Source organism: Pan paniscus, chromosome 2 (assembly GCF_029289425.2).
Source record: "Pan paniscus chromosome 2, NHGRI_mPanPan1-v2.0_pri, whole genome shotgun sequence".
Lineage (NCBI taxonomy): Eukaryota > Metazoa > Chordata > Mammalia > Primates > Hominidae > Pan > Pan paniscus.
This window is the reverse complement of record NC_085926.1, coordinates 50,100,219-50,209,406: the sequence shown is the minus strand read 5'-3', so window position 1 is coordinate 50,209,406 and position 109,188 is coordinate 50,100,219. Positions and strand designations below refer to the sequence as shown.

The 109,188-nt window shown below is 56.8% G+C and overlaps 4 protein-coding genes across 7 annotated transcripts in view; all 4 read right to left on the bottom strand.

Moving 5' to 3' along the window:
- Positions 1-5,550: 5,550 nt before the first annotated feature.
- On the bottom strand, positions 5,551-21,300 carry SLC38A3 (solute carrier family 38 member 3). Its single transcript, XM_003818833.3, has 16 exons — positions 21,175-21,300; positions 12,220-12,371; positions 12,037-12,118; positions 11,752-11,867; positions 11,061-11,134; positions 10,884-10,976; positions 10,699-10,780; positions 9,204-9,286; positions 9,051-9,109; positions 8,688-8,852; positions 8,532-8,611; positions 8,158-8,258; positions 7,811-7,935; positions 7,580-7,724; positions 6,544-6,647; positions 5,551-6,455 (listed from the first exon to the last, which is right to left on the bottom strand). The coding sequence occupies exons 2-16, from the start codon at positions 12,318-12,320 to the stop codon at positions 6,351-6,353; spliced, it is 1,515 nt and encodes a 504-aa protein (XP_003818881.1). The 5' UTR covers positions 12,321-12,371; positions 21,175-21,300; the 3' UTR covers positions 5,551-6,350.
- Positions 21,301-25,233: 3,933 nt separating this feature from the next.
- On the bottom strand, positions 25,234-35,880 carry GNAT1 (G protein subunit alpha transducin 1). Of its 2 annotated transcripts, XM_055109976.2 has the most exons (9): positions 34,679-35,880; positions 33,334-33,376; positions 33,103-33,244; positions 32,845-33,002; positions 32,634-32,762; positions 32,294-32,423; positions 31,861-32,014; positions 31,559-31,750; positions 25,234-31,247 (listed from the first exon to the last, which is right to left on the bottom strand). In XM_055109976.2, the coding sequence occupies exons 1-8, from the start codon at positions 34,782-34,784 to the stop codon at positions 31,560-31,562; spliced, it is 1,053 nt and encodes a 350-aa protein (XP_054965951.1). In that variant the 5' UTR covers positions 34,785-35,880; the 3' UTR covers positions 25,234-31,247; position 31,559. The 2 variants fall into 2 exon arrangements, with proteins under 2 accessions (XP_054965951.1, XP_057157751.1); XM_057301768.2 differs by lacking the exon at positions 34,679-35,880 and having other exon boundaries at positions 25,234-30,113; positions 33,334-34,254.
- A 1,548-nt stretch (positions 35,881-37,428) lies between these two features.
- On the bottom strand, positions 37,429-71,219 carry SEMA3F (semaphorin 3F). Of its 2 annotated transcripts, XM_003818834.5 has the most exons (19): positions 70,978-71,219; positions 66,808-66,967; positions 52,588-52,748; positions 52,427-52,489; positions 52,191-52,310; positions 51,353-51,445; positions 49,677-49,770; positions 44,121-44,240; positions 43,741-43,880; positions 43,506-43,620; positions 43,269-43,338; positions 42,944-43,088; positions 41,688-41,910; positions 40,971-41,059; positions 40,795-40,836; positions 40,456-40,613; positions 40,154-40,221; positions 39,756-39,889; positions 37,429-38,798 (listed from the first exon to the last, which is right to left on the bottom strand). In XM_003818834.5, the coding sequence occupies exons 2-19, from the start codon at positions 66,917-66,919 to the stop codon at positions 38,388-38,390; spliced, it is 2,358 nt and encodes a 785-aa protein (XP_003818882.1). In that variant the 5' UTR covers positions 66,920-66,967; positions 70,978-71,219; the 3' UTR covers positions 37,429-38,387. The 2 variants fall into 2 exon arrangements, with proteins under 2 accessions (XP_003818882.1, XP_008970482.1); XM_008972234.3 differs by lacking the exon at positions 51,353-51,445 and having other exon boundaries at positions 70,978-71,123.
- Positions 71,220-107,744: 36,525 nt separating this feature from the next.
- Positions 107,745-109,188, bottom strand: part of RBM5 (RNA binding motif protein 5) — a 30,352-nt gene continuing 28,908 nt past the window's right edge. For both annotated transcript variants that reach the window (XM_003818839.4, XM_024928053.4), the window contains one exon: positions 107,745-108,372. In XM_003818839.4, coding sequence (XP_003818887.1) covers positions 108,247-108,372 — 126 coding nt within the window. In that variant the 3' untranslated portion in view covers positions 107,745-108,246. The remainder of the gene's footprint in view (positions 108,373-109,188) is intronic.

Genomic DNA, 109,188 nt, shown 5'->3' with positions numbered 1-109,188 from the left:
TCCGTGGGGGGTCTGGCTGGCTCCCTGCAGTACACACCTGCGCCGATGCCCAGCGTTGAGGCCCTACCCATCCCGGGGGACCTTTCCCCTCCCGCCTCCCGCCCTTCTGTCGGCTTTCTTCCCACGGATCTGCCAGGAAGCCTTCCAGGACTGTCCTGGAGCATCAAGGCTCGACCGCACGGCCATGGGTACCGACCATCCCAGCCACACAGCTGGGCAACGTGTCGTGGGTCACCGCGCAGCCAGACTCCGGCTGGTGACCGCCAGGGGTCAGCAGAGGCCTCCTTTTGCATAGCTTGGCGGATTAGGTCGCTGGCTAATCCTGTGTGTGTAGCCAGGCGGTTTGTAGACTTGTGTGGTTGGAAAGTAGTTTTATGCTTTCAGATTTTTCCAGGGCTGCTCTTCTTTCTAAGCAACCTTCAGTCAATTATTACTGCTCCGCGTTGTTGGAAAGTCAGTTGCTGGGTGACTTTAAACTAGGGTCCAGGCAGACATCTTTTTTCTTTTCTTTTTTTTGGAGACAGGGTCTTGCTCTGTAGCCCAGGCTGGAATGCAATGGCGAACTCGGCTCACTGCAACCTCCGCCTCCCGGGTTGAAGCGATTCTCTGGAGATGCCTCAGCCTCCAGAGTAGCTGGGACTACAGGTGCGTGCCACCATGACCGGCTAATTTTTGTATTTTTAGTAGAGACAGGGTTTTGCCATGTTGCCAGGCTGGTCTTGAACTCCTGACCTTAAGTGAATCCCAAAGTGCTGGGACTACAGGCATGAGCCACCACACCTGGCCTAGGCAGACATCTGAATTGTCCCCTGGGTCTCTCCACGGCTCCTTGCCATCCTTGCCTGCATCTTGGACCCGCTGTGTCCCTAGCCACCAGCACTTGACCAGGCAGGTCAGTGGCCACCCTGCACACTCCCTGATGTCCAGACCCCCACTATCCAATCTCTGTCTACTGTTTTCCAGCTCAGTTTCCAGCACCCCCATCCTGGAAGTCTTTCACTGAGCTCAAACCTACCCTCCTACCAGCTGCTTCCATTCTCTCACCCTCAATACCTTCTTCTTTCCAGTCTTTCTTCCTCCCACCCCCAGACGGAGTCTCACTCTGTTGCCCAGGCTGGAGTGCAGTGGTGTGATCTCGGTTAACTGCAGCCTCTGCCTCTCAGGTTTAAGCAATTCTGCTTCAGCCTCCCGAGTAGCTGGGATTACAGGTGTGTGCCATCACACCTGGCTAATTTTTGTATTTTTAGTAGAGACGGGATTTCACCATGTTGCCCAGGCTGATCTCAAACTCCTGACCTCATGATCCACCCGCCTCGGCCTCCCAAAGTGCTGGAATTACAGGCGTGAGCCACCGTGCCCGGCCAACTTTCCAGTCTTTCTTAAAAGCCACTGTTGGCTCTGCCCCTCTCACTTCACACAAGTTGTTTACACTGGCTCTTTCCAGTTCTACCTCACTTTCTCCTCTGCCCACTCCAGGCAGGCCTGTCCCTCCCTCACAAAAGTGCCCTGGTCAGGGTCCTTAGGGATCCACAGGTGTCTGAATTCAGTGGTCCATCCTCTACCCTCAACTCCTTGGCAGCATCTGACACTTACCTGGCTCCAGGTGCCCATGCTCTCCCAGTTTTCCTCTCACCTCCTGGCTACTCCCGCCCAGCTCCTTTGCTGGTTCTGCCTCATCTTCCAGGGCTCAGTGCTTACTGCTGCCCTCCTCTGTCTGAACTTAGCTTCTTCCCATCCCATGGCTTTAAACACCACTTGCTTTGCTTCCCAGATCCAAAGCTTCATCACTGGCCACTCTGCTGAACTCAACGCATACACCCAGCAGTTGACTCGGCACCTGCACTTTGATGTCCAGTCAATGTTTTTTTTTTTTTTTTTTTTTTTTTTTTTTTTAGATGGAGTCTCACTCTGTCACCCAGGCTGGAGTGCAATGGTGTGGTCTCGGCTCACTGCAACCTCCGCCTCCTGGCTTCAAGCGATTCTCCTGCCTCAGCTTCCCGAGTAGCTGGGACTGCAGGCACGTGCCACACCTGGCTAATTTTTGTAGTTTTTAGTAGAGATGGGATTTCACTATGTTGGCCAGGCTGGTCTCGAACTCCTGACCTTGTGATTCACGCGCCTCGGCCTCCCAAAGTACTGGGATTACAGGCGTGAGCCACCATGCCCTGCTGATGTCCAGTCAATGTTTTAAACTCTTCATGGACATAACTTATCTCTCTCCCAAGCCTGCTCCTCCTCCAGCCTCCTGCAGTGGCACCTCTATCACTAGACAACCTTGGAGTCACCCTTGACTTACTTCTGCCTCTCCTCCCCTACTCGAACCATCCGGGAAGCCTGCCACCTCTACCTTTAGGACAAGCCTAGTGCCTCATCCTGCCTCTACCATCACCTGGGCTAAGACATGCAACATGATTATTTGGAATAACTACAGGAGCCCTTGTGTCAGTGTCACCCTTGCCCCCCATTCCCCACCCAGAGCCTAGTCTTAATGCAGCAGCCGGAATAATCTATTTAAAACTTAGACTTATGCCTGGCACGGTGGCTCACACCTGTAATCCCAGCATTTTGGGAGGCCAAAATGGGAGAATTGCTTGAGACCAGGACTTTGAAACCAGCCTGGGAAACATGATGAGACCCTGTCTCTACAAAAAATAGGATACAAATAAGCAGGCAGTGGTGACATGTGCTTATAGTCCCCAGCTACTCAGGAGGCTGAGGCAGGAGGGTCCCTTGAGTCTAGAAATTCAAGGCGACAGTGAGCTGTGATCATGCCATTTGCACTCCAGCCTGGACCACAGAGCTAGACTCTGTCTCAAAAAAAAAAAAAGTTCCTTTCTCAGGCCCACTCTGACCCCCGTCCCCCACCTCCCATTTTTCTTATCTTGTTGCTTTTACTCCCTGTAGTACTGAGCATCTTCTAACCACATGATAGAATTTAGTGGTTAGGTTTAATGCTGCTTTTTTGGATCTAATCCCCATCCTGGACAGTAAGTTCAAGGAAGGCCAGGGTTTTCACTTTGTTCACTGCTTTATTTGCAGGTGCTAGATGAGTGCCTGGCGTGTAGGAACTGTCAATAAATACTTGTTGAATGAATGAATGAATGAGTCAAGAGGCAAATGTGTGCTTGTGCACACAGGTGAGAAGGGTGTGGGCAAGGGCAACTGCTGGGCAGGGAGACTGAGACCCATGCTTTTGCCCCCTTTCCTGCTCTTATTTTTCTATAATAAGCAGTCATAAGAAAAACAGTGAAAAGAAATATAGAAGACCTTTGTGCTGGACCTTCAGGCGGCTCTAACTTATCAATATTCCAAACAGAACAATTTTTCCAGAACTATTTATTTATTTATTATTATTATTATTCTTTGAGATGGAGTTTGGCTCTTGTTGCCCAGGCTGGAGTGCAATGGCTTGATCTTGGCTCACCTCAACCTCCACCTCCCGGGTTCAAGCGATTCTCCTGCCTCAGCCTCCCAAGTAGCTGGGATTACAGGCATGCGCCACCATGCCTGGCTAATTTTTTGTATTTTTAGTAGAGACGGGGTTTCTACATGTTGGTCAGGCTGGTCTCGAACTCCTGACCTCAGGTGATCCGCCTGCCTCAGCCTCCGAAAGTGCCGGGATTACAGGTGTGAGCCACCGCACCCGGCCTAGAACTATTTATTTATCTATTTGTTTGTTTATTTATTTTTTGAGACAGAGTCTTGCTCTGTTGCCCAGGCTGGAGTGCAGTAGCACAATCACAACTCACTGCAGCCTCGGTCACCCAGGCCCAAGTGATCCTCCTGCCTCAGCCTCCTGAATAGCTGGGACTACAGGCATGAGCCACCACACCCTGCTAATTTTTCAATTTTTTTTTCTTTTTTTAGAGACGAGGTTTCACCATGTTGCCCAGGTTGGTCTTGAAATCTTGAGTTCCAGTAGTCTGCCCACCTCGGCTTCCCAAAGTGCTGGGATTACAGGTGTGAGCCACCATGCCCGGCCCCAGAACAATTTTTTAAAAGGTAACAAAGGAAAAAACCTGGAAAAATTTTCAACGCATACTCAAATGCTTAATGATGCCTGAGGGCCTGCAGATCGTGGAGGCCAAGTGTCTGGAATTTAACAGCCAGGGACAAGGGATACTCATTTTCAAACAGTCATGTGGACACTTGGCTCTTGAATCTAGTGTAGTGGTCACATTACCTGCCTCCTCCCTGCCGGAGCCTGCTGCCCATGGTCAGGCTGGAGGAGGCCTGACTGGGCAAGCAGAGCTGGCCTCTTGGGGCCAGGGCCCAGGGTCCTTCCCCACCCCATTTGTGTGTATGTGTATGCATGGGGGGTGCTACTGTTAGCACATCCCCTTGGTCTGAGGGGCCTGAAGCCAGACCTGGTGTCCTGCTGCTGCTCTGACCTGCAGCCTTCTTTGGATGGAGGGAGTATAAGAAAAAACCCCCAGGTCTGCCTGCAGGATGGACTTGCCCTTCATTGCCCCCCACTGCCCAGGAGCCAAGGGTTCCAGGCAAGGTTATGGCCCCATCGAGACCTCTAGAGGGCAGCCCCTCTCATCAGAACACACTGCGCTGCATCTACCTCTAGGCCAGTGTCCAGCTCTTTCCTGGGGCCACAGGGCTCCTGGGTGAGTCCCCAGCCTGGAGTCAGGCGCCTGGGCCTGATGGGAACAGGACTCAGGAAGCTCCCCTCGGCTGAGCTGGCACTGCTGTGGGCCTAGCAGCCACCGGCTTGAGGAAGTTCTTTCTTCAGGGTTTTCCCGAGCTGGCAGCTGCCTTGCAAATTCAAACTGGATCTTTCCTGCAGCCCTTTCCCCGGCGGCCTAGCCTGGTGCAGGGTCTCTCCTAATGAGGGTTTGGTGCCAAGGCCTGGGCAGCTCCATCCCACTGGATCCCAGCTGGTTCAGGCCTGCCCAAGGCAGTGGGCAGCTTCCCAGTCCCACCGGGGCCAGGACACCTGGGGCTGTCCTGCTTCCTTGCAGCCCCTGCCGTACCTTGGACTCCCACCTCTCTTTGCCATTTGGGGCCCCACACACAGGGACTACTAACCCACTTTATTCGTAGTGGATTTTACTGTTGATAAAAAGATCAGCCCAACAGGGCACAGGATTCCTGGACTTTTGTCCCCAGACTCAGGGCATTGACAGAGAGTTGACATGGCAGCCTGGGAGCTAGGGGAGGGCAGGGGGCCCTTCCTGGGGCTCCCTCAGGGCTCAGCTGCCCCCAGCTCAGACCCTCCCTGAAGCTGCTGGGGATGCACCTCACGTTGCCTCCTTCCGGAGGCCTCTCTCTGTCCCACTTCCTGGGGCCTCATTAATTCCTCCCCACCTCAACCCGTGAGAAAGCAGGTCTGTGCTGAGCCTGGCCCAGGCCCAGAGCTGGGTCTGAGTGTGCCACTGGTTAGTTTGGGAGGCAGGGGGTGGGGTGGGTGGGGGACTTGCCCTGTCCCCACCCTCATCCCAGACAAGGAGACGGGGGCCCTCCATCACCATCCATGTTCTGGCCCCTACCTCACTTTCCAGGAATCCAGGGACCATGGAGACCAAGAATAGAAAACACAGCTGGTCTTATGTATAATATTTATAAAAGAGGGCTGCCAGCCTCCCCACCCTATCCCAGTGTGGCCACTGGGGTCTTTGGCTCCCGGGGGCAGGCCACTCTGGGCCTCGGCCTGTTTCTTCTCCCAGCGGTGGAATGTGAGCTGTGGCCCAGGCTTGTGGCAGGGGGAGTCCCAGCCTCCCCAGGACTGGTGAAGGGACAGGACAGGGGTCTCTTGGGGGTCCCCACACCAGCCCCACCCTCAGCAGAACCTGCTGGCCCCAGCTATGGGGTATGGGAGGGTGTCATCCTGTGAAGGGAGATGGGAGAAGAGTATCCAAGGGCCCAGGTGTCTGAAAAGGGCCTAGGGAATAAAAGGGGGGAAAACAAGTGGGCTGGGGGAGATGAGGCCCCAGGGCGCAGACCGTGGCCTAGCAGCAGGGTCGGGGGATGGCTGCAGGCTGATCCCAGCTGTGTATGTTCCTACAGGCTGTGTCACCTCAGGAGGCAGCTGCTGGGCCCCAGTGTATGCATCTGTGCAAGGAGGGAATGAGGGGCTTGGGCGGGATCTAAGGCGACAGCCCTACCCTGCTCCCAGTTCAGGAAGCCCCTACAGCTCCAGAGCCTAGCAGGGTAGTGGCCCAAGGGCCTTGGTCCTGGCTCTTGAACAAAAACCTTCCACAGAGAGGACATGGGGCCTGGCTGAATGCCACAGTGTTAATCGCGTCTTTCTCCTCCCCCGACTGGCCACTGGATGGGAGCAGGGGCTGAAGAGTCTGGGCAGGGCTGCTAGGGTGAGTAGACAGAACAGGATGAGGGTCACCCTAGTGGTTTCCTCCATGCCGGCTGGTCCCTGAGGCCCAGTCAATGATGATGAAGCTCAAGCTCATGGTCATCAGCAAGAAGCCCAGCATAGCAAAACACAGGGCCTGTGGAATCAGAAGTCAGGGTCAGGTCCGAGGTCAGGGCAGTTCCCTTAGCCCCATACCAGCCCACCGGCCTCCAGGCCCCTCGCACCAGGATTTTGGGGGTGGATCTTGCAGGCTCCTTCTCCGTGGGCATGATTCGGAAGTAGAAGATGGCAGGGAAGATGAAGATGAGGAATGGGGCAGATGTGGCACCTGCAAAGAACAAGACATGGCCACTGCTGGCTCATATCCTCCTACTGACTAAGGTTCGGGGGTGGACTCTTCAACGAGATCAAACACTCCTTGTTGAGGGAGTTTCATGTTGAGACCACTGGAGAGCTCTGCCTGATTCTAGCCCACCAGCCTCTCCCCCTTGTTCTCCATCCATGAGGATAGAAGGCTGGTGATGTTGGTGTCAGAAGAATGTCAGCCAATGAAGCTAGCAATGAGGAAAGGCAAATCAAGAGATGGAGAGAGATGAGGGCTTAAGGGTATTGGGCTCCAGGCTACAGCTATACTTGAAGGCTTCTCCGTTATTTGAGCCAGTGGATTCCTTTCTGCTTAATTCATTTCGAGTTGGATTTCGGACATAGAGAACGAAGAGTGCTGTCCGTGATATCCATGATACTCAGCCCCCAGGTCTGTTTGTCAGTCCTGGCAGAGTTTGTTAGTCCTCTGAGTTGGATCACCCCAAAGACATTTCAGAATTGTCTGCTCTACCAGCTGAGAGCCCCATCTGGAATGAGGCAGTGGATGGAGCATCAAACTTGGAGTCCAGTGATCCTGGGGCTGAATCAAGCCCAAGGCTCCTATTCACCAGCTGTGTGGCCCTGCTGCTCCTTTAATCACTCTGAACTTTAGTTTCCTGACATGTGAAATGTGGACAAGACCCAGTGAGATCCTTTGAGGCGGCCTCTGATCCCTGGGATCCACCCCTGTCCTCCAGCAAGGGGGACTGACTCAGTGGCTCTGAGCCCTGAAAAGGGATTAGAATAGCCTATGGACAAAAGCTCAGATGGAAGGCCAAACTGTGCACATGGCCACTGCACTTAATGTAGGGTGTAAGCTCAGGAATCTGCCAGGATTTGCAGAGTTGAAATCCTCTGGGGCAATACCCTGCTTCCACAGCAGGGCCAGACCCTCACCGATGACCCCAAAGATGCCCAGGATGTTGGGGGCAAAGATGACCAGCAGGTTGATACAAGTGAGCAGGCCAACGGCAATAAGCACATGCCGCAGCCAGCTGAACTCCTGGTTTGGAAACAGCATCTGCTGGATGGCGCGGCGCACCTGGGGGGCAGGTGAGAAGAATCATCAGCCTGTTGGCCCCATCAGCCCCTCCCGCCACTAGTCTAGCCACCTGCCCACCAGCTCACCGGGAACAGAACGATGGGCACTGTGAGCGTGACTGCTGTCAGCACGGCCACACGCACACACAGGATCAGGACGTCAAACGGGTCCACCTTGCTGTAGGTGTGCAGCAGCTCCGACTCCACCCCGTCTGTGGCAGGCAGGGAGGGTGGTCAGTAGGTGGCCCCAGGAAGGAGGTGGGATCTGAGCTGCCTAGGGGACCCCAACACTGTGGGGATTGGCATGCAGACTCACCTCCACAGCGGCAAGGCACAGCCAGGCACCACACGCCTCGGTATGGAGGGCACCATGGCCACAACCAGCCCCTTCCCCCCAGCCTAGCCTAGGCCTCTGCCCACCGGTGCCACCGTACTGTAGAAGGTGAGGTAGCCGAAGAGGGCAGCCAGGAAGTACATGATGTACATGACAGCGATGGACAGGTTGGAGATGTGCTGCATCTTCCTCTTGGAGGGGCTGTGGGGAAGTGGGGGGGTGGGTGTTAGTGACAAGCTGGGTAACATTGGGAGAGCCCCATGTGCCCCAAGCTCTCTCTGGCACCATACTTTCACCATTCAGCATCTGAGAGAGTCTCCTTCTTGCTCATAATCACCTCTCATGGCTGCCACGGACATCTCAGATAAAGTGACTTGGCTCCTGTCACTCCCCTCTCCACATTCAGGACCACATCCATTCTCCCCAAACCAGCTCAGGGCAGCCCCACCCCCGCTCCCAGCCACAGACACCTACTCCTTGAGCTCAGTATAGATGGGCAGCACCTCGGGGTGGCAGACGAAGGCGAAGGCCATGATGGGGATGGTGTATGCTGTCTGGGGAAACACCGGGCTGTGTCAAGGCAGTCTGCCACTCTCATCGGGCCCCCGCCTTGCCCTGACCTGTCAGAACCTGTGAGTTGAGCGTGAAGTAGCTGGGAGTGCAGAAGGCTGAAGCCTCAGGCTCGACCTGCAGCTGCACCTTCTCCTTCACGATCTCCATGTGGCTGAAGTTGCCTGTGGTGTTGTTGAAGTTGGGGGGCAGTGGGCAGGGCACGTGGAACTTTTTGTAGATGACCTGGAGTGGGGAGGGATGAGGGTGTCAGAGCCAGGCTGGACTGCCTGGGAAGTCACCATGAAGCCACATCTAGATCAGGACTGGTGGAGCTGCCTTCTGGCCCAGGCTTCCCAGAGACACCTGCCCCCTCCTGATGACAGGGAACTCCCCCAGGAGACCCGCTGCCCGCTTTCTCAGCCAACATGGAGGGTGACTCACTGCAATTAGGAAGAACACCATGCAGCTAAGAGAGAAGCCGCTGGAGTAGCCCAGGTAGCCTGCAAAGTGGAGGGAGCACTCTGAGACCTGGGGCCCCTCCCATGGTGTATGCCTCCAACATCCCCTCCAAGGCTCTGACCCTTCCACACTCACCAAGCTGCCGCATCAGTGCCAGGGGCAGAATGATGGTGACAGAGACAAGGATTACCAGGTAGTTCCCGTTCATGTACCAGTCCCTGCAGGGACATGAGTTGGGAGCCAGGGTCAGAATCCATTCAGCCTGGGATGGGGCCCCTGCCTCCCTCTGCTGGAGTCACCAATGGTGCCACTGAGTGACATCTGAAGAATGTTTGTCCACAGCTCTGAGTCTCACTTTCCCCATCTGCAAAATGGGCATGCCCAGCTGGGCGCGGTGGCTCACGCCTGTAATCCCAGCACTTTGGGAGGCTGAGGTGGGTGGATCATCAGGTCAGGAGTTCGAGACCAGCCTGACCAACATGGTGAAACCCCATCTCTACTAAAAATACAAAAAAATTAGCCGGGCATGGTGGCACACGCCTATAATCTCAGCTACTCAGGAGACTGAGGCAGGAAAATCACAAGAACCCGGGAGGCAGAGGTTGCAGTGAGCCAAGATTGTGCCACTGTACTCCAGCCTGGGCGACTGAGCGAGACTCCGTCTCACAAAACAAAACAAAACAAAAAAAACCAAAGGGCGTGCCTTCAGTACTGTCCTTCAGGGTGACATGAGAACTAAGGTTCCAGCCTGGCACACAGCTCATGCTCAGGACCCTCTCTATTGTAGGCACTGCTGTTGCTTTTCTCAGGATACACAGGTCTGGGCCCAGCCTTTGGATGGAGGTGGGTGGGAGGAGGAAGAGGGACCTGGTTCTAGAGGGAGGTGGTATTTTCCACGGGGGTTTCTGGCACTTGCAATAACCTGTGCTCCTTGCGGTTCCTTCTGGCATCTGGGCCTTGCCTCATCCGGCCCCCTCCTCTACCCACCAGGAATGGATATGGGGCACAGGGAAACAAGGGGATAAGGGCCAGGACCATCCTCAAAGGCAAGCCCTGAGGCCAACTCCTTGGGAAAGGCCCAGGGCCCCAGGGGCAGAATCCTGGCTCTCCCTCTTGCCGGAGCTACTCTCAGCCTCCCAGCCCCTCTGCTTGCTCGGGCTGGGCTGTCAAGAGCAGGGCCTGGCTGTGTCCCCTCTATCCCACAAAACACGTTTGATGCCCAGTCAATGCTGGCTAAAGTGATAGGCAACTGGGACACCTGGGCTTAATCTCTTGGTTGGGGGGGGCAACCCCATGGTCAGGAATAGCAGGCGCTTAGAGCTAAGCCTGAGCCTCCCACGCTCACAGGCTGGGTCCAGGGTGAGGAGAGGCCCAGCTTCCTCAGCTGCACCCTGCCCCTAGCCCCACAAGCCCCTTCTGGAGGGGGGTCCCCAAGGTGCTTCCCAAGTGAGTGTGAACTGAATGCTGGCTCTGCGGGCAACTCTCCCCACTCCACCAGCTTCTTGTCTGCTTTGTCTTGTCTCTCCCACCAGCCCAGCCTGGGCCCCCCCACCCTCACCCAGCCCCACCCCACCCCACCCCTCCTCACTGCACCGCACCCCTCCCCTCCCCTCCCCACCCCAGGGCTCACGAGGTTTTCTCCTCCAGGTTCAGGAAGGTCTGTATGACAAGTGGCAGCTCAGACTTGATGATGTACAGGTAGCTGGACATGGCTGTTGGGAGAGGGGCGGGCAGGCAGGCGCTGAGGTCAGCCCAACCAGCCAGCTTTCAGGGCTGTCCACCTCCCTACTGCCTGCCCCTGCCCACTGCTCTTACCTCCGATGTTCTGGAGCGTGATGGCCAGGGCTGCTGCCAGCTTTCCTGGGGTCCCAAAGGCACGGTAGCCCAGCTGCTCATAGGCACGGATGCCTGCAGGAGCAGGGTCAAGAAGTCAGGAGCTTGTCCCAGTTTACCCACCAGCTCCCGCCCATTCCAGGCTGGTGTGAGGCTCACCCACGACCCCTGAGGACTTGAGTAGCAGGTGGATGGAGTAGCTGGAGAGCAAGGCGACAGCTGTCAACAGGAACCTGGGGACACATGGGAAGATGGAAGAAAAAGAGGCCACTGGGGGGCTACCGTGGCTGGCAGAGGGTGAGGGGCTCTGGGAGGCCTGGGGGTGGAGGGTCTGTGACCTGGGTGTCTGGACTCCCAACAGGTATGGATGCCAGCTCAGCAGGCCCCAGGGGTGATGAACACCACCCCGTTTGATCCAGGGTGCGACACACCCCAGAAGGGGCCCTCTGGGTCAAGAGTGTCCCTGTGACTGCCCTCTGAGCACGTCCTCCTCTTGAGTCCTTGAAACAAACATGTTTTCCATTCTGGCTTCAGGGCAGAGCCCCCAGCCAAAGGACACGTGTGCCCACACAAGGCCTGGCCGTGGGGCTTGGCCATCACGTGTAAGGTGCCAAAAGGACAGTCTCTGGCCTGTAAGACCGGCCTGTGTTGTGACCTCAGTCGGTTTACTGGGCAGTGAGGTATATTTGTTTGGCTGTGGATGTTTTTTTCAGCCGCGGTTTGTTAGTGTAAGAAGTGCCCACCCACTGCAGCCTGGATGCTGGGACAGGGAACTGGCGGGTCCTGGGAGGTCATGATTGGTGGCTTGCTTAGGGCCCCTATCTTTAGAAGGTTCTCTGAGGGCACTCACAGGAAAAGGATAATGCCCGTATTGGCCATGGCATAGGCGAGTCCCAGGATGCCGCTGCCCATGATGGCATTGCTGAGGTTGAACACTGACATCCCGAATGATGTCTTCCCCTCGAACTGCAGGCACCAGAATGGGATGGGGAGGGTGGGAGGAGTCAGCAAGGGACAGGGGCATCGCAGCATTCCCCTGACTGTCCCTCAGCCTCCCACTGCTGCCAGAGACCACCTCATTACTGCATCCAAGCTCCCCACAGTGTCCCCTAAAACCCGCTGCTGCCCTGCTCACGTCAGTGAAGTGTGGCTCCTTGCTGGGACTTTTCTGTAGGAAGCTCTTGCCCTCCATACAGCTCCGTGCAGGGTCCTCGACCCTGTAGGCACAGGTCAGGGTGGGTGGCTCAGCTCCAGCCCTTTGCTCTGTATCCCTGCCCTGCCCTGTCTTCAGCCACCACTGGGTCCCTCTGGTACTCACCTCTGGTTGCCTGCCATGGGGGTGACGACCGGGAGCAGCCCCTCTGAGTGTTTGCCATTGGGCACCAGCTCCACCATCTCTGTCTGCAAAGGCGCCTCCATGGCTCAGGGCACACCACCAGGAGCACTGGTCTCACACCAACAGTCAGATGTCTGCAGAGCAGCCGGTCCCTCTGGTTAGCCCCGTTACTTGGGCCTACGGCCTAGCCTCCTACCTGAGGCCTGCAGCCATAGCACACCTCCCAGATGGTCACTCAGGGCATATCCACACATGCAGCTCTGCCTACTGCCTCCCTGGGATCTGCTGTTGGGGGAATCCAGCTCAGACACCTGAGTTCCTAGGACGTTCTGATGGGACACCCTAGCCAGTACATAATGCACTTCTTACATGCACACCCGTCCAGGCAAGCCCTTAGGGTCTCGGTTTCACCATCTGTGAAGTGACGGTCATCTGGATGACCCGAGTTCAGAGCCTAGTGGCACCAGCATCCCCAGATGCTCAGTCCCAGGCCCCCAGACTTCACTCTGGGTATGTACCCAGGACAGACTTCTCCTCCTTGACATCAGTACTGGGAGATGGTTTCCTGCACCGGCCCTGTGTCCAGGGGCCTCCTGCCCAACCTAGAATGGCACTGCCCGACGGCTGGAGGCCTCGGGAGAGGGTGAGGGCTGTGGGCCCTGTTCCCAGCCGCCCGGCGGGCACTGCTGGCAGCCAGAACAAAGAGCCCTCTGTGGGCTGAGAGCTGGCGCTGGGAACGGCAGGCGCAGAGGCTGTCCCCCCTCCCCAGAGCCAGGATGCCTGAGGCGGTGCTGGGTGGCTGGACACCTGGGCCCTTCCCGCCTGGCTGCAGCAAAGGGCCCTCAGGGGGCCTTCCAGGAAACGGGTGCTCCAGGGCCGGTTCTCTGTGCCACACACACCTCACCCTCCACACAGTCCTGGCCTCAGGGCCATGTTTTTTTCCAAGCCTCTCCTCCACTGCCAGGCAGGGAACCCCCAACCCTCAGGGGCCCGCTGTCCAGGAGTGGACCCTTTGAACAGACCCCCATTTTCTAGGGCCCCAGGCCAGGAGCTCAGGCCCTTGGCCGGCTGTAGAGGAGCCTGGGTCACCAGATCAGTCTCCCTTCTCTGCTCTCAGGGCTTGGCCCTGCTGGGCCTCAAAGGAACCAGCTCTCCTTCCTCCACCACCCCTGCCCGCTGCCCAGACAACTCACTGGCCCCTCTCCCATCACTGGGTCCAGGAATTGCCTACCTCATAACCAGAGGTGGCTGGGCATAGTGCCCCCAGGTTCTGTAAGGACACCCTGAAGGCCAGCCTGGCCAGGAGGAGAGCTGAGGCCAGAGTGGAGACCAGTGAGGGGGGCAGCCCTGCCAGGCAGGACAGCCAGAACCTGGTCCTGAAGCCGTGGTGCCCTCTCTGATGGAGAACCCTGAATTCTGCCCTGAACCCCCCATCCCCACTCCGGCCCCTGATGGTCTCAGGTCTGCCCTTGAATCTGGAGCACTGGGGAACTCAAACGTAGCACTCAGGGCTAGGGGTGAACAAGAGAGGCTGGGCTCAGGCCTCAGGCCTGGTGCCCCTGGAGGCAGCAGAGGTCACAGCAGCCTCTGGCCTCTCTGGTCAGAGGACTCCCTCCCTGCACTGCCCCAGGCAGCCCCAGGCCAGAGTTCAGATTCTGGCACCTGGATCCTGGAGACCCCACACATGGCACTCTTGCATCCCTCAAACCTGCCTCTCCTTCTGATGCCAGCATCTTACCTCCTCTCCTCCCAGACCCACCTACTCGGGACTATAACAATGTTAGCATCTCTTATTGAGCCTTCTCCCCTGACCCCAGGGTTGCCTAGGTCCACCTGTCCTCATGCCCCTGCCCTAAGCCTTGCCATCAGCATCCCTCCAAGTGTCCCACCTGGGTATAGAGGTGCCAGTGCTGGCGTCCAGAGCTACTCCAGAGTCCCCCCTGCACTCAGCTGGGGGTGCCCTCTCTCGGCCCCCTGCCCTGGGCAGGCTGGGACAGGCCCTCAGAGTGTGCTGAGCTGGCAGTCTGGACAAAACACCCTTCTCTGCCCTAATATCCTTCTGTAGCAGCCAGGCACTGCCTCCAGGGAGACCACAGTCTGTGGCATGGGCCGTGGGAGGTGTCTGAGGTCTGAGCTCCAGATTCCCCATCCCCCCTGCAGTAGCTGGGCCTAGACCTTTGGGGCCTGGTAGCTATTACTCAATCATGATCAGTCATTGCTGGGTCTTGGGCAGGCCTGAGATCCCAGAAAGGATTTAGAATATCTCTCCTTAAGTGACCTCTAGCCTGGAAGAGACAAATCCCCCCAAATAGCACCCTCATCACTACCCTATAGCTCCTGCTGCAACTGAGTGTGAGCCACATAATGCTGGGTCTCAAAAAAGAGGATGGGGGTGCCGGGCGTAGTGGCTCACGCCTGTAATACCAGCATTTTGGGAGGCCGAGGCGAGCAGGATCACCTGAGGTCGGGAGTTTGAGACTAGCCTGACCAACATGGAAAAACCCCATCTCTACTAAAAATACAAAATTAGCCGGGCATGGTGGCGCATGCCTGTAATCCCAGCTACGCGGGAGGCTGAGGCAGGAGAATTGTTTGAACCCAGGAGGTGGAGGTTGCAGTGAGCTGAGATTGCGCCATTGCACTCCAGCCTGGGCAACAAGAGCCAAACTCCATCTCAAAAAAAAAGAAAAAAAAAAAGGATGGGGGCATCAAGGAAGACTTCCTGGAGGAGGTGGCGAAGCCAGTCCTAAAATTCCAGTAGGCACCCTGGGGTGTCAAACAGGAAAGAGTGTACCAGGCAGAGAGCACAGCATAGGCAGAGGCCCTGAGGTGCAGTACGAGGCAAGCTGTAAGCGTTGAAGGAAGGTTCTGTGGCAACAGACAAACCTGATAGAGCTGTAAAGGCCAGGTCTAGGAGTCTGGACTTTGGTCCAGGGCGGGGAGGAGGGCTGGGGGCTGGGGGCCAGGGTGAGGATTAGCACTGGCCTGGCATGGAGCCCCCAGCCATTCCCTGAGGCTGCCAGCCCATTTTTGACAGCTCCTACCCCTCAGGCCTGTGGCCTCCCAGGCTCCTTTGTATCCGGGAATCGGAATCGGGAATCGGGGTAAACTCAGGGAAGGGCTCCTGCATAAGAAAGGCTGCCAGCAGAGCCTGATCCCCTGTGGTGAAAGCCCAGAGTAGACCCTCTAGGGCTGGGCTTGGCCCTGCCTCACTGTGTGGCCAGGGGCAGGGTACTCCCCAGCTCAGGACCTCAGTGTATCCCTGTCCTCTAGGGGTCCCGTGAGGCTTGGTCAAAGCTGGGGATGAGTGAGGAGCCTCCCCAAAGCCTTCATCCCCAGGACAGTCCATGGGTGCCCAGAGAGTGGCCAGGAGCTAGGGTGGGGAGATCACAGTGGCCTTGGGCAGGTCATCAGAATGGCATCTGTCATGGATGTAGTGTGAACCCGGGCAGTAAATCAATGGCCCAGGCCATTGCCCTGGGACCTGTTTGTTTTCCTGGGAGATAAGGGCCAGGAGGGGCCAGGAGCCACAGGGATGGCGCAGCAGGTAACGCCCGCCCACGCGAACATCACCTGGTAAGAATTCATCAGGCACACCTCGGCAGGTGTTGAGTTTGGCTAATTAAAGATTTTGAGCCCCAGGATCCCAGGCCACTTCAGGGCGGCTGATGCAAGCAGCTACAGGAAGCACAGCTCTCTGCCCAGGGATCAAGGTCCTTGGAGTCCCCAGGACTCTGAGCCTTGCTTTCCTTCCCCATGCTCAGGAACATAAGTGGGTCTGGGTCTGCAGTAGTGAGCTGGTGACAGGGAGGCCTTCGCACTCTTTTTACCTTGGTGACAACTTGCACCAGTGGAGGCACAGACCCTCTGGAGCTTATTGCTAAGGCCCAGGCTACCTGACCTCCGCCAAGATCTCAGGAGAGAGACAGCTGGCCTTGCTTGAGGGTCCATCGTGATTATCCCTGGGGGCTCAGGGGTGAGGGCTGCCCCCAGTTCCAGCTCAGCTCATTTTTACCACTCCCCTCCTTGGCTGAGACAGGGTGCCCCCCTCCTAAGTCTGGTACCCATCTGGACAGCTACCCCTCTGTCCACCTGCTCCTCCAGGCTTCAGAGGGAAGATGCCCCCTACTAGGAGAAGGTGTTAGTAAGGGGGGAAACCAGATCAAATGGAGACATTTGGACTGTATGTTCTCAAGGCACAGCCATAGGAATTGGTGGTAGCTGATTGCTGGGGTCAGGGGTCTAGGGACAAAGCAGGTGGGAGGAGGGTGTTAGAACAGGGAAAAGACACCTCTTACCCTCCTCTAGACCCATGTTTTCATGTCCTCCTCATCAACAACACAACAGTGCAAGTGGCCAGTGTGTGTCCAACACTGGGTTAATACTGAAGAAGTGACATGCAGGCGGGGGCATATCCAGGGGAAGGCAGATGGCCCAGAGAACTGAACTACCGGCCACGTTAATCCTCAACCCCCAGCTCCCTGGCCTTGGGATCTAGGGTCTGTGGCTCTGTGTTCTGGGCATCCGGAGGTGTCTAGGAGGATCTGAGAGACCCAGCTGGGGCCGGAAGGTAGACTTTCCTGTGGCCGGGTACATTTTCTTTTTTTTTTCTTTTTCTTTTTTTTTTTTTTGAGACGGAGTCTTGCTCTGTCACCCAGGCTGGAGTGCAGTGGCGTGATCTCGGCTCACTGCAACCTCCGCCTCCTGGGTTCACACCTTTCTCCTGCCTCAGCTTCCCGAGTAGCTGGGACTACAGGCGCCCGCCACCACGCCCAGCTAATTTTTTGTATTTTTTAGTAGAGACGGGGTTTCACCATGTTAGCCAGGATGGTCTCGATCTCCTGACCTCGTGATCCACCCACCTTGGCCTCCCAAAGTGCTGGGATTACAGGCTTGAGCCACTGCGCCCGGCCATGGCCAGGTACGTTTTCTAACAGATGCTTATAGCTGGGCCTAACCTTAGGCACCTCAGACTCCCTTCCCACCCAGCCCTGGACCCTCCTTGCTCAGGCTGCCACCCATAGAGGTTGCAGTCAGAAGCTCTTGGTTCACGAGTGGGCTAGAGCAACAGCAGCCCCCACCTCACCCATTGCCAGCCTGCTGAGAAGGACGTGCAGCCGGAGGCCCAGCTGAGGCAAAGGACAGGACATCATGTGACTGTGGCCCCCCAGGGGCAGGGGAGACCCTGTGCCAGCCAGCCCATTCTCCTCCCTGCTGACCCGGAATCCCCTGGAGGCGGCCAAATATTTAGACAGCCGGACTTCTGGCCCCAAAGCAAGCTGAAGCACAGGCCTCGGGCAGTTCAGGACTCATCAGAGAGTCCGATGGGGGGCTAAAGTCAAGGTCGGCCTGGAGGAGGGGAGACATCCAACATCAGGAAGAAAAGGCAGAGGGAGGGAAGAGAGATAGACAGGGACAGAGCAGGGAGAGAAAACACAGTCATTAGCTCCATGCGTCCATGCATACTGATCCATACAGAGAGACAGACAGACAGAGAGGCAGCGGCCCAGGGTGACAGGGAAATGCAGATGCACACAGAGGGACACAGACAGAAAAACACACAGACAAAAACCACATGCAGATAGCGGACAGACATTTAGACAGGAGACAGACAGCGACAGAAACAACCAGGGAGGTGAGAAACAGAGTGAGTACCCAGAGACAGCCAAATGGAGGAAGAGACAGACAACAAGACAGCAAGAGATAGCTGTTAAGGCCGGGCATGGTGGCTCACGCCTGTAATCCCAGCACTTTGGGAGGCCGAGGCAGGCAGATCACCTGAGCCCAGGAGTTTGAGACCAGCCTGGCCAACATGGTGAAACCCCATCTCTACTAAAAATACAAAAATTATCCAGGCATGGTGGCAGGTGCCTGTAATCCCAGCTACTCGGGAGGCTGAGGCAGGAGAACTGCTTGAACCTGGGAGGCAGAGGCTGCAGTGAACCAAGATCACGCCGCTGCACTCCAGCCTGGGTAACACAGCGAGACCCTATCTTAAAAAAAAAAAAAAAAAAAAAAAAAAAAAGAGAAAGCTGAAGAAAAAAAGAGAGCCCCAGAAAGAGCGAGAAGGGGAGAGGGAGCCAGGGGGCCCAGGTGAGGGGGCAGTAGGCCCAATGGGCACTGCCAAGATGGCCAGGCAGAACCCTGGAGGGCCCCACAAAAAGGCTGCTGCACCTCCAGGTCCCCACAGAGCAGGTTATGCCCCTACCAACCAGGTGCTATGACACCCAGAGGCTGGGGCTGAGCCCACTAGGGCCACAAGGCCAGGCCCAACTGGAAAGCTCAGAGATCCCTGGTCCAGCACCCAGGACTTGTCTACCTGAGCAATGGAAAATACATGTGGAGATGATGGTCAGTCGGAGTGACCCCCATTCCCAGCAGCCATGCACGTGTGCAGACGTGCTGGCTGAGAGGCTGTGTACAGGACGTGGCCCGCAGAGCGGAAATTCAAAACCAAGCCACCCCAGGCCACTGGCCGGAAAGCCCCTCCTGCCCAGCAGCTGGTCCTTCCCTTTGGCCCCCAGAAGCCCCGCCTGGTCCTCTAGAGCCCCACCCTGTTCTACTATGTCTGTCCTACCACCCAGAGTCAAAGGCCTACCCTTCACCCACTAGACAAGAGTGTACCCCGGGCACACAGTAGGTGCTCAGCAAATGTTAAATGTATGGAATGGCTGGGCGCGGTGGCTTAGACTTGTAATTCCAGCACTTTGGGAGGCCAAGGCAGGTAGACTGCTTGAGCTCAGGAGTCCGAGACCAGTCTGGACAACATGATGAAACCCTGTCTCTACCAAAAATACAAAAAAAATTATCCAGGCTTGATGTTGCACACTTGCGGTCCCGGCTACTCAGAAGGCTGAGGTGGGAGAATTGCTTGGGCCTGGGAGGCGGCGGTTGCAGTGAGGCGAGATTGTGCCACTGCACTCCAGCTTGGGCAACAGAGTGAGACCCCACCTCAAAAAATGAAAAAAATAAAAAAAGTAAATGAATGGAATGCATTTGAGGCCCTCGGCAAGCCCTCTTACCTGCTCCAAGTGAGGCCTGGCCCCTGGCCATGTCTACACTAAAACATCCTCCCACTGGGTCCCAATTCTACTATAGCATAGACTGCACATTCCACCTCAGCTTTCTGTTCACAGAGACGCCAAAACTGCACCTCCCTGGTGGCCCACCCCACACCACTCCCCTCCAAATACGTTTCCCTCTCAAACTGGATGCTTGTCCTCACACCCAGCCCAGACTTCCAGGGTGTGTCCAGTTCAGCTTAAAATCCTTCTCTGACTCAACCCAGAGACCATGAACCACCCAGCCAGTCTTGTTGTGCCTCAGTTTCTCCATCTGTCCAGGGCTTCAAGGCTACTTGCTAGGGCAGTGGCACAAGGACAGGAGCAACCAGTTGTCATGATCTGGCAACCTGGAGCCCTGGACTGGTGTGGGGACCATTTGTGACATGGGCCAAAAAAACCAGCACACAACAAGGAGTGGCTTGAGAGGCCAGCGAAGACATGGGTCCCATGGGCCCAGGCAGAACAAAATTCTGAGATACAGACTCCTACCCTCCCCAGAGATTCAGCCCCCTGCTCCCAATGTCAAGAAATCAGATTCCCATTTCTGGTTTCAGTCATTCCAGACCTCTCAGAGATGTGCCAGGCTTGGCCTCTTCCAGTCCTGATCCCTCCCGTCAGTGATGCTTCTTGCAGGAAGGGTACCGTGGCTGTGCCGAATTTCCCCCATTCAAAATGGAACCATCTTTGGGTCTCTTTAGCTTTCTATCCCCCAGACTGAGAGCCCCGAGGGATGTGCTTCCTTTCCAGAAGGAAATGAGCCCCATCCCAGACCTTTTACAGAACAGAACAGGAAGGGGTGAAAGGTCCAAGGGCCTTTTCCAGGGGCAGCTCTGTGGCCAGAGTCGGTCATGGAAGAAAGGACAGGGTTGGCAGGCTGAAGGAAGGATGGGCATGAGTGGGGATGTCCTCCATGGTGTTCCTCAGGGCTCAAGAGCCTTTGACTTAGCCTTTCTCAGACCTGTTTGAAAGCCCATACCTGGACTCAGGACTCAGGTCCCCGTGGGGGGAAAAGGGCGGGTCCCCGCAGGTCCCGCCCCTGGCCTCCCCCTGCCCGGGTGTAAACAAACGCACGCATTTGCTGTGGCCAATCGAAGGGGCCAACCGGGCGGGGGCGGGCTCTTGCAAACCAAGTCTTGGTTCCTTCTCTCTGCCGTGCGCTGCGCGGGCTCTAACTTACACCCTACCCAGCGCCAGGTGGGGAGGAGCTCGCACGGCGCCCCGGCCTCAGGTCAGGGAGCCACTCGCGCCCTGCGCCCGCTGTGCCCGCTGGCTCCTCTGCAAATGGCACCGGCTCTGGGACCAGCATGTACCCCGCGGCCCCTCAGGCGGCCCGGCCCGATCTGCCCTCAAGCCCTTGTCCGGAGCAGCTGAGATAAATATACCCGGATTCCCATCGTGCCAGCCGGGCTGCTCTGCCTGTCAGGAGCCCGTCGGGGCAGCGCTCCAGGGACTGCTCCAGGCCCCTCTTGGGTCCTCCCCTCGGGCCCTCTCCAGCCTGCCCCATGGGCCCTGCCTCAGGAAGCCTGTGGTGTGCCGCCCGAGCCCCCAACAAGGCGTCCTGTGGTCCCAGCCCCGGGTGCCGCCGACCTCCTGCTGTACCTCGCAGCCCCGCCGAGAGGCCTCAAGGCGACGACGTGTCCCTCCCGGTACCCCCAGGGCCCTGCTTAAGCTCGGCGCTGAGTCCCGACTGGCAGGTCCCCAAGACCAGCGCCTGGAGCGCGCGGGGCTTTGGCTCGCCGGAGGCTGGGGCGCCTGCCCGGGTCAGGACGGTAGAGGAGAGCTGCCCAGAGCCCGGCTACGGACAGGAGGGTGGACAGTAGGGCTCGGCCCACCCGATTCCCCTGTGCGGGTGGATGAACTCCCGAAGGGGTACCTGGCCTCGCGGTTGGGCACGCGCGGCGCTCCGCTCGGGCCGGTGCGGTTCGCTCTGCTCCCGGCTGAACTCGGCTGCAACAGCGACAACAGCGACGCGGGATGAAGGGCGCCCGGCCCCGCCCCCGGCCTGCCCCCCGCCCGCCAATCCCTGGCGGCCCGCGGGAGGAGGGGCTGGTCCGGGGAATGGCGGGGGCCGGGGCAGGCCGGGAGCAAAGGGGCGGCCTGAGCGTTAGGGAGCCCCTAGGTGGGAGAGCAGAGCTGCCAGAGGGACTCCGTTGAGTCTTGTGGGGGGAATGCTTCAGTCCAAAGCAGATTCTCTCTGAGGTCTGTGGGTGTCACATTAACCCCTGAAATGCTTTGCCCACACCCCCCAAAGCCAGAAGGGGAGCTTCAGCCAAGAGGACTGGCAATGCATAGCCTCAGTGAGGGATGCTTGAATGGGGGACTTTCAGGCGACACTCAGGCAACAAAATACCTCTTCTACCTGCCTCCCCCTTCCCAACCAGGGGTGGGGTGGGGGCGAGGGTGGGAGGGCTTCTTATATCAATTCTGTCTCCACCCCAGATATTCAGAGGAGGCTGAGGCTGGAACACAGAGGGCAGGGGCAGTGAGGTCAGGCAAGGAGTAAGGCTTGGCTTGCTTGAGCCTCACCTGGGGCCCCCCGACCATGACCCCCGTCCTTATTTAGAAGGTGTAGGAGACAGCTGTCAGCCTGTCCACAAGAAGGGGGCTGGGACTTGGTGTCCTGGGGACAGACAGTGGTTTTAGGATGGCCCCGTTCTTGGCTGGGGGCTCCTTATCCCACCCCTGCCTGCTTTCCACACAGGCCCTTGGTGCTCAGAGACGGGTGGTGGGTGTTAAGGTCCCAGGTTCCACCAGTAGGAAGCTGAGGGAGATGCTGACCTTCGGGGTGAAGTGGGGGGGTTCTCAGAACAGCTGTGCCCCTTGCTTCTCAGTCACTGGCTCTGATCCGATTAATCTCATGGCCTCTGCTGTTCCTATTCAAGCTGGTCTTCTCTGTGTCATGCCTGCCCCACTTCCCAGTGCGGGGGGGAATGCCCTGAGAGGACATACCCGACCCTCCCCTGCCCTGGGCTGGGAGTCAGGACTCCAGGATTCTCTCCTGCTGACTCACAGAACCACCACAGCCAAGCCCTGGCGTACCTTGGTTTCCCTCTGTGACATGGAAATGGCTGTCTTTTCTCCTGAGGGGAATGAGTGGAGGGGAAGCTGTGAGACCGGGCAGGGGACTCAGCTCTGGCTGGCAGGGCTAGAGAGAAAGGCATTGGGATGGTGGCAACCCCTGAAAACCTCAAGCCACTCGAACTTCTGCCTTGCTGGTGGCTGGAAAATGGGAAAGGGCTGCCTTTCACTCCTGGTCTGGGGCTGATATCATCCTTAGATCAGAGCTCACTTTGACTCCCACCCTCCAAATGGGCATGGTTCTGCCATGGGACAGCCATATAGAAGAGGCGCTGACGAGGGTCTCAGGCCTGCCTCCCACCCCTCAACCTCCCACTTGCAGACACCGTGGATGCTCACAGGAGCTATCTGCAAAGGGCTGGTGGCTCCCACTGGCAGTTCTTGAGGGGCCAGGGCTGGCTCAAGGTCACCTGGGATGTGGGTGTTGGGGTCCTCAATCTAGACTGGAGGAAGCAGGGGCTGACTGGGCTGGGCTGCTGTGGGAGGTCCAGAGGAGGGTATGATGTGGGGTCCCTGGGTCAGACCAGTTGTGGCCAGGCTGGGGGAGGGGCTGACTGTTTGTTGTTGCTAGGCCTGGGCCCCAGCCAGGGCAAACACAGCTCGGAGGCCTTTCCCACCACCTGCTGAATCTCCCAGCCCAGCCTGTGGTGACCGGACAGCTGGACAGCTAGGATGTGGCTCTGAGAGCTGCCGGTCGCCTTCTTCCAGAGGCTAGAGGGAATGTCCATCCAAGCAACCACAGAGTTGCAGGCGGCCCCTTGGGATGGAGGATGGGGGAAGCTTTATCCCAAGCTTCAGCCCAGCCTCCGCCTCCACTGCCCCATCTCTGAAAACTTAAACCCAGGCCTGAAAGACTGCCAGACCCATGCAGCAGAGCTCAGGGCTCCAGGACCGCTCAGATCCTCCTTCCAGGGCCCCAATAGCCCTTGGCTCTCCTTCTTCCTTTCTAGTCATGAACTCTCAGCCTCTAGCTAGGCTGCCTCTTCTCACCATGCCACCACCTCTGCTAACATGCTATCCACACAGTGCCCCAAGACCATCTCCAACAGCAATGCCCCATCTTCGCCTCCAACCTAGCCCTTCCAGAGCCCAGTATCTGTGTCCCCTGACTCCTCAGACCCCCTGCAGCTCCTGCCCCCACACCTGGCTGGCCTCCCTCATATCCCCCCACCTGCTCCCAGCAAGCCTCTTCACCTCCCCCGGGTGCACGCTGCACACGTTCCTGCTGTTCGCAGAACTTGCTAGCTTTCATGCTCCTGTGCCTCTGCCCTCGTGCTTCCCAGGGCTGAAGGTTCCCTACCCTGTTCCACCTCCTTGGCAGACTCCTACTTGTCCTTCATCACCCTCATAGAGCACCTCTGAGAACCCTGCCTGAGTCACTGTGAAGAGCCAGCTAGTCCGACACTTACTGCTCTTGCTGCTCTTGTCACCCCACCCACACAGCCCCAGCCCTAGTGTCTCCAAGCGCTGTCTCCAGGTGGTCTAGATGGGAAAATGCCTGCGAGGTTGGAGGGCGCAAATCAAGGAGAACCTGATGGCAAAGCAGCCCACAGACTTGCTCTGCGAAGGGGAAGAAAGGCACAAGCAAGGGTCAGGAGGGGAAGGGCACTGTGGATGGAGAAAGGAGCTCGGCCAGAGGGAAAGGAGCCTGGACGTTGGGCTAGCCCTGGTGGGCGGAGGGTTGCGTGCAGGGCAGCACGCTCCTTCTGGGCTCATGATCAGGGGTTTGAAATCCTCAGGAGAAGGTGGTTCTCACCCCCACACCTCAGGGTCTATTACCACACCCTAGCTGCTGACTATGCCCTGCTGTTTGGTGCCTGGGAGGCTCCTCTTTGGGCATGAACAGGGCTTTAGTATCACAACACAGTGTAGAAGTATGGAGGGGACCCATAGGCAACCCTCTTATCCAGCCCTTCCCCGGCCTGGGCCCCCAGAGCTGGTGACCTCGTGGCTAAGGCCTGGCCCCCACAGCCCTGACATGCCTGCTGTCTCTCTCCTGAGATCTGGCCCCCAGCTTCTCTGGCCACTGAAGCAGCTTAATGAACTCTGGTCACATGGACTATGCTACTGCCTGAGGGGAGGGCCCAAACCCCTAGTGGCCACCCGGCCAGGCCCTGACGTCAGTGGCATTAACCATCCACCAGTCTTGTCTAATCTCTGGTCGGTGGCCGGGCCAGGTTAGTCCCGCCAGAGCCAGAGCTGAAGGCTGTGGGGGCCCTCAGGGGCACCTTGAGGTTGTAGGCCAGGCAGGGATGGTGGTGGCTAGAGGTGACCACAGTAAATGCACCCCACCTACAAGACTGGGGTGTGGCCACTGTGCTGACTCTGGGCCAGTGCTCTCTGATCCTCTGCCCTGGACTGTGAATCAGGCATCAGGCACCCATTGATCCTGCTCCTTAGGGTGTAATTACACTGGTATGGTGAGCAGGGCTAAGCAGGTTTCAGGCTGGGAGACTCAGGGCCCCTCCACACTTGCTGGCCATGGACAGGGCAGTTTGAGGCCAGGCAGCGTCCCCAACTCACAGGATCCAGGAGTACCAACCCTGAATCCCAGACCCCGGGGTCAGAAGCATATGTGGGGCGGGACCCCCTGGAGGGCAGGGTCCAGCCCCTGCATGTTGCTGGGGCTCTTCTGTCCCTTGCCCAGGAATGCCGGGGAGCGCCTTACCTTTCTGCCAAGACAAGGTGGCTATGCAGAAGACCCCACTAAGTCACCTCTCCTGACAGCTTCCTCCCTCTCAAGCCTAACACTTCCAGCTCCTCAGGGCCTCCTATCCCATGTCCACTACCTCCTTCTGTCACTACCCGCATCCCACCTCACTCTAGCAAACTGTTTGGGGAGCAGGTCCTTAGTAGAGATGAACAGCCCTGGCTCAGCCAGGCCAACAGCACCCAGCAGGGGTCTTGCACCACTGGCTAGATCGCCCCCATGCCCAGGCTTCTGAGCAGCACCAATATCACTGCCCACATGTGCACTGGACTCCCAACCCCATCCAGTGTTCTTCCTGTGCTCAGGCCTGGGTGCCCTCATGCTCCCCTTTCCAGCCTCCGACAGGCTCACAGCTCCCCACCACCTGGACATTGAGGATGATGCCTACACTTAGCTTTCTGCCCAGCACTGAGTATCAGTCGGCCTCCTGGACATCTCCCCCAAGCACTACAGGTCCTGCAAATTCAGCCCATCCAACACCCCTCCACAATACTGGCTTAGTGGGGGCATTGCCTGTGCTTGGTCAACCGCTCAGACCCCAACCCCTGTCACTGAGCCCCTTGCCTTGTAGCCCTTGGTTTTGTCAGATAACGGAGACATAACCTATGCCTCATGGGGACCCGAGCCACACTCCTCTCCTCCTCCACACTCACACTGGTTCCAGGAAAAATATGTGCCCCTATATACATGTTTTAATGAAAAATATATATATATATTTTTTTCTTTCTTTCTTTTTTCTTTTCTTTTTTTTTTTTTTTTTTTGAGACAGAGTCTTGTTCTGTCGCCCAGGCTGGAGTGCAGTGGCACGATCTTGGCTCACTGCAAGCTCCACCTCCCGGGTTCACGCCATTCTCCTGCCTCAGCCTCCCGAGTAGCTGGGACCACAGGCACCCGCCACCACGCCCGGCTAATTTTTTGTATTTTTAGTAGAGACGGGGTTTCACTGTGTTAGCCAGGATGGTCTTGATCTCCTGACCTCGTGATCCACCCGCCTTGGCCTCCCAAAGTGCTGGGATTACAGGCGTGAGCCACCGCACCTGGCCAAAAATATATATGTATATTTTAGACAGTCTCCCTCTGTCGCCCAGGCTGGAGTGCAGTGGCACAATCTCACTGCAACCTCTGCCTCCTGGCTCCAGCAATTCTCCTGCCTCAGCCTCCCTAGTAGCTGGGACTACAGGCATGTGCCACCACGCCTAGCTAATTTTTGTGTTTTCAGTAGAGATGGTGTTTCACTATGTTGGCCAGGCTGGTCTCGAGACCTCAGGTGATTCTTCCCCCCTGCCTCCCAAAATGCTGGGATTACAGCCATGAGCCACCACGTCCAGCCTTAATGAAAACTTTTAATAATTATTTTTTCAAGAAGCAGATTTTGAAAATGGTATTGGTTATTTTTGTCTCCATTAAACCCAGGAAAATAGAATTATAAGAAATTCTGGCCGGGCACAGTGGCTCACACCTGCAATCTCAGCACTTTGGGAGGTGAGGCGGGCAGATCACCTGAGGTCGGGAGTTCAAGACTAGCCTGACTAACATGAAAAAAACCGGTCTCTACTAAAACTACAAAATTAGCCGGGCGTGGTGGTGTATGCCTGTAATCCCAGCTACTCAGGAGGCTGAGGCAGGAGAATCGCTTGAACCCAGGAGGCAGAAGTTGCCGTGCGCCAAGATCACGCCATTGCACTCCAGCCTGGCCAACAAGAGTGAAACTCCATCTCAAAAAAAAAAAAAAATTCTGTTTAAGTTATAAATAAAATATTTAAGCTTAAAATAATGTGAGTTTTAACATACCTACTTTTACAAGTTTTTCAACTATTTAATGTTCTGGAAAAAAATTAACCATTAAAAATACATAAAATGAGTTTAAAAGGCAACCCACGGAGTGGGAAAAAAATTTGCAAATCCTATCTCTGATAAGGAATTATTCTCCAGAATATATAGAGAACTTCTAAGACTCAACAACAACATTAAAATAACTCAATTCAAAAATGGGCAAAGGACTTGGACAGGCATTTCTCCAGAGAAGATATACAGATGGCCAATAAGCACAGGAAAAGATTCTCAACATCACTAAGCAGTAGGAAAATGCAAATCAAAACTACCAAGAGATACTACTATTAAAAAAGAAAAATAGGTCAGGTGCGGTGGCTCATGCCTGTAATCCCAGCACTTTGGGAGACCGAGGCGGGCGGATCACTTGAGGTCGGGAGTTTGAGACCAGCCTGACCAACATGGAGAAACCCCGTCTCTACCAAAAATACAAAATTAGCCAGATGTGGTGGCGCATTCCTGTAATCCCAGCTACTTGGGAGGCTGAGGCAGGGGAATGGCTTGAACCCAGGAGGTGGAGGTTGCAGTGAGCTGAGATCACACCATTGCACTACAGCCTGGGCAACAAGAATGAAACTCCGTCTCAAAAAAAAAAAAAAAAAAAAAAAAAATTAGCCGGGCATGCTGGCATGCAGCTGTAGTCCCAGCTATTCGGGAGGCTGAGACAGGAGAATTGCTTGAACCCAGGAGGCAGAGGTTGCAGAGCCGAGATTGTGCCACTGCACTCCAGCCTGGGCGACAGAGCGAGACCCCATCTCAAACAAAACAAAACCCAGAAAATAACAAGAGTTCACAAATATGTAGAGGAAGGGGGACCACCTGTGCACTGTTGGTGGGAATGTAAAATGGTACAGCTGCTGTGGAAAACTGTTCCTCAAAATATTAAAAGTAGGCTGAGCACAGTGGTTCACGCCTGTAATCCCAGCACTTCGGGAGGTTGAGGTGGGCAGATCACTTCAGGTCGGGAATTCAAGACCAGCCTGGCCAACATGGTGAAACCCCATCTCTACTAAAAATACAAAAATTAGCCAGGCATGGTGGTGGGTACCTATACTCCCAGCTTCTTGGGAGACTGAGGCAGGAGAATCACTTGAACCCGGGAGGCAGAGATTGCAGCGAGCTGAGATCGTGCCACTGCACTCCAGCCTGGGCGACCGAGTGAGACTTCATTTCAAAAAAAAGGGGTCAGGTGCAGTGGCTCACGCCTGTAATCCCAGCACTTTGGGAGACCAAGGCAGGCAGATCACCTGAGGTTGGGAGTTCGAGACCAGCCTGACCAACATGGTGAAACCCCGTCTCTACTAAAAATACAAAATTAGCCGGGTGTGGTGGCACATGCCTGTAATCCTAGCTACTTGGGAGGCTGAGGCAGAATCACTTGAACACGGAAGGAGGAGGTTGCAGTGAGCCGAGATCATGCCATTGCCACTCCAGCCTGGGCAACAAGAGCAAAACTCTGTCTCAAAATAAATAAATAAATAAATAAAATAAAATAAAAATAGATTCACCATATGAGGCCGGTTGCAGTGGCTCACGCCTGTAATCCCAGCACTCTGGGAGGCCGAGGCGGGCAGATCACCTGAGATCAAGAGATAGATCGAGACCATCCTGGACAACATGGTGAAACCCCGTCTCTACTAAAAACACAAAAATTAGTTGGGCGTGGTGGCGTGTGCTTGTAGTCCCAGCTACTCAGGAGACTGAGGCAGGATAATTGCTTGAACCTGGGAGGCGGAGGTTGCAGGGAGCCGAGATTGTGCCGCTGCACTCCAGGCTGGCGACAGAGAGAGACTCTGTCTCAAAAAAAAAAAAAAAAAAAAAAAAAAAAAGATTCACCATATGATTTGCCAGTTCCATTTCTGGGTATACACCCAAAATAATAAAAAACAGAGGCTGGGAGAGAGATTTGTACACCCATGTTCATAGCAGCATTATTCACAATAGCCAAAAGGCAGATGTAACCATTCATCAATAGATGAATAAATAAACAAAGTGTGGAATATATACAATGGAATATTATTCAACCTTAAAAAGGAAGGAGATTCTGCCATATGCTACACATGAATAAACCTTGAAGACATGATGCTAAGTGAAATAAGCCAGTTGCAAAAAGACAAAGACTCCATGGACCCACACATCTGAGGCACTTAGAGCAGTCACATTCATAGAGACGGAAAGTAGAATGGTGGATGCCAGGAGCCGGGGGAAGGCAGGAATGGGGGGTTATTTTTTCATGGGTACAGAGTTTCAGTTTTACAAGAGGAAAGGAGTTCTGGAGATGAACAGTTGCGGTGGTTGTACAACATTATGAATGTACTTAACACCACCAAACTATACACCGGCAAGTGGCTGAGATAGTAAACTTTATGATACATGTATTTTTAAAACTGGCAAAAAATCCCTACAAACATATAGCAACAAATAGTTTTCCCTTTGCTTCAAGCCCCAATATATCTTAGCATGCCTCTGTTTGATCCTCTGTTGGATTTTGATATTTCATTCATTGTGGGGTTTTGCATTCATTTGATTTTTAAAAATATTATCCTAATATTATTTACCTTAGTTACTAAATTTTTTGGCATCGCCTTAAATTTTGCACCCAAGGTGAGTGTGCCTCACTTCCCTCACCCTAATCCCAGCCCTGCAATTATGTTCCTGCCTCGAGGGCTTCCAAGACTCTCCATCACCTTCTGAGAAAGCCCAGGCCCTCCGACTGGCTTTGGGCACCTGTCCACGTCTCTCCTCCCCTGCTCTTGCTCCACTGAACTCCTGTGGCCATAAGCCCATGTTTCTGGGGCTGGTAGACACTACTGTCCCTGCCAGAATGAGCCTCCACCTCAAAACTCCCTCTTGATCCAAGACTGTCCCAGTGAATATTTTCCACAGCTCCTCTCTCCTCAACCCCCGTGAAAAGCCATGAGTTGGTCCCATACCCCCAAGAGTGCCCCACCTTGTCAGGCCAGGTACTTCTTCCTGGGAGGGGCCATCTTCCCACTTCATGCCCAACCCAGCACTGGGCACTTAATAAATGCCCATGACTTGTGATAATTAAGTCCTCCACCAAGAAAGGACAGCTAGGGCCTGATGCAAAGGTTTATTGCTGAGTCTGTGCGTCTAGCTGAGGGGAGTGCAAATTGTGCCCCGGCCTTGCCAGACGGAAGCTCCTTGTCCCCGACTGCAGCACAGGCCCTGGCCTGTGGACATAAGCAAAGATTTGGTGCTGGATGAGGAAGGAGGGAGCAGGGATGTGGGGACATGGGCCTTTGTCCCTGATAGTTCAGCCATGGCTCTCAGCTTCCCCTGCCAGGGAACCCTGAATGGAAGGGGCAAGAGAAGCTGCTGGTAGGGACAAGAGGGTCACCCAGGTTTGCTTGTAACCCCACCTGAGGTAGACCCCTTTGGGCACAGCCAGGGCCTTTGTCCTATCCTGAATCCTCTGGGCTGATCCAAGGGAGCTGGACTCTGTCCCCAGCCACCCCTCAGGACAGCCCAGCTATTGGCTATAGCTGGTGTCAACAGTACCCTCCCTTAACCCCTTAATACACCATCCTGTTGTCCAACCAGCCCAGGGTACTGTGTGTGGGTGGGGAAGTGGTGTGTGGATCTGCTGTCCAAGGACACAGGGAGCAGATCCTGCTGGAGAAGGCTGGAGGTTGCTCTGAGCCTAGTATTTGGGGAAGGGTCCTGCTGTGTCTCACTCTGGCACCCAAGGGCCCCCAGGTCTGCCCCCTCCCCACTAATTTATTTATGTGGGGGCCACACAGGCCAGAGCTAGCTTGGACTTTGGACCCTTTGGAGGCTGCTGGGAGGGACAGTCACTGGCTCTGGGTAGACAGGTGTCAAACTTGTCACATGGAGGTGGCAGGGTGAGCAGCTGGCCTGTGTGTGGGAGGGATATTCCCTGTCCTTGATGAAATACTGGGAGGGAGGGCTGTTTGCTGAGCCCAGGCCCACCAGGTGAGTCGTGGGCCCGCAGGGGCAGGAGAGCTGCGGGAGATTGGTCAGTTGGGCACTGCTGAGTCACCGTGAGCTTCAGCTGCCCCAAGTCCTGCCCGTTCCTAGCTGGGGCTGGCTGCTGTGAGTCCTAGAGGCCAGTGCAGCCAGGCGGTGAAGGGCAGGGCTTGGGGTTGGGGGCATGAGGCGCTGGGATACTGTGGGAGGTATGGGGGAGGGTCCGCGCCTCAAGGCTAGCAGGGCTCAGAGCTTTGGTGAGGTGGCAGGTTGGGGCCAGGGAGTCCCAGGGGGCTGATAGGGTCCTGGGGGTTGGGGCTGCAAGGCAGCTAGGGCTATCAGGTCTCAGGGTGACTGACACGCATGAATTCAGGCACCTGTGAAAAGGAAACCCAGTCAGCATCCCTGAGACCCAAAATAAATGGGTTTAGGCATTGTGTGTGGTGGGGCGGCCCTGGAAGCTGTGACACCTGAGGTCTTGGGGCGGGGCCAAAAGAAATTCAATGGGTGGGACTTGTGGGGTGGGGCGGGGCCTCTGTCGGTGGGGTGGAGCCTGAGGAGCTGGGGTGGGGCCTGGAGGCAGTAGGCTCCAGGATTTGGGGGTGAGGCTCCAGGGCCGTGGTGTGGGGTGGGGAGCTGAACGGGGCTGGGGTATTGAGGCAAGGGCCTGGAGAGAGCAGCGACCTACCTCAGAAGAGGCCACAGTCTTTGAGGTTCTCCTTGATGATGATGTCGGTGACAGCGTCGAAGACAAATTTGACGTTCTGCGTGTCGGTGGCGCACGTCATGTGGGAATAGATCTCCTTCACGTCGCGCCGCATGTTGAGCTCGAGGAACTGCACCTTGATGTAGTTGCCGGCGTCCTCGTAGGTGTTGGGTCCTGCGGGGGCGGGAGCTCTCACTCGGCTCAGCCCTTCCTTCCCCGTGCGGGGGGTGCGCGCCGCGATCGTGGGGCGGGGGCGCCGCCTGGCGGCCATGCGGACTTCTCACCATCGTAGTCCGGGAAACAGATGCTGAGGTGCGCCTTCTTGATCTTCTCGAAGAAGACGTCCTTCTTGTTAAGGAAGAGCACGATGGACGTCGTGGCGAAGTAGCGGTGGTTGCAGATGCTGTTGAACAGGTGCAGGCTCTCGTGCATGCGGTTCTGAGGAGGGCAGCAGCTGTTGGGCACCCGGGGTCGCGTCCGACCCGCAGCACCTGCTCTTTGGGCTCCCGGGCACGCGGGGCTTCCCGCTCAGCTGGCTCTCAGAGGGCTCCCCGCACTGCCCCAGATGGGCCTGCTGAACGCCTCCCGGCCTCCTCAGGCCGCCCGGGACAGGCATCCCCTCCCGTGCCCTCCCCCAGCCCAGCGCGCGGTCTCCGCCTCCAGGGGCCAGCAGCTCCTTCTCGCCCCCCTGGAACACAGGCCCTGCCTGGCACGCACCACTTCGTCGTCCTCCACTAGCACCATGTCGTAGGCGCTCAGCGCCGCGATGAAGATGATGCAGGTCACGCCCTCGAAGCAGTGGATCCACTTCTTGCGCTCCGAGCGCTGCCCGCCCACATCGAACATCCTGCGGGGCCGCGGGGGCCTGAACCTGCGCCCCGGGCCCCACAGGCAACATCCCCTCGCCCTGTGCTGGTCGGGGAGCTCTCGGCCGGGACTACCACCCTTTCTGCTGGCGGGGTATCAGGGAAGGGGCAGGGTCTATCGCAGGGATGGGGTCCCCGGGGCAGGACGGGGCCTGGGGCAGTGACCTCCTGGGCTAGCGTATGGGTCGTACCGGAAGTTGAGATCCTTGAAGGAGAACTGCGTTTCGATGATGCCAGTGGTCTTGACTCGCGAGCGCAGCACGTCCTGCTCGGTGGGCACGTAGCCCGGGGTTACCAGGCGCTCCAGGTCGGAGAGGTAGCTGCGCGAGACCCGGCCGTAGGTGGGTGGGGAGGCGTGGAGGGCCCCCTGCGCCCCGCGCCCCGCGCTGCCCGCGCGCTCACTAGCCCGCCGAGTCGTTGAGCTGGTACTCCGAGGCGCGCTCAAAACAGGCCTGGATACCGGAGTCCTTCCACAGCCGCTGGATGATGTCCGACATCTCCTTGGGCATCGTGCCCTCCTCGATAGTGTCTGCCATGTGCATCAGCTTCCGGGCGTCGTCCTGGGGGGCAGGGTGAGAGTGGCTGGTGGCGGCCAGGGACTCGGGCCCAGCCGCGAGCCTCGAGTCCCCAGAGGCCCGCTCAGCCCGCCTCCTGGCACACCTGGCGTGCAGAGTCTCCGTACTGGATGTTGAGTGTGGTCATGGCGCGTACGATGGCCAGGATGGACTGCAACGTGTTGCCGTAGATGATGGCGATAAACTCGAGGCACTCTTCCAGCGAGTACCCGTCCTGGTGGATAATCCTGAGGCCGAGGAGAGCAGAATCAGCGCCTCGTGGGGAAGTGGGGAAGGACCCAGACCCAGGGGCCTCGGGACAGGCAGGGGCACTCACTTCATCTGCTTGACGATGGTGCTCTTCCCGGACTCACCCGCACCTGAAAGAGACGCGGCGCCTCAGAGCTGCGCTGACCAGCCTGCCCCCTCCCGCAAGGAGGCCAGGAGGACGGGGACCTCCCGAGTTGGCAGGGTGGACCTGCAGCGAAGAGGCCTGAGCGCCAGCCCCGACCCCGTAGCCACATCTACCCCCCCCATCCAAATTAAGTCCTGACATCCTGAAGTCACAAGGTTTGCAAATGCCAGGAAAGTGAAGAAAGGAAGCCAACGAGGGGAATCAACGACCTCAACTGTTCTGGGACAGGGGAGTCCCCAAGACCCCGGCACAGGCAGCCTTTATTATGCTGTGAGACTGCAATGAAGAAATCCCGGAGCGTCATCGCCACCTCGTGGGAGCCTCTGGTACCGCAAGCACTGGGTTGTTTGAGGCGGGTAAACCCCTTGCATTTCACCTGAAGGGGTGCAGGTGTCTCCAAGAGGCTCAGAGGGAATTAGCTCTTTTGGGTAGGAGGGAGGGCAGAGTTGACATCCTTTCTGAGCTTGCCCCTGCGAGGGCGTTGGGCACAGTTAATGAGATTTCCGGCTTAGCCTCTCTGCCTTGGGGGAAAGTGGGACTGGCTTGGTCCCTCACCCACCTCCAGCTGGTTGACTAGACCCTGGGGAGCTTGGGTGGAGCCCCTCTTGAAGCTGCTTTTTCCCCTTGAGAGGTCAGGCAGTGACCTTGAGGCAGGCCTGGATCAGCCCCATCTCTCCTCACTGCCCATGGTCCAGTGGACGCGGCTTTATCTACTCCCACTGGGCCTCAGTACCCGCCAGCCCCTCTGGCTGCTTTGTAGGTCTATCAGCCACAGCCCTCTGGCACCTGAGGGCCATCCTTTGTGGATCTGGGTGGTCCTAGAGGCTCCCCACTCCCAGGAGGACTATGGCCATCCCCTTCCCAAAGTAGCAGCCCAATAACGGGCTCCCAGTGAGGCTCCTGGCTTCTGAGCATTGCCTAGCAGGCGTATCAAACCAAAGGCTGCATGAAGCTTGCGGGAACCCAGCCACGGAAAAGTCGGCATCACACACCCGTGCAAGAGTGTGGTTGGCACGCACTTCTGGGGAGGGTGGGTCACCTGAGGCAGAGCCGTCTGGAGAGGGGCTTCGTGGGATGTCCAGCCTTGGGGGACTAGGACACCACCTGTCAGGCCTGGCCTTGCTTGGCCAGGGTTCCCACCCTGTGCCCTACTCTGTCACAGGCTCATACTGCTTCCCAGGGAACCCTTGCTTCACAGAAGGGCTGCCTGCCTGCCTCCAGACCAATGACCTGGTGGCAGTGGCCCCACCTGGGCCCACACCCCTACCCAGAAGCAGCAGCTTCACGGTTCGAGCATCCTTCTCAGCGTCCTCTTTCAGCTTCTTTTCCAGCTCCCTGGAGTGCTTCTCCTCAGCACTGGCCCCAGCCCCCATGGTCCCAGCAGCAGGCGAAGGGACAGAGTGAGCAGGTGGTTCTTCTGGATGGAGGGGATCCCCAGAACCTGGCCTCCCAGGCACCCTTCTGGCCCCACGAGGACCTGCAATCAACTGGCTCTCTACGGACCTGTGCAATCCCTGGTGGGGCTGCTTAGTGGGATTTGGGGGCTAGGGGTGTCCAAGAGCCAATCAGAGACAAGGACAGGTGAATCCAGCTCAGCCCCCCCAACCCTTCTAATCGGGCTGGCATAGCCCCAATCCCTCAACCGCTGACTCTGCACTCCTGCTGTCCTTCTGTCCCCGCAACCCTCCAGGAGAGGCCCTGGCACTGCCTAGGAGTGGGGAGACATGTTCAGTAGGGTCAGGGCTGAGAAAGGGGAAGGCAGAACCTTGAGCCCTGGGGGTGAGGACAATGGAGGTGGGGCTGGCAGTGAGAGGGCATAATTGGGAGAAACATGCCTGCTGCCTGCCCGGCACCAGGCTCAGCACCACTCCTTATCTTGTTGTAAGCTCACACTGGCCCTGGAGTATGGATGCCCATGTCATCAGCCTCATTTTACTGATGAGGAAGTAAAGGCTGAAAGGGTCACACAGTAGGAAGTGGTTAAGAAGGGCTGGTGACTCTGGACTGGGATTTTATGACCTGCAGGGAATCCAGAGAGAGGGAAACAGTGGGCATTGCATTCATCCCATATCACAGGCTGGAGCTGCCCCAAGGAGGTCCTCTGCTTCCAACGGACTGTGGTGGGCATGCATATCTGCTCTGTGTGCCTCGGTGTATGTGTCTTTTTTTTTTTTTTTTTCTGAGATGGAGTCTTGCTCTGTTGCTCAGGCTGGAGTGCAGTGGCGCAATCTGAGCTCACTGCAAGCTCCACCTCCCGGGTTCACGCCATTCTCCTGCCTCAGCCTCCTGAGTAGCTGGGACAACAGGTGCCCGCCACTACGTCGGGCTACTTTTTTTGTATTTTAGTAAAGACAGGGTTTCACCGTGTTAGCCAGGATGGTCTCAGTCTCCTGACCTCGTGATCTGCCCGCCTCGGCCTCCCAAAGTGCTGGGATTACAGGCATGAGCCACCGTGCCCGGCCTTTTTTTTTTTTTTTTTTTTTTTTGAGACAGAGTTTCACTCTGTTGCCAGGCTTGAGTGCTGTGACACGATCTTGGCTCACTGCAACCTTCAACTCCCTGGTTTAAGCTTCTCCCGCCTCAGCCTCCCAAGTAGCTGGGATTACGGGCATGTGCCACCATACCCAGCTAATTTTTTTTGTATTTTTAGTAGAGACGGGGTTTCACCATGTTGGCCGGGATGGTCTCGATCTCCTGACCTTGTGATCCACCCACCTCGGCCTCCCAAAGTGCTGGGATTCCAGGTGTGAGCCACCTCGCCCGGCCATGGGTGTGTCTTTTGCTGGCACCAAGCGAGCAATAACTTGACACGTTTGTGCATGAATACCTGTGTGTACATGTGTGCCTGCATGTTTATGCCTGAGTGCATGTGCTCTTATAGGAATCACGTGCCTATGCGCATGCTTATGTATGTGTGCACATGTATATACATGTGTATGCATGTGTGAATATGCTTTGTGTATTCTCTTCATGCACACATAGGCTTGTGTGTTTTGCAGTTTGTGTATGTTTGCATGTGTGCACTTGCTTATACGCAGGGGTGTAAACATGCCTGTTTGTACCTGCGCATATGTGTGCCTGTGCATGTCCATCTCTGCCTGTGTATGACTGTGTGTGTACATGCATGCTTGCAGGTGCCTGTGCCTATATGTACACTTGAATTTGGGCGCAACAAAGTCTCTAATCTGCAGAAGTGGCCAGGCTCTTCCAGAGAATGTTTTGCAGGCCTGTTGCCAGGTGAAGAAATTGCATCCCAGAGCAGGTGTAGTGTTCCCTGGGGTATGGAGGAATGGGGCTCACCTATCCTGCTCCTGCTCTGTCTGCTGTGGGTGCTCTGAGGCCTGCCTAAGATTATCTCCAGGGCCTGCCTGCCTCAGCTTAGGGGGTCTGGTGCTCTGTTCAGGTGCAGGGCTCACTGCCGGGCAGAAATTGTTCAAGTTGAGCTCCCAGGTTCTAGAGACTTCCCACCCTCAACTTCCATAGGAAAACCCAAATCTTGGGCTCTCAAAGGCTCCTCCAGGCACCCTGAGCCTCCTGGCTGGACTCTTCCCTGGAACCTGGCTGCCTTTCAGCACTCAACTCTGCCACAGACTCAAGAGACCACAAGGGGGTGCCGGGGCACCAGACACTGAGCACTAACGGCTGTCTCTAAATAGTATGCGTGGGAAGTGAATGCTGGCTCCTACCACAGGCTGGCAGCTTCTACACCCACCCTGTTGGATGATGGGGATCTGTCCAGGAGTGAGGCCGTTGCATTTCTGCCACTTTCAGCCTTCAGGCTCCACCCACCCTCCCTGACCCTGAGGAGTGAGTGGGCCCTGAGGGGTCTCTACAGCCCTTCGCACTACCCAAGTGTTTGGGGTGGTGCAGCAGCCCAGGTTTGTCAAACTAAATGTGGTTTCTACATGTTGGGTTTCTTTAAATGGAGCCAATCTACTCCCTTCCCAGCCCCCCACCTGGCTCCCCAGGCCCACCACATGTGGCTCTAAATCCCCTGACCAAGGAGAGAAGCCAAAGTCTAGTCCCAGAGCCAGTGTTTATTAGCAAGATGGAACCCAAAGGCGGCTGTGGCCTGGGCAGCAGAAGGCCACCAGGAGCCCCCACCCATCTACCCAACTGCCCCCCAGAGCTAATTACATCCACACCCATTGCTTGAAGTGGTGGACATAAGGGAGCCCTGGGGAGACTCTACCAGCCCCAGGCCTCTACCACGGACCCCCTCCCCTCAGAGCTGGGGCCTCCCGTCAGCCCTGCCTGGGCCTGGCCCCTCTGCTATGCTCCCAGCCTCTGAGTCAAAGTGGCACAGGGAAAGCTAAGGAGGTAGAGTGGGGTGGCCCTGCCCTGGCCAGGCGGGGAGGGGAGAAGGGGCTGAAGGGGCTGTCCCACCCAGGCAGGATGCCTCTTCTCCTATCCCCAATAAATAGAGAATAAATACCCAGGAAGGGGCTGGTCGTGGCTGAGTGCCCCCAACCCAGGCAGGGGCTGGCATCCTGTGATGGCCCCTTCTTCCCTTCTCTGTGTGCTCTTGATGCCACCCCAGTCTCCAAAGTGGTCCTCGCATCCATGTCTATGCCACAGCACAGGCTGACAACACACATCAGAAAAGGTGGACAGTCCATGCCCCATCCGAGTAGGGCTTGCTCCCTCCCTTTGTCCTGTAGATCTTGGCGGAGGCTGTCGAGCAGGTAGACTTCCAGCTGAGTCTGGGGACTGTGTGGTCCTGGCCTGGCCCCACCAACTGGCTGGGCCTGGTTAGGCAGGCTCTGTTTTCTGCCGTCTCTGACCAGCATGGGTCTAAGTTTTGGAGGATGCTGCCACTGAGGCAGGCTATATTCAACCCACCAATAAATACTGTCTTTGCAGGGGCAGGGTGTGTATAGAATATAGATATTTTATATATATATATATATATATATCTTTTATATTAAAAGGGACAAGGGCTAGGCTGGCCCATGGCAGGGCACAGGCAGCTGGCCTCATGTGTCCGGAGGGTGGTGCCGGCGGTTCCGGGGCTTTTTCTGGTCCTGGGGCTCAGGAGACCGGGGTGCCCCTGGAGCCTCCCTGGGGCTGGGGGGCACATGGCGCCAGTAACCCTGGCAGTACTGGTGGATGAGGCCCACTTCTGGCTGGGCCAGCAGCTGGGCTAACTCCTGGTAAGGAGGCGTTGGGGGGCCTGCGCCTGGGGGTGGCGGGGCGCTCACGGACAGTGGTGGGAAGAGGGCAGCATGGACGGCGTCCCGGCCCAGTACATGCAGCTGCACTCGTGTGACGACGTGCTTAAAGTTATTCTCAGTGGCTGTGCAGGAGTAGAGGCCACGATCGCTGAGCTGCAGTGCACGGAGCAACAAGCCCTGCTCTGTGCGCAGGAAGCGGTCCTCTGCACGAATCTGCAGGGGCAAGGAGAGGGGGTTCAGAGGCTCTGTGACCACCTTATGGCCCTAGCCAGCAACCAGATCAGACCACCTTTGTGGCCATTCCGTGTAGAGGCACCCATGTGGGATTTCCATATGCCAGAAAAACCACATGAAGTTTCTACATAATGAGAGATATTTGAATAAGGCATCTGTACAGATTTCCATTTCAGGAGTGATGACCATAAGGAGGTTCTGTACAATGAGGAAAATTTGAAGCACACACAGAATTTCCTTTTTTTTTTTTTTTTTTTTTTGAGACAAGGTCTGGCTCTGTCGCCTAGGCTAGAGTGCAGTTGAATGATCTCGGTTTACTGCAACCTCTGCCTCCCAGGCTCAAGCCATCCTCCCACCTTAGCCTCCCAAGTAGCTGGGACCACATGCATGACTATGCCCAGCTAATTTTTGTATTTTTGGTAGAGAGAGGGTTTCACCATGTTGCCCAGGCTGGTCTCGAACCCCTGACCTCAAGCAATTTGCCTGTCTTGGCTTCCCAAAGTGTTGGGGTTACAGGTGTGAGCCACCACGTCCAGCCAGAATTTCCATTTAATGAGAATATCCAATTGGGATAACCACATAGAATTTCCACATAAACAGGGACACCTGTAGGGCATTTTCATAAAATGAGGGCCCCATAGAATTTCCACATACTGGAGCTCACTCACATGATGTTTTTGTAGAAGGTACACCCCCAATGTGGTATGCATATGGAATTTTCATGTGAACAGGCATACCCAGAAACACTTTCCATAGAATGAGGCCAATCCCAGGGAGTTCCCACGTAACTGTTTTCACTCAAAGGATTTGCATGTAGGGAAGGGAGCTTGGAAGGGGTTTCACAGCATGAGAGTTGCTCCAGATCACTCCTCTACTACATTTCACCACTGCGCAAGGACTCACATCCACGGTGCAGCACCGGGCGCAGGAACTCACCTCTCGGCGCCGGTCACCAGGATCTCGCTGGAACAGCCACTTAACAGTGGCTTGGGGCGAGCGGGGCTGGCACTCAAGGAAGGCTGCGCTGCCGGCCACGCCATACTGCACAGACTCCACGGCATTCTTGTTGGCTTTAGAGTGAGAGGGGTTGAGCAAAAGCAGCATCACCTCCGGGCAGCCTGCTGACTGCTTCGGGGCAGGCACCGAGGGGCACCCACTCACCAATGTAGAGCTCTGTGTTGATGGGGCAACTAGGGACATCCCATCTCCATTAGCCCCCACCCTCCATTAGCCATCAGAGCACCCTTACAGTGGGGGCCCTGTGAGCAGCTTCGTGGGCTGCGTGGACTTCTGCAGTGTGAGCAGCACCCCACAGTGAGGCCCAGCATACTCACCATTGGAGTTGAACCCACGGCACTGCCTGATGGGGTTTCCGTGCCGGACGTCCTGCCGGCGGCTCCGCCTGGATGAGGATAGCCCCTGAAGGAGTGCTCCCAGGAAGCTTGCCCCCTGAGGTCCCTGTATCTCCCTGACTCCAGGGCAGGGCCCTTTTTCCCCAGGGCAGTGATGTCTTACCCATAAGACTCCCCTAGGGTAATATCACATGCACCCCGGGTAATATCACATGCACCCCCAATCCCCTAGGATAGGGCCCTGGGACTGGTTGCTAAAATTCTAGGTGTCTAGGGGTCCACACCTCTTGGAGGATGCTGTATAGCGGGAGCAGGCCTGGCCATCCCAGGCACAGTAAGGGTCCCGGGCAAGGCAGCAGTCAGCACAGGCAGCCCCATACGCCTGGCAGCGGTGCAGGCTCAGGTGTGTGACACCCACGGCTGACGCCACGTAGAGTTGTTGCTGGGGCAAAGGGTAGGGCCTTGTCAGTTCCTGTCCCATAGCCAGCCCCACCAACAGCCAGCTAGGCTGGGCTCCTCTCCCCTGTTCCATGCCTCAGTTTACCCATCCCTGTGCCAAGGGCATGACCCTGAGGGGATGCAGGCCCTGTCCCCAACCTTGGCTCACCTCGCCAAAGGCTTACCCTCTTAGAAGAGATGGTCATGGTCTTGACGGGTGCTGGATCCTAGAAAAAGATAAAGATCAGCTTGGGATGCCAGGGACCCCCTCCCTGCCCTGACCTAGAGGTCTCAGGTCAGAGGCTGGGGCTGGGGGGAGGGTAAAGGTGGGGAGGTCAGGACTGGGTGGTGTCACACCCACCTTGAAGACCTCCACCTCCTCCAGCATGAGCTCCTCCATCTCCTGGTCATCCTTGGGCAGCACAATGACCTTCTGCACTGTCCCGCGGTCTGGAACGGGCCGGGCAGGGCCTCAGTGGGGCTGGGGATGCTGGGGAAGGGGTACCAGCCTCAGCCCCTTCCCCCACCAGGGCCCAAACCCCCCTAGGGCATTGGAGCTGGAGCTTTGTGCCAAGGTGGAAGAGTTTCCCCAGGTCAAAGGGGACTGGCCCAGGACATAGGGGGTCATGGCCATGGTCTGCCCCCACCAACCCAGACCCTGATTTTGGGCCCTGCTGAGAACAGGACACTGGGGCATGCATTCTCCTGTGTTTGGGCTGCTGGAACTGTAGGGGGTGCACTGTGGCATGTGTGTGCACACACGAGCATGTGTATGGCCTCTGTATCCTAGAGGTGCCTACCATCTGTCTCCACCCCTTTCCTGCCATGCATACATAAGTCCCCAGATGCCCAGTGTCCCTGTTCTCCTGGGCCCCTGGGGATGGAAGTGGGAATGGGGTTTTCTCACCCCTAGCCTCTGTTATCCCATCAATAGGGAGAAGGCACCAAAGGATGAGGATGAAGAGGTGACTCTGATGAGCTTGCAGCAAGCCCTAGCAGGGCAAGCCCCAGCCCCAAGGATCTGCACCCCGCACCCGGTGGGCCCAGCGTGGGAGAGGCCGGGAGCAGCAGTGGGTACCTGTGCCCAGGAAAAGCACCTCATAGCGCCCGTCGGCTGCATCCACCTGGTCCACGGCAATAGTGGTGAGGCGGTAGGGAGCACCTGTGCGGACTACCAGGGGCCGCCGCTGCAGAGGGTACACGGCCTGGTACATGAGTGGGTGGCTGCGCATGAAGTTGATCACCTCATCAGGATAATCCTTGGTGGACTTCATAGATGGCGTGAAGGTTCCACCAGGGCACTGTGGACAGGTGGCGAGTGTCAGTCCCAGGCTGCCTGGGCAGGGCAGGCTGGAGCCATTAGCTTCAGAAGAGGCCGCTGCACTGTCTGTCCCCACCACCTCAACCTGCTCCTCTCCCCAAACCCGCTCTCCAAGTTTCTGCCCTGCACCTGACCTCTACAGGTCCTGCTCTGGCCAAGGTCCCACGTGGCCAAATGCCACAGCCACCTCCCTGGCCTCAGGTGCCATGACTTCGTGGCAGCATTTGGCCAAGCGGACCACTCCCTTCCATGTCCCCCTCCCCACCCCTGTCATCTCCTTCCTCTCTGGCTGTTCCTAGGGTCTCACCCGTCTCCCTCCTGCACAGCTGGACTACAGGCCCCGACGTCCTTGTCACACACCAGGCTCACTCTCCTCCTTCCTGAAGCTGTCCCCTGAGCCTGGGCTCAGCCTGCCCCCCGTCATGGCCAGCTTACCTCTGGCCCATCCTTCTGACTCCAGGTTACCTCTGGAGGGAAGCTTCCCCTGTCCCCCACTGAGACCAGCTTCTCCAGCCCAGTCCTGACCACAAGGAGTCAGAACTGCATTGGATCAGATCCGCTGCTCTCCTGCTTAGGCTCCCACATCAGCCGGTGTCACATCAAGATAAAGTGACATGCCTCTGTGACCTCTGAGACCCTGCCTGAGGCCTGGCCCTGCCCCTGCCCCTCCCCAGCTCTTTGACTCCTGTTCCTCAGCTGAGCCAACCTCCAGCCTGCCTCCAGCATCTGCAGGGAAGACGCTTCCCCCCAACCTTCAGCTCCCAAACAGCCCCACAGAGGACCCTCTGAGGAGCAGCCGACCACGCCCAACCCACCATCTTTGTCCCAGAATCCTGTCTGGGCTCCTCCACAGCTTGACACTGTGTGTGAAGGCCCGTCTGTGTGTGCATTACAGCTCACCGCCTCCACTGGCTGGGAGGGCCATGATGGTGGGGCCCGTGTTGCAAAGGGCCTGACCCAGAGGCCTCTTAGAAGAAGAGGAAGGGGAGAGGCAGGATGAGTGGGGTCCTTACCGTGCCCGGCCGTGGGTAGGGCATCTTCCCTGAGAAGGGCATCCACTGGTAGTTGGGCCCCTCTTTGTGGGCAAAGGGCCCGTTGAAGACCATGCGAATATCAGCCATGGAGTAGACACACACGGCAGAGCCTCGGAACACGGAGCTGTGGGCATGGCAGGCACTGCTGAGCAGGACAGACCCTCCACCTAGGGCCCCTCCCCAAACTGCCCCCTCCCCAAACTGCCCCCTCCCCACAGCTCGCCACCGGGCTGGGGTTCTCCACGAGTTACAATCCCCCAACGGGGCCACTCCCTGCCACTGCTGGCCCTGACCCCAGCCTCACCCAGAGGAGGTAAAGACAGCGTAAATGACAGGGTTCCTCACGTCCTGGGTCTGCTGGACAAACACGTCCTCTGGGGACAGAGGGAGAAGGTGTTGGAGGGTGCCATGGGTGGGAGCCCCTGGGCCCCACCCACTCCTGCACAGGGGAGGGGGCCCACCAAAGGCACCCTGACCGCCCATCCCGCCTCTATCCCTCTTGCTGTAGCCAGAGCACCCTGCCTGCCTGCTGGGCACTCACGGAGCTCATCAAAGTGAGTCTCAATGCCATCCTCGCCCGGGACAGAGCAGACGAGCCGCGCCTTCAGGAATGTGCTCCACTTGTTGACCAGGCAACAGTGACCACCGTCATCGTTCTGGGGGGTGGGGCAAGAGGCCGGGTCAGATCAGCTCTTGACCCCAAGCCCTGGCTGGAGCAGGGCTGATGAAGCCAGAACTGGTGGAAGGGGCAGCCTGGTGGCTCTGCCAATGCATACCAGGCAAATGCGCCCGATGCGGGCGTACACCGCGGGGCTCTGCGGCGCCTCTGCCGACCGCTCACGGAAGAAGAAGTAAAGCTTATCATCATTGCGCTCCGCGCTGTCAGGAATGAGCTCAGCATGGATGAACGACGGGTCTGCAGGTGGCAGGGGTCAGCTGGGTGAGCCCCTACTCTGATGGTGCCCCTGATGTTCTCCAACAGAATCCCCAGCCAGGTGCAAGAACACCCCCAACTCCTCTCCAGATAAGAAACTACCCCTGCCCCAGGTAGTCATAGGCTAAACATGTCCCCACTTCCCCCACATGTGCTTCTTTACGACCTCCTTGCCGCATCCCAGACACACGGCCACGGAAGGGCTCCTGGGGCTGCGCTTACCGTTCAGCCACCGGGAGTTGTACTGATCCGTGCGCATGGCTGTCTGCTTTCCAAGTGTGCGGAAGATGGCTGCATCAGTGCCCATAAAATCGATGTACACACCAGCATAGAGCTCCTCATCTGTGGGTGGGCCAGTGGGTCAGTCAGGGGGCTGCTGTTTGCTAGGGCCAGGGCACAGCTCAGATGACTTCCAGGGCAGGGCCTTATCTCCCCGCTCAGGCTCCCTGGGGCATGATCCTATCTCCAGTGGAGTGCTGGTCAGTGTTTCACCACTGGCTCTGGGAGGGTTGGGATTAGTAACGATCAGCTCTGATTAGTAGCAATAGCCCATTTCTGTGGTGTGAATACTCCTGCCACGACTAATTTCAAGCTACCAACCTGAGGTCACTGAAAGCAAAATCAGGAAGAGCTGCCAACACCACTGTACAGTATTTCTACCCCACAGACACAACAAATGTAAATCACCTCAAAAGCATAGCTAATAGGCCAGCTGCAGTGGCTCATGCCTATAATCCCAGCACTTTGGGAGGCCCAGGTGGGTGGATCATTTGAGGTCAGGAGCTGGAAGCCAGCCTGGCCAAGATGGTGAAACCCTACCTATACTAAAATACAGAAATTATCCGGGCATGGTGGCAGGTGCCTGTAATCCCAGCTACACGGGAGGCTGAGGCAGGAGAATTGCTTGAACCAGGGAGGCGGAGGTTGCAGTGAGCGAGATCATGCCACTGCACTCCAGCCTGGGCAACAGAGCAAGGCTCCATCTTAAAAAAAAAAAAAAAAAAAAAAGAGGCCGGGCATGGTGGCTTATGCCTCCTGTAATCCCAGCACTTTGGGAGGCCAAGGCTGGCAGATGATGAGGTCAAGAGATCGAGACCATCCTGGCCAATGTGGTGAAACCCTGTTTCTACTAAAAATACAAAAAAATTAGCTGAGCGTGGTGGTGCACGCATGTAGTCCCAGCTACTCGGGAGGCTGAGGCAGGAGGATCCCTTAAACCTGGGAGGCGGAAGTTGCAGTGAGCCGAGATCGCACCACTGCACTCCAGCCTGGTGACACAGTGAGACAACCATCTCAAAAAGCAAAAACAAAAATAAAAAAAAAAAACACAAAAAACACAAAAAGAGCATAGCTAACAATAAAGTGTAGTGAAAGAATTAGGAAGCATATGCACACCTCAGTTTACTGGGCTTTGTGCACTGCAAATACTGCATTTTTTACAGAAGGAAGGTTTGTGGCAACCCTGTGTCAAGCAAGTCTGTTAGCACCATTTTTTCAACAGCATATGCTTACTTTGTGTCTCTGTGTCTGTGTCACAGTTTGGTAATTCTTCTTTTTTTTTTTTTTTTGAGACGGAGTCTTGCTCTGTCACCCAGGCTAGAGTGCAGTGGCACCATCTCAGCTCACTACAACCTCCACCTCCCAGGCTCAAGCAACTCTCTTGCCTCAGCCTCCCAAGTAGCTGGGACTACAGGTGCCCACCACTACATCTGGCTAATTTTTGTATTTTTAGTAGAGACGGGGTTTCACCATGTTGGCCAGGCTGGTCTCGAACTCCTGACCTCAGGTGATCCACCTGCCTCGGCCTCCCAAAGGGCTGGGATTACAGGCATGAGCCACTGCGCCTCGCCTACATTTTGGTGATTCTTGCAATATTTCAAACTGTCTGTTATGGTGATTTGTGATCAGTGATCTTTGATGTTACTATTGCAATTATTTCGGGGCACCGTGAACCTCACCCATATAAAACAGTGAACTTAATCGATAAATGCTGAGTGTGTTCTGACTGCTCCACTTACTGGCCATTCTCCTATCTCTCTCCCTCTTCTTGGGCCTCTCCATTCTCTGGGACACAGCAATATTAAAATTAGATCAATTAATAATCCCACAATGGCCTCTAAGTGTTCAAGTGAAAGGAAGAGTCATATTATCTCTCACTTTAAGTCAAAAGCTAGAAATGGGCCAGGTGCAGTGGCTCATGCCTGTAATCCTAGCACTTTGGGAGGCTGAGGCAGGGGATCACTTGAGGTCAGGAGACCAGCCTGGCCAACATGGCATAACCCATTTCTACTAAAAATATAAAAATTAGCCAGAGGTGGTGGTGGGTGCCTATAATCCCAGCTACTTGGGAGGCTGCGGCAGGAAAATCACTTGAACCGGGGAGCAGGGAGTCGGGGGGTGGAGGTTGCAGTGAGCCAAGATCATGCCACTTCACTCCAGCCTGGGGGACAGAGTGTAACTCTGTCAAAAAATAAACAAACAAACAAAAAAACCAAAAAAGCTAGAAATGATTAAGCTTAGTACGGAAAGCATGTTGAAAGCTGAGATAGGTCCCAAACTAGGCTGCTAGCACTAGTTAGCCAAGTTGTGAATGCAAAGGAAAAGTTCTTGAAGGAAATTAGAAGGGCTATTCCAGTAAACACACAAATGATAAGAAAGTGAAACAGCCTTATCACTGATATGGTGAAAGTTTTACTGGTTTACGTGGAAGATCAAACCAGCCACAACATTCCTATTTAAGCCAAAGTCTAATCCAGAGCAAAGCCCTAACTGTCTTCAATTCTGTGAAGGCTGAGAGAAGAGAGGAAGCTGGAGAAGAAAGGTTTGAAACCAGCAGAGGCTGGTTGATGAGGTTTAAGGAAAGCAGCCATCTCCAAAACATAAACATGCAAGGTGAAGTAGCAAGTGCTGATGGAGAAGCTGCAGCAAGTTTTCCAGAAGATTTAGATAAGATCATGGATGAAGGGGGCTACACTAAACACGATTTTCAATGCAGATAAAACAGCCTTCTGGCCAGGGCCAGTGGCTTACACCTCTAATCCCAGCATTTTGGGAGGCGGAGGTGGGAGGAACACTTTAGGTCAGGAGTTCAAGACCAGCCTGGTCAACATGGCGAGACGCTTTCTCTACTAATAATACAAAAATTAGCCGGGCATGGTGGCATGCGCCTGTAATCCCAGCTACTTGGGAGGCTGAGGCAGGAGAATTGCTTGAACCCAGGAGGCAGGGGTTGTGGTAAGCCAAGATGGTGCCACTGCACTCCAGCCTGGGAAATACGGCGAGACTCCATCTCAAAAAAAAAAAAAAAGAAAGAAAGAAACAGCCTTCTCGTGGAAGAACATGCCATCTAGGATTTTCACAGCTATCAAGGAGAAATCAATTCCTGGCTTCAAAGCTTCAAATGACAGTCAGACTCTCTTATTAGGGGCTAATGCAGCTGGTTACTTTAAGTTGAAGCCAGTGCTCATTTACCATTCCAAGAACCCTAGGGCCCTTAAGAATTATGTGAAGTAGGGGTGGGTGCGGTGGCTCACACCTGTAATCCCAGCACTTTGGGAGGCCAAGACAGGTGGATCACGAGGTCAGGAGATCGAGACCATCCTGGCTAACACGGTGAAACCCCGGTCTCTACTAAAAATTAGCTGGGTGTGGTGGTGGGTACCTGTAGTCCCAGCTACTCAGGAGGCTGAGGCAAGAGAGTGGCGTGAACCCGGGAGGCGGAACTTGCAGTGAGCTGAGATCGCACCACTGCACTCCAGCCTGGGCGACAGAGCGAGACTCCATCTCAAAAAAAAAAAAAAGAAAGAAAAAGAATTATGCAAAATCTACTCTGCCTGAGCTCTATAAATAACAACAAAGCCTGAATGACAGCACATCTGCTTACAGCATGGTTTACCGATTTTTTTTTTTTTTTTTTTTGAGCCAGAGTCTCGCTCAGTTGCCCAGGCTGGAGTGCAGTGGTGCGATCTCAGCTCACTGCAACTTCCACCTCCCAGGTTCAAGCTATTCTTCTGCCTTAGCCTCCCAAGTAGCTGGGACTACAGGTGCACACCACCACACCTGGCTAATTTTTGTATTTTTAGTAGAGACAGAGTTTCACCCATGTTGGCCAGCCTGGTCTCGAACTCCTGACCTCAAGTGATCCACCCGCCTCAGCCTCCCAAAGTCCTAGGATTACAGGCATGAGCCACTGTGCCTGGCCAGTTTTCTGAATATTTTAAACCCACTGTTCAGAAAAAAAGATTCCTTTCAAAATATTACTGCTCATTGGTCTTGGTCTCCATCAGAGCTCTGACGGAGGTGTGCAAGGAGACAAATGTTGTTTTCATGCCTGCTAACACAACATCCATTCTGCAGCCCATAGATCAATTTCAATTTTCAAGTCTTTTCTTTTTTTTTGAAATGGAGTCTCACTCTGTTGCCCAGGCTGGAGTGCAGTGGCACGATCTCAGCTCACTGCAACCTCCACCTCCCAGGTTCAAGTGATTCTCCTGCCTCAGCCTCCCTAGTAGCTGGGATTACAGGCACCCGCCACCACGCCTGGCTAATTTTTGTATTTTTAGTAGAGACAAGGTTTCACCATGTTGGCCAGGGTGGTCTCGAGCTCCTGATCTCAGGTGATCCGCCCACCTCCGTCTCCCAAAGTGCTGGAATTATAGGTGTGAGCCACTGCACCCGGCTAGTTTTGAGTGTTTGTTACTTTTTATTGTTGTTACCTTTGTTTTAATGTTTAATCGTAAACTTATATAATTTAAAAAATGTTTTTTATTTTTTATTTTTTAGTAGAGACAGGGTTTCACCATGTTGTCCAGGCTGGTCTCAAACTACTGACCTCAAATGATACACTCCCCTCAGCCTCCCAAAGTGCTGGGATTATAGGTGTGAGCCACTGAGCCTGGCCTTAACTTTTAATAATAGTTGTCTTTAACAACTGGCTCAAAAAATTCCTGAAAATTTAATAATGTACTTGCCTCTAACATACCACATCTGAGGCTCCCCCAGGGCAGGCCCTGTCTTTCCTCATCAGAGTGATTTGGGCTGTGCCATCAGGCTGGGACCTTCTCACTTGCCAAGAGGGGGAGGATAATGTCTGCCCCTTGACCCCAGGGTCTTTCCCAGGCTTGGAGGTGGCACAGTGCCCAACAGCTGCTCTGAGAGGCAGACTGTGTTGAACAATCAGAAAACAGGCAGCGTGCATGAGCCAGGGTCAGTGATGGGTTCACCCAACCTGCAGTTAGGGGCAGCAGCTGCTCCTGAGACCCCGGCAGGACCCCTACTCAGAGAACAGCCCCCAACCCTCCCAGACACCTACCCAGACCAGAAACATGCTCTCCCCGTCTGGTCACAGGGCCGGAACTCTCCATTGGTCCTTCGCTACAGGGCTCTCCCAGCCTCTCAGACACACCAAGAACATGCTATGTGACTGCCCCTCAGACCAGCCCCGATACGCACTCGGCTTATCTTCTCTTCTAGGAAGCCTATGGTCAGGAAGGTTCTGGACTTTGCATGGACCATATTGTGTGTTTCAGGGTAGGACCTGGCTTCCTTGGTCCCCCATCCAAAGGGGCCAGGCGGAGGCTTCTACCACCCAGTCTCTGACCTCAGCTCACAGTGGGGTCTGGCCTGCACCCTCTCCCCCTTGCCAGGTGGGGCCTTTTGGGGAGTTCAGGGACAGCCTAGTCATGGTCTCTGCCCTTGGGTAAGTGTTGGTGCCATGCCCCATCTCCAGGGGCAGAGGCCACACATTGAGACTGTAGAGCGGGGTTGGGGGGCACTCACTGATGAGGGCCGATGCTGTGTCCAGCTTGGGATCGTACGGACACTTGCCCTTCCCTGACTCGAGTCGCTCAGGCTCCAGGTAGAAGATGTAATCCTGTAAGGCAGAGCGGGGCTCAGCATCGTCCAGGCCAGTCCCCCAGCCAGGAAGTGTAAGGGTCACCAGGCTCCCAGGGTGAGAATGAGCCCCCAGGCATACCCCGAGCCCACCCCCTACACTCCCCAGCATTCCTTGGCCTTAAACTCCATCCAGCCAGGTCTCCCAGGGCAGGGCCATGCTGTGGGCTCCAAGGGGGGTGCTTCCTAGTCCCAGGTCTTAGGGAAGACCTGGGGACCAAGTCTCAAGGGGCCCTGCCTTGTGGGCTATGAGATGGACATGGAGTGGGCTTGTAGGGGCTGAAGCCCCTCCATGCCAACTGGCTCATAAAGACACTGGCCAAGGCCCCCTGGGCTACAGAGGCACAGCTCTTTGTTGTGGCTGCCTGTCTTGGGTCAAGAAAGCGCTGCAGACCTGGCCAGGGCAGGAGTGACTGGTTAAGGGCCTGGGGTCCTGTCCTTTGCCATCAGGTCTAGCCAGGCCAGAGAGCTCTAAGGTTACTGTATCCTCAGGCTTTGTGTCCTACCTGTGGTCCTCAGGATGGACCAATGGGCCATGACCTTTCTCCTGTCCCTCAGCACAGCCCCCAGGCTCCACATCTCCCCAGGGAGCCAGGAGTCAAGGAGTCCAGCCCAGACCACATGGAATTCACAAAGACCCCTGTGCCTCCCAGCCCAGCCTGCAAGATGCTAGGAGGAAGGCTGGAAAAGGCACTGGGACAGGGGTGAGCACAGAGGCCACAAGAGAAAGCCAGGCAGAGGGAAGGAAAGGGGCAAGGAGAGAGGAACAGAGGCAGGAGGAGGTGGCAGCAGGTGGCAGGATGGCGATGGGAAGGTGCACACAGGCCTACTTCCAGTTACACACTGCACACGTGACTTCCTGCACACACAAGGGTGCACACACAGCTCTGAACATATCACCGCCAGCACACGGAACCCCCTGCTCACACCATGGACACGCACACACAGAATCCACACGATCCTGCATTTCTGCACTCCCCACCACAAACATGCTCTGTCATTCACCGGCAGCCCCTGCCCCCCTGCCCGCCCCTGCCCAGCCCCAGCTCTCCCAGCCCAGACCCAGGTCATCACTAGTGGACAGATACCACCCGGGAGAAGAGCGCCCCAAGCACATGAGTGTGCAGGACACCTGTGTCCACAGATGACTCATGGGAGGCATGGGGCACGGACACCTGGGAGTAAGGTGTCAGACTGCACTCATGTGCCACTTTCCACTCTGGGTGCTGAGTGAGGAAGGCCCACATCCACACCGGTGTGTGCTCTTGTGTGTCTACACACATGCTTTCTGAGGGCTAAGGCATGGCTGTCCCCAGGGCTCCTGTCTTCCCCACCTGGCGGCTTCATTATTTCTTGCCTGCAGGGGTCACACTGAGGCTGACATGAGTCCAGCTGGGCATGCCTTCTGAGCCTGAGGGCACTTCAGGGGAAGGGGTGGGGACAGGGTGTGGGCACAGAGGTAGAGGGGAGGCCCTGGGGAGGCTGGCCTCAGGTGCAGGCCCAGGGTGAGTTCCGCCCAGAGGCAGTGCTGCCTGGCAAAGGCCTGGAGGGATGAGGCCCACCTGGCGTGGGGCTGTGGGCGTCGGGCGGAGGGCACCATCCGTGGCTCTGCTGCCGCGGCCTCTGACCGCCTGAGTCTGGGTCCATCGTGTGGCCTGAGAAGACGAGGAACAGGGGTTAGAGCTGGGGGTGGCAGGGGCTGGGGGAGCGGGCTCGGGCTGCCAGCCTCTAACACCACACAGGCCAGGAACACACGTGAACACGTGGGCCCCCCAGAGCACGTCTATGCGTGTGTACATACATACACACAGGCTTGGCACACACCTGCACACACAGGTGCCCCTCAGATCCAGTCATTCTCACACATGCCCTACAAGTTCACGCCAGCTCACACACATGCCCACATGGAAATGGAAAAGGGTGGAAGCAGGCAGGAAGGGGCAGAGCTGGGGAAGGGGCAGCTCCCCACAACCCTGGCCCTGGGGGTGGAAGGCAGCTCTCCCCCAGGCCACATGGTAGAAGCTGACCCAGGGGTCCAGCCTCCTATTGCAAGGCCCCCACCAGGCCCTCTGGCTCGGCCATGGGGGCACGGTCCACAGGCATAGCCAAGAGAGCTGTTGCCACATATGGAGCAAGTGCTTACTATGTGCCAGGCACAGTGCTAGGAGCTTTGGGAGCTTTAGCTCACTGCCTCCTCCTCACACCGACCTGTGAGAAAGGCAGCAGTTAGCCCCATTTTCAAGTGAAGAAACTGAGGCTCAGCGAGGTGAAAGAAGTCACTCACCCAAGGTCAAAAGGCTCGGAAGTGGCAGGGCTGGGGCTGAAGCCCCTCCTCCCATCAGGACCCTGGGATGCAGCCACCAGTGGGGGCAGCACAGGGCCAGGGTGGCTGGGGCTTACCTGGGCGCGGCGTCCACGGTTCACATAGGTGCACATGGGGTTGTAGGCACCTGTCCCGCACACATACAGGTGTGTTCGGTTCCAGGGCTGGATGAGCCTGACGAAGTTCCCACACTCGCCCTGGGGCCACAGGGAAGGCTGCATAGGTGCCCTGGCCAGGCCTGCCCCCTCACTGGGGGCAGTACCTTCCCACCTGTGGATTCCCCCTTCCCACCTGTGGATCCCACCAAACTCACGTTGACATCCTTGCCTGAGAGCACGCATTCCTCGATGCGCTGTGGGGAGGCTGCCCAGTGTATCTGCAGAGAGGGGGGTCAGAAGGTGCAGCCTTCTGGACATGCCCTGAGCCCTGGGGCTCCGTGCCCACCCCATGTCCCACATCAGGGCCAGCCCTTACAATGAGGGGCTCGCGGTTGATGTCGTGCAGGTCCAGGGACAGCACGTAGTCCTTGCTGCCCACGTACATGCGGTCGTGGTCCTCGTCCTTGAGCAAGATTCGGTAGTCGGTTGTGTTGAGCAGGAAGTTGAAGAAGTGGGCGGTGCCTGTGGCCTTCAGCTCTGTGGGTGGAGGGCAGGGCACCAATTAGGACCTTCAGGAAACCATCCAGCCATACCCCCTCTGATAAAGGGGAGACTGAGGCCCTGAGGTTCCCCTCAGGACCCCCACCACAGAGTGGTCTTTTTTCTTTCTTTCTTTTTTTCTTTTTACGAGATCAAGTCTCACTCTGTTGCCCAGGCTGCAGTACAGTAGCGAGATTGCGGCTCACTGCAACCTCCATCTGCTGGGTTCAAGCGATTCTCCTGTCTCAGCCTCCTGACTAGCTGGGATTACAGGTGTCAGCCACCACACCCAGCTTATTTTTTGTTTGTTTGTTTTTTGAGATGGAGTCTCACTCTGTCACCCAGGCTGGAGTGCAACGGCGCGATCTTGGCTCACTGCAACCTTCGCCTCCCGGGTTCAAGCGATTCTGCTGCCCCAGCCTCCTGAGTAGTTGGGATCACAGGCGCCCGCCACCACGCCTAGCTAATTTTTGTATTTTTAGTAGAGATGGGGTTTCTCCATGTTGGTCAGGCTGGTCTCGAACTCCTGACCTCGTGATCCACCTGCCTCAGCCTCCCAAAGTGCTGGGATTACAGGCATGAGCCACTGTGCCCAGCCCACACAGTGGTCTTAAACCTCCAGCTCCCCTTCCTGGATCCTTCTCAGCTCCCTCTCCAGTCCCTGACAGACTGGGAGGACAAAGTGGCACAGGTAGGCAGGCCAGGGAAGTCACCACACCCAAAGCTAAACCCCTGATTCATAGACAGCCCTAGCTAGTCTCTGGGTCCCAATGAAAGGGCGGTGGGTGCGGGCCAGGGTACGCAACAGCATCAAAGAGTTTTTGCTCAGGTGGGGGTTAATGCTCCCACGCTCAGGGTGGGGCCAGCTTCACACAGGGGCTTAAAAGGGTTAACGAGCAGATAGGGGTGTGACCGGGTATATCCGGGACAGCCCGCAGACTCTGGCATGGAGCCTGGATGCCCTGTTCTTACCCTGGCTGCCCACCAGGCAGAGGGCACAGCTGGTGCACAGCAAGGTCCTCACTTGGTCTGAAGCAGGTTAGCCAGGAGACCAGAAAGCCCTGCTGGACACACTGCCCTACGGACCCCAGCTTCCCCCAGACCCTATAAGGCTGCTATTGGTGGAACTCTCAGGCCACCTTGAATGAGCCAGGACAGTCATTTCTGGGAAAGAGGCTCTCTCCCTGGAGCTACAACCCTGGGGCTAAAGGCAGGGTTCAACTGGGTCCTCTAGTTTCCCTTTTGCATGAGTCCAGCAGCCTTGGCCCCTCCAACTCCAGGATGCTGGGGAAAAGTCCTTCCTAAGGATGAAGGACAGGAGGGGGCTCAGACAATGACAGACAAAGGACTCCTAGAAGCTTGGGAACCTGCCTCCAAGGGGAGGGAGAGCCGAGGGGTCCCCTTGGCAAGCCCCTTCTCCACCCACCCCCAGCTATCTTTAGCTCAGCAGAAGAGGGAACACTGTAATGAGGATGATGAATATTCACACGCACAGGGGGCTTAAGATAGCAGCACACAGAAGAGTGCATGCATGTATACACGTGGCACAGGCATGCACATGGCGCACACATGTCCTGCCACACATGAGGCACTCACCAAGGGGGTCACACATGTCTCATCTCCCCTCCCCAGCTGGTAACCCATTTCACAGGTGGGGCAGTCAAGGGAGAGGCCTGGGCCAGGCCCCAAGGCACCTGGAGGGGGAGAACAGCTGGGATCCGAGGCCCTAGACACAGCCTGAAGGTGGGGCAGAGGTGGGCTGGGGTCAGGGGGTTCCACCAGCTGACCCAGAGCCCATGTCTGGTCCCAGGACCTCACTCTGAGAAACTAGTGGGTAAGGAAAGGTCTTGCCCTGCCTGGCCCTGACTATGCGGTGACAAGGGAATGCAGGTGATGACCTTGGCCAACCGCTGGGACGCAGGGACGCCGAGGGATCAAAGGGCCGATCCTGCCTGGCGATGGCCTCACCCGCCTGTCCGGCGGCGCCTCTGAAGTCCTGGGCAGGGCAGCCCAGGCACCTGTCCCGCACCTGTTGTTAGGCCACTCGGAGTCCCCCGCCTGGCCGCTCACCCGCCTGGCTGCTCACCCACAGTGACAACAGGAAAGTAAACATTCCCCCACCCCCAGGGCTGGGAAGTGGCCAGAGAGGAAGTGGGGCTGCCAGTGGAGCCCCCCCAGGCTGGGACAGCCCGCCAGGGGTTATTTATACCCTGGCTGGGGGCATGGCTCGGTCATGCCCTTACCCATCCCCTGGGCTAGGGGGCACTTTGGGGGCAATGGCAGGGGGAGGGGCTAGAGGCTTAAGTGGGCGCCTTCAGACACGGGCACTCCGGGTAAGGGGAAGCTTCAGCCATCAAGCCCCCAGGAACCCAATCAGCCATAATCCCCAAGCTCCAACCCTGCGCAGCCTTGGGCCTCTATAATATCAACCCTGCACCAAGACTCCCAGAGCCCGAGGCCCAAGTCCGAGTCCCCTACCCTCTTGCAAAGCCCCAGCACTCCCAAACTCCAGCTCCCTCTGTGAGAAAGGCCGTAGAGAACACTCAGAGGATGAGGAAACTGAGTCCCAGCTTAGGGGCAGAGGATTGGCCTCGACCCTCTCTGCCTGCTGCCCCCAGTCTGCCCCTGGGTGGAGGTGGGGGTGGAGGGAGCTCCTTGCTCAGTTATCGAACACCCGCTGTGCACAAAGCCCTGTGCTCACAATACCAAGGGCACAGGGCACAGGGAAGGGACGTGACATGCCAGAGTGCATGGGGGTGGGATTCCCACCTAGGTCCATGGCTGAAGGAGGGGGAGGCCCAGGGGAAGCCAGTCCTGGTGGTAGAGACTGCCTGCCAGGAGGGCCAGGGCCGGAAGGTGACTCGCTCCCTGTGGACAGGGCACATGACTCAGGACCTGCGGGACCCCTCCCAGTGGCCACGGGATATGGCGTCAATGGCTCTGGTGTCACAGGACGTGACGCTTTGGTCACTGTGGAAACAGTGTGGGGGGAGGGGGAGCCCCAGGAGGCTGCGCATGGTGGGGAAGGGGTGGGACCCAGGATCAGGGATCCTTGGCTATGGCTTGAGTTTCTGGGTGAGCTTCATGACCTGAGTTGGGGGCACTCTCGCTCTCTGAGCCTCATTCTCTAGTCTAGACCATCTCTCAGGCCCTCCTGGTACTGATATTCAAAGTGACTCTGAGGATCAGTGACCCCGTTCTGATCTCAGAGAGAGGCTCACGGCCTGGCATTCCTCAGGTCTTCCCCCAACCCATCCTTCATGGGTGTCTCTGCCTTTCAGGGAAAGGAGAGTGGGATGAGGTCCCAAGTCCTTCCCCAAGGAAGCAGGCTTCCACGTGTCGCTATCTCTTGTAGGGCATCCATCCCCATTCCCACCCCAGCTACTCCATTTCCTAGTGCTAGATTGGGGAGCAGAGAGGGCTATAAGGCAGGAAGAGGCAACCTGTGGACTCAGCTCCAGCCTTCCCAACTCCAGTGTGTCCCTACCCCATCCCCAACCCACAGGAATAGAGCTAAATCCCAAACCATTCATCCAAACCCAGCCTACCAGAGGGGAACCAAGGTGGAGAGGGGTGGGAACTTCCCCGGGTCCCAGAGCAAAGAAGGTGTAAGGTTCCAGCCTTCTCAACCCACAGCTGGACTTCTGACCCCACTCATGCCAGACTGTAGGTGAAAAGGGAAACAAGGAGCCCTGTGACAGCCCTGCACCCCCAGCTGCAGACAGGAAGACTGAGGCCCAAAGGAGAGTGGTACTCAACCCAGGTCACAGGGTGTCCTGTCCCCTGCTCCCCACTCCACCATGAGGCAAAGGAACTGGGAGCCTTCACTCCTCCAAGCAGCCTGAGTCAGAGCAGGGGGTGGGCAAGTAGCCCTGGGTATCCTCCTCCAAAACCTGCCGTCAGCAGGTGCCAGATCCTACCAGGCCCCAGCTCCCTTAAGGGACAGGGACTTGGGACATTAGGAACAAAGGAACCTGGGACCTGAGGTGGCATCAGTGGGGGCCAGGGCTGATGCAGACCCAGCCTGGTCATGTCCTAAGGCCAATCCCCACATCTGCTCCACTTGTCCCACGCCCGGCTCTGGCAGCAGGAGCGCCATGCCTCCTCGAATGCCATGGCATTGTTGAGGGAGGGGCTGGGCACAATCAAGGGTTCTGTGGGGATCAGGACTCCAGCCCAGATAAGCTTTGACCTTAGGGGGAGGAAGGGTGGTGTGCCTGGGTGCTGTCTCCTGGGAAGGGCTCCCCACCCCCATACTCTCACCCAGGCTGGGCACAAGTTGGGAGGGGTGACATCCGGGAAGGATTTTCCCGTCATCGGGAAGGAAGAGCCTTTTCTGGCATCAGACACCTCATTTCCGCAGCCGTTCCTGGCCTCCAGGACTCTCTCATGGCCATCAAGCACTTGGGGTCCCAGCCCAAAGCGGCCTGGCACAGGTCCAGAGGCAGGACCTTCTCAAGGCACACAGGGCTGGGTCCTGGGGGCCCCCTGGTCCCTCATATCTGGGAAGCAGCTGGTGATACCTTACTTTAAAGGTGGGGGCAGGTGAGGACAGGCACTGAGGAGGCATGTCCACAGCCCTCACCCGAAGACCCCAAGTGGGCAGCCCCTACCCCTTGCTGCTGGTCTCCAGGACATCAGGTCTGCGTGCAGTGAGGCATGGGCTGCTGCAAAAAGAGGAGTCTTGGAGCAGAAGTGGGCAGCCCGCCCCCTTGGTTATAGCCCCACAAAGCAGCAGGCCCTGACTGACAGCGTCACCTCCCCCAGCAGTGATGGGGACTGGGGATGATAGACAGATCCCTGCAGCCTAGCTCAGACCTCTGACCTCTAGTGAGCCAGTGCAGCCCTAATCCCTGAGCTGAAGAGAGATGGGACTGGGGGACAAGGGGAGGCGCCAGCCTGGGTCTTTGTCAGTGTTTCACCCACCGGAAAGACAGACCTCCTGACCTTCTGAGGAGGGAAACTGAGGTAGCCAAGGCTATAGTAGCAGTGGCGGCAAGAGGCATGGCAGGGCCCAGGTGGTCCCTACCGGATACCCCCACAGGATCCAGGAAGGGGTGGCCCCGGCCCTTTTATCACTCCCCCAAAGCTGTGAGGAGCCCCAGAGGAAGGCCTGGGGACTGGGCTGGCCCCCTGGCTCTCAGCCTAATCCTCTTTTAATGAGCGGCCAGCCGGAAGGCCTCAGCCCATGGCCACAGACCTACAACCCCGGGAACCCCAGCCAAGCTAAGCGGGGGGGGGCAGGGAGGCCCAGATGCCTTTGCACGTACCTTCCCCCTGCTTGGCACACCCACTTACACCCCAACGCCACCCTGATCAGGCCAACCCAGGGCCCAGTATGTGCAGAGACACACCTGAGTGACGCCTGCCTTGGGCTCCCACAGACCCACTCTTGGGCACTTACCATTTGTTCAAGCCCAGGTCCCACATGGGGCTGGGCAGGGGAGACTATCACTGCTGATCTGGAGTAGCTCCTCCAGTTCCCCCTTTTCCCCCTATGCTCTGGATGGGAACCCTAGAAGCCAGACCCCAGCTGCACCCTCCCTGGGGAGAGGTTCCAGGTTCCTCTGACCCTAAGCCCCTCGAGATCTGCCCCCGCATAGCATCTCTAGCCAGGCCTTCCAGATTGGAGACCCAGAGGGCCTCCCTAGGAGCCATCCACACCAACCCCCGCTTCCCCCCAGGTACGTGAGCCAGGTTGGTGCCAACAAAACCAATTACAGCCACTCTCACCCAATTAGCAACTAATTATGGTCTAGTAGTCCATTCAACATAATTAACATGTAAATGACTCCGCGTGTTTTTATTCAATAACCGCTCTGATTGAATTTAATTTAAATGTCTGAACTGGGGACCCAGTTACCGTATTTCACCACCTAGAGCTCCACTCTAGGAAATGCGGTGGGAAATGTTGGCTCCTCCAGAGCAGAGGAACCGAAGGCCAGAGGCCAAGGGGACAGGCACCACTGGCTCTGGTAAAGTGGAGATGGTTATGGTCTCTGTATCCCTGACACATCTATCCCAGGGGTGCAGGGAATTGGTGAGGTCAGAAGAGCCCCAGTGGGACCCTCAAGATGGGAAATCCCCTGCAACGAGGGGCCCCTTTGCAAGGGCTACTGTAAACATCCCAGCTGTTCAGTAAACACCGTACAGGGGTAAGAGCCCAGCTGGGCCAAAACGCCGCTGTACACTTCCCTCCCATTTCAGTGACTAAAGGCTGGGGGCAGGGGGCAGGGGGCTGGGGCCAGCAGGTCCAGGCATGCTGTTCCCACGCCCGTTCCGCCCCAGTGCTCACCTACTCCGCCCAGGACAGGATAGGCTGAGGGCACAGCTCAGCCTCAAACCAGGAAAAGCCAGAAGTGATGGAGCAGCAGGATCACTCCCTGACTCGCCAGCCGGGAACCAGGGGATCCATGCCTCATCCCCGAAGGACACCCAGTGACTTCTGACCTTCTGTCCCAGCAGATGGGGTCTCTCCGGCCTCGGCAACTCCACTGACCCCTGCCTTCCCCATGGTCCATGCACCTGACCATCCTAGGCCTGGGCTGGTAGTTCCAGAGGCCTAGACGTCCCACTTGGAACTTAACAGTGTGCATGGTTGCCTGTGAGAACACATTTGGGCATTCACCAGCTGGGCAAGTCAGGGCTCCGGCTCAGCTTTGGAAGGACACTGTGGTCAAGAGACCTGGTCCTGAGCAGGGGGTGGGAGAAGATGACCAGACTAGCAGATCACACAGGAATGTGCCCCAAGAAGTATGAAGGGGATGGAAAGAGGGGATCGTTCTGAAGGGGAGGGCTGCACTGATCCATTTCTCAGGTGGGGAGAGTGAAAAGGCCATTCAGTGAGTGCCTCCAGTTTCAGAGGCCCCCGGGGGACCCACCTCCTCCTCCCACATTCCAGACCTGGCCCGGAAACCCCTCACTCCTTCCTCCACCACCTCCTCCTCCCCATGACTGCAAAAGACAACAAACTCTCCATGGCTCATTTACTCTGATAAATCACCCAGACAGACAGGCCAAGATGGGACCAACAGGCTGGTGGGTGTCAAAACCCTCCCCCTCCCCTGGGCCCAGCCCCCATCTCTGCGGCCTTCCTCGGATTCCTGCGGTCCCTGCAGCCCCTTCACAACACCCACCCAGAGATTCCCGGGATGTTCCAGACAGTCTTAGCCCCTCCCCAACATTCTGATGGAGAAACCGAGGCACAGGGCAGACAGGTGCATGCTTGGGGTCAGCCTTGGAGGATGCAGTGAGGCTGGGTTAGGACCTCAGCAGGACTCAGCCGGTAGCCAGTCAAGGGCAGGCAGTGAGCACTCCGCACAGGCCCCAGGCCCAGCCAGGAAGGCGCTGATAAAAATGGCAATACAGGCAGCCCTGGGAGAGGCCCCCTGGAGTGCTAGCCACTCAGCCTTGGAGCTGTAGGAGCCCAAAGGGCTCCCAAATTCTAGCCGCTCTGCCAATTGTAGTGTATGACCCTTAGAAGGCAACCGTGCTGGCTGAACAGCAGACACACGAGGCAGTGGACTCTGGCCGGGGGAAATGAGGGCATCAGCACCGAGCCCCAAGTGGGAAGGAACAAGGCTCTTGGCCGGGTACAGAGACGTCCGAGGAAAGAGCATGTCCGGGTAGGAAGCCAAGAGGGGTGGCAAAGGGAGGGGTGGAGGCAAGGGGGAGTAGGGGGAGGAAGGAAGGAAGAAGAGTGGGGGAAGGGGGATCCGGAGCTGAGGCTTCCTGATCCCTGGAGGGGCCGGTTGCTTTGGGTCTGTCTTTGCCCTGCAGAGATGCACCAGATAGCCAGTGCTCCCCTCGGCCCAGTGAGAGTGCCAGAAGTCAGCCCAGCCCATCAGCCCGGATGAGCCCCACTCCCTCCCCAACAGGCTAGCCCCCCAATCCTAGGCCAGCAGCCACTGCCCAGACCCCATTCGTTGCTGGGTCAGGACCAGTGGTCAGGGACTGGAGCCCAGGAGGCCTCCACCCTCTCCCTGGGGCTGCCCAGCAGGCTGGGTGGGGGGCTGTAGGCCTGCCAAGCTCTGGCACCCACGTGAGCTAGGCTTTGGATTCAGACCATAGCCTTCTGGCATCCAGGCCTCTGGCAAAGGCCCTCTTGCTATTTCTAAGAAAAATGCAGCAGGAATCCTCTCTGCTTCTCCAAAGCTCCCAGGGCTTCTTGAGGCGGGGCTCAGATTCCCAGGATAGCACCAGGCCAAGCCAGGCAAACATGCTTTCTGCCCAGCCCTGCAGATGCCTGAGTGAGCAGCCCAGGTCTGGTCACCCCTAGGACACATGGCAGGAGCTGGAGCAGCATTCACAGAAGGAGTTATTGCAGCCAACTGTGCGTCCCAACCAGGCCTTGGAGCCAGTCTCTAGGGAGCTACTTCCAAGGCATCACTCCCGCCAAATGCATCCGTATCACTGGAATTTTTCCATAATACATATTTAGTACCTCTGCCATGAGGAAAAAGAGCTTAAAAACCAGAAACAGAAAGTAGAACTCTACATCCTTGTCCCAAAAGCAAGACTGCATCTAGCATCTGTCCTCTTCCCCAGGTGCTGCACCACATGCACCCTCCCTGTGCTCCAGCTCTTCCCTCCCCTACAACCTCCCCTCCCCTGCTCAAGATGCAGCCTCCTCCATGAAGCCTGCCCAGATACCCATGGTAGGAATTTTCCTCCTCCTGACCCTACTCCACCCACCCCACAGGACTCAGGGTCCTTCCTGGAGTCCTTTCCAAATACCATCTCCCTTACCAAAAGTTAGAATTCTGGAGGAAGGGGTGAGGCAGTCTGGGACTCCTTGGGGCATGCCCCTGGACCTGCCCTCACCTGCATACCAGCCTCAGGATCGCTCCTGGTGACTGAGATTTCTTCCACAGTGACCATACTCACACAGTTAATCCTCCTGACAACACAATGAGGCCAGTATTGTTCTTACTCCCATTTTCCAGAAAAGGCAGTGGGAACACAGAACGATGTTCACCAAGCAAGATCTACCCATGGACAGGATGCAAGCAAGACAGTCTGAGCCCTCATGATGCTGCTTCCACAGGGCCACTGCCATTCCCACCTTACACAGGAGAAACCAGGGCTCAGAGAGGCTAAGCCACTTGGCTGAACTCACACAGCTAACACTGGTAGAACTGGGTTTTGCCTTTGGGACCAGCTAGCTCAGCCACCACCATCACCACTTCTGCATTACACCAAATTTAAGCACCCCACTCTCCTGAGTGAGGAGATGGAGGTCTCCCAGGAGTCAAGGACCAGGTACCCATGGCCCTAAAGCCACCTTCTGAGCTATTACCACCTCTGGAGGAGTCAAGGGGCCAGAGGTGCATACACACAGGTGCAGACAGCCAAGAGCCCACTCTGAGGCTCACTGTCTCCCAAGCTGCAGGGTGAAAGATGCCTTTATGGGCTGGTGAGATTTTTATCTTGGCGGTTTCTCTTTAAATTCTTTACGATTACGAAGCAGTGGGGGCTGCCAAGGAACATGATTTACTCCTTGAGCATGCACCAGCTCCTCGCTTAGTGCCAAGGGAAGCTGGAGCCAGGGAAGGAGGGGCGGGCATCATGCCAGGGAACCAGAGACAAGGCCTGTGCTGCGGAGGCCCAGACAGTGGAGGTCCCATCTGAAGCTCCACTGGACCTGGAAGGCCACAGCTGAAAGCCCCAGCCCCTGGCCTGGCTGACCCAGGCTGGGCGTCAGGCAGGTTCTCCAGCAAGCACAAGGACCCTGTCTCCATTCTCTCCAAAGACCAATTCCTAGCCAGTTGGGGGATGTGCAGCTTCCAGGACCTCCCAACTCCAAAGCGGCCACTTCCAAGTCTCTCAGGAGTAAGGCAGCTCCCATTTCCAGAAAACTGAAACTCCAGATCTGGGCTCAAGGGATCTGGGCTCAAGTTCATGCTTTGGGTCTTCCTTCCTCCCTCATCCTGGCGTATCCTGGAACACCTACCCTCCCTGGCTTGTGAGCTCCAACCCCCACTGTAGCTGCCAGAGCCACCTGACCCCTGCCCAGCTCCCTGGTGCCACACTGGCCTCAAAGATCCTGGGCCTACTCCCCCTCCTCCCCCACCAAAGCCCCATGCCTTGCTCTGGCTGGCCAAGGAGCCCCTGGGGGGCAAGAGCATGCCCTCTAGCTCTCCAGCCCCACCCCTACTCCTGCACCAGGCCTGAGGGCTAAGGCTCCATCAAGGCTTGCTAGAGGCACCTCAACTCACATCAACTCCTGAGGAGAAGTCAACGGGCTGTGACCCTTCCTAACCTCTAACCTCATCATCTCCAAACCTGGCAACCTTGGTCCTCTGATGCCACATGCAAATGATGTGAGCGGTGGCACTGTTCTGGGCTATTGGCCCGGAGGGCTCAAACTCCAGGCTGCTCTGGAACAGGAGCCCTTTCCTCTCTTAGGCCCTGATGTTCCCATCTCTGACATGAGAGGCCTTCCTAGGGACCCTGCTCAGTGGAAGGGCCAGAGTGATGGAGGGCCGGATTTATAGCCTGGAAATAAGCAAACCCCAATTCCGTTGCTTCGGCAGACAGAGGGCATGGGGAGCCTGCCCAGTGCGACCCCAGCCCTTTCTTTGGGAAACGAGGCTAGGAAGCCTAAACCAGCACTGCAGAATGCTGGAATCTTCCTTGTTCCTAGCTCATGTGAAGGGTCTGTGCCTCTAGCACCACCACCATCCCTGCCCTCCACTCTCAGTCCTGGGACAGCCTCAGGCATCAGGCGGATGCAGGCTCCATCTCAGTCCTGCTCCTGAGTGACCTGGGAAGCCGCTCAGCCCCCGTAAGCCTCCTTCCTCACAGGAAACCTAGGCAGACCCTCTTTAGGTCTTGGGGGGACCATTGCTTGGTTATCCTCATGGGCTCCTACTACTATTTCGATTATGTTCATCTTTCCTGACCTCCCCTGGCAGGGTGACCTTCTGCTCCCTCTCCCTACTTCTGCCTCAGCTTCCCTAGCAGCACAACTGTCTCATGTCATCACAGGGTCCTTCTACCCCACCAAACATCTCTTGGCCCCAATCCCTGGCCAAACCCAGCCCAGGCAGCAGCAGTGTGTCGTGGGGTAGCTTCCTGGGAAAAAGTAAACACTCCCCAGGCTGAACAAAGGGCCTGGCAGGGCCCTCACACCTCCCTGCTGCTGCCACGGAGGGAGGTGGTGCCCCAGAGCCTGGGTCATCTCAGGGTGGGGGAAGGAAGAGCTTTTTCTCTGAGACTTGGCAGTGATTCTGCAGTGTAGGGGACTCCAGGCCCAGGCATGGATGGGTGAAGGAAGGAGGGTCTGTCCAGGCTTCCAGCCCAGGCTCCACTCTCTCAAGAGCAAGGAATGAACAAACACCTCACCTGCTCCTGGAAATCTCCATTTGACCCTCACTTCTGCCTGATTTTGGCTGTGCTGCTGAAGCCCAGAAGCTGGGCCATAGGAGCCCCCCTAATCTGAGGGAACCCTGGGCTGCTTGACCCTCACACCCTTCTGGCTCTAGACCTGGCTGGGGTGCCCAGGCGGATGGGCGGGCAGCAAACCCAAGCCTGGCCCAGTTCCTGCCTTTGTTCCTTTATCTACCCTGGGCAGTGTGGCCCCTTATGCCAGCACCTCTAGCTTGGAGGGTCCAGCCCTACCCAGGCAGGAACCGGCACCTCCCCACTACAGCAGGACCCAGGGCAGGGCAAGGAGTGCCCAGCCTGAGCCCCTGAGGCCTGGGGTGTCAACTGCTGTGTCCATCCAAGGCACAGATGAAAAAACTATGACATGGAGCCACAGTGACCAGCAGTGCTTCTGAGAGTAACCTTCTCTGTGCCACCCACGTGTATTCTGGGAGGAAGATGGTGGGAGCCCAGTTTCTTGAAGTGTTGGTCTCCATTCTCACTCCACACACACTTGGTGAGCGCCTGCTCCTCACTGAGGGCCACTTCATGTGTGCATAACCAGGCTGAGACCACCCAGTGTAGGGGGATACACAGGGCCTGGTACACAGCAGGTGCTAGGCTCCCAGATGGCCCTGACCAACTGGATATCCATTGCTTTTTCCACCAGCTTGACTGTGAGCACCCTATCTTGTTCACCAGAGAGTCCCCAGCACTCAGCACGGGGCCTGTCATACAGTAGTAAGTGAAGTCTAAGCACAAAATTAGGACACGAGACCAGGTCGGAACAGGGAAGGTTATTCAGGGCAGGGGAACCTTCCTGTGCAAAGGCACAGGGGCCCTGGGATGGGTGGCCCCAGGTGCGCTGCAGCCCCACCCCAGGCCGCCACGACTGGCAACACCCAGGCTGGCTGCCAGCGAGCTCAGCTTTTAGTCACTGCGGGTGTCAGCTTCAGAGCTAATTGAGAGGGAATCGACCTGACGCGATGTGGGCGCCGGCAAGGCCAGGACACCAGGGATCTATTTCTGGCTTTGCCTCTGCCTCTTGCCTGACCTTGAGCCTGCCCGTGCCTGAGCCTCAGTTTCTCTCTCTGGAAAACAGGAACAAAACTCTTTGCCCCTGGAGGTCCAGGGAGGCTTAGAAGGAGCACACAGAAGACCCCTCTCTGTTTTGCCCCTCCTGCTTACTTGCATGCATGATGACAAAAACAACACCCAGAGCGGACGGACGCAAGGTCCCAGGGGTGTGGAGACCAAGCCACCCCTCCCTTCCACTATCGGGGGAGGAGACACTCTACTCTCGCTGCCAGACCCTGGGCCGGGGAGGGGGTCGGGGGAACTGGCCCCTTCAAGATTTATTAATCTGCTCTGAAGAATTCCACCAGGGAAGGGTGGAGGTATCAGCAGAATAAATATCTCACCTTCCTGGGGCCCGGGGAAGGGGGGTGCTTTCCAGCCCAAACAAATTAACTCTTCTCGGCCCATTTCTCAGGCCCTGCAGGGGACTCCTTCCAGGCACAGCCTCAGAAATTCCAGGAGCCGGGTGACTGGGAAGAGTGATGATAAGCAGCTTACTCCCCTACTCCTCCCATCAAGGGGCAGGGTGGGACGAGGCCAGGGGAGGGGCCCTGCTGGGGGACATGGTGAGGTGAGGGCTGGGCCTCCGCCAAGCCCGAGGAAGGAAAGGTCACCCCAGCCTTTCACCCCAGTATGGCTGCCCGGAAATCTGGCCAGCCAGGGCTGAGTCGACCCCACCCAGGGCAGGCGGCTGGATGAAGTTACCTCTGGCCAGAGGAGGGCCAAGGCTGAGAACTCCCAATGACCCCAGGTCCCCCAGGCCCCAGCATGGCCACTGCCCCTCACCCTGGGCCCAGGGTAGACTCTTCAGACCACACACACCCTTGAGGAAGTGGCTCTCGAGTGAGCCATTTGTACACCCATGTGTGTACCGTGTGCGTGCACCTGTCCAGTGGGTTAAGTGCAATGGTGATGGAGCGGGCGACCAGCCTCTCACTCTGCAGACCCCAGCCCATCACTGAAACCTCCCAGTGACTTCTCATCAAAGTGCTCACTGGAGCTCAGGAGCTCAGGCCCTCACAGCAGCACGTGCTCTGCCTGAACCCACCGGCGGCCTCCCTGCCAGTCACAGCCAACAGTCCCCTCCTGGATTCTAGGAACCCTTCCCACTTGGAGACCATAGGAAGGCTCCTCGAGTACCCACACCCCAAGAGAGCAGGTCCTGCTCTTCCAGTGTCCAGAGGCTCCAGTGTCTGCCCAACTGCCTGACCTTCCACCCCAGGGGCTGCTCAGGGCAGGACCAGATGCATAGCAGTGGCAAGGAGGGGCCGCAGCAGACATAAGTTTGGAAGGATTGACATTGCCACCTCTCCGATTATCATACAGAAAGACATGCCCTACAGACCTCAGGCCACCCAGCCCAGGAACCCACAGTCTGACTCTGGAAGATGCCCAGACTCTGGACTCTTTTGCTAAGTGTCTAAGTGGGTCAGTTCTCCAGCCTTTCCCAGCAAGCCACCACCTCCCCGGTCTCCCTTCTCCCCCACAACCTATGTGGCTGTACAATTTGTCCTGGTTTTGTCCTGACCCACCCTTTCTCTCGTGTGCAGAGGAGCCGAGCGCTATTGTAAAGAGAGGATGATTTCTGGGGAAGAACAAAACAGCTTCTTACCTTTGAATGAGAGCCGGACCCGGGGCGTGGCCGGGAGGTGGTCCTGGGTGGGGAAGGATGGCCAGGCCCCAGTCAGTAGGGAAGCCCAGAGGAGAAGACCGGCGACAAGCATTGTGGGAGGGGCCTAGGGCCCAGGAAGCAGGCTCCACTCTCTAGAAACCTGGGAAGGGGAACCAAGATTGGAATGTGTGAGGCAGATGGGGGAGTTCAATTTCTACCCAAGGTGAACAAAGAGGTTGATGGGTACCTCCACGCTTCCACCCCTAGCCTGGGGCCATGAATGCCCCTGTGTGCACACCTCATGTGCGTTCTTTGGCCTGCCTTTGTCTGGGGAGATAGTACCAATAGGCCCCAGCCTGGGGTCACCAGAACTGATGGGGGCTGCTGGAGACTCAAACCCTACCCCTCATGGCATGCTGAATTCCATTCACAGGGCCCAGACCAACCAGGTGATCTTAGGGCTCTTTCCAGCTCCCAGCATGCTTTCTCCTTTCTCCCCTGCATCTGTGGCCAATAAAGTGGGTTACTCCTTCTCCCTCCCACCTGGAGGAATGGGGAACAGATAGGGTGCATCCCTGCCTGCTCCAGCCACAGGTCTTCTCCCAGTACAGAGAAACCTGGACCTGATTATTACGGTAGAGGGGAGGCACAGGAGAGAGTGGGGGAATGAGACACATGCGGACAGCCCAAGATGGAAGAGAGGGAGCACCAGTCAGAAAAGGAAAGGCAGAGAATGGCAGAGTCCACTTTTACTAAAATCAAAGCAGGAGAGACGCAGGTCAGACAGGCAGAAGGACTTCCTGCCAGGGAAAACTTCCAGCTCCGCCTCTAGAGGGCAAAGAAGGGAAGCTAGGATGGCCAGTGGGCCTGGGGCTGGATCTGGGCCAGCGGCATTGCCACCTTCAGAATCCCCCATAGCCCCAGCAGGTCCAAGTTTCAATACTGTGTTTTTCAAATATTGTCTCCCCAGGCAGGCTGGCTGTTGGGTAAACGCAGCCCAGCACCAGTTGTCAGAACATATTGCTCCCTCCCGGCACAAACCAGCGCCAACTCCTACCACCACCCCCAACTGGATGCACTGCGGGTGGGGGCATCGAGACTGAAAATGTGAGCCCCATCCCCCAGATCTGCCCTGTGTACTCCCTTCTTCCATGGCAGGCAGGACCCCAGGCCCATCTCTAGGATGCTGGGATGGGAGTTGGCAGTACTATGGCCTGGGACTCCCCTGCCATAGCTGCTCAATGCTGAGGCAAAGCCCAGGCTCCAGTCTGACTCTTAGGCCCCACTCATTAGACCCTGATGACATCCCTAGACCCACCTCCCCCAGCCCGGGCCTCTCCTGCCAAGGCAAACCACTCATGGCTCCTCAGACAGGAAGTGCAGCTTCAGCCTCTTGGCCCACTCCTTACGCGGTGCCCTCTGTGTGAATGTTCTCTCCCGAGGGCCTGGCACACCGCTCATGGTCCTTCCAGATCCCCCGTCATAGATGCTGCCTCCTGGGGAGGCTAGCTGGGGGATGGGGGAATCAGAACCAGCCCCTCCTCAGGTCTGGGAGGCACAAAGCTAGTGCTGACTGAATGGCAGGCTCTGAGAAGTGGGGGCAGGTGGGAGAAATGGCTGTGCAGCCACCGTCACCCTCAAGGTGCACCTGGGAGGCCCCTGATAACAGTTGTGGATATGCACACGTTCACACTTGCAGGCCCACACACGTCCTTACAAGCATGAGTTTGCTCAAGAACTTGACCTGCTAGTGGGGTGGGGCTCAGGGGAGCTGGGAGATACTGTCCTGGCGCAAGATGCCGTCTGAGTCCCTCAGAGAGCTTCGATACTATGTAACGGGGGCTCCTGTCAACCTGCCTCCCGCCTCCCCCCTCCCCATGACCTCATTTTTTCCTTCATCCATGTTCATGGTGACAAAGTCAGTGTCACCAAGGACAGGGTTGGAGTCACCCAATGTGTCCAGATAGGTGGGGAGTCTTTCTACTGGGTCCCTACAGGGACTTCCCATCCAAATGCTTTGGCCTTTTAAAGAGGTGAATGGGGAGGGGCTCAAGTTTGCTGGGGCCTCAGTCTCAAGTCCAGGTCCCCTCTTGGACAGCCTGGCAGGTGGGGGAAAGAAGGAGAGGGAAGGAAGAAAAGGAGAAGAAGGACAGAGAGGGAAAGAAAGGGCAAACCCACAGTGCCTTCCCCTCTGCCAGTCCCGAGATGCCTGTCACCCAGCCCCAGCCCCAGAAAAGCCCCCAAGTCACACCAAGCCCAGGTCAGTGGACAGAGGAGGAACAGCCACCGCCACCTGGGAGCCCACCAGGAAGAAAGCAGAGAAGGAGGGAAGGAAGGCTGGTGGGAGGGAGCAAGGGAGGGAGGCAGGCGGGAGGGAGGAGGAGAGAGGGAGGAGAGAGGGAGGGACGGAGGAGAGACGCTTGAACAAAGAAACGAGGAGCTGGGGCTGGCAAGGGGTGCAGGGAAGAGGCGGCCAGAGGAAGGAGTCCGGAGGCACCTGGGATGGGACAGGGGGCCAGGTGGTCAAACTGTACAGCCGGATCCAGACCGCCCAGGCTTGGAGTTGGGGGTGGGGGTGGACAGCCTGTCTCCAGGAAGGGAGGTTGGCTCCTCCGAGCTGAGGACTGCCTGGATGGAAGGGAGGCAGGAACAGGGGCCGTAGGGGAACATGGGGAGATTATCAACAGCACTCCACCCGCTACCCAGCCCCTCAGATTCCCTCCCCCACTTCAACAAGAGCTCCGTCTCCTTCTTGGCTCCTCAGCTTCCCCATCCCCCAACACCTCAAGGACCAGGAAGCAGAGCCACCCCAGCATAGCTGGGACTGAAACCCCCCTTTTGTGGCCAGGGTTTCCCAGTCAAGGTCACCTGAGCCTGGCTCCATCCTCCCCCCAAGGTATGCTGAGCAGCGAGGGGCTGAGGCTGGGTGGGCTGCCGCCTTCTCTCTGGCCCCTGCTTTCTCTCCGGCCCCGACCTCCCCACTTCCGGGCCTGGCTCCTTCGGAGCTGAAGGGGGAGCAGCAGGAGTAGGCATGCCTGTGCCCCCCGCCTGCCTAGACACTATACCCTACGGGGTCCTGGCACACCCCTTGGGTAGCCTGGGAAGAGGCCTCAGCTCCATCCAACCCCCTGGGCTGAGATGGGGCTCCCAACCCCTGGGTGCAGTTTTCCCTTCTCTGCAACTAGGATAACTACTGGGAGACTATCTGGGTGAATTCAGGAGGACAGAGGTCCCCAACCTGGCCCAGCTTCAGGGTGGACATACTGGTGTCTTTGGTTGGCGTCTCCCTTACCTCCCCCAAGCAGTAATGTTCTGGTGGCAAAACACAGCTATCTCAAAAATTAGGAGTTATTTATCCAGTGGGGCCCCCAGCCCCAGCTCCAGCCAACTCCCGCCAGCACTGCCTCATTCCTAGGCCAACTTTGATACCCTCCTGTCCCATCTGCTAGGGGCAACCCCGCCAAGCCCCCGCTGTCCCTTGCCCACTTCACCACTGGGACCCCTGGTTCAAACTAGGGATTGACCGCAGGCTCTCCAAGCTCACCTACACACTACACACAGCCATGCCCCTAATCCAGGCAGGACTCTGCTGTAAAAGCAAACCCAAGGTGGCAGCTGGGGGTCAAGGGGCTGGCACAATGCTGGGAGAAATGCCTCAGGACTGGAGGTCCTCCCACTCTGCTGATGTGGGAGACCCCCCACGTGGGGACTGCCAGTATACCGCTTCCCTTCGGGCTGGCCAGTCCTCAAGTAGAGACACTGAGGTAGGGCAAGCGCATCTACGGGGAAGAGCGCTGCCTCGGGCGTTAATGGGAGAGAGAGCTGAGGCAGAAGGGGGATCGGAACTCCCGCTCCAGAAGCGTGAAGGTGGGGGTTTATGAGAGCATCCACCCAGAACCTTGCAGGAAAAAGTTGCTTTGCACATGGGTGACCCCGCAGGCCACATCATCCACACATCCATACGCCGCCCCGTAGGTAAGGGGTCCGGGCCTCCAAGACAGGTAAGAATCCCACCCCAGCCTTGTCGCCCCTATGTCCGCGGGCAGCCCCCCGGCTCGACGAGACCCGCTCCCCGGACACTTCTGCGGAGTTGCAGTGCCGCGGGTCCCAGAGGGGTCGCGGGGTGGCCCGGCCGCCTGCCCGCTCCCTCCCGGTTCCCGCTGCACTCACCTCTTCCGCAGCGGCGGGGCCTGGGCGCCCGGGCGGCGGCGGCGGCACGGAGCGGCTCCCGTTGGGCCGGTCCGCGCTAGCGGCCCCCCGGGGCCATGGCCCTGCCCGCGACCTCTCGCCGCTGCACCTCAGCCGGGATCGGCGCCGCGGCCGCGGCTTAACCGGTTCCGCGGGCTTCGGGCGCGTCAGCAGCCGAGGGCCCGGGCCCCAGCCCGGGCCATGGGAAGGCTCAGGGGCGCTCGGGGCCGCCTCCCCTGGGGTGGGCTGCGGGCGCCCCCTGGCCGGCGCGCCGAGGGCGCATTCCCCAGCGCGGGGCGCGGGCGGTGGCGCGCACTCGGCTTCGAAGCGCTGCGCTCTCCTGGCTGCTGGACCCGGGCCGGGCGGCCGCGCTGGGCTGCACGGTTCCTCGCGGCGTGCCCAGGTCCTGCGCTGCGCTCGGGGCTCTCCGGACCGCCGCGGTTCGTTCGCTCGCTCTGGTCTCGCGGCCGCCGGCGGGACGGGGCGCTCAGAGCCGCGCGGGGAGCGCCGGCAATTGGCCGCCCGTGGGCGACATTTGCATAGCGCAGCCCCGCCCCGCCCGGCCCGCCCAGCCCCACCCCCGGGGCGGGACCCGCCCAGCCACCGCCCCGCCCCCGCTCCACCTGTCCGTGGGCCGGGCTCAGGCTTCCCAGGCGGTGGGCACCCCGCGCCGGGGGAGACTAGTCTGCACCCCTCGCCCCCGCCCCCGCTTCTCGGGCGGCGCCCCCGCCCCGCCCTGGCTTTGTCTCTCTGTGAATACACCGCACACATCGCGCCTGGTGTTTACCCGGGCATTCAACTCCCTGGCGAGAAGGGCTGCAGCGCCAGGGAGCAACGAGCCTGCGCTCACCTGAGCACCCCCTTCCGCGTCCCTCATTCCCACTCGCCGCCGGCCGCGCCCCTGGTCCCGTGCGTGGGCCCCGCGGCGCAGGACCCCTGACTGCCCGGGCTGCTCAGCAGGTGGCGGTGCAGCCCCTGGGACGGCTGGCACCGCCGGACCTTCCCGCGGGCTCAGCCTCCAGCCTAGGCCAGGTCGGGGGCAGCCCAGCCACACAGCTCTCTCCAGCCATTCAACGACTCCCCGTGATCGCCTCAATCGCCAGCCGTTATTTCAGGCCAGCAGCTCCCACAGACTCTCCTTATAGTTCCATACCTTAGAGAGGCCAGATCAGCTAGCACTTTCTCACCTCAAGGGGACATTTGCTTTCAAATGGCCTGGTGATGAGCCAATGGCTCAGCAACTGAGAAGGGCCTACCGTGACCCCAGGAAGGGACCCTCTGCCCAACCCAACTTTCCAAGGTCATGGCCTCACCACCAGGACCACTTCTCAGCCCTGCCCTGGGCACCCTGCGGAGGCTCCCAGGGGCGTTGGCCCTTTGTCCTCTCCTTCATCCTCTTCCTGTTCTGTCTTCTGTGCCCTCCTCTTTCTCCTCTTTCCTTTCTCCTCTTCTCCCTCTGCCTCTCCTTCCTTCTCCCCTCTCTTCTCCCTCTTCCTCTCTCCTCTTCTCCCTCTTTTCCATCTCCCTCCTTTTCCTCCTTCTCCTCTCTTCTCCTGGATTTTTCCTTCTCTGCCCTCTCCTCCTCTCCCTTCTCTTCCTCCGCCCCATGCATTTCCTTCTCTTCTTCCTCCTCCTTCTTCCTGCTCTTTACCCTCTTCCTCCTTTCTCTTTTTCTTCTCACTCCTCCTCTCCGCCTTCTTCCTCCTCCCACTTCTCTCCCTGGCTAGCAAGACCTCCAGGAAAAGACCTCTCTCCCTCTGACCCATTGACTGGTTGACTCCAAGTGCAGGGTGGAGCTGGGCACTAGGGATCCTGCTGAGGGTCTCCTGACTCAGGACTTAGAGTGCTGCCTCATGCTCCAAGCACAGGCAGGGCATTTGAGGTAAGCAAACACCATCCTGGGGTTATGGAGCTGCTGTGACAGCACCTGCACCTCTCCCCTTTGTCACGCCTCATTGAAAACACTGTGACAATCCATCTCTCCTCATCCCCACTCATCTGTATGAGGGTCACCCCTGAGGTCACCACCACTGCACCACCATCACCAATACAGCTTAAGCCACCATCTCTATGGCTTCCAACACCATCCCTTCCATCCTCTCACAGCCTCCATGGTCTCCTTATAGCCTGGCCACTTCTATCACTATCTCCAGCATCATCAGCATCATGCTGGTTACCACGGAAGAGCTGTCAGGACTTGCCAGAGACTCCAGCGTACTGGGTTGGGAAGGAAAGAGGCTCAACTGATCTGTTCATGAAGCTCCACTCAGACACACAGAATAGGCCCAGCACACAGAGGCCTTCAATGGCAGGGAGACCAGGGAAGGGGGCCAGGAAGAGGGCAAAGAGCTAGAATTGAGCCTGGCTGCATGGGGTGGAGTGCCAATTCCTTCCTAAGCAATTCGAGAGGGCTGAATAATCATACCAAAAAAATTGTTATTGCAGCAGTGAATCCACACTGAGCCCTTGCTCTGTGTCAGTGCTGGGGTGAGCATTTTGTATCATCATAATATGTTGTTATAGTTTGTGTGTGTGTGTGCATATACATATCGGCAGACCTCATTTTATTGTGGTTTATTGCGTTTTGCAGATATTGTGTTTTCTGAAGTTGAAGGTTTGTTGCAACTCTGTGTCGAGCAAGTCTATCAGCACCATTTTTCCAACAGCATGTGCTCACTTCATTAGCATTTTTTAGCAATAAAGTGTTTTTTAATTAAGATATGTACATTTTTTAGACATAATGCTATCACACACTTAACAGACTACAGTATAGTGTAAACATGACTTTTATATGCACTGGGAAACCAGAAAAATTTGTGAGTTGCTTTATTACAATGTTAGCTTTATTGTGGTGGTCTGGAATCAAACCCGCCATATCTCCGAGGTATATTATATTATTCAGGGGAATATTGTATAGCTTTTCACAATTTTGTCTTCAATTTCAGAGGTCCACAGACCCCTCAAAACCAGCTCTGGATACCAGGTTGGGAGGCATTGCATGCCAGCAAGTTTTGCGGTTATTCACCCCCAGGTGCTTCACAATTGGGCTGAGAAGCAGGCCCTGTTGTCCCCATTGTACAGTTGAGCATGAGGGAGGAGAGTGGGGAGGTAGGGAGGGTGGGGGGAGGCCTGGAGCCACCAGGCTGTGGTGCCTGGAGAAGGCATTTTCAGTGGCTGTGGGAAAGCTCCAGGACAGGAAGGCCAGGCTGCAGGGCCCACATGGAGCCAAGGGCCTGCAACCCTGATAGGCACGCAGGAGCTGGATGCCCGCTGGAGTCCCACAGGGCGCTTCTGGAACTCCACGCATCTTTATCATGTGAATAAGAGAGCAAAAATAAGAGAGCAAATCCCTGCAGCACCAGATCGGAGAGGGAACACAGCCAAGAAGCCAAGAGTCAGGGAGTCAACTCCCTGCCCTACTCTCAGCTCCTCTGGACTGGCTGCCCCCCACCCTGTGCTCTCCTTGACACCCACAATCCTTCTGTCCTCCTCTCCAGAAGCCACTCTGCTGTTCTAACTCCACCTGAGAACCACCCAGGATGCCCTGTGGCGTCATCTGAAGGGAGACAGACAGGCTGGCTTCCTACTGGCCTGACCTCCCTCCTGTTGGGTAGGACACTCAGATCTTAGGCCTGAGTTTCATTCAGCCTCCCCCATGGCCCGCCCTGGTGCTAGTCTGGTCACGCAGGTGAAGGGGTGTGTGCAGACACAGCTGGTTAGGCCAGGTCCGGCTCCTGCACTGAATCCACCTCTGGAATCCCCTCCTGGGGCAGCTTCCTCCTCCTTCCCAGGTGTGCTCCGGCTGCCTGGGAGACACTGCACTCGGATCTGGGTGGACCTGGCTGAGCTTCAGGGTGGACTTCATAGTCTTGAGGTCCTGGAGCTTGTGAGGGGTGACCGAGCCAACAGTGAGGGTTACAACCAGGAAGTCATTGGCCCAGCCCCCACCTGGATGATGGTGCCAGCAACGGGCAGGAAAACCTTGAAGCTTTCCTCCCGCAAATACACCCTGCCCTTCACCCTGGCCTGGACTTTGTTTCTGGCGGTGGTTGTGCCTGTTTCTCTTCCTTTTGGCTCTTCCAGGATGCATGGGGACTGAACTGCAGCCTCCGGCCTCCTGCTGCAGGTCCCTGTCATCTGCCTCCCCGTGGCTCACCTCAGGTGGGGAGAGGGAAGCCGGGAGGTGCACTGGGGCCTGCCCTCCTGGCCTCTGCACACGAAGGCTGGACTTGGAGGGCCTGGGCCTCAGAGACCCTCCATCCCCATTGGATGAGGGTGGCAGCCACACCGGCACTCCCTCACCTCCTCCCCTGCCCTAGTCTTAGGGGGGAACCTGTTCCCCGGGCCTGGCAGGGCAAGCAGGCCCCGGCCCGCCCAGCCCCAGCGTCGCTGGCTCAGGTTTCCTCGCTTTCTGGTTTTCTCATCTCCCCTGCCCCAGGCGCTGCTGCCTGCTCTCTGGCCCAGCCCCCACCCACCCGGAACTGGATCCCAGGGAGGGGGAGTGTTGGGAAGGGGGCTGGAGAGGGGGCTCGGGGCAGGCGGTTGGGTGGCACCAGGAGGAGGCAGGCCGTGGGGACTCACCGTGGCCCAGGGCCAGGATGAGGTTCCGTGTGCAGCCTTCTCCTGCCCAGCCTGCCCCAGGGGCTGGCTCTGAGCCGATCAAAAGCTGGAATGACCTGGCCTCTCCCCAAAGCTGCCTCCAAGCCGTCTCTGCTGTTGTTCCCTCTACCACAAATGTTCTTCCCGGACTTCCCCACCAGTCTAAACCCTGTGTTTCCTCTAGACGTGGGCCCTTAGCTGCCTCTTTCACCAATAAACACTGCCCTTTTCAGCACAGGCTCAGTATCCCTTCTTCATCCTCCTGCACTGGGCCCCTCAGGCATCCCGAGCCTTTTCCAGGAGCTCTAGACTCTCACCTCTGGGCCTTGGCACATGCTGTTCCCCTGTACCTGGAATGTCTTTCTTGTCTCCTTCTAGATCCAGACAGGCATCATCTCCTAGGAAGCCAGTCCTCATGGCTGGGTCAGGAGCTTCACTGGGCCCCTGCAGGTCCTACACCCCTTTTCAGACATTAAAAGATCCTGCCCTGGGGACCCAGACCCTTCTGTGTTCTCCCAGTGGGCCCCACATGAATCTATCAGCAACTGCTTCCATGTGAGTCCAGAGCGAGAAAGGGACACAGGGCACTGAGATCCTTGCGTGTTACCCCACACCCCTCATTCTGTGTGTCTATGCATGTGTGTGTCTGTGTGTGTGTTGGATAGTAAGAGAGGTGGGGTTGAGTGGGCCTAAGCTCGGCTGGATTCAAAGTGACCTGTGACCGTTGGCCAGCCTGAGCACATCCTGTTTAGACAGAGCCCAGACAGCCATCCCTCACTCCCTTGGGCCTACCCAGCCCCCACTGGGGAGCCCAGTCCTGGGCCTAGAGCTCAGTCTGTATCTGGCTCTGGCGAGGGCTCCCCAGTAAGAGTCTGGGTGGAACCACTGGCAGGGGTTTTGTCTCTGGGTACCTAGGCCCTGGGTCAGTAATGATCGGGCAGCCCCAGCCATGAAAGTGGTAAGGGTGAAGGGGGAGGGGACTTGGCTGAGGAGCCCCTCCCTGTGTGGAATAAACATTGCATCAGGAACCCAAACAGGGGGCCCACACTAGCAACTTCTCAGCTTCCTTCAGCTCAGCAGGGGCGGCTCTGTCCTTTCAGCCTGGACCCTCTCTTTCTCATCTACACCCAAACCATCAGCAAATACTTTTTTGTTTGTTTGGTTTTTTTTTTTGAGATGGAGTCTCACTCTGTGGCCCAGGCTGGAGTGCAGTGGCACGATCTCAGCTCACTGCAAGCTCTGCCTCCTGGGCTCACACCATTCTCCTGCCTCAGCCTCCCGAGTAGCTGGGACTACAGGCGCCCGCCACCACACCCGGCTAATTTTTTGTATTTTTAGTAGAGACAGGGTTTCCCTGTGTTGGCCAGGATGGTCTCAATCTCCTGACCTCGTGATCTGCCTGCTTTAGCCTCCCAAAGTGCTGGGATTACAGGCATGAGCCTCCACACCCGGCCAAGCAAATACGTTAAATTTCACCCTCAGAACACATGAAATATCAGGTGGCCACTTTTCGCCTCCTGGGCCAGCAGAGGAGCCTCGTTAAGATGGAAGCCAGGTCCCGCCTCTCTCACTCATCGCTCTCCATGGCTCCTACTTTATTGAGAGTCAAAGCCAAATCCTTGGGCCATGCACGATGGCTCACGCCTGTAATCCCAGCACTTCGGGAGGCCGAGGTGGGCAGATCACTTGAGGTCGGGAATTCAAGACCAGCCTGGCCAATATGATGAAACCCCATCTCTACCAAAAAGTACAAAAATTAGCCAGATGTGGTGGCCTGCGCCTGTAATCAATCCCAGTTACTCAGGAGGCTGAGGAAGGAGAATTGCTTGAACCCGGGAGGCGGGGATTGCATTGAGCCAAGACTGCGCCACTGCACTGCAGCCTGGGCTACAGAGCAAGGCTCTGTCACACACACAAAAAAAACCTACAAAAAACTAGCTGGGTGTGGTGGTATGTGCCTGTGGCCCCTGCTACTCTGGAGGCTGAGGCGGGAGGATTGCTTGAGCCTAGGAGGTTGAGGCTGCAGTGAGCCGTGATTGCACCACTGCACTCCAGCCTGGGCCACAGAGTGAGACTCCATCTTGACCAAAAACTAAAACAGAAAACAAAGCCAAATCCTTGGAGTGGTCATCAACACCCCTGCACCCTGCACACCTCTTCCCCACCTCTCTGACTTGTGTCCTCCTCCCTCTTCCTCCCACTCCAGGCACACTCCAGCCTCAGGGCCCTGCAGCAACTGTTCCCTTGGCCTGGATGCCCATCCCAGACACCTCCATGGCTTCTCCCTCACCTCCTTCAGGCCTTTGCTCAGATATTACCTCCTCAGTGATGCCCATCCTGACCACCACCATCTCCAGCATTCTGCATCTCCACTTACCTTCCCTCTCTTCTTCCCTTACCTTCCATCTCTTCTTCCCTTACCTTCCATCTCTTCTTCCCTTACCTTCCCTCTCTTTTTCTTATTCCAACATATGATATAATTTACTTATTTTCATGCTAAGCTGCCAACCAAGAATGCAGAGATTGTTGTCTATCTATTGCTCCTCCTCCAGCACCCAGAATGGAGACAGACACGTGGTAGGTATTGAATGAATAACTCGATGGGGCTGTGAGCTGCTTTCCCCTCTCACCCTTACCTGGAGCTGAGAATGGGGCATGGAGAGATGCCCATTTGCTGTTTCCCCACACTGCTGAAGAGGTGGATGGAGGAGAGAGGGTCTTAAGTTGCAGCATCAAGGACTCAAGATAGACTCTGCTTTAACTTAAAAGGCATTGCAGCTTTAACCGTGAGCTCTCCAGGGACAGGCATAGTCCCTTAGGCAGAGGTGTTCCTCAGGACTAGGAGAGACCTAGGCAGCTCCCTGACAAAGCTGCGGTGACAGGCTCTGATCTTGGGAGGTTTCTGGCTGCCTCCCAGGCCTGCATCTGCTGCGCACACTCCCTCCATGTGTCTGTGTGGCCACAGTCCTGGGGGAGGGGGGCCCGAGGAGGGTCCTGCAGCCAGGACTGCAAGCTGAGATCTGGACTTACTTAGTTCCAAATGACTGGGGAATGTCCCTTCCATGACAGCGGTGGCGTGGCCTCCCCTAGTTCCTTGCTCCCAGCAGGGGAGTGGGGCCCAGATGAAAGCAGCCCCTCAAAAGGAGGGGGGCTGGTGGGCAGACACTGGGCACCCTGTCATCCTGGTCCTCCTCCCTAAGCCTGGTTCCAGGTCATGCCCAAGGAGGAGTTGCGATATGAGATCACTGTCTCATATCTCAGACCAGAGATCTGAGGCCAGAGCATCCTATTTGGTCTCCAGCTTCCTCCAGCCAGGAACTGGAGAGGCTTCACCAGCAAGACCTCTGTGCACAGCAGTGCCCGGACTGGCCAGTGAGGAGTGCTCCCTCCAGAGAATCTCCTCTTTACAGCACATGGCTTCAGTGCCTTGGAGGAGGGTTGGGGAAGCAGGGCCAGTACCAGGTGGCTGGGGAGCCAGGCCTGCCCTGGCCAGCCTGGTGCTTGCTCCTGAGCACTCCATCTAGAAAGATGAACCCCTTTGCTCCCTGTGTTGTGGTTGGTAGGTCAGTGAGGCCAAGTCTGTGCTCCTATCCTGGGGTTTCGGTGCCTTCTTGTGCTGTTAGGATTTGATTTTCAAACGTGACTGGGTAGAGTGGGGGCCTTGGCCATTCCTGACTTCTGACCCTTCACCCAGGGATTAGAGGCTTCACCGGTGCTATCTGTGAACTCCCGAGAAGAATTAGGCCTCAGGCTCACCTTGACTGGAACATCATTGTGTACCCATTTAATAGAGGGGAATGCCGAGACCTTGAGGAGTAAGGGCCTGGATGACCTTATTGGGGATTCCAGGCTAGGACCCCCTTGAATGTTGGACTGCAACCTCTGAAAGAATAAAGGACAACGGCTGACTTGAGGGTGATGGGGCATATGCCATAGTCAGATTTCAGGTTTTAAAACATCCCCCTGGCTACTGGGGTGCCAGAGAGGAGGCTGTGAATATCCAGGAGAGAAAGAACAGGGTCTGCCTAGAGCACGGGGGCTGCTGCCGGGTACCTTCAGACTTGGCCAGGTTCCCTCCTCCTTCCCTAGAAGCCCATCCATTGGGCCTGATCTGGAGTTTTGAGGTGGGGAGAGAGGCCTCCTCCCCGGCTTCTATATACCCCAGACACATGGCTCACTGGGTAGGTCTCCCTCCCCCACTCTCCTGAGACAGCAGTTTAAGATTTAATCCCAGGACAAGTTTCTGCAAAGCCCATGTTTGCTGCCAGAAGGAGCAGGGACCAACCTAGATGGAGGGATAAGAGACAGAGGAGGGGTGAGGAAGGGATTGCGGAGGGCTGCATGGGGAGAGGTCATAAATCCAGACTTCACACTCTGTCCTGCCTGGCTCCAGCATCCACAGACTAAATCAGGGAAACCTAGTTCCTGCCACCCAGAGGAATGCATTCATGTGGCCACAACCTGCCTGCGCACCTACTGTGTACCACCCCCTGCCCCTACCTTAGTCATGGTCACAGCTCACAGGGAAGTCTCTGGGCTCAAGAAGCAGCCCTGGCTGGCCCAGCCCTTGACAGGTCCAGGTTACCCAGGACACCAGTAGAGGGCACAGAGGGGCAATGCTGCTACAGAGGGAGACAACCACCCTCCCTCTACCACTGACAGTTGGAGTCCTCATAGTCCCTGAGGGGAAACTGAGGCCTGTGCCTCTCTGCCTTGTCTTTTCTTTTTTCTTTCTTTCTTTCTTTTTTTTTTTTTTGAGACAGAGTCTCGCTCTGTCATCCATGCTGGAGTGCAATGGCACGATCTCGGCTCACTGCAACCTCCGCCTCCCAGGTTCAAGCGATTCTCCTGCCTCAGCCTCCCGAGTAGCTGGAATTACAGGTGCACGCCACCAAGCCCAGCTAATTTTTGTATTTTTAGTAGAGACCAGTTTTCACCGTGTTGGTCAGGCTGGTCTTGAACTCCTAAACTCGTGATCCACCTGCTTGGCCTCCCAAAGTGCTGGGATTACAGGCATGAGCCACTGCGCCCAGCCTCTTTTCTTTTGTCTTTGAGACATAGTCTCGCTCTGTCGCCCAGGCTGGAGTGCAGTGGTGTGATCTCGGCTCACTACAACCTCCGCCTCCCGGGTTCAAGCGATTCTCCTGCCTCTGCCTCCTGAATAGCTGGGATTACAGGTGTGTGCCACCACGCCCAGCTAATTTTTTGTATTTTTAGTAGAGATGGATTTTTGCCATGTTGGCCAGGCTGGTCTAGAACTCCTGACCTCAACTGAGCTGTCACCTCGGCCTCCCAAAGTGCTGGGATTACAGGCATGAGCCACTACACCCGGCTGCCTTGTCTTTTTTTAAAGCACCCCCGGGACCATCTTCCTCCCCGGGTTGCCTAGCCTCTTCCCACCCCACTCCCCTCTGCAGTCCTCAGTGCTCCTCTTCTCTCTGTGCGCCTGGCTCCTGCCCAGGGAAGGGGAGGCATGTGGAAATCTGAGTGGCTGGAACCAGGAGGAAATTCACCCTCCCCCCCGTGTTAACCCCCCAGTCTCAGTGCTTGGATTTGAGGGTGGAGCCAGGCCAGGGTTGGTGTGCCACTCCCAGATTCCCCTGAGGGACAGGTCCCACAGATCACCTGCTCAGCCCCAGCTTCCCTCCCTGGACTGCCTCAGGCTTCACCCTTCCCTTGCCCCAGCTGCCCCACCAGCTGAGTGTGCCCAGTGGTCAGTACCCTCTATAGCCAAGGACATATGGACCCCAGACCAAGAGGGGTCATAACCTGCTGGGGGGGCCAAAGATGGGACCTTAGGCAGCACCCCAAGGCCCTAGGTTGACCATAGCCTCAGGAAACCCACGTTTCCCAGCCAGGGGTCTGGTTGGGCCTAGGCTATGCTATGGGGGCCCAGTTCTCCAGAGAGGGGCCGGGCAGTGCTGGCTGGGGCCTATTCTCTCAACAACATGGGTGTTTCTTGCTGGAGTTTTAGTTGCTCAGAGAGGGGACCCAGTGCTGGGGCCTTGGCCTGCTTAGATCTCTGGCTCGGTGTCCAGGCTGGACCCTTACCACCCTGTGGCTTTCAGGTAGGGAAGAGGAAAACATGTGGGCTGGGCTGAGGTGGGGACACAAGACATGTGAGCCCTGCCACCAGCCAGAGTTTAGAGGAAATTCTGTGTTGAATCCCTGAACATCCCCCTAGCTGCTCCTAGAGTTTTCTCACAATGGGGCTTATTGTGGGGGGAATCTTGGGGCTCCCAGCTGTCTGGACAGTTGTCAGTTCCTGCTCCCTTTGTCACCTACTGATCAAGGACACCCCCCGCCAAGAAAGATGGGACTGCGTGGCTGTGGGTCCTAGACTCTAGAGAACCCAACCCTACCCATGCTGTCCCCACAGGCCCAGGATGAGGCCTCCACATCTTCCCAGGCAGAGACCCTCACCCAGTACAGGCCAGACTGCAGACAAAGATACCACTTGACAGATAGGGAGACAGGGGCCCTGAAAGGTCTGCGTGGAAGGTCGGAGTCAGAACAAGCAAAGCACAGTTGGCCTGCTTTGTGGCCGAGGCAGAGGCAGCAGGGGGATCTCTGGAGGGGCTCCCAGGCAAACCTCAGGGCCTGGAGGCCCTCAGGTCACTCTATGGTTTCTGAAGGGCCACCCCTCATCATGTCTTCTATCATGTTGCCCTCAAGCCTTTGCCTAGGCTATTCTCCCACCAGGAATGCCTTTCCCTGTCTCCCTAGCGGGGTTCTCCTGGTCCTTCTGGCCTGGTTCAAATGCACTGTGTCTTGGTCATATGTCATTCATTCATGCTGGGTGTGGTGGCTCACGCCTGTAATCCCAGCACTTTGGGAGGCTGAGGCGGCAGATCACCTGAGGTCGGGAGCTCGAGACCAGCTTGGCCAACATGGAGAAACCCCGTCTCTATTAAAAATACAAATATTAGCTGGGCGTGGTGGCACATGCCTATAATCCCAGCTACTCGGGAGGCTGAGACAGGAGAATCTCTTGAACCCGGGAGGCGGAAGTTGTGGTGAACTGAGATTGCACCACTGCACTCCAGCCTGGGCAAAAAGAGGGAAACTCCATCTCAAAAAAAAAAAAAAAAGATGTCATTCATTCATTCTGCAACCTCATGTCCTCCCAACCCTGTGTTGGCACCAGCCACAGAGACTGATTTCTCCACCCCAATTTGGCCTGAAATTTCAACAAAATTGTCTTGGAATAGTGGTAGGCAAGGCCTACAGGCCTAGAGCTGAGAGATGGGAGCCACCTCAGAAAGGCAGAAGGGGAGACTTTGATGGCCTAGAGTTAGGGGAATTTGAATGCCTAAGGACCCGGGCTCCACCCAGACCCCACACCTTGGAGACGTCCTGTAAGGGCTGGGAGATAGACTCCAGGCAGAAAAGGGCCTGGCATCTAGGGAAACCTGAGCCTCTCAGAAGTGTGGAGCCTAAACCGGGCATGGTGGCTCATGTCTGTAATCCCAGCACTTTGGGAGGCCAAGGCAGGTGGATCATGAGGTCAAGAGATTGAGACCATCTTGGCCAACATGGTGAAACTCCATCTCTACTAAAAATACAAAACATTAGCTGGGTGTGGTGGCACATGCCTGTAGTCCCAGCTACTTGGGAGGCTGAGGCAGAGGCAGGAGAATCGCTTGAACCCAGGAGGTGGAGGTTGCAGTGAGACGAGATCGCGCCACTGCACTCCATCCTGGTGACAGAGTGAGACTCCGTCTTAAAAAAAAAAAAGAAGTCCGGGCACGGTGGCTCATGCCTGTAATCCCGGCACTTTGGGAGGCCAAGGCGGGTGGATCATGAGGTCAGGAGATCGAGATCATCCTGGCTTACATGGTGAAACCCTGTCTCTACTAAAAATACAAAAAAATTAGCCGGGCGTGGTGGCGGGCACCTGTGGTCCCACCTGCTCGGGAGGCTGAGGCAGGAGAATGGCATGAACCCAGGAGGCGGAGCTTGCAGTGAGCCAAGATGGCGCCACTGCATTCCAGCCTGGGAGACAGAGCGAGACTCCATCTCAAAAAAAGAAAAAAAGAAAAAGAAGTGTGGAGCCTGGGCAGAGGTGGAAGCCCTGCAGCTCTGGCCTTGCTGTCCACAGGGCTCTTCAGACCTCACCAGGCCTCACTCGACCTACCCAAACATCAGAATCATGAGGCTGGGGCTGGGCGTGGTGGCTCACACCTGTAATCCCAGCACTTTGGGAGGCAGAAGTGGGCAGATCACTTGAGGTCAGGAGTTCAAGACCAGCCTGGCCAACATGGTGAAACCCTGTCTCTAGTAAAAATACAAAAATTAGTTGAGTGTGGTGGTGGGCACCTGTAGTCTCAGTTACTTGGAAGCCTGAGGCAGGAGAATTGCTTGAAGCCGGGAGGCAGAGGTTGCAGTGAGCCAAGATTGCACCACTGCACTCCAGCCTAGGGACAGAGCAAGAATCCTTCTCAAAAATGAAAGAAAGAAGAAAGAGAGAAAGAGAGAAAGAAAGGAAGGAAGGAAGGAAGGAAGGAAGAAAGGAAAGAAAGAAAGAGAGAGAAAGTAAGGAAGAGAGGGAGGGAGGAAGGAAGGAAAGAAGGAAGGAGAGAGACAAAGAAAGAAAGAAAGAAAGAAAGAAAGAAAGAAAGAAAGAAAGAAAGAAAGAAAGAAAGAAAAAGAAAGAGACAGAAAGAGAAAGAGAGAGACCAGACGCAGTGGCTCACGCCTGTAATCCCAGCACTCTGGGTGGCCGAGGCAGGTGGATCACCTGAGGTCAGGAGTTCAAGAGCAGCCTGGCCAACATGGTGAAACCCTGTCTCTACTAAAAATACAAAAATTAGCTGGGCTTGGTGGCGCACGCCTGTAGTCTCAGCTACTCGGGAGGCTGAGGCAGGAGAATTGCTTGAACCTGGGAGGCAGAGGTTGCAGTGAGCCCAGTGCACTCCAGCTTGAGCGAGAGAGTGAGACTCCATCAAAAAAAAAAAAGAAAAAAGTAAGAGGAAGGAAGGAAGGGAGAGAGAGAGAGACAGAAAGAAAGAAAGAAAGACACCCAAAGAAAGAAAAGGAAAGAAAAGAAGGAAGGAGGGAGGGAAGGAATGAGGGAAGAGAGAGAAAGAAAGAAAGAAAGAAAGAAAGAAAGAAAGAAAGAAAGAAAGAAAGAAGAAAGAAAGAAGAAAGAAAAAGAAGAGAGGAAGGAAGGATGGAAGGAAGGAAGGGCCGGGCGCGGTGGCTCATGCCTGTAATCCCAGCACTTTGGGAGGCCGAGATGGGTGGATCACAAGGTCAGGAGATTGAGACCATTCTGGCTAATACAGTGAAACCCTGTCTCTACTAAAAATACAAAAGAATTAGCTGGACGTGGTGGCAGGCACCTGTGGTCCCACCTACTCTGGAGGCTGAGGCAGGAGAATGGTGTGAACCCTGGAGGTGGAGCTTGCAGCGAGCCAAGATTGCGCCACTGCACTCCAGCCTGGACGACGGAGCGAGACCCCGTGGAAAGAAAGAAAGAAAGAAAGAAAGAAAGAAAGAAAGAAAGAAAGAAAGAAAGAAAGAAAGAAAGAAAGAAAGAAAGAAAGAAAGAAAGAAAGAAAGAAAGAAAGAAAGAAAGAAAGAAAGAAAGAAAGAAAGAAGAAAGAGAGAGAGAGGGAGGGAGGGAGGGAGCAAGGAAGGAAGGAAGGAAAGAAGGAAGGAAGGAGGGAAGGAGAAGGAAAGAAAGAAAAGAGAGAAGAAGGACTCACGAGGCTGGGGCTGGGGGTGCATGTGCACGCATGTGCATGGACGCCTCCTGCAGGCCCCATGATGGGCCCCAGCTCCAGGCCTGGCTGTATGAGGCTCTCACCCTCCCATGGGTATGCACTTGCCCCCAGTTTCCTCAGCTGTTAAATGAGAGCAAGTTTCTTCCTCACAGGGTGCCGAAAGGATCAAACAAGCCACCGAGCACAGATTGCCGGAGCAGCATCTAGTGTGTAGGGCGCAGGCTCCCTGAGTCACCTTTGTTATGACTTATCAGCCCTCCCCGGTAGATGACAGGGAGACGTAGACGCCATCACTGGGGCACAAGAGACTGTGGAATTGCTCTGTTGCGGCCCCAGGAGAGAGTGGGGGCGCATTTATCTTCTCATCCAACCGAAGGGTCCACTCAGGTTGGGGCAGTCCTCAACTGCCCAGCCTTGACCCTGTCTTCTGCCATTGCTTCTGATCTTTGGGCATCCAGGCCCGCATGGTGGCCTGCCTAGCACACATGTTACACCCACCGGAGCCTCCACAGGCAAAGACAACATTACTGTCCTCCGCGGGACCAGGGCGGGTGGAGGAGGGACCAGCACGTGGGTTGTCAGGGGAATGGCAGGCCACCTGGGTCTCCTGGGCCCCCACCTCTCTCCCTCCTTAAATAGGACAGCCCCACTCTGGCTCTCCCACTCTGGCTCTGACCCCAACACCCAGCCCACAGTTCCTGTAAACAATTATGCACCAGGAGCTGTAGGGCAAGAAGATGAAGCCCCAGGTCAGCAGGGAGGTGTCCGGGTGACGGGGTGCAGAGGGTGCCCTGGGGCTGAGAGGGTGACTGAAGGAAGGCTGCCTAGAGGAGGTGACACTGCTGCTGGGCCTTAAAGGACGCATCACAGATATCCTGTCCTGAAGGATGAGTGAACAGTGGTGGGAGAGCCTGGAGGCATGCCCTGCCATGGTGTGTCCTGGAGGCCAGAGTGTGGTGCTGTCTGGGGCAGGACTCAGGCAGCTTCACAACCTCCTAGCGATGGGTGATAGGGTGAGGGCAGCGGCAGTGGCACATGAGCTTCACCTGGGCTGGCTCTTCCAAGGGCCAGGGGGGCCTGGACAGAGCAGCAGAGCAGCAGAGTGAAGGCAGACGTGGGCCCTCGAACAGTCCTTGGGGAGGACCCAGCCGGAGGTGCCTAGGCTAGGTGGGCAGGCTCAGCTGGCCCCAGGAAGCAGAGCTGCACGGAACCAGGGGCTGGGGCTGGGCACTGCTGGAGACTGCCAGCCTGGGAGGCCTTTGCTGCCTCTGGGAGGACTCTGTTGGTCGAATGAGACCCATCCTTCCCCGAGGGCTGGGACAACCCATCTGTAGGACAAGCTGCTTTCAGGAGGGGTGGCAAACGGGTGCGCCTTGAGGCTTCTACGAGGGCATGAGACCATAGGCCAGGTCCCTCTCATACCTTCTGCCCTCCCCAGTTTCCCAGCATCCTCCTCTGCACTCCTGGCTGCCATCCAAGCACACCCATGGAGGGTCCTTGTACAGGAGCAGGAGCTGTCTGCTTCCAAGGGGGCAGGGGTTACTCCTCAGAGTCCCTGCCCTAGTGCCCTAATTCATAAGATACTGAGGCCCAGATACTGAGGGAGAAGGCTGTGCCCAAGGTACCAAGGAGCTGAGGGCTTCAGCCTCCCAGGGTCCTCACCAGCCTTTCTCCCAGGCCCCCATGAATGAGCACTCCTAGAAGGAGGAGTGGGCTCGGGGATGGTCCTGGGCCATCCCTAACCCTCCCCCAAGCCCTGCCTGGGGATTCCCTGCCCCGATGGGCTGCGGCTCCTCTAAGGGCTTCTCTGGGAACAGATCTGCTGAGCCAGTTTGGGGGATAGAGCGGTAGGGGTGCCATCAGGGGGTCAGGTGGGTTGTAGGCAGGGTCTCCAATCTCCCCCAGGAGCTGTCTGTGCTCCAGGTGTTAGGCAGGGCTCTTGGCTACCCCGCCCCCACCAGGTGTGGGGCTTCCGGCAGCTCAGAGGCCCCTTTGTCCTTTATCGTCTCTGCCTCCTTGGTGGCAGCATACAGATAAGCATCCCATTTGGGGCTGAAATTCCAGCCTGGCTGCCCATTCTACCACCTGGGGGTCTTGGGGCTGCCAGCTACAGCTACACCCTCTGTCCTGCCATGGGACCCACCCAAAGTGTCCAGTCCACCCAGCACCTCCAGCTGCACATTTTCCCCAGGACCCCTCCCCAGCCTTCGCACTGGGACCTGCACCTCTCACCCCCTTGGCCGTAGAGGTGCATGTCCCCCCGCCTGTCCGTGCACACAGGCACGTATCTCATTACCCCCGCCCTCTTCTTGATGACAGTGAGCCACTTTGACGCCCCTTCCCCTCCCCCCATTCACACCCCACAGAGTTGGGGCTGGGAGGTTCGCCCAGGGGCCCCTGACCTACCAGTGAGAGCCTGACACAGAAGAGCTGACCCCTGTGTGATCCCAAGGACCCCAGGGTGACCCCCAAAGACACGCATCCCCGAGACTTCCTCAACCAGCCCTCTCAGGGACTCTCCATCTCCATCTCCCAGCCCCGTCTCAGCCTCTCTTCTTCCCTGTCTCCCCCCTCCCCCCTCATTAAGCCTCCTAAACCCGCCAGCTCCCTGAAGCAGGAAATTGCATTCTGCCAAGATTAAATGGGCTTGAACGCCCTGCCTCTGCCCACAAGGGAGGGGAGCTGAAAGGAGCCAAGTTTGCTGGGGGTGGGGTCCCCGGGACACTGAACCCCAGGTTGGAGAGGGGACTCAGAAAGGTGGAGTACTTCAGGATGGGGTAGGGCTCCCTGAAGGGCAGAGGGGAGAAGACAGGGTCTGCAGGGAGGCAGGCAGCTGGGGATGTTGGCCCCTCCCCACTGCAGGGGGAATGAGAAGCCAGGAGGGGAAGTCACTCTGTGGGGGTGGGGGCAGATTCTGATTAAGTGGGGGAAAGGGGGAAAGGGTGGAAGGAAATGGTGATTGGGAGGTGAGAGAGGATGCCTGTCAGGTTGAGACCTGACTCACAGGAAATGGGAAATGAACTTTGAGGGGTATACTCTCTCTCCAAGGGGTGCATTTTGGAGTGCCCAGAGGGAGGGGCTGGTACACTCTCACTCCCCACTGGCACAAGGTCTAACAGGAAGGGTACAGTCAGAGACCCCTGTGTACCCTTGGGCCATTGAGGAGCTCACACACAGCTCTACAGGCAGCAGGACCCCACAACCCACCCCCTGCGCTGTCAGAAAGTCTCCATCAGGATACAGAGAGCACTGAAGTCAGGCAGGGAGAGAGGCATTGAGGTCAACACCTCCCAGCAGAGGCCCAGATCCCATTGTCCACAGCAGCCCCACACTCCATAGACTGGGGGGACAATCATCCCCACTTCTCAGCTGAGAGAGCTCTGAGACCTAGCCAGGCTGCCCTCCCTCCTCTCCCCATCACAGGGCCCCCTAACAAGGCCAATTCCAGATGTGAGGGGAGTGGGGAAAGAAGATATGCCAGCCCCTTCCTTCTCCAGGTGGGCGAGGGCAGGCACAGCTGGGCTGTGTGGGCCTCAGATGGGCGCCTGAGTCTAGGTCAGGCCTTCAGAGCCTGGTAAAGCCAAGGGGACTGGAGCCAGGGCTGGAGGAGCAGGAGGGAGCACAGCTGGTCCCAGGTGGTCAGGCATCATCCCTGAGAGCACCTGTCCTGGAGAGTCATGGCCAGGGGTGACGATGCTTATGGTGCACCCCTGGTGTGAGAGCCTGTCCTTGCCATAGGGGTGGGGGTGGGCACTGGGACACTGGGAAAGACAGCTCGGCTCAGCCGGTGTGGTGGTGGGGAATGCAGGGCCGTGGGAAGAGTCTCTGCAGGGAAGCAAAGGCCAGAAGAGGAGACAGGTTGTCTGGGGAAGGCCCAAGAGAACCTCAGCCTGGCTGAATGCGGGCAGGCAGTGGTCAGCCATGAGGCTGGGGGCTCAGAGGTCCATGTGGTCATCAGGCAAGATTGGGGCAATGGACAGCTGCGGAGCTCATGGGAGCTCCAGAGCAGGGCTGAGGGGCTTCCTCCCTCACCTTCCCCAATCCCACCCCACTGAGGGCCCCAGCCCCATGGTCACTTCAGGCAGCCTGAGCTGGGCAGACAGTTTGCAAAGAAGGAGGCTGGGTCTGTTTTGGCAGCTGTTGAAAAGCAGGCTTCCCCTGCCCAGATGTGAGGGAACTGACACTGTGGGAGGAGTAGGCAGTGGGGCAGGTGTATGCCGGGCTAGGGCATCCGGGGCTACCCCGGCAGGCCCTGGGGGAAGATAATCCAGTCCCTGGGAATGGGGTGCCTGCTGGGAAGTGACACAGCTGAGTTCAGACCAGGCTGAGGTGACAAGTACCCCCTGAGTCTGCACCTCCAATGTTCCTGGCCTGAATGTCCTCTGATCACTCCCTGGTTGCATTCTCAGTCTCCGGGGAGATGTGTGGAGCCTGCTGCCAGTGAGATTTGAGCTGGCCTGTGCTTCAGATTCCTGACAGGCAGTGACCCAGGGCCCTGCCTTTGCCACATCCCGGCTGCATGTCCCTAGGCTGTCCGTGGTGGACAGGGAGCTCCCCCAGCACCTCTCCTCAGAGCTCCCTTTCATCCTCTTCCCCTGAGACCAGCTCTCAGAGAAAGCCTGACTAGACCGCTTCAGCCATAAGGGGCTCCTCCCAGGTCCTCATATAGCTTCCTGCTCTGGGCTGCAGTTGGAGACCCCTGGACCCAGCTAGCTCAGCTCAGGGACTTCTCCTCAAAGCCCCCAGTCCCTCCCTTGTATCTCACAACTCCTGTGGCCCCATCGGAGGTCGGACCACTCTTTATCTGCTTTTTCCTCCTTTTCCAGGAGACTCAGCTCTAGGAGGACGGCCACCACCTCTGGCTCAGTCACATTTGGTCCCCAGATTCTGGCAACCCTGGGTAAAAGCTCAGTCACCTGACCTAGTGACGACCACAAGGTACATTTCCAAAGCTCTACGGAAAACTCACTCACTGCCTCACAGAACAGCCTGTGTGCCCCTCCCTTTCCCAGGCCCCAGGGTAGGGGGGTCAGGGAGAGGGGTGTGGGTGGTGGACATGAGCCAGATATGGTTTCTGCCTGCAGGGAGCTCGGAATCTTTCTGGAAGACAGGACTGGGAGCAAGGAAAGAGGCACCTGAGAGACCTGGGATGGGTGGCCTGTCAATGTTTCAAGCGACCAAGGTGGGCTGTTGACACCAGGGTTGCTTCCGGAGGTTCAGGGAGCACAGTATTGTCAGATGTGCTAGGAGGGCCTCCTCAGCTGCTCATCTTCAGCCCCGTCAGCCAGCAGCGGGGACCACCTCAATGCCCCCCAAGTACCCCCCATACTCCCAACTCTGGTCTCCTCTTTGTCTGTGTGCCGGGGTCACCTAAGCAGCTAACAGTACAGCATATATACCCCACCCCTCAGCAACCACCCCTACCCACGCTGACAGATCCTCTGAAAGCCTCAGCTCCACGCCGTGGGAACTGGGCCCTCACTCCCTACCAGGAGGCCCATTCTACCCCCCTGTGCTGGTGGAGAGCCCTGCCTTGGCGACCTGAATCAGTGCCTCCTCCCTGTGCCCTGGTTAGGCAATGCCGCCTGGCCCCACTGTCCAGCTCCCAGGCTGGGGAGATAATGAGCTGTGGGATTTTGGACAAATCTCCCGTCCTCTCTGAACCTTTGAGTTTCCCAGCTCTAAAGCTGGGATGTTCATGTCTTGACTGGCAGGAGGCTGCCCCAAGAACAAGGCCATATGTCCTGGGTTTGGGCTGGCACATCACACAGGCTATAAACAGCGTGGGCCCTTCCTCCACTTCTTTTTTAAGTGCTTCCTTGGGAGGAAGACTTCTGGGCCTTGATACCTGATCCTGGAGCCCCAGGGACCCTGCTCCACTAAGACAGAGCAATTCAAGTTTCTTGATGTTGAATTCCTGGCTAGTCTAGGAACACTGGCCTGGTGGAATTTGAAGCCCGCCACCTTCATGATATGGATACATAGGATGTGGGGGGCAGGTTGCTGGCTCTGACCCTAAAGGAAAAACGGTGCCAGGAGTCTAGGCCGTGCCAGAACCTAAGCCATCAGGTGTTCGAGATGGAGCTGTCTCCATTCCCACCCTGCTGACCTCTGTCCTGCCCCAGCAAAGGGGCTTGCATCAGCCCTGCGCCCTTCTGGTCTCTCTCTCACTTGCACTCCTTGTCTGACTGGACAGGGTCTCCAGTGCTGCACAAGCCTGCCAGGGCCAGCCAACCTTCTTGGAGGGCCTGCCCCAGCTAGCTGTTGCTTTAGCTGATGCCAAGCACAAGCCAGCCACACTGAGAGGGGTTGACCAGATGCCTGCTGCTCACATGACAAACCCCCAGCACCCCTGACCCCCAGGACTTCAGCCATAGGGTCTCAAGCATGGAGGCCTTGGGGGAGCTGTAGTGGGGCTCAGGATCAGCTCCGTGATATTGGGAGCTGTCTGGAGAGCCGGGGAGCCACAGATTGCTGGGGGAAGAAGGGAGTCTGGCCTTCCTTGGGTTCCACAACCCAAGAAGGTTATGAGGGACCTGGGAGATAAGCATCCCCCTCTGCTTGCCCAGCTGCTGGACCCCTTGCTGAGAGGGGAGGGAAAGCTCAGGACTGGGGTTCCCTACATGGGACATCCCCACACTCACCTATGGCTTGGGCTGGGCTCCCTCCTCCCCAGCCCTAGCCTGGGGCTTCTCTGGTTTGGGAGCTTGGGAGGAGCAGGGGTAGAAAGAACAGTGGGCAGGTGGTGGTGGGTGGGTTGGCACAGCACTCCTCCATCCTTGCCCCAGCTCTGGGCCCCACGACCTTCCTACCAGGGGTCCCAGTAACCCCTCCTCCCTCACCCTTCCCACCAGCTGGCAGCAGGACAGAAAAGAATTAACGCTGCCTACCATGGAGAACCTTGTGGCTTTGTCTGGGCTGGTGGAGCCTACAGGGCTGGTGGGAATAATAACTCATGAAAAGTGACAAACACAGACTTTACTATCCTGCACGTGGGGGTGCTGCAGACCCAGGTGTTCAGGCACTTGTGGACCCTTGTGATGGCTTTGTGGGGCCTCGGTGGGCAGGCAGTAGGGACCCCCTTCCCCAGGTGGAGTGGACTCCGGGGCTGTTGTTCTGTAAAAGAGACTGGGGAGGACAATGCTTACCCCAAACAAATCAACTTGTCTCTGGGACATCCCTGCCTTGGGCAAGGAGTGGGAGTGGGCAGGGCCTCACCCAGGGGTTCTCTGTCGCCTCTCAAGGTTGGCTGGCTCATCTGTACCCCAGAAGGGCTGTAGCTATAGGGTCTTGGCCCGTGTGTCTAAGGGACAGGGAGGCAAGAAGTGACTTCCCTTTGGCTCTGACACCCATGTGATGGCCCTGTAGTCCTTGGCTTTGGGGAACCAGGTGTGGGGCTGTCAGAGTTACAGCAATGCTCAGCGTCCATCGTGAGATGGAAGGGCCCCTCCCCGACTGATGGGTAGGACGGGAAAACATGCCCAGGTCAGAGGTGGGGGCAGGTGGGGAGGCATCCCTGCCACAGGACTCTCCCAGATCCTCCCTCCTTAAAACCTCTTCCCTGTGGGAGGTCCCATTTGTGGGAGAATCCGACTGCTAGAGACAAGTCAAGTGGGGGAAGAGTTACCTGCAGACGAGGACTGGGCAGTGCATGGCATCTGGGGCTCCATTGCCCCTAGTCCCAGCCCGCTTTGCTGGTGGGGTGGGGAGACAGGATGCATCTACCTGCCTGTCCTGGGCTGTCAGCTCCTCTTCTCCAGCCAGGAGGCAGGTGGGGGCAGGGAGGGGTGCTGGTCCTCATGAATTTACAATGCCTAGACTTCATGAAGCGGGTGCCCACAGACTGAGAGCTCCAGCAGGGGGAGGGGAGGTACTGGACAGTGTGTGCACCCCCTTTCCCGCCAGCCTTCTCAGAGGCCCTCTGTCCAAATCCGTCAACCTGGGGTTCCACTGAGCTAAGCTCCTTAGCACCAGGACACAGCACAAACAACATCTGTGCCCTGAGATCCCAGGGTCTGATCCCCAGTGTCCCGAGATCCCCAGATGAGCCCTGGGGACACAGTGGGGAGGACCAGGAGGACCCCTGCTGACTCTCCCTGCTCCTGCGTGGGCACAGGGCCACATTGGCCGCACCATCACCTGGACCTCCCAGGTGTGCTGGCCTCTGCCTGCCAAGAGATGTGAAGCTCTTATCTTTTCCCCATAGATAAGGGCCTGGGAAGGGAATGGGGAGGAAGCTGTCCTATTCTGGATCTAGTCTGGGTAGAGGAGTCAGGGAGGAATTGGCCCAAGTCTTCCCACCAGCCCCTCTGACCCTCCACCTCTGGCTGGTGGCTACAGGCCCCCCTCCCACCATCCTTCTAAGATTCAGAGAAGAAAGAAGAAACGAGGTGTCTGAAGATGAGGATTGAGGGGTGGAAATTACCTCAACTGAATTTTAAAAACCACTGGCTGGTTGCCATAGTAACAGAAAGGTGCATCCCATCACCATGGCAACAGGCAAACACCGAGGTCTGCTGCTGGGATTGGGGATTTGGGATGTGGCTGGAGGGGGTTAACAGAGGAGGCTGGGCTTGGATAGAGCAGTTGGGGGTGGGGAACTATCCAGCCTGGGATAATTTCACCCCTACCTTTCCAGGGGGCAGAAAGCCAGGCTGGGCCCCTTCTCCCTGGCGGTGGAGTCACAGGAGAATGGATTGTTGGGAGTAATCCCCTAGCTCCCACCACCCACCCCTATCTGGCACCATCTCCAGCCTGGAAGCCTGGGGTGGAGTAATGAGCCTGCTTAACTGGGCTCCTAACTAGCCAGACCGTGGGGCTTGGAAACCATGGAACTCAGCTCCTGACCTCAGGGAGTGACAGGCTGGGAGTCAGTGTCATTGGTCATGGTCCTAAGAAAGAAGAAGCACATGACCAGGCTGGGCATGGTGGCTCACACCTGTAATCTTAGCACTGTGGGAGGCTGAGGCAGGTGGATCACCTGAGGTCAGGAGTTCGAGACCAGCCTGGCCAACATGGTGAAACCCCGTCTCTACTAAAAATACAAAAATTAGGTCAGGAACAGTGGCTCACGCATGTAATCCCGGCACTTTAGGAGGCCAAGGCGGGCGGATCACCAGAGGTCGAGAGTTTGAGATTAGCCTGGCTAACATGGTGAAATCCTGTCTCTACTACATATACAAAATTAGCTGGGCGTGGTGGTGTGCACCTGTAATCCCAGCTACTTGGGAGGCTGAGGCAGGAGAATCACTTGAACCTGGAAGGCGGAGGTTGCAGTGAGCTGAGATTGCACCATTGCACTCCAGCCTGGGCAACAAGAGTGAAACTCCATCCCCCCACCCAAAAAAAAAAAGAAAAAAAAGAAGCGCATGGCCAGAGATCAGCTCCATGTAATACCCTGAAGGCAGCTACACACACCTGGAGGGTTGCTGTATGCACCTGGCCGGTGGCCACACACACCAGTATGGCCACACACCTGGAGGGTGGCTCCTCAAGGTGACAGTCATCTCCTCCAAGGACCTAGCCTCCAGGGCTAGAGGAGGAGATCTGTCCTCTTCCTGATTTGGTGTGAGGTCCCAGGGAGGAACAGAAAGGGTCCTGTTCTGCCACTACTGAGGATACTCTCAGGAAGCCCCAAACAGCCCGGCAGCCAGAACCATAGTTGACATTTGACAGGTTGTGGTTCAGGCTCAGGACTGACCTGTGGAGCCACTGGGTCCCAACTGACCCTCTCACACCCACAGTCCCCATGCTAGCGGCTGGACATTCAGGCTCACTGGCCCCATGGCCTGACATTCTACCATCAGAGTCAGTCTCTTGGGTTGCCCAGTGACGCCACAAGATGCTTGTTAGACACACCCGGGAGCATTGTGGCTCTTCCATTAATGCATTAGTGTTTCCGAGGTTTGGAGATGATATGGGCTGCCTGTGGCCTTGGAGATCTGGCTGTGTGTGTGTGTGTGTGCGCACGTGTGTGTGCGCATATGTGTGTGTGTGTTTGCCTGCATGCTCACATGCACCCCCACATGCAGGAAATCAGCAAAGAGGGAGTTGGGGGTATCCACTCTCCCAGCTTGCCAGCTTCAAGCTGACTTGTTAAAATCTAGATTCCACCGGGGGCGTGGTGGCTCACACCTGTAATCCCAACACTTTGGGAGGCCAAGGCGGGAGGATGGCTTCAGCTCAGGAGTTCGAGATCAGCTTGGGGAACATAGCGAAACCCCGTCTCTACAAAAAATATAAACAACTAGCCAGGCATGGTGGTGCATGCCTGTAGTCCCAGCTACTTGGGAGCAGGGAGTATAGCTTGAGCCCAGGAGGTCAAGGCTTCAGTGAACCCCATGTTTGTGCCACTGCACTCCAGCCTGGGTGACAGAGAAAGAACCTGTCTCAAAAAAAGAGTAATAATATAAATAAAATCCAAATTTCCAGAACCACCCCCAAGCTTCTCTTCTGTTGAGAACATGGCCTGGGCACAGGAATTCCGAGGGGATACTGGAGCCTCGGGCGGGCTGCTGCCTCCTGGGCTGCCCAGGTGGGCTGGGTAAACCCTGGGGCTACCTGGGCTAGGGAGAGGAACCAAAAAGGAGATGCTGCCTGACTCTGGAGAAGTAAGAACAAACCCAAGGCACTCTTGTGCCTCCTGCCTTCTCTCAAGAGGCTGGCTTGGCCTGCTCTTCCAGGGGGCTGTGAACTGATGGGTGAAAGGGAGGAGGAGACATTCCTGCCTGGGCTCCCTCTGTCCAAGGGCAAGGCAGTACCTTGGATAGGGGCTCTCGCAGTCCAACTACCTCATCACAGGCAGGAAGACTGAGACCAGAAGGGGCTTACACCCGCCCAAGCTGCTAGGCCCAGCTCTGGGAGAGGGAGATTGGCCCAGGTTTGCCCTTTCAAGATCCTGCCTCCCCATGAGACTAGGTCAACCCAGGTTAACAAATTCCAGGGTCCTGACTGCCCATGGCATAAAAACCATCCTGGCAGCGCTAAGGCCCTTGGAATGGCAGCTGGAAAGGGAACCACTAAGGCTGGATTTAGGCTGGGGGTATGTCGTGCCGAGCCCCTGTCAACCTCAATAGGGAAGGCAGTTTCAAGAGGCTGAAGAAGGCCGGGCACAGTGGCTCGTGCCTATAATTCCAGCACTTTGGGAGGGCAAGGTGGCTGGATTGCCTGAGGTCAGGAGTTCGAGACCAGCCTGGCCAACATGAAGAATCCCCATCTCTACTAAAAGTACAAAAAATTAGCCAGGTGTGGTGGCAGGCGCCTGTAATTCCAGCTACTCGGGAGGCTGAGGCAGGAGAATCACTTGAACCCAGGAGGCGGAGGTTGCAGTGAGCTGAGATCGTGCCACTGCACTCCAGCCTGGGCAATAAGAGAGAAACTCTGCCTCAAAAAAAAAAAAAAAGCCAAAGAAGAGACTCAGAGCTAGCAAATCAGACATGGGGAGGCTGGGTACTATAGCTCATGCCTGTAATCCCAGCACTTTGGGAGGCCAAGGTGGGTGGATCACCTGAGGCCAGGAGTTCGAGACCAGCCTGGCCCAAAATGGCAAAATCCCCGTCTCTACTAAAAATACAAAGATCAGCTGGGAGTGGTGGCATGCACCTATAATTCCAGCTACTCTGGAGGCTGAGGCAGGAGAATTGCTTGAACCTGGGAGGTGGAGGTTGCAGTAAGCCAAGATGGTGCCACTGCACTCCAGGCTGAGCAACAGAGTGAGACTATGTCTCAAAGAAAAAAAAAAACATGGGGTTTGACTGGAGACTTACATACGGGGGGAACGTCCAGTGGCATTGGGCTGGACAGGAGAACTGCAGCTGCTTTTGAACAGCATGTGGTTTATAGAGCATTTTCACTCAACACCCTCTCCCCATGACCTCCACCTGGCAACCTTCAATTAACCTAAAATTTAGGCTTCAATCCCCTGTATGGCCTTGTACCATAGGCCAGGATGGGGGCTCAAATGTTCCTCATAGATAAGGAATGAATCTCTGGGTTGGCCACTCCCTCATTCCCTAGCTCAGAACACGCATTTAGGTGCACCTCCATACAGGGTCATTCTCCGGGTACGCTTAAGCTATTGCTATCAGGTACGTTTACCATACAAGGTAGGGGGTGGTCCTGATCCCAGGAGGGAGTGAGGGCTTGGTGTACCCAGACTACTCCTCTTGCTCACATGCATGGGCACACACACACACAGAGACCTTAAGGAGATGGAGAGTGCCCACGTGGGCCGGGCACAGTGGCTCACACCTGTAATCCCAGCACTTTGGGAGTCTGAGGCGGGCAGATCACCTGAGGTCAGGAGTTCGAGACCAGCCTGACCAACATGGTGAAACCCCGTCTCTACTAAAATTAGCTGGACATGGTGGCACACTCCTGTACCGTCAGCTACTCAGGAGGCTAAGGCAGGAGATCACTTGAACCCAGGAGGTGGAGATTATAGGGAACCAAGATCATACCACTGTACTCCAGCCTGGGCAACAGAGGGAAACTCCATCTCAAAAAACAAAAAACAAACAAACAAAAAAGAAAGTGCCCACACTCTCTGGAACTGGGGCCCTCCAGCCTCCATGGACTACTTGCCCCAAGGTGGCTGAGATCCCTGTCCAGAGCAGGAACTCTCAAGTTGCTCCTAAGCCAGGTTGGCCTGGAGCCTGTGTCGGTCTCCACCTTCACCCTCTCTCCCACCAGGACCATGCCATGTGGGGTGCAGCCCCTGCAGCCCCAGAGACTACAAATGGTGCCCCATAGTAGCCCGGGCCTATATCCAAACACACAGGAGCACCTGGAACCTCAGGCGAGAGGTTCCCCAGAGCTGAGGACACACCCACGCTGGCTCTGCCCTGCACCCAATGGACCTGAAGGTTCTCTTGGAGAGCTCGGACAGGCGGCTCCCAGGCTGCCTAAGCCAGAGGGTGAGGGAGGTAGGGGCTCCTCCCTGGGCCTCCTTTAGGCTGACCCTGCTCCTCATCTCCAGCCATCAGCCCTGCTTGGCAGAGCTGGGCTGGATGCCTTCTGAGGAGTGAGGACTTCACCCTGTGGGCAGATTTGGAATCCATGGGTGTCCCCATGAGTCACCTGGACCCCAACTCCTGGTCCAGGAATGGCCAGAGGCTTGCTGGGTTCACCATCCATGACGTTCCCTTTTTGGTTTGCTTTGGGCTGCTTTGAAAGCCCTAAGGACTGTTGCTACGTGTGTCAACAACCCCACACTGGGTTCAGCAGTCATCCAGACTTCAGCAGGAATTCAGTGTGTCCTAAGGGCAGCATATACCCATGCCCCTAATACAAGACCTAACTCTGCCCTGGGTGTCTTATTTACCACATTCCCATACAATTTTCACTCGTGCCCTGAGTATATCGTATTTCTTTCTTTTTCTTTTTCCCAAGATGGAGTTTTGCTCTTTTTGCCAGGCTGGAGTGCAATGGCGCAATCTAGGCTCACTGCAACCTCTGCTTCCTGGGTTCAAGTGATTCTCCTGCCTCAGCCTCCTGAGTAGCTGCAAACATGTGCCACCATGCCCAGCTAATTTTTTGTATTTTTAGTAGAGATGGGATTTCACCATATTGGCCAGGCTGGTCTCGAACTCCTGACCTCAGGTGATCCACCCGCCTCAGCGTCCCAAAGTGCTGAGATTACAGGCATGAGCCACTGTGCCCAGCCTAGTGTATCGTATTTCATCATGTTCTAGATGCCATGTATACATCCACGACCCAAGGGCAATATTATGTCTTGAGAGCACCAATGTTTACCCACATTCCACTGGCCGAGAGCCTGGGAGACATACATGTATCCTTCCCCCGATGCCTGTTTACCCCACACTGGCTGCTTTCTTCCTCTGGTCTCTCTTTTTCCCCACGTGACAGAGCTGGCTGTGTGTGTGTGTATTAAGAGGTGACCCTGCCCTGGCTTGGGAGCGAACCTCATGAAGGTCCAGGATGTGGCCAGCACTGGGGTACAGAGCCTACTAATGCTCAGGCCCGCTGAGGACAGTGTCACCCTCCCTGCAGCAGCACTCGGCCTCCTGCTCATGGAGTGCCCAGACCCTCCTGTTGTTGGTTCTGGCACCTAGAGGGGGAGATATTTAGGGGATAAATGGAGGGGAAGGTGGGCCGGCCCATGGGAACCTGTCCTAGGTTGGGGACAGGAGAGCCCTGGGGCCTATAGCAAGGAGGCTGGAGTACCTCAGTACCTCAGAGGGGTACCAAGGTGGCCCTCCTGCCAGCCTGGCTCCAGACCCAATGGTCAGGGTAGTCTTGGTTTGGGAGCTTCCTGAAGTCACCAAGACCTGGAGGAAGTCAGAAGCCAGGGTGGCAGCAAGTACAGAAGGCCAGCTGGCCTTGTCCCAACAGACCCAGCCGTGCAGTGCAGACAGGCAGCATCGAAACAGGCTGGGCAAGGGGTAGGGGGGAGCCACCTTGGCCAGGGTGGCACCTTGGAGGCAGCCCCTTCAGGATCCCCGGCTCCTGAGCCCTGTCCCATCCTGACCCCCTCCCAGGTAGAGCCCAGGAGACCTACACAGTCAGGCCTCCCCCTACCCCAGCCCTGAGACTCAGCCTGCCTCTGGAAGCTCAAGTCCTGCCTCAGTCTTCTGCTCCCAGGACAAAGGTTTGGGCTGGGCTCTGGCCTATCATGCTTATCTCATCATAAATATTTATCAGGCTCCAGGGGCCAGGCCTGCAGCTGGCTTGGTGATGGGGGTGGGGGTGGGGGCAGATGCTGCTGAAGGATCTCAAAGCCCATCCCTAATGAGAGGACTGTGAGGGGAGAGTGCCACCTGGGCCTTGGGATCCCTGGGGAGGGAGGACAGATGGACAGCGGGACAGAATCAGAGGGAGCCTCAGGGACTTGGGCATAATCCAGCAAGCCAACCTCCCCATGCACCCCAGGAATGTGGGGGAGGAGTCTGAAGAGGCCAAGGCTGTGGGAGACAGGCGGGCTTCTCCCTGGACTGTCCTCCCATAGGACATCCTCGAGAGCCGTGCTCCCCACCCTCATCCTTCCCCCAGATGGTGCCCGCACTCTGTGCTCCCCCTACATCGCCCTCCCAGAGCTGCGCTCCTGCAGATGCGCTGTCTGTTCCTGCAGAGCTGTGTCCATGAGAAGCCATGCCCCATAGGGCCCTCTCCCCTCTTCCCACCATCCCTTCTGACCCCACACCTTCCTCCCCAGAACTGTGCTGCCCCCTACTCTGCATCCCTCAGAGTTGTGCTCCCCACACATTCAGGACTTCACCCTCTGTGAACCCCTTTCCTTGCCGAATGGGACTCCCGATCACAGGTACTGGAAGCCCCTGGGGTGAGCAGAGCAGACTTCCCACTGGAAGTCTGCCAGCACCTGGGTTCTAGCTCTCCTGTGAGCTTCGCCACAGCACCCCCCTCATTGGCATGCTGGGGGACCCACAGGTGGAATCAAAGCTCTGCTCAGAGCTGAGCTGCACAACAGCAATCTGGTAGCCTTTGTTTCCCCAGTCCTGGGGGCGTAGGGGAACTAGGGGCAAAGAGGGCGCATTTTGGGGCCTAGGGCCTCCTCCTCACTGCCACAGGCAAGTGCAGCTGTAGATAAGGGGGGGATGCCTGAGCTAATGAACACCCCCAGTAGATAATGAGGGGCTGTGGGGGAAGGGATGGCCTGAGGCACAGCCTTGGGGGGAAGGCTGCCTCCCAAAGCCCAGAGCGCTCATTAGTGGAAGCCTGGGGGAGAGGCAGCTAAGTGGGTCAGCGCCCCTCCCCCAGCCACCTGACCGGTATGGGTGGAAGGATTGGCAGCCCATTGTCCCCCAGTGAAGTCAGTCGCATTCTGAGTCCCTTCTCCCTCCAACCTTCCTCCCCAAGCCCCTGCTTCCAACCCCCACAAACCCCTTGCCCCCTCAACCCCCTTCCCAAAGCCCCGTGTTCCTCAATCCTCTTCTTGAGCCCTCAGCTCCCAACCCCCCAAACCTCCTGCCCCTCCAGCCCTCCTCCTGGAGCTCCTGCCCCCTAAGCCCCCTGTTTCTCTAACCCCCCTCCCTGAGTCCCCTGCCCCTCACAGAGCCCCTGTCTCCTCCCAGGGACCTCCCACTCTGAGCCCTTTTTCCTCCCTGAGACCCCCTCGGTGGCCCCCTCCCCCCCCGCACAGCCCCCGCCCCAGGTGCCGGCCTCTGAGCCAGCCTCCCCAAGGCACCCTCCAGACTGAGCCACACCTGGGAGAAATTGAAATCTTAGACTCTTCCCTACCCCCGCCAATGAAGCAGACATCCCTGTCCTGGCCACGAGGCAGCAGAATGCGGCTGCGGCTCCGCTGGGCCAGGCTGGGGGCTGTGCCAGAACAAGCATCCAGATGTGGGGAGGACACAGCGGCAGGACGGGGGGTGGGCACGAAGCAGCTCGGGCCAGTCTCTTCCATCCCCATCCCCTGCAGCCAGCGGCCCTGGGCATCCACTCTGGGGTCTCAAACTCCCCCTTCTTGTCCCATAGTCATGAAGATGAGCATCCTGGCAGATCTGTTTCAGGAGTGCGGTGGGCAGGGGCTGGGGGAGGGGATCTCAGAGGCTGGGCCTTCTCTGTGTAGGGTGGTCCAGAGAGGCAGGGTCTGCCTGGGTCCCCCTTCAAAATCAGGGTAGAGCCAGATGAGGACAAGATGCATAGTCTGTCAACTCTCCCCTCCAGCCCTATGCCCCTGTCTTTGGCCAGCCTCCTCCTTGATCAAGGCCTTCCAGGGCTCCCTGTTTCCTGTCAAGATCACCTTCCCCTGAGGCTCTGAGGCACTTTCGGACCTGTCCAGCTGGTCCCAGGGCAGGGGGTAGAATATGGATGAGCCTGTGCCATCCTTGATGTTGTCAGGACACAGTTCTGGGAGGGGATGAGTGAATGTCCTGGTCCCCACCAATCCCCACCCCAGCCCCCGTCACCACAGCCTGACTAGTCTGGGTCTGGCTGCACAAGAGTTAATCTCAGGGTGTCCCCCTCACCACCACGTGTGCACAAATTCCAGGAACGCTTTCCATTAAGGACACTCTGAGCAGATTTCATTTCATTTACATTAATAAGAACCAGAAAAATCTGCAGGGTGGGGGTGGGGCCGGGGCCGGGGCCGGGGCCGGGGCCGGGGCCAGGGCGGGGTGGGGGGCGGCTCGGGCACGTGTGCTGCTCAGTTTGTCTGGTAGAGGCTAAGGGGCTGGGGCTCCTGGCCATAAGAGGAGAGGCCCAGCCAAGCCAGTGCCGCCGATGTGCTTGGGGGAAGGTAGATCCATCCAGTCTTCAGGGATTCACGGTGGAGGGAGGAGGCAGAGCCCAGCTGCTTCTGGACACTCCTAACCTGAGCAGGGTGGCAGGCCCAGGTCCTAGGGCCTTCCAGGCGGAGGCGATGGCAGAGCTAATAGGATGCCAGCACGTGGAAATGACTGGATCGGGGACTGGGGCCCTGGGTTTGGATGAGATGGGTGTGGACCTCAGCTTCCCAGTCTGTCAGGGAAACAGGAGAGGCTGCTCCCTCTCCTTCCTGTCCTCACTGCAGGTATGGCTGCAGGTGTTAGAAGGGAAGGTACTGAACTTTGAGCCAGTCTTAGAGACCATGATGCCCCTTCCTCAGTCTTCCCTTCCCCTCTCCAGCTCTGCCAGGGAGCTGAGCCACGGCTGGCAGACTTGGACCTGTTCAGTGAGCTCAGAAGCCTGTTCTGGGTGGACACCCCCAAGATCCACCCACCTGAAAAGGGGAAAGCCTCAGAATGACATTGTGTGCACAAGGGTGTGCCTGCTGGGTGGCGGCTTGTGCTCTGCCACGCTGTGACCCTGGGGGCTCCCTCTCCCTTCACAGAAGGCTGCCAGACCAGGTTTCCTTCCTCAGGGGTAGCAAGAACATCTGATTCCTGCCCCATCAGGAGCCAGGTTCACTTGCACACTTGCTCATTAATGTGTCTGGCTTGTGTGTGCTCTTCTATATGCCAGTGGCTGGGTGGGGTTATGCACAAGTGTGCATGCTTCACACACCAACCAGGGAGGGGGTCTGCAGGATCTGGATGTAATGCCACCTCACATGTCAAGGGTGATGGGGAAGCATGCATGTTGCCTGCTGCAGCCGGATGCCTGAGGGCTGGCCTGCATTGCGTGTGGGTGCGTACACATGGCATGCTTATGAGTGCAGAGGATGGCTCCTCAGCCCAGGAGTTGGGGAGTAAGAGGAAGAAGAGGAAGCCCCAGCTCTGGTGCCTCTCAGGATTTGAGCTCAGCCCTGTCTTGCTCCAGGTCTTACAGATTGAGGCTAGGCGCCCTTAGGCGGTGGTAGGCTGTGCTGGGCCAGGGGGCCCTAGGCTGAACCCAACCCTGCAGGACAGGCTGGGCAGGGCTCCCACACCTGCACCTGACCCTGTTCCAGGCCCACACTAGGGGATGGTGGGGGGAGGCTTAATTACATCCATGAATCATTCTCAAATAGCTCCTGTCCAGCCAGACTCAGGATGGTGATGCCCGCCCAGAGCTGAGAGCCAGGGGCTCCTGGAGCCTCCGTTGCACATAAAAGCAGCAGAGGACGCGAGCAGGCACCCTAGCCCCTCCTCTCTTGGCCACCTGCCTTGGCCTCCCCCATTGGTGTGCAGAATTCACCCCAAGATCAGAGGCCTATCTCAGCACCCGTGGGTAGCGCAGAACCAACTCCTCTAGACCTGGCAGCCCCATTCCACGTTATCTTGCCCCCTCAGCCTCCTCCATCCCCTTGTGGCTGCTGCAGACTCCTCCAGCTTCTCTTTCCAGCATCCTCTAGGCCTCACTTTGCCTCTGGTTGTCTTCACCTGCCTCTCCCTGTCTTTCTCCTCTTTCCTCAGGGCACTGGGAGGCATCCCAAGACCCAGCTCACTCCAGGGCTGGACCTCAACCTTGTACCTGCAGCTGAGACCCAATTCTACTGCACTGGAGTGGTGATGGGGCAGCAGTTGCCAGCAGCAGCCCAGTCCAGCAACAGCTTTGAATCTCAGTTTCCTCTTTAAATGGGATGGCAGTGCGGCTTGGACTAAGCAGGATGGGAGGGCCCTGCCCCTGGCTCATACCTTCTGCTGGAAAGTTCTTTCTGGCTGGGTGTGGCCCACCCTATAGGGTTCTGACCTTAACCCAAGTCCATGAGTCCACCTCCCTCCTGCCACCTTCTGGGACACTGGGGTGAAGGACTACAGGCATCCCCTGCTTCCATCTGGGAGCCCTGGACAAGCTGGGCTCCAACTCCCCATGGGCTGTAGGGACAGAAGCTGAGAATCTGATGCTCTAGCAACAGTGCTTCTGTGAGTCAATAAGCACGTGGTAGGGAAAGGGAGTATGAGAGGCAGAAATGCACTTTATCGACTGCAGAAATTATTTACCTGGGTCAGAAAGAATTGCTGAGAGGGAAGTGCCTACTGTGCACAGGGTCAGCCTGGCTCTTGCCCCATTGGGCGCTGTGGGGACGACTTCCCCATCTAGCCAGAGGGGGTCCCTGGGGGTCAGAGACCCTCAGGAACTTGCAAGGCAGGCAGACTTGGCACCTGCCTGACTCCAGAAAGTTTCAAGGCCGAAGTTCTAGCCAGGTCTCCTTGAGTCCCAGAGACGTGGAGAGAGCCCCTGGGAACCTCCAGTACCTCAGGACTTGGTGGGAAGTCCTCTCCTTACCACCACCTATACCAGCCTGGCTGGAAAGATGATGGAGTGCTGCCACCTGGTGGCCACCAACAACACAGTACCCTCCTCCAGTATCGACTGTGGGCAATCTTCCCCCACACCCCACCTGCCCCTGAGGGCATTCATTCCTCCGGAATCGGGGTGGCTGGGATCTGGGCGCCCTTGAGACCCCCAGCCAGACTATGCATGCCTGGGGAGCTTAGCTCAGGCCGGGATGCTCATCTGGGCTTTGAAACTTGTTTGATGCACAGCCATGACAGCTGCTCCTGGACGGCCCTCAAAGCCTTGCACGTTGTAGCAGCTGTCCCAGCCAAGGGCAGTCTGGACTTGGGAATCCTTGGAGGCTCCTTCTAGTTCAGTAAGAGCACCGTTCAAATTCAAGATTTGGGTTCCCCTGATTGAGAGGATTGCACTACTCTCACAGCACCTCAACATCACACAGGACTAAGAGGAATGGTGGCCCTATGGGCAGCACACAGCACATTTAACCGGGCTTGGGATTGGAGTAAACCCTGATGGGCCAGTCAGGAGGATGCTTGGGATCCCAGTGCTTCCAAACCAGAAGGATCACCCAAATATGGTCTTGCAGGATACCTGGGCCCAAGATAACAGCCTGTCAAACCTCAAGGACTGGGGCCATCAATTTAGATGCAGGGTGAAGGCTGCAGTCACCTGGCTAGGTATGCTGGTAACAGGTGAGGCCAGAGGAGGGAGCCTCCATCTCTGAGGAGCTGGCTCAGACCCTCACATTCACAGGAACCCTCAGCTTCATGTTCATAGGAAAGGCCACGCTGGTGTTGACAACAGATGCCGTGGTCCACAGCACACATGGGAGAGCCTTGAGCAGCTTTGACAGGTAACTCTAAGCACCAGCAGTGTGGGACAGGTTGAGGTGCCCTTCCGGGTGCTGGGAAGTCAATCTGAGGCTGCTAGAGGGCTGGCTCCTATTAATGCCTGGCCATGGCTCCCCTAGGGAAGACGCTTCCACCCAACCTTTGCTGAGCTGGGTGCATATAATTAAGAGCTTCCCAGACCCTATTCTGGGTATGCTCACCTGGAAGAGCTTTCCGGGCCGGATGTCAAAAGGGTCTAATTAGGGTACTCAGGACTGCTGCTCAGGTGCGAGGAACACCAGCATCACCCCTGATGCCGTGAGGGCTCTGGAGGTGAGGCCAGTTTCTTATCCAACTTTTGTAGACCAGATCTGTGACACATTCTCCACCCCAGCTCTGGGCGCTTGGGCCCTCATTTGTGAAGTTCCCAAGCCTTACTCTGCAGAAACCCAGGCTTGGGGCTTCTGCATTTGCGTCCACCTCTCCCTAGCCAGAGCTGTGATTAGGCTCAGCTTCTCCAAGGCACTACCCTACAGGCCAGGGTGAGGACCTCCTGATCATTTTCTATTCCTTAACGCCCTGCCCGAAAAGAGGAAAACGTGACCACCCACAAAAGCAAGTCTAGCTTCAAAAGCAGAGAAAAGGCCACTTTAACTGCATGCCCAATCTGTGGAGCTCAAGCACTCAGTTTGGCCAGATTGGCAATGTGAGCAACCCATCACATCATCTGGTCCCAAGAACAGCCTGAGATCCAGGTATACTTCCTGACCTGGTCAGGCATGGTCTTCTGGGTCAAAATGATGTTCTCTGCCCTGTGGAAGAGTGCTGAGGACGAAATACCCATTCAAAACAGAAAACTCTCCAATGCCCCCAGGACCTCCTTAGCAGCTGAGAAGACGCAGTGAGTGGAGTGCTGCCAGGGGGAGATGACCTCCTCAGTTTCTCCATCGCAGCAGAGGGTGGACCAGGTATCACCTGTATCATGGCCAAAAGCAGGGAGGATCTGCCCTGCAGAGCAGTGACAACTCCACATTCCGGCATGTGTGGAATAAAGTCTGTGGAAACTAGAGAGGCGCAAGCACTCATGGTCACTTTGGTCTTAGCAGAAAAGCTACTAAGTTACCATGATTTCCATGAAGAGTTTTAAAACATGCTAAACTCTTTTTTTTTTTTTTTTTTTGAAACGGAGTTTTGCTCTGGTTGCCCAGGCTAGAGTGCAATGGCGTGACCTCCGGCTCACCGCAAACTCCGCCTCCTGGGTTCAAGCAATTCTCCTGCCTCAGCCTCCCGAGCAGCTGGGATTACAGGCCAACCACACCCAGCTAATTTTGTGTTTTTAGTAGAAACGGGTTTCTCCATGTTGGTCAGGGTGGTCTTGAACTCCCAATGTCAGGTGATCCACCTGCCTCGGCCTCCCAAAGTGCTGGGATTACAGGCGTGAGCCACCACACCCGGCTAAAACATGTTAAACTCTTGAATTTAAAAATCCGAACATGTCAAGACCAGCCTGGGCAACAGAGTGAGGCCCCATCTCTGTAAAAAATTAAAAAATTAGCCTGCATGGTGGTATGTGCTTGTAGTCCCAGCTACTTGGAACACTAAAGTGGGAGAATCGCGTGAGCCCGGGAGGTCGAGGCTGCAGTCTCCCAAGTAGCTGGGATTACAGGCGCACACCACCACGTCTGGCTAATTTTTTTGTATTTTTGGTAGAGACAGGGTTTCACCATGTTGGCCAGACTGGTCTCAAACTCCTGACCTCAGGCAATCCACCTGCCTCGGCCTCCCAAAGTGTTGGGATTACAGGTGTGAGCCACCACGCCTGGTCAACCCTGCCTCAAAATCAATCAATCAATCAATCAGAACATAGTGATGGGGGTAAGAAATAAACTGATTTCATCACCAGGCTTGACTGGCTCAGACATGCTTGACCCACCTACCCACCCAAGAATAAAGAGACACAGGACACTCATTTCTCAAGGTATTTCTTTTGTAAAGGAGCCAGATTTGGCAACTAGACTGAAAATCTTCCAAAATTCTGTACAAATGTGTAATATACAAATATACACAAGGCTTTTGCCAAGAAAAGACATCACAACAAATGACAGAGGTGGCTTTGGTGTCACACACCACCTACAGCATTTCAAACCCCTAGGAATGTGAGGGGCTGATGGACCACAACATAGGCTACACATGTAAACACGCTACATTACACTATGTACACTGGAGTATAAAAAATCCACTGTCCTCTCCGGTCTGTTCACAAGCCCTCTGGCGGGAAGGAAGGCCATTCACCAGGCAACCCACGTTAGGGGAACTTCTTTAAGGTGGGAGGGAGAACCCTGCAGAATGAAGTGGTTCACCCTAAGATCTATTAACAGCACAAGGCATGCCCTTAAAGAGACAGGCGGTAACAGCGAATTCGGGAGATGGACCACTTCTTGTGCTCCTTGTCATCTCTCTCTCTCTCTCTCTCACTCCATCTCAGTGAACCGGGCAAACATGGCTTTCCGGACAGCATCTTTGTAGGAATCGGCGCCCGACAAACCATATGCGCTGCCTTTGGCTCCTAGGCCAGCTCCCTTTAGCCGAACTTGAGCCTGGGAAAGCACAGAGACTGTCAGCTGGGAGGTAGGGTATGGGCTGCTCCACCTCTCACCATGCCCACTCCTTACCCAGCAGGACCACCCACCAGGAGACAGAAGAGAGAAAACTGTATATGAAGACAAGGATTTCTCCAGAAGAGACCAGGAGCAAGTATAAGGACTGGAGGAATAAAATGGGCTATGGAACACAGGCAGATGAAGCAAATCACCCACCCCTCAATGCCTGCTCAGCAAACATCCACACCTAGGAAAGGGCCCCAAAGTATTCCTCTGAAGCGTGGGAAAGGTCTGGTAATTACAGGCACAGATTATACAGGACAGCTCAATGTCAGCAGAACTCACATAAACAGGATGAACATGGTCTACAAGAGTCTGACCTAAGCTGTGCTCCCAGGACAGAGCAGGGGCAATTACGGGTGGAGCTCCTGCCTAGAAGGCCAGTGGGTAGGGGCCTCTGATCCTGGGATATGATGCCTCAATGTGGGCTCTGATCAATTTAAAGATTTCTTATCATGGGTGAAAACCCTACTAAATTTTTTTTTTTTTTTTTTTTTGAGACAGAGTCGCTGTTGCCCAGGCTGGAGTGCAGTGGCATGATCTCGGCTCACTGCAACCTCTTCCTGCCAGGTTCTAGCAATTCTCCTGCCTCAGCTTCCTGACTAGCTGGGATTACAGGCACACGCTGCCACGTCCAGTTAATATTTTGTATTTTAGTAGAGACGGGGTTTCACCGTGTTGCCCAGGCTGGTCTCAAACTTCTGGGCTCAGGTAATCCACCCTCCTCGGCCTCCCAAAGTGCTGGGATTACAG

What these genes read in the sequence shown, in the direction of transcription:
- SLC38A3 (XM_003818833.3), bottom strand. Translation starts at nt 12,320, where the DNA reads ATGGAGGCGCCTTTGCAGACAGAGATGGTGGAGCTGGTGCCCAATGGC. An exon ending in CAAGTCCTCAGGGGTCGTGG is followed by an intron (nt 10,977 to 11,060) that starts GTGAGCCTCACA and finishes CTGCTCCTGCAG; the next exon opens with GCATCCGTGCCTATGAGCAG. An exon ending in GGCACTGATGCGGCAGCTTG is followed by an intron (nt 9,110 to 9,203) that starts GTGAGTGTGGAA and finishes TCCACTTTGCAG; the next exon opens with GCTACCTGGGCTACTCCAGC.
- GNAT1 (XM_055109976.2), bottom strand. Translation starts at nt 34,784, where the DNA reads ATGGGGGCTGGGGCCAGTGCTGAGGAGAAGCACTCCAGGGAGCTGGAA. An exon ending in ACGGAGACTCTGCACGCCAG is followed by an intron (nt 33,003 to 33,102) that starts GTGTGCCAGGAG and finishes CCTGCCCCCCAG; the next exon opens with GACGACGCCCGGAAGCTGAT. An exon ending in CTCAACGACTCGGCGGGCTA is followed by an intron (nt 32,763 to 32,844) that starts GTGAGCGCGCGG and finishes GGTCTCGCGCAG; the next exon opens with CTACCTCTCCGACCTGGAGC.
- SEMA3F (XM_003818834.5), bottom strand. Translation starts at nt 66,919, where the DNA reads ATGCTTGTCGCCGGTCTTCTCCTCTGGGCTTCCCTACTGACTGGGGCC. An exon ending in CGCCCACAGCCCCACGCCAG is followed by an intron (nt 49,771 to 51,352) that starts GTGGGCCTCATC and finishes TCTGCCTTACAG; the next exon opens with GATTACATCTTCTACCTGGA. An exon ending in CTGGTGACCGGCGCCGAGAG is followed by an intron (nt 38,799 to 39,755) that starts GTGAGTTCCTGC and finishes TTGCCCCTGCAG; the next exon opens with ATTCGTGCAGAGGACCGCTT.